We start from the raw sequence: 105,180 nt of genomic DNA on the forward strand, positions 1-105,180 counted from the left end.
TGCCTTTGTTCAATTTTACTCAGGGAATGTGTCCAGGCAAGTCACCTTTGTTGATCTAGAAAGTTTTGCTTACATTTAGTCAGCCCAGCTTCATCTCCCCGCCTCCTTCGCCAAGTTTTTAAGCTGCTCTCTGCAACTCTCTCTGAATCCCTCCATCTTTCTAAAAAACTACTATTTTGCCTGCACCTTTACGACCTCCCTCCTCACTCCTTATCTTCCACTCTGCTTGGGACCCCAGTTTGTTTCTACAAAACACTTTTGAGATGTGAGGTCCAAGATTTGATTAAAAATCCATCAAGCAAACAAATTGATGTGGAAGAGACTGTGTTTTTAGCCGTTCAATTGTGCACTGATTCATTTCTGTGGATGGATTCGCGATAGATAATAGATAGATATTGGAGTGCATTCCGTTCCAACAATTTATCTCAGGAATTTCCATGTGTTGATGGGATGCATGGAATTCTCAGCCTGGTTTGCATACTCCTAAGAATGGTGATGGGTTTCTGCGTGTGTCAGACACCCAGCTGACCCACCCAAAAATAAACAATAAAGTATTTTCATTCAAGGTGAAAATTATTTGTAGCAACAGAAAGTCAACAGAGCAGTGAACTGCCCAAGCTGAGTAATATGATATTGCAGCTTAACATTCAGCTGAATGATATCTGCATGGGAACTTTCCAAGTCAAACTCCTTTTTAAAGTGTTTTAAGCCCAATTGAAAAGTTTGTTAAGAAATGACTAGCACCTTGTGTCACTAACTAATTCATTCACCTCCAGGAATTATCTTTGAATACCTGTGCCTAACGCTTCCCAGAATTCGGTAAATTCTTTGAATTACAATTATACAGAGAATAGCTTCTGTCTATGTGAGACATGCCCACACCCCAGAAGGTTCCCGTATATAGGACTAATTACCCATGATAGCAATCTCACTCTGAGAGCTCATAAAAGCAGCATATTTAGCACAGAAATCTTACACTGTTCAATAAGATAAATATTTACAGCAACATTGACCCAAGGGTGGGGTCGGGATTAGGAGGGGTGGAGGGCAGGGAGGGTAGGGGTAGGAGGGTGACCAAAGGCACGGTCGAAGAGGAGGGTCATGTGAGATACCTTGAAGGGAGAGAGCAAGGCAAAGGCAATGGGGATAGAGTTCCAAAGGATGGGGGCAGGGAGGCTGAAGGTCTGACCGCTGATGGTAGGGTGGGCCGGGCAAGGGCCGTGGAGCAGGCCAGAGGCTGCTAAGCAGAGTGAGTGGACGGGTTGATGTGGGGTTAGCAGGTTAGAAGTAGGAAGGAACAAGGCCGTGGAGGGCCTTGAAGGTGAGGACGAGGATTTTGAATTCTATCCTGAGGGATGGGGAGCCAGTGGATCCAGGCGAGGGTGGGGGTGATAGGGTCATGGAGCCTGGTGCGGGAGAGGACATGAGCTGCGGAGTTCTGGATGAGCTGCAGCTTGTGGAGTGAAGAGTTGGAAAGGCTGACGAGTAGGGAGTTGCCGTGAGTCGGGATGATAGGGTCACTCATAAATGAAAATACAAAAAATAGTAATCAGAATTTACCTGAATTTTAGTTTTGCAAGAAATGGATCTGCATTGTTAATATACAATTGGGATTGTAGGAAAATTCATATTTATTTATCCAGCCTGAACTGTGGACCTGCATTAAAACTGTTGTATGTTTACACTGTTAAGACTGCTTGTCATCACCTTTCTCTTTACCCTTTCATCCTTTCATGATTCCTGTGCTCTTTGCCAAGAATATTCTTTCTATTGCTAATCCCAATAACCAATGTATAATCATAGATATTACAGCATAGGCCAGTTCGTCCATCAAGTCTAAGTTGATGCCCAGTAATAACAACGTAATAAAAATATAATGTAGCACATTATCACGTCTTTGAAACATCTCAAAGCACTTCACAGGATTTTACTGTAAAGTGCATTGACTGTGTATTTGTAAGTTAGGAACCCAGCTTCAATTTATGGTTCCTATTTGACATCTCTCATCTCTTCTATAATCTGAGTGAATCTCTTCCACACCCTTTGCATGGCTGCAATGTCTTTCTATAATGGGCTGCTCCTAAACAGGACATAATACTGCAGCTACTACCTAACCAATGTTCTGTACAAATCTGCACAAATAGTATTGTCTTATGCTCTCATATTCAATACTACTATATATAAGTCACCTAAACAAGGGAGGAAAAAACTATAGGACACATTGTTCTGGTACATAGTTCTATTTTAGTACCTCTTTACATTTACTTTATGGCAGCTGGGATAACGTTGCCTCCTAAAAGTATTCCACTGCCTGCTTTTGCTAGAGCACAGAAAAAACAAAGGGAACAGCATTGAGTTACAGCTCAATCATTTCACAGGATTGAATTGAAATCCACAGGCACCTGGATCAACGTTGTCCCTGAGGGCCAAAGTGAAGGTGGACACTGTGTTAAAATTGTTCTCTGGCTACACTTTGAGTACCGGTGGGGTGGGTGTAAGGTTAGGTAAGTATTTGGAAGTCTCACTTAATTTACTTTGATAAATTTTACAATATTTTCCATCGGATTAAATGCGCTGAGTAGTTCATGGCAGGTTGCATTACACATTTGGTCTGTGGAAGTTATGAGTTAAATGGGACGAATTACCTTTTTTAAATGTCAAACATTCAAAAATAATCCTTGCATTTAATACAGCACCTATAACATCAAACCATCTCAAAGCAGGACATTTGCTGTCAAGTGTAGTCTTTACCTATTTGCAGCCATACACGGTAGTCAATTTGCATGCAAGAGTTCCCCAAACAGTCATGAAGTGAATGAACAATTTATGTGGAGAATTGCTGAACAGAACACCAGGGAAACTCCCTTCTCTTTTTCAATAATACAATGGGATCTTGAATGCACGTCTGAATAGATAGGACTTCAGTTTAACAGCTCATGTGAAGGAAAGCATCTACGGCAACGCAACACTCCCACAGCACTGCACTGATATCAGCCCACACTGCGGGCTCAAAGTCATGACATGGGGTTTGAGTGCACAATCATCTACCCAATGATGAGAGTGCAACCAACTGAACCAAGCTTGTCTACCTATATTCATAGATTTTTTTTCATAGAATTGTTATGGAACAGGAGGAGGCCATTCGGCCCATCGAGTCTGTGCCGGCTCTTTGACAGAGCAAGTCACTTTCACTAACCCAATCACCAGCTTTCTCCTCGTAACCCTGCAAACCCGTCTTCCCCAGATACCTATCCAGTTCTCTCTTAAAAGCTGTTATCGAATCGGACTTCACTGCCCTTTCAGGCAGATTATTCCAAATTCGAACAACTCGCTGAGTGAAAAAATTTCTTCTAACCTCCCCTCTGCTTCTTTTGGTAGATATCTTAAGACTGTGACCACTGGTCACAGACACACCTACCAGTGGAAACAGCTTGTCCTTATCTCGCCTGTCGAAACCTTTCATCATCTTGAAGAGCTCTATCAGGTCCGCACGTAACCTTCTCTGCTCTAATGGGAAAAGTCCTAACTTCTCCAGCCTGTCCTCATAGCTAAGGTTCCCCATTCCTGGTATCATTCTCGTGAATCTCCTCTGCACCCTTTCCAGTGCCTTAATGTCCTTCCTGAAGTAAGGTGCCCAGAACTGGATGCAGTACTCCGGCTGAGGCCTAACCAATGTTTTGTACAGATTAACCATAACCTCCCTACTCTTATATTCTATGCCTACTAATAAAGCTCAGTACACCAAATGCCTTTTTTACTGCCTTATCTACCTGCCCCGCTACTTTCGCTTACTTGAACACCCGGATCTCTCTGTACATTCACCCCCCTTAAGATTGAACTACCAAGTTTATATTGCCTCCTATCATTTTTCCTACCTAAGTGTATCACCTCACACTTATCCACATTCAATATGTGGATATTGCACATCATTTCTGATAGTAAAAAGTGGCTAAAATGTTTCAAGTTAAAGCATTTCAAGTTTTAATATATTTATATATAATTTTGAAGACTTGAAGGTAGTAATAGTAGTGTATTCAGTGTATTACAGAACATCCATTGTACTACATAAAACTGACAAAATGCATAATGTCAGACACTAGAAATACAATGCATTATTCTTTTTAATTAATCTACATTCAACCATTGGCAGAACCATACAAAATATAAATCAATGATATAAAATAGTAAATAAAATAACCCTATTACCTCACTTTAACTTCTTCCCACAAGGTTACAATTGGAATGGAATTTAATTTGAACTGTTTACAAGTATAGGAATATTATTATCCATACGACCATTATAATCAGACATTAATACATTCATTAATTTTTTACTGAAATTTAGTGCATATCAAGGTGAGGGTATCAGCCTGGTGGAAACTTAAATTGTTTCGCTTATGTGTCTGGTTACAAAACAAAGTTCCCTGCACTCTGCTTATCTGCACCAATCCATTGTTACACAGTTCCCTTTTGCATTTGTAAGCTTAAATAAGATTTTCTTTAAAAAAATTAAAATGACTCCCAGCAAATAATGATAAAGAAAGCTAAACTTTCTAATATAGATTGCTGATCGATTGACAGTTTTAACATTTTAGATTTGAGATCTACACAAATGGCTACCTCAGCAAAGGTTAATTAGCAAATAAAGAATAATGTTATTTAGTATTAAGATTATAGGCGTCGCTTACAAAAATACACAGTCACTACACTTTACAGTAAATCCTGTGTAGCACTTTGGGATGTCCTCCCAATGTGAAAGCCACTATAGAAAATGCAAAGATTATTATTATTATTATTTGATTGTGTGGTATAGCGCCTTATCACACAATCAAAATGTTTCAAAGCTCTTCACTGTAAAGTATTTACTGTAAAGTATGATAACTACACAGTCAATTTATACACAGCAATGGCCCACAGACATGAAACGAATGACTGACTAATTTTATTTGGGTTGTATGAGCTATGACACTTGGAAAAATTTTAAATAGAGCCATGCGATTTTAACGTCCATCTGAAAAGGCAGAAGGGACCTCAGTTTAACATCTCACCTGAAGGATGACACCTCTGACAATGCAGGGTTCTCCAGTACTATATTGGAGGTCAGTCTAGACAGTGGGTCCTGATGTGGGGCCTGAACCCACTACCTTTAAACTTGGAGGCGAGTGTACCAACTGAGCCAAGCTGACTACTGAGACAGGATGTGAAATAATGAAAAAANTTGCATTTGATATAGCCCCTTTCACATCGGGAGGAAGTTTCAATGTGCTTCAAAGAATATACTGTAAAGTGTAACGACCATGTATTTTGTAATCTAAAGTAAGAAAAAAAACACATTTTTATAGTGCCTTATCCCATAAAACATCTCAAAGAGATTCAACAATAATTTTTGTCAAGTGTAGTGATTGCCAGCAAGATTCCACGTGTGATTTGGTGGATTGTTGGTCAGGACCCAGGGAGAAACTCCCAACTCCCTTCTCTTTTCATTCGATCTGTAGAGGCAATTGGGAATTATTCTCTGTCTCATCTGAAAGTTGTCACCTCTGACATTGGAGAACTTCTCCGGTATTAAAGTATTACAGTAGAGTGTCAGCCTAGACTGTGAGCACAAATGCTCATAGCATAGTCTATCAACACCATTATATAATTTATATCATACTAGTCACTACAGCAAGTTCTCCTTTTCCAAACAACAGTCAAAGGAAGAGCTTTCGGCAAAGGAACTTTACTTCCACGTCCAGTGTTTTATATGCAAGACTGTAACTTCCCTGTATCAGAGTGAAAAACATCCAATATTGTTAGCCCTTTATGTCACAATAAAAGCATGGGGAACCGCAATGAGGATGCCATCACACCTGCAGTTCTCCAGGTGGCCATTTGTGTGCCAAACCATCATTCCTTCAGTCACTTCCAGACTCCACAGGACCATAAAGATTTACAGAAATAAAGAAGCAACTTAAGTGGAAATAAACAAACGATCCTGAAAATTAATGGGACGCAGGGGTAAGCACTCTGAGACGCTACCCTGCATGGAGGGAGCTATATAAGTGCAAGTTGCTATTGTTGTAAAGAGAAAAGACCTGCTTCTGACCTGATCAAGTGATCACTACTAGAATGTGTACATGTGCACACAGGATGGGCCTGGGGTGTCTCTTCCCTCCCCCCTCCTCCACATGCACACAATTCAAGGGACGGCCAGCACTAATGGTCCTGTCTTACACACAAAGAATGGTCACTTGGGTAAGGAACCAGAGAGCGCTCAGGACCTTTGGAACCACATGCCCATGCTTCCCGGAGAGATGGGGAAGGGTGGAAATTGGGAAATAAACATATCAATACAGAAAAAGAACTGTTCTCACTTTGAACAGAATTATCTTAACATAAAAGTCTGGGCTTGCTGTGTTTACACCTGAACCTTAATTGATAAGATATTCCAACCCCGCTGCTAAATTCAAGTCAAAAGTAAATATTTTTGGAGTGCATAACTTTAAAACACATAAATAACTTGCTGAAACAAATTCTGTGATTTATAGGAAGGGATGGCGTTGGATAGTCTTGAATGCAGCTTTAAACCTGAGCCGGGTTCTCAATTCTCAGATGGGCTGCAAAGCTATGAATTTTCAGTTATAATCATAATAAACCATGCCTTGATTTGAATAGCATCTTATCATTCCCTTTATGCATCTCACAACGCTTCACAGGATTTACAGTGTAGTGCAGTATCTCTATTTTATGGACTAATGTGGTAGCCAATTTGCACGGAACAATAGCCCACAAACAGTCATGAAGTGAATGACTAATTTATATTGGAAGGGGGGGATTTGTTGGCCAGGACACTGGGAGAAACTCCCTTTCTCTTTCAGTCATCTTCCTCGTCCTCCTCCCTCACTGCACTGAAGTGGTCCGAGTGGAAGTGAGAGAACTTTCTCAGAATTGGTGGGGATTTGAAGAAAGCGGTGAAGGAGGTTTTCCTGCTCACAGCACGAGAGGGTTGGTGCCTGTTCCTGCCGGCATCAGTGATTGGCTCATTCATGGGGGCGCCCAACAGCTGGCACACATCTGGGGGGGTCTCAGTGCTCAGGTACTGCCAAGGCTTCTTGCCGCTGTGGTCCCTTAAGCTGACGTTGGCTCCAGATTTTTTTACCAGGTATTGGATAACTTTCACCTGTCCGTGGATGGCAGCTAAATGCAGGGGGGTGTATCCGCACGTGGACTTCACATCCATGGACAATGCAACCTTACGTTTTCTAGCCGCACGGAAAAACGCGGAGAGCGCAGTGCGGTTACCGTGCTTTGCTATCCAGTGCCACACAGTGTACCCAGAAATAAAGTCCTTTTCCATGGCCAAGCTGGGGTTTTCAGTAAACAAGTTGAATGCCTCTTTAAACATGCCGAGGGCCGTTTTTACCATCCACTCGTGCCCTTTGACAACAAGCGTGGAGTTTGGGGAGGTTTCCTTGCTCTTCGGCTCAGCCTCTTGGCTGGTCTGCCTATGGCGCTGTGCTAGAGATGCCAGGTTTGTGCCCACATGCACACACTGACTGCTTTCTACCCGATTCCCCACCGACCTGACCACCCCCAGCGACTGCCCCTCCGCAACCCTCTCCCCTTCGTTGCCAACCCGACCGTCCCGCTTTTTGGACGACTTATTGTGCCAGTTGGGAAACCAGCCGTCCGCTGGCACGGGGGCGCTCCGGATGGAAGCCTTGGTGCGCTGGGACGGTTTTCTCTGACCTTTGGCAGCACAGACCGCCGTGGTGGCACCTGCCGCTTCCGAGACCCCCCAAGTGGGTGACCCTGGCGGTAACACCTCCGACCTGTCCCGAGTGCTGGGCGATTGACCAGGTGGCACGGGCGCCTCACGGTTGCTGGCAGTTTTGCGCCGCTGAGCAGCAGGAGCCGGGACGTGGCGAGGCGGCCTCTGGGCACCTGGTATTGCCTCCTCAGCCTGATCCCTGGAGGGCTGGCGGTGAGGCTGTGCGCCTTGACAGACAGGCTGGGCAGGCAGGTGACAGACAGGCTCGGCAGGCAGGTGACAGACAGGCCGGGCAGGCAGGTGACAGTCAGGCTGGCAGGTGACAGTCAGGCGGGCAGGCAGGTGACAGTCAGGCCGGGCAGGCAGGTGACAGAGGCCGGTGTAGACAGGTGACAGACAGGCTGGGCAGGCAGGTGATAGACAGGCTGGGCAGGCAGGTGACGGTCAGGCTGGGCAGGCAGGTGACAGACAGGCCGGGCAGGCAGGTGACGGTCAGGCCGGGCAGGCAGTTGACGGTCAGGCTGGGCAGGCAGGTGACAGTCAGGCCGGGTAGACAGGTGACAGACAGGCTGGGCAGGCAGGTGATAGACAGGCTGGGCAGGCAGGTGACAGACAGGCTCGGCAGGCAGGTGACGGTCAGGCCGGGCAGGCAGGTGACGGTCAGGCTTGGCAGGCAGGTGACGGACAGGCTCGGCAGGCAGGTGACAGACAGGCTCGGCAGACAGGTGACAGTCAGGCTGGGCAGGCAGGTGACAGTCAGGCCGGGTAGACAGGTGACAGACAGGCTGGGCAGGCAGGTGATAGACAGGCTGGGCAGGCAGGTGACAGACAGGCTCGGCAGGCAGGTGACGGTCAGGCCGGGCAGGCAGGTGACGGTCAGGCTCGGCAGACAGGTGACAGACAGGCTGGGCAGGCAGGTGACAGACAGGCTGGGCAGGCAGGTGACAGACAGGCCGGGCAGGCAGGTGACGGTCAGGCCGGGCAGGCAGTTGACGGTCAGGCCGGGCAGGCAGGTGACGGTCAGGCTCGGCAGGCAGGTGACAGTTAGGCCGGGCAGGCAGGTGATAGACAGGCTGGGCAGGCAGGTGAGAGTCAGGCTGGGCAGGCAGGTGAGAGTCAGGCCGGGCAGGCAGGTGATAGACAGGCCGGGCAGGCAGGTGATAGACAGGCTCGGCAGGCAGGTGACGGTCAGGCTCGGCAGGCAGGTGACAGTCAGGCCGGGCAGGCAGGTGACGGTCAGGCTCGGCAGGCAGGTGACAGACAGGCTCGGCAGGCAGGTGACAGACAGGCTGGGCAGGCAGGTGACAGTCAGGCTCGGCAGGCAGGTGACAGTCAGGCTGGGCAGGCAGGTGACAGTCAGGCTCGGCAGGCAGGTGACAGTCAGGCAGGTGACAGACAGGCTGGGCAGGCAGGTGACAGTCAGGCCGGGCAGGCAGGTGACGGTCAGGCTGGGCAGGCAGGTGACGGTCAGGCCGGGCAGGGTCAGGTGGACAGGTCAGGCCGGGCAGGCAGGTGACAGTCAGGCAGGTGACGGTCAGGCCGGGCAGGCAGGTGACAGTCAGGCTGGGCAGGCAGGTGACAGTCAGGCTGGGCAGGCAGGTGACAGTCAGGCAGGTGACAGTCAGGCTGGGCAGGCAGGTGACAGTCAGGCAGGTGACAGTCAGGCCGGGCAGGCAGGTGACGGTCAGGCCGGGCAGGCAGGTGACAGTCAGGCTGGTGCCCGGCAGTGGGCGCCGTGCAGCGCGCAGCAGGCGGCGCCTGGCCAGCGGGCGGGTGGTGAGGAGGGGCGCCGGGCGGGTCGGGCGAGGCGGTGGGCGGTGCCCGCGGGGCCCCGCGGTCCGGGCCGCCGCCTGAGGAACAGTTCGGGCCGACGGGACCGCCGCCCGCGGGGTCGCCGCTTTCCCGGGGGAGACGGGCGGGGCGGCGCGGCTCGGGCTGAGCGGGAGCCGAGGGTCCTCCGCCCACAGCCCCGCGGGGCTCCCCACCGCCACCCGCCCGCAGGGCAGGAGGGCCCCGGCCCCGGGCTCCCGGCCCCGCGGGGACCCCTCCCGGGGCCGCTGGCGAGGAGGGGCCGACCACCCCCGGGGCCGAGGAGCGGAGGGCCCTCAGCTCCCGTGGCCGCTGAACGACGGCTGCCCGACCGCGGGCCCTCCCGGCCCTGTGCCGCCCCGTCCCGGGTCTCCGCCGCCGCTCCCGGGCGGAGGGGGAGCGGGAGAGGGAGGAGGCGGGGGCGGGTATCTCCTCATGGAGCAGCTCCTGGTACCTCGCCTTCAGGACCACCAGTTTGACGCCGGCGACCTCCCGCACCACCGCCAGGGAGTTGACGAACCTCTTGAAGCGCTCCCGGTTCGGCAGCCGCCCCTCGGGCTGCCTCAGGAGGTGCCCGAAGTGCCCGGTCAGCTCCGCGTTCCTCACCCGCCCGCCGTGCAGCAGCAGGAAGTCCAGCACCGACTCCTCGCTCAGGGTCGCGGCCATTGGCCCCGCATCGGGCGGTCAGTCCCGGGGGGTGGGGGGGGGGGGCGGTCACACGGCGCGAAAGTCCACCTTTCCCTCTCCTCTTCCTCTCCTCCTTCCCTTCCCTCATCCCCTCTCCTCCCTCTTCTCCTTCCCTCCTCCTCTCCCTCCCGCCCTCCTCTCCTCCCTCTTCTCCTTCCCTCCTCCCCTCTCTCCTCTCCTCCTCCTTCCTTCCCTCCCTCCCTCCTCTCCCTCCCTCCCTCCCTCTCCCCTCTCCCCTCCTCCCTCCCTCCCTCCCTCTCCCTCTCCCTCCCTCTCCCTCTCCCCCCTCTCTCTCCCCTCCCCTCCCTCCCTCCCTCCTCCTCTCCCTCCCTCCTCCCTCTCCCCTCCTCCTCTCCCTCTTCTCCCTCCTCCTCCCCTCTCTCCCTCTCCTCCTCTCCTCCTTCCCTCCCTCCTCCTCCCTCCTCTCTCCTCTCCCCTCCCCTCTCCCCTCCTCCTCCCCTCCCCTCCCTCCCCCTCTCCCCTCCCTCCCTCTCCCTCTCCCCTCCCTCCTCCTCTCCTCTCCCCTCCCTCCTCCTCTCCTCTCCCCTCCCTCCTCCCCTCCCTCTTCTCCTTCCCTCCTATCCTTCCCTCATCCCCTCCCCTCTCTCCTCTCCTCCCCTCCTCCCTCCCTCCTCTCCTCCTCCTCCTCCCTCCTCCCTCCCTCTCTCCTCCCTCCCTCCTCCCTCCTCCTCTCCTCTCCCTCCTCCCCTCCTCTCCCCTCCTCTCCTCCCCTCCTCCTCCTCTCCTCTCCCCTCCCTCCTCCTCTCCTCTCCCTCCTTCTCCTCCTCCCCTCCTCCTCTCCCTCTTCTCCTTCCCTCCTCTCCAGGGTTTTCCCAGCTTCACTCACACTCACCCCCCCCAGTCATTCCCAGTCTGGGCTCGGGCCCCGCCCCCCGTCACCTGTTGATGGTGGAGGGGTGTGTGTGTGTGGGGTGGGGGGAGAAATCTTACATCCGATTGGAGGATCGAGCTGTCAATCAACTGAAAGCTTTAGCTTCACTTTAGCTTCACTATGTTTCTTGAGTGCAATCAGAGACTCCTGACCGGAGGGAGGGAGGGAGGGAGGGCTGTTCTGCTCATCCAGGTAAACAACAACAACTTGCAGTTATTTTTTGAGGGGGAGATCGTGTGTGTGTGTGTGTGTGTGGGGGGGGGGGGGGTCAGTCTGGTGTCTGACACACGTGGGAACCCCTCACCAGGCTTCAGGGTATCCAAACCAAGCTGAGAATTCCACACATCCCACCTCCACATGGCAATCCCACAGATGGATTGGTTGCAAAGGAATGCGCACTCTCTCCCTGGAGGGATGCCTCCCGCTGACCTCATACCGTAAAGTATCAGGCTTCAGGGTGCATTTTTATACAGCACCCTGCGCGCGAGCTAGCGTCTCGGAGGGCTTAACAGCGGCAGAGCCCTGGCGCTGAGCCAGGGGGAGGTGACTGTAAGCTCGGTCGAAGGCGAAGATCTTCAGGGATCATCCGAAAACGGTGAAGGAGGGGGCAAGGTGGAAGAATTGAGAGAGTTCCAGTGCTTCGGGGCGTAGTGGCTGAAAGCACAGCCGCCGATGGTGGAGCAGAGGGGATGAGAGACAAGCAGGAGGCCAGAGCCAGGGAAGCGGAGGCAGCAGGTGGTGGGAGTGGGGAGTAAGCAAGTCGGAGAGGTAGGGAGGTGTCAGGGTATGAAGAGATTTGTAGACATGTGTGACGTACAGAAAATACAACATCCAGCACCACAATAGGAGATTAGGATCTCTTAATGACACACCATTACAATGCAAACATTTTTGTGTAAACTGTAGGGCGGACAAGTTGCTGATTAACAGCGATCAAAACAAATTTAAAATGTGGTCAAAGAGTAGGTGTAATGCCATCCAACACAATCTGATGACATTAACCATAGGTGTTATTTATTACTGGTGATACCACACCACTTTACAATCATTTCTGTGAACCACTTACGTGACAAGGCTCCACATCAAATGTAAGGATTATTATAATTTTTATCTTACAGTTTAATGATCTAGTAGGTAGAACTTTAGTACCTCAACATTAGCAGATAATTTACTTAACGTATTTTGACTTCTCTCATTTTTGCTTGTTTTCTCTTTGATTTTGGTTACTTTTTTGGCTGCCTCTCAACAGCAGTTTGCTTAAATGGTTATGATCAATAATGAACATATCATGAACAAACATATAACGTTTCAATCTTATTTTCTCTGTAGTTGGAGTTTAATCTCCAGGTGATTAGCTTTTATTTTTACATTGCCCTCCTCACTGGTCTCCCCAGTTCCACCATTTGTAAAATCCAATTAATTCAACACTCTGCCTCCATATCCTCATCTGTATAAACTTCCATAACCCCAGTCCTTGCCAACTTTCACTAGATCCCTATTCTATAATTGATCGATTTCAAGATACTCACACTCAGGTACAAATCAGTTCATGTCATGCCCCTTCCATACCCCTCTGACCCGCTCACACCCCACTCCTCTACCCACTCCCTTTGCTCAGCTGGCTCTGGCTTGCTGCATGACTCTCATCTCCTCTGCTGCACCAGCGGTGGCTGAGATTTCAGCCACTATGCCTCGAAATTCCTGAACTCTGACTCAATCCCTGCACCTCCTTGCCTGTCTTCAGATCACACCTGAAGACTTTCCTCTTCAACCATGCCTATGGTTACTTCCCCTCTCCCATCGTCAAGTTCCACCATTGTTAAGCACTCTGAGATGCTACCCCACATAAAGGGCACTATATAAATGCAAGTTGGTGTTGTTCCCAACCCATCACCCCAATCCCCACTCGCCAATCAAGGTCTGTTTCACTCTGGAATGCAAGGAGCTGGAGTTTATTAAATAATAATACTTGCATTTGGTACAGTGACTTTCACATCGGAAAGTCATCTCAAAGCACTTCACAGGATCTACTGTAAAAATGTAGTGACTGTCTATTTTTAGGTGAATGCAGTAGCCCATTTGTAAACAGCCACCACAAGCAGACATGAAGTGCATGATCAATTTTATTTGGAGGATTATTGGACAGGACACTTGGAGAAACTAATTTCTCTTTTTGAATAGTGCCATGGGATCTTTAATGTCCATTTGAATGACATTCAGGACCTCGGTTTAATGTCACATCCAAAGGATAAGTTATTCGCCTACAAATACACAGTTACTAAATGTTACAGTAGATCCTGTGGGACAATTCAAACCAGACTGAGAGTTTCACATAAAAGTGTGCCATCCACACATTAACATTTCTCTGTGTCTGGAATGGAATATGAACACTCCCTGAGTGAAGTACCTATACTCTGCACCTATGGTTCTGGGGACAAGGATTCTTCCCACTTGGCCCCTATTAACTGTGCAAGCCTAAACCCTAGGATTCCTAGCCAGATAAGTAGTGGTAGTCAGTCAATACTTGCAATAGCAAATTTTAGTTGGCTAAACTCCATCAGTACCCCCAATGCACACTCTTGGTTCCTAAAGCCTTGGCTCTTGTCCATCTGCTTTCCCACCTTTGAATATTTATTCATGTTAACCCTTGTAGATTCTTCCCTCCCCCCAGCGTCTGATACACAGGATACTATTATTTTCATATGAAACAGATAGCTTGAAAGTGTCAATAACAAGTGCATATATTTGTATGTTTATAAAAGACTCAGCAGTGATAAACAGTACGTGAGCCTTTCTCTGTATATGTATGGGTATAACTGCTTTATCAGCTACCATTTGCAGACAGAGATATAGGTGCACCAAAATGCTAGACAGGTTACCAGATTGAAAATCGGTTTGAATGATGAAGGGAGACAAATTGAGATATGTAATCCAATCCAGCACCTTGGGACATCCTCTCGATATGAAAAGCGCTATATAAATGTTGTTATTTGTTGTTGTTGTAATCAAAATAGATCATACCATACAAAAAGTGGATTTTATATTATATATTACACTATACAAATGCAAGCTGTTGCTGTTATTTGTTAACGTGTAATGCCTTACCACAAATGGCATTTGAAGCTGAGTCCATAACAGCATTTAAAATTCATCTGGATATAGTTGTAATGAATATATAATATTTAAGGGTAGGGGAAAAGAGCAGGGAAATGGGATTAAAGGAGATTCCTCCAGTGGGGAAACTCAAACACAATGGCCAAATGATCACTTACTTTTCATGGCTCTGTATACTCAACCAGGAAAGACAGAGGGTGCAAAGTGGCATATTTGGACTGATGGTATTGAGTGTTATGAACAGACTGATTAAATCTTATTCTTAAATAATTAAAACATTTGATTAATTTTTTTATGGAACTCCACCACGCCCCCCCCCCCCACCCTTGCCTCCTTTAAGGCCTATTTCAATATCTTCCTTTTCGACCGGGCCTTCGGTCATCTTCCCTCCTCCACTACCCTTGCCCTCCATCCCACTCTAATCCAACCCACCCAAGGGATGGAGGGCTGGACAAACCCCTCATTGTCCAGAGCCTTGGGACATCCTGACATGAAAGGCTCTATATAAATGCTATTTGTTATTATATGAATATATTATCTCTTAATATGATTGTAAGTGAATTCTTAATGTGTATATTTGATTTATAGTCAAAAACAAGCCTGTGGTTGTACCCTTCTCTGTTATATTGCTGCTGTGATAGTTTGATTGCAAACCAAGAAATGTGCAATTAAATTTAGATAATAAATATACATGAGAAAATATCTGTGACTTTTTGACTTGTTGATATTGAAGCAAATTAAAAATTTGTAAAAAAAGAATGGTCTTTTTTCCTTGAATGAGGAGTCCTGTAGATCAAGTGGTTAGAGCACTTGACTGGCAAGCGAGAGACCTGGGTTCGATTCCTGGCAGGGCGAAACCTTGGGCAAGTTTCCTTACTCCACACGCATGATGATAATACCCTCAAGAAAAAAGGAATAATAAATTGGTCACTTCAATCCACGACTGTTTGTGGAACACTGCTGTGCGCAATTAGCTGCCGTATTTCACCCACAAAGTATACAGTCAATTCACTTTACAGTATATTCTGTGAAGTGCTTTGAGACATCCAGAAAACATGAAAAGCGCTATATCAAATGCAAGGATTATTATTATTAAATGCACGGAATAATCTTGCTACAACTGAAAAAATATGCCACAAACATAATATATGAACAATGCATTGGTACAATTTTCTGTTTACTCTCTCTCATAAGCTTATTTAATTGCCATGTAATTGTCTTTTGAGTTATATAGTTAATATCAGTTATAGTATGCACCCTCATAAGTACCAATATTGTAAAATGGTTGAATTGTGCCTGTGAGTTGATGTCACCCTCCATGGCTATTGTTACTATTAACTATAGTTATTTCAATTTGTTCTCTCCTCTCCTGGAAATAATGTAATGAGTTATAGTCCTGTGGGAGCTGGCAGTCCTCCACTACTTCATCAAAGAAACTATTCTTCATGTGTGAGCACAAGTAATGAATGTTGAACAGTTAACTTGCAATAATCCCTCCAAAAAAAAACAATAATAAATTGGTCATTTTCAATCTACGACTGTTTGTGGGACATTGCTGTGTGCAATTGGCTGCCGCGTTCACCCACAATTATACAGTCAATTCACTTTACAGTGTGTTCTGTGAAGCGCTTTGGGATGTCCTCCCGATATGAAAAGCGCTATATCAAATGCAAGGATTATTATTATTATTATTATCTCTAGGGTTTTTAACATAGGGTGAATGTCTCAAAGTATTTCACAAAGACGGAGGGGAAGTGGGTGGAAGAGATGGAAGAAACCAGGCTTGGTCAAGAACAGGCAAAATAATAATTATATTAATATTTTATTTGCATTTGATACACTGGAGCAACTATCATTTTAAGACATCTCAAAGTGCTTGACAGGGAACTGCTGACAAGAGTTGTGACTTAGTATTTATAGGCAAACATGGCAGTCAATTTGCACACAGCAATGTCCCACAAACTAATTTGGTCCAATGCCAATTTAACTGGAGGATTGTTACAGGACAGGATGACCCTACTTACTCTTTTTAATAATATCTTGGGATCTTTAACTTTAATCTAAACCACAATGACAGCAAATCAGCTGCAGAATTTGGTGTGGGATTTGAAAGAGAGATGGGGTGTGGGGGGTGATGGTCAAACTGTCCTGCTCCACTTGATAATCCTGTCCATTTGGATGCAAGTCTTGGTGACTCCGGCGTGGAGGGTGCTATATAACTCTAAGTTGTTGTTGTTGACTCTAAAAATTGAGATCATTGTTGTACTTCAATATGCTGGAGTGGACATTCTCTTGAATACACATAACATGTGAATTATGAACTTGGTGTGAGTATACATTTTATTTGGTCAGCCAAGTGTCTGACACGTGCAGAAACCCATCACCATGCTTAAACGTTTCTAAACTAGACTGACAGTTCCACATTTGTATGCCACCTACATATGTGGAGTCCTGTAGCTCAGCGGTTAGAGCACTCGCTTTGCAAGCGAGAGACCTGAGTTCAATTCCAGGCAGAGGGCGAAACCTTGGGCAAGTTTCCTTACTCCTCACAGAGCCTAATAATAATCCCTCCAAAAACAAATCAATAATAAATTGGTCATTTTCAATCTACGACTGTTTGTGGAACATTGCTGTGCGCAATTGGCTGCCGCGTTCGCCCACAAATATAGTCAATTCACTTTACAGTGTGTTCTGTGAAGCGCTTTGGGACGTCCTCCCAACGTGAAAAGCGCTATATCAAATACAAGGATTATTATTATATGGAAATGTCCTTGTGTCTGGACTGAAATGTGCACTTGCTCCCTACAGGGATTCATCCTGTTTGCCTAATTCTGGGAAGCATTAGACACAGGGATTCAACAACAGATCCTGGACGTGAAATGATTAGTTTTTTACCCAACAAGACAGTCATTTCATTCTGAACTTTTCAAATGAGGTCAAAATATTTCAAAAAGGGTTTTGACACCTCAGTTGTGAAAGTTTCATGTGGACTCCTTTCAGCTGCGAATGCCATATTCTATGCATCCCACTTACACATGGAACTTTCCCTGTTTTAAAATAAAACAATAAAGTTGGCAGGAAAAGACCTCGGAACTAGTGTAAGGACTTGATCAGTTTTGGAGTGAAGGTGTGTGGGATTGTCTGAGCCTGACAAAACAGCTGGGGAACCTGGAGTCTCCTCATGGAACACAAATAGACCTGGTCTGACCAGTTGACAACACAGCTGTATTTTTATCAGTTTCAGTACATTTTGAAAGGTGTTCAGCTAAGGGCACAAATCGTTCTATTTTCCATCTGCTTTATATAATATATTACTTAATTTGTCAAATGTGTTTCAGCAAATAATACCCTATGTGGTTTGCCAATTAATCATTTGAATTAGACTTTCTATCCCACTTCCGACAGAATAGTGATGTATATAATAATCCTTACATTTGATATATACATATATATTTGATATAACATGTCATCAAAATGTCTCAAAGCACTTCACAGGACGTACTGTAAAGTGTTGTGCCTGTGTGTACTTTACTAGCGAATGCAGCAGTTTGTACACAGCAGTGCCCCACAAACAGCTATGAAATGAATGATCAATTTTATTTTGGGGGGTTGTTGGCCAGGACACCAGGAGAAACCCCTTTCTCTTTTCAAATAGTGCCCAGGGATCTTTAACATCCAACAGAACAGGCAGAAGGGACCTGGGTTTAACGTCTCAACGGAAGGACATAATTATTATAATTAGGATTATTATTATAATTAGGATTATTATTATTATAAGGACAACACCTCCAACAAATGCAGCACATCCCCAGCACTGAAATAATAATAATAGTCCTTGCCTTTGATATAGCGCTTTTCACGTCGGGAGGACGTCCCAAAGCGCTTCACAGAACACACTGTAAAGTGAATTGACTGTATATTTGTGGGCGAACGCGGCAGCCAATTGCGCACAGCAATGTCCCACAAACAGTGGTGGATGGAAAATGACCAATTTATTATTGTTTTGGGTTTTGGAGGGATTATTATTAGGCTCTGTGTGGAGTAAGGAAACTTGCCCAAGGTTTCGCCCTCTGCCTGGAATTGAACCCGGGTCAGATGGGGTTGCTTTCCCCCAAATGAAACTACATTTCCGAACAGTGCTTTTTACTGCAAAGCAAAGTCCTTGTATAAATACCCACAATCATGCAATAAACCATCAGCACAGAGATAATACAAACATCTGTTTACCCCCCCCCCCCTCCCCCCCCCAGCCCCACCCCCAGCCCCACCCCCAGCCCCAGCCCCTCCCCCACCCCCAGCCCCTCCCCCCAGCCCCTCCCCCACCCCACCCCCCCACCCCCAGCCCCTCCCCCCACCCCCACCCCCAGCCCCTCCCCCCAGCCCCACCCCAGCCCCACCCCCCAGCCCCACCCCCCAGCCCCACCCCCAGCCCCCCCCCAGCCCCAGCCCCTCCCCACCCCACCCCCCAACCCCAGCCCCTCCCCCCCAGCCCCCCCCCAGCCCCCCCCCCACCCCACCCCCCCAGCCCCCCAGCCCCAGCCCCTCCCCCCCAGCCCCTCCCCCCCACCCCAGCCCCTCCCCCACCCCCAGCCCCTCCCCACCCCCAGCCCCTCCCCCACCCCCAGCCCCTCCCCCCAGCCCCTCCCCCCACCCCAGCCCCTCCCCCCACCCCCAGCCCTCCCCCACCCCAGCCCCTCCCCCAGCCCTTCCCCCCAGCCCCAGCCCCTCCCCCCAGCCCCAGCCCCTCCCCCCCAGCCCCAGTCCCCTCCCCCCACCCCAGCCCCTCCCCCCCAGACCCTCCCCCAGCCCCTCCCCCCAGCCCCTCCCCACCCCCAGCCCCTCCCCACCCCCCAACCCCTCCCCCCCCCCCCCACCCCCAGCCCCCCAGCCCCAGCCCCTCCCCCCAGCTCCAGCCCCTCCCCCCCAGCCCCCCACCCCTCTCCCCAGCCCCTCCCCCCACCCCAGCCCCCTCCACCCCCTCCCCCCCAGCCCAGCCCCCTCCCCCAGCCCCTCCCCCCACCCCCAGCCCCCACCCCTCCCCCCAGCCCCCCCCCCACCCCAGCCCCCCTCCACCCCCCCCCCCAGCCCCAGCCCCTCCCCCCCAGCCCCTCCCCCACCCCCAGCCCCCCACCCCTCCCCCCAGCCCCTCCCCCCCCCCAGCCCCCTCCACCCCCTCCCCCCCAGCCCCAGCCCCAGCCCCTCTCCCCCAGCCCCTCCCCCACCCCAGCCCCCCACCCCTCTCCCCAGCCCCTCCCCCCACCCACCCCCAGCGCCCCCCCAGCCCCAGCCCCTCCCCCCAGCCCCTCCCCCCAGCCCCAGGGAGAGAGAGATGCCATATTGCCGGAGTGCAGAGCGAGGAGAGAGGTTGTAGCAGAGCTCACCTCCCGGGGACCAGCAGCAGCCACACACCCTCCTCTCTCCCACACACACACACACACAGTACCACTGAGCCACAGCTCCACACAGTGATGGCTGCAGTAGTCGAAATGAAATCTGTGAGTACATTTGTTATATATATATATGTGTGTGAGTGTGTGTTGTAATATATTTATATACTGTATATATATGTGTGTGATGTGTGTTGTAATATATTTATATATTATATATATATGTGTGTGTTGTAATATATTTATATACTGTGTATATATATGTGTGTGTATGTTAGAGAGGTTTATTATTTATTTTAAAATGTCTTTTGCGCAGAGATTATTTTTTTACCCTAAAAAAAAATCCATCGCTGGTCAGAGGCTTCATTTTTTTGGGGGGAAATTGAAAAAAAAAACCTCCCCCCAGTAACGCCGAACTGCAAAAGTCAAGGCAGCAAAAAGGTTACAGCAAAAAGGTCTCTCTTTTTTTTCCTGCGTGACCTATTGCAACATACTAACGGTAAATGCAAATCCCTCTCCAGCCCTTAGTTAATTCCTCTGGTGCTTTATATAATATATATATATATATACATATATTTATTTACGTTGAATTCACAGTTTGTATATATTATATTATATGCTGAATTCAACCGTTTTTTCTCTTTTTATTTATATATATATACATATGAAAGTAAGTGAGAGTGGTGCAGAAGTGAGTGAGTGAGTGAACCTTCTCTTGTTATTGTCAAATAATACGTTGGGCCAAAAAAAAAAGGGGCTCAGGCGGCGGCTCGTGGTCAACAAGTGTCAGTCAGTGGCTGTTATTTGGGATGGTTCAGTCTGGGAGGGAAACGTGTGTAACGTAGGTATGTGTGTGTGTGTGTGTGCGTGTATGTGTGCATGTGTGTGTGTGCATGTACGTGCATGTGTGTGTGTACGTGTGTGTGTGTGCATGTATGTGCAAGTGTGTGCATGTGTGTGTGTGCATGTATGTGCATGTGTGTGTGTGCATGTATGTATGTGCCAGAGTGAGAGCTGCAGAGGGGGGACCGGATGGGGGAGAGAGAGGGAGAGGGGATGGAGGGAGGGAGGGAGGGATGGAGTATCCTCGCTCTGCTCTGCTGTGCTCTGCTGTGCTGTGCTGTTGTGCAGAGCGCTGTCCTGCAGTCAGTCAGTCAGTCAGTCAGCACTGCAGCTCCGGCTCTCTCCTGTGCTGAGTGCCACCGACTCGCCAGTTCACCGCTGTGGTTTTCATCGCCAGTGCAATGAATCAGCCACTTGCACATTCAGATTTCCGGCCTCTCTCTCTCTCTCTCTCTCTTTTTAATCAGCTCCTCAATGGCCAATGCCCACACCGTGGGGGTGGGGGGGATTCACGAGGAATAACGGTTGCGCTCCCAACTGAACTGCAGTGAGTCATTTCTACTCAGTTTGCAGACTCGCCCTCTTATCTTTTTCTTCCTTGAACGCAGAGCTGTTTCTGTTGAATTGCTTAATCTCCCCCTCCCCCCCTCCCCCCTCTCCCCCCCCACTGTTCCCCTGTTAAAGGGTTTGCCATGTGGCAGATGCAAACATCATGTCTGTCTTTTGGCGGAGGGGGGGAGGGGGAGGTGGGGCTTGTGTGTGTGTGTGTGTGTGTGTGTGTGTCTGTGGGTTATTTTTTTATTGCAGATCTCAAAAGTTGATGATCTACGAATGTGGGTTATAAAATACGACAGTTGAGGCCAGCACTGGAGAGATTCTGAGTACTCGGGGGAAACAAACTTGCAGCGCAGTGCAGGCCCAATAAACAGTGCCTTTATATGATCATACGCAGTGTTTTGTGATCAAAGTACAACATTTAAAAGAATACCCCAAGATATGGCAATGCAAAGGCTCTGCTCGTGGCTTTACTCCCTAACCCATTATCTGTTGCCTCCGCTCGACTGGCTCCGACCTCCTGCTTGTTCCTTGCGCTCTTCGTTCCACCATCAGTGGCCGCACTTTTTCAGCTACTACGCCCTGGAACGCTGGAGCACTCTTCCCTCCGTCTTGTCACTTTCTTCCCCATCTTCAGATCGCGCTTGAAGATGCTCCTCTTCAGCCGTCCTTACAGTTACCTTTCCCCCCAGCTCGGCGTCATGCTCCGCCACTGTCAAGCGCTCTGGGACGCTACCCTGAGTGAGGTGCACTATATAATTGCAAGGTGTTGTTTTTAATACGGTAATCAGGTCTGAAGACGTGTGGTGAATCCTGGAGGACAAGATCATTGGTAGACCAGGAAATATTCCTTTAGCTCCCAAGGCATTTATCATATACTTTACTGTACTAACTACACGGTGAAAAGAAAATCAGAACTGTGTCCTTTTAGTTGAGGAAAACACGTTGCTAATCTGAGAGTATAATGAGATGGTTGTGACATCCTTGGGATAGAATGGCTGGGGGAGGGGCGATGATCTTATCTAGAAAGAGTGGAACAGGCTAAGTATCTGGTTGTGATCATGAGTTGTATAATTACTGGCCCATTGCTATTATCTGTAGCACCGCTGAGGTTTCCACTCAGAGAAGGCTTTCTCTGAATAAATTATTTCCTTTTTAATTTTACACAATTTGTAAATTATGCATTTTTTTTACACATGAAGCAGGTTTACATTTTGTAACGTTCAAATATTCAATATTCAAATATGACTCCTGCCAGAAATGTAGCTGAGCAAATATTTTTAAAACTGTGCTGATATTAGAAGATTATAAAACAAGACATTTATATACCAGTTTGTTAATGAACTATTTTGTGTGATTTGCAGTATACCCAGGGAATTTTCTATTATTTGGCTTGATAGAAGTACCACTATAATTGATTTTTTAAAGAGGGCAGGATAGTACGTCATTCAAAGTCGTGTTCACTGGATATGTGACAGAAGTGCTTTTAATTGCCATACTTGGTGTGGGTAATTTGGGACATGGAAATAAACCTAACCATCAAATCTCTTTTCTGTTTGAGAATCTGACCGTGAGATGCGATTTAATTTTGAAACCTTTCGAGGTCAGATATCAGAATCATGTAAGTAGATTCACAACCGGTATCTTGAGGGTAGTCTTGAGAGAGGTCGCCACTCCTTTGACGGCCATTGCTTTTACAAGGGGCTTGATTGTCACAGGGTTGCTGGCCACTTGGCTGACTACCTCAGCAGTGTGTGTTTGTGTTCTCAAGTGGACTGTGGGATTCACCAACACAGAATGGTAAAGGATTGGATGACATAACCTGATTTGTCCCATTTGGGTGGTGCCATAATCTGTAACTGGAATGATTATTAAGGGACAGGGTCAGGGCATGTCCACAGGCAGATTGCTCTGTTCTGCTTTCCCATCGAAAACGTGTAGTCTGGGACATCTGTATTCCCAAAGAAATAGGACTAATCCTTTCTATTAATTTTTTCTTCGAATTTCTCCCTTCTCTTGGCTTGCATTGGGATATGGTTCTATGGGAGCAATAGTATGTACTTACCTTAATTCACCCAAATGGTCATTGTTCATGTCGAAGACATTAGTCCTGGCAGGCTATTTCAACTTTAGGCTATTTCAACTTTAGGCTATCATAGTGAGCCCAATATTTACTTTGCCTGATGTCTACGCGTGTAGGGATCACTGAATATTGATCAGAAATAGGTACTCCAGCTTATTTTTTGTCTCCCTAGTGATGCTAAAGACAATTGTGTAACCCCAAGCACTATTACTCTGATCAGCCAACTAAGCACATAATTTGATCCTTGAACCTTCTTGGTGTATGTGCTTTAGATTATTATTAGCTGCTGAAATTACTGAGCTACTGAGAGACTCCCTGCATATGCTGTTACATAATAGACATGCAGGAATGTCAATTAATCATTAATCCTCTTAATGTTATACCCTTGTATAGTAAAGGAGCGGGAATGATTGTGTTGCTGGCTTTAGTGCCCTTGGTATGTGAAAAAAAACAGAGAACTCAATTGAAATATCCATTGCAGTTATGTGATTGAAATTGCCATAGTAATGGATGCTTGGGTGGTCATTGGACTCTATTTATAATTTAGGGTTCCAATAATGGTTGAAAACATTCCTAGTTTGATATCTGAATCTTGACTCTAAATTTCAAGGTGGGAGGGAGAATTCCAATTAAAATATTCAGAATGTTATACCCTGCTTAGTTTCACTCAATTTAAAAAGAACAGTAAATCGTTATAAAGTTATTATGATTGTTCTCTGTTTCCGTAAACTACTTGTATCCAACAAGTCCTGATCAAATTGACTGACAAAGAAACAAAAACTTGATTATGATTGCGATTTCACAGCCTGCTCCACTGGATGACATTTCCTGCTGGCGGAAAGCATTCAGCTTATTATCCTCTGATCGAGGGGGATGGTCAGTCTTGACACTGGATATTTGATGCGATAGTGATGGTTGCTTTCATAGCTAGGCTATGGGAAAAGAGTGTAGGAGTGGGACTAATTGGATAGCTCTTTCAAAGGACCGGCACAGGCATGATGGGCTGAATGGCCTCCTTTTGTGCTGTAGGATTCTATGATTTTATAATTCAAATCCTAGCAGAAGTTAAAATTGCTGCAACTGAGAGATCTCTGCAGAGAGACATTCAACACATGACTGATCTGGTGCTGCAGAAGGAAAGCCTAGTCATTTTTAATGGTATTTCAGTTTGTGTTTCTTTCCCCAGTCTTTCTTTACAAAATGTGGGAGTTGCTCCAATCTATTGCCTATTTGCTCTTCCACCGTCACGGGCTGGGAGCTGCACATTTTTATTAATACAAAGACCACAATGTTGTGTGATCTCTGAAGCTGTTCTGTTGATTGTTATAGAAGGAATCCTCTTCTTTCCCCCTCACCCACTTTAGTTTGTATTCATTCATTGTTGATCGCTTAAAAAAAAGTTTTGACTCAATTCTAGTATTTTATCATGAAAAGCTTTCTGAGGCACATTGATTGAGTAAGGAGGAAGTGGTGGAGGGGAGAGAAGGTGGCGAGAGGGTTTTGCTAATCTGTGAGTAGGTATAACCTCACGATTCTGGCAGTAACGCTTGCGTTACTTTAACCCCATGTGTGCTTGTTCCAGAGATCATCGGAAAGTGGATACTGCATCCATACAGAACTTAGTTGCACAGGATGACAACATTTTTTTTCTTTCTCTCTCCCCACTCCAACCTTAACTGTCGTCATACTCATCATCAATACATCGGTTGCCACAATTGCTTTACAATCAATCCTGCAAAGTGCTTTGAAGTGACCTCCTGACACGGAAGGCGCTATACCAAACGCAAAGGTTATTATACCTTTCTAGATAGCTGCAGAACTTCTTCAAGGCCTGCAAATAAATATTTTTACGAGTACAATCTAAGCCCAATTTTGTGATCCATATAGTTTGAATGAAAGATTAAACCAAGATTCTGTCTGACAATTCAGGGTCTCATGTTGGAGAAAGGAGTTTCTGATGAGTGTCCTGGCAAATAATACTCCATGCTAATTGGTCATGCATTTCATGGCTGTTTGTGGGATAGTATTGTATAGAAAATAGCTGCACCAACCTACAATAAGTCATTACATTTGACAGTAAATATTTATTTAGCACTTTTAAATGTTTTGATGTGTTAGATGATGTAATTTTGCATGTGCATTTTATCAATTGCTTCGCTGGTGCCTCAGTTCAAATTGTGGGACTTCTGTGGATCCACAATTAATTACTGAAAGGCTGGTAGACTAACAAACAGGCCAACTTCCCGCATTTGCGCATCTTTATCAGTTATTGAGCTTGCAATGAGGTCTGCAAAAGGGATTGTATTTTTCAGGGTGAGCTATTACAGAAAAACAAATTAATTATTTTAGCTACATTTGAACTCACAGCTTGTTTATATACATTGACATCTAAAATAAGGTAATTTCTTGCTGTTTAGAGTCATGTTTTGAAACAATCCATTGCGAAGGCACATGGGTTCTTTCTTGGTGAGAAAGTGAGTTTGAATGTGGTTCTTTTGAAACATCCCCAAAATAAGTTGATGCAAACCTCCTAAAGTGACTTTTGTTACTAATAATAATAATCCTATTATTATTTTTGTTACTTATGGTATTGCAAAGTAAGTTGGTGCAAACCTCCTAAAGTGACTTTTGTTACTAATAATAATAATCCTATTATTATTTTTGTTACTTATGGTATTGCTACAAGTGACCTTTACTATTATATGTTGAGCTTCTCCAAATTCCTTCTTCCATTTGTGTTTTCTGTGCAGTAGGAAGTGCTTGTTTTCTTCTGATGTTGTTGACATTGGGAGACTAACTGTTGTTCTATGTGGAAACATTGTGTCGGCCTGGCTCAGTTGGTAGCATTCTTGCCTCTGCGAGTCAGAAGATTGTGGGTTCAAGCCCCATATTGGGACTTGGACTCCCATAGTCGAAGCTGACACTCCAGTCCAGTGTTGGGATGTTCTGCATTGTTGGAGGTGCCGATGAGACATTAAACAGAGGCCCCTTCTGTCTCTTCTGGTGGAAATTAAAGATCCCATGGTACTCTTTGAACAGAGAAGGGGGTTTCTCCTGGTGTCCTAGCCAACAATACCCCCAAATAAGAAAAAAATGACATTCACTTTATAGCTGTTTGTGGGATGTTGCTTTGTGCAAATTGGCTTCCACATTTTCCCACAAATACACGGTCACTCCACTTCATTGTATCCTGCGAAGCACTTTGGGACATCCTCCTGATGCAAAAAGTGCCATACCAAATGTAAGGATTCTAAATACTCCTTGCATTTGATACAGCTCCTTATCACATTGTTGATATGTCTCAAAGGCTTCACAGGACATGTTGTAAAGTGGAGTCGCTGAATTTTGTGGAACGAAACAAGGCAGACATTGCATAGAGCAATGACCCACAAACTGCCATGGAGTGAGTGACCAATTTTATTTGGGATTGTTGGCCAGGACACTGACAGAGAGAGAAATTCCTTTCTATTTTTGAATTGTGCCATGGGATCTTTAATTTGCACCAGAACAGGCAGAAGGGGCCTCTGTTTAACAGCTTATCCAAAGGACATGATGAAATTTTAACAATATATACCAATTTCACCTGATGGTTGGTGGAAGGAGAAAGAATAGAAATGGGTGGAGATTTTTCCCCACCAGACCTACATTTACACAGTAATTACACAGTTTTAATAGTTATAAATCTCAATTTTGCATAGCGCCTTACATGTTATCAAGGTCTGAGTGCTCCATAGAATTTGATGTGAATGTGATGCCCTACATCATGTGAACAGTATCAGGACAGCAGGTCATCCTGATTGGATCTGACTTCAATACAAATAGTTTATTGTGGTTGTCAAAACAATAGCCCTGTCTTATCATTATGTTACTATTTTGCATGATGGGAATTCTTGGCAGATACTCGGTGTCAAAGGTGATGGCTGGAAGTAAATGCAGCACTAACATTATTTAACATTATTGAAATAACATTATTTAATACTGATAAAATTATATGAGTACCAGATTTTACTTTTTTTCAAATAAAATTGGGTTGTAGAAATATCCTTGGAGGCTTTTTTACTCTACTCTTTGATTTCACAAGAAAAATAATGAAATAACACCATAAATAATCCTTGCATTTGATGTATCTCCTTTCATGTCAGGAGGATGTTTTGAAGTGCATCACATGATTTATTCTATGTAAAGCATGGTGACTATTGTGTAGGCAGAGTTGAGGGGGAAGTTAGATGAAACAGGAGAAACATTTTCATTTAGACGGTTATAAGAAAGTGGAATGCTTTGCCATAAGCAGTTGTTTCAGCTAAGCCCACAACAGCATTTAAACGAAAATTTGATGAATATTTGAAGAAAAAAGGTATATTTATCAGAAAAGATTAGAGAATCATGATCAGAGTGGTTTGCTTCAGTAGAAATGCTGAAGCATTGACTAATACTTCCAGGAATTAGTTAATAATAATGTTGGAGATTGTTCCTCTCTTCAGCCATCCCATGCATTTATATTTCTGAACATTGCCAGCACAGAAAGTAAACTTTTGAGGAATACAAATCTAAGACAGTCTGCATCGTCTAGTAGTGGTATAATTCCTTGCACGACAGGACATTTCAAATGTGTTACAGGATTTACTGTGAAGTGGATTTTCTCTGTATTTGTAGGCGATCATGGCAGCCCAGTTGTGAACAGCAATGTCCCGCAAACAGCCAAGATGTGAATGAACGGTTTTCTTTGGTGGATTGTTAGCCAGGACACTGCGAGAAACTCTTTTTGAGTAGTGCCATGGGATCTTTAATGTCCACCTGAATGGGGGGACAGGTCCTCAGTTTACCATCTCATCCGAAGGATGGTACCTCCGACAATGCAATGGACCACCCCTAGCACTGCAATGGAGTGTTAGCTTAGATTATATGAGTTCAAGTCCCAATGCGGGGCTTGAACCCACATCCCCTGACCCAGAGGTGAGAGTGCTACCAACTCAGCCAGAGCTGATGCACAGCTAAGGTTGCTCATTCCATTCCAAACAAAGGGAAATTTGCATGAGCTTATACATGTACATATGTGGAACTCTTCTTTGGATAATAACAATCATGGGTTTCTGCATGTCAGACACCCGACTGACCAAAAGCAATCTGAGTGCAAATTTGTATGGCAGCAGTGCAGTGAAGCTGCCTCTTGAGTTGTCCATAATTACTCAATTCCCCCCCCAGCTCAGATCCAAGGGTCAAAGGGTATGTTTTTCTCAGAGTTTCTGAGGCTTTTTAGGATTCCATTCATTACCAGACCACTACATGTGTTCATAAAGAACATGCTTCCAGAGACTTTGTTCTTTTGTTTAGTTATACCACTTGATTGTTTTGGAGTATTTTCATGAATGCTAACAGTGTGTATTGGGGCCCATTACTTGGCCCAGTTTTCCAGTTGCAAACTGCTGCTCCCTACCCAATTTGTGACTGAGGAATCCTGCTGGATCATGACCTCTTTACTGTAGTTCCTGTTTGCAATCTTTATCCCTGTCACTCAGAAACTAGCTGGGAAAACTGCGGGAGTGAGATTATGTACTCTTTAGCAGCGTGCTAGAAAATATTTTGTCTCAATTTTATTCCTCAAATGTCTTCAACAAGAATGACTGGGAATGAGACCATCGTACTCAGGAGGATTACCAACTGGTCACATAATAATGTGATTCAACCTTCCAGTGACTAGTTTTAGGATCGCAATTTCTCTTTATGCTTGTTTTAAAATTTGAGCAAACTTGTAAAAATAAATTTGTGATGTGAGCGAGTCTCATCAACTGTTGGATTTCTGCCTTTTGTGAAATTTTACTTTGTGCCCTCCCCTTCCAATTTCCACGTTTCCTGTCCTGAGGATGCTAAGGTTTTCTGAGTTACAGATCCTTAGATCTGGCACCTGAGCAGCCATTGTTCAAGTGTCTATGCAGTCAGCGTTTGCAGGCTGTGGGGCACATCGTATCTTAGCAGGATTTCGTCCTCACGTATCCTCGGTTCCAGCCGTGGGCACCGGATTATAGAGTGTCAGTGGATTCCTACTGGAAGCCATTCAGTTCATGTTTGTGCCATTGACATCAATAGTAAATGCATTATATAGCTATCAAAAGTGGGAATGCTGGATAAGTTCTTGATTTAACCAGTTTAACATGGAGAATTGTTGTTCAGTTTACGTGTTGGCCATGATCACTAGGTAACTAAAATTGCTGCTTGGTGCAGCATGAGGCAGTTAGCTTCAGCCCCAGCCCCCTTCTTGGATTAGAAACAGACAAACTGGTTAGAGTTGTTGATCACTAACCAGAGACTTATGCTGGATGGTACACTTGTGTGGACAGGATGTGTCTCTCCTGGGTGATGAAATAGCCTTTTACCTCGCACATAAAAAATGTCCACTTGGGGAGGGAAGTGATGTCCAAGGCCTTGGGTGGGCTGGGGGAAAATGGAGCTGTGTTTGGGCAGGAGTGGGGAAATGTGTAAAGGATAGGAAGTATAAATTGTTGACTGAGTCTTTTATCCTTTGCAGTAATAAAAATAAATGACTGTTTCTGACAGCAATCTTCTAGAGACACTCTGATCCTCTGAAGAGCGCACTGGGACCTGGTTTACTGTGGTGTTGCTGATATGGGGGCTGCATTTGGCAGCAATTCAGGAATGTAGACGCAACATTTATCTGTTACGGTTCTGTGCATATTTTGCTTCTAATAGAAACATGATTTTGTATGTGCTGGGATGTCAATATGATTTCTAACAGTGTTACAACTGCTTTCCGAGCCTTTTTTCCCTATCTCGCTGCTCAGTATTTCCTCTGCATGCTTTGGAGCCTTGGAGAGGCTGACTTTGACTAATATTCCGTGGGAATTTGTAATGATGTAAATGTTTTAAGCATTCTTCCTCATGCTTCCCTTGACCTACATTGGTGTATTTTTTTGACTATGTAAACTGTCTTAGATTTGCATTCCTCAGAGCTTACTCTCTGTGCTACACTGTTAGGAAATATGCAGGAATGCATGGGATGACTGAAGAGAGGAACAATCCCCAACATGTTTTTTTAAGAAAAAAACAGGGCTTTGGGAGAGGTCTTTTGGGATGGTTTTACTAGACCTAAGAAACTTAAGAGGCGACCTGGTTTCAAAGATTATGAAGGATTATAATAGGATAAATAGGAATATTTTACAGTAAACCCCATTATAAGGAGGTGCCCTGAGAATCCTAGGTTGTTTTTGACATGTGGACTGGCCAGCTTCCCACGTGCTAAATGGCCAACCTTCAGGTTGTCAGGTCACTGCGAACATCATTTCCTGTATGCTGCGCAGTGCAAAGGAAATACCTAATGGTGAACTGTGATGTTTGAATTTATGGACCTGAAACAGCGTGTTATACCAAGGTTCTGTATTCCACTGGTCGGCTGAAAGAGAGCACAATTATCAAAACGAATTAGAGGAAAGGTTAGTTAGGGGAAAAGCATTATTCTGGAATGTGGAATATTCTGACTGAAACCATAGTTGTAGCAGAGACCGTAAATTCCTTTTTAAAAAAAATTTGATGTTTGAAGAGGAAGAACAGCTCACACGTTTCCTATATGAAAATGACCCAAACACTTTACAGACATAACCTGGAAACCCACGAAGGCTGACAGTTTTTACTTCACAATAATGAGATTAGTAAGATTTCAAATGTCCAGTTTACATTTGTGAATCCTGTCATTAGGTCAAGTAACAATTCTGCAATAGTTCTCTCTATACTGTAGAACCTTTAGTTGCTGTCATTGCTCAAATGTTAACTAGATAGTACTGGTGCGTTGTCTTTCTCCCTGATCGAGTATGATCTTCTGGCATTGTCTTCAAATTCTTACAGCGCATATATTTTAACTGAAATATGCTTTTCCTGCACTGCTACGACTACAGCATTTCCAGTCATTCTCTTTTCTCTGTAGAAAGGCTCTAGATTTTCACACTTCTTGTTTTGATTAGTTACTTTAAATGGATGTCTTAAATCTTGTTCCTTCAAATTCTCTCTGCTCTTTCCTTTCTCTACTACAGGGCTACAGAGCTTTAGACTTTTTAAATCAACATCTTTGCTGAACTGAATGGAATTGGTGAACTGCACTCAATCCTGAAGAACCTTAACCTAAGCTACAAATATCTCACACCAGAAACATTTGGAAGTTAGTATTAAATGCTGACTCCTCCCTCCTTATGTAGGCCAAGATCTATAATTCAACCAACTGATCTTTCACCATAGCCCCTTTGTTAGAAATTGCAGCTGGTTTTAACACTATCAAACAATGTGTGATTTTTTTGTTTTTTTTTGCAAAAATGTCTAGAGTGGGGGAAGGGAGGAGAGGTTGTACAAAGTTAATGTTATCTAAGATGATGCTATGGAGCTGTTTGTACATTGTGCTTATTCAGACAAAGTACAACCATGATTCTTTGCTCTTCACTCTTGGCTTAATTTAACCGTTCATATACTGATGTGTTGTATCATACAAACATTCAACCAGGACTAGAAATTATGTCTGTCTGTCTCGACTTCACTCACAACAGATGTGGTTTGCATTTCCAAATCCGCTCTTATTTCAACGGTTGTTCTGCCTTCTCAGATTTCTAACCAAATTCATAAGTGATGATGATGAGGTTCATGTTCAGCGCCTTGGGACGTCCTCCCGACGTGAAAGGCGCTCTATAAATGGAATCTTGTTGTTGTTCAACATTAGGAGCCTTATGTTAAAAGTCCTGAAAAAATTACTTCTGATTTGCTGTGGATTATAAAGTACTTTGGTCTTTTAAAGCTCCTTTTGGTGTCAAATTACATTTTCTCACATGAACATAACTAAACTGTACACACAAACTGCTGATCTGCCAAACACAATAATTAGTCAGTTGATTGGAAAGTATTCTACCCAATGCATCACTGAATTATTCGTTACATTCAGTCAGATTTTAATACCACTCTTGGGTTTAAAAAAAAATGGAAATGGATAATCCCACCCCGATTGTGATTTATTTATTCCCAGTTATTTATTTTAAGTGCTTGGAGACATTTACTTTACATGTATGTTTCTAAATAAAAGCAAGTTTTGTCAGCGTTTTGGGAGGGACAGAAGAGAGCCATCATAGGAGGTACAGCAATCTCTGACCAACTACAAGTTCAGGTATTTAAAGTTAATGAATGGATTTGACAAGATATGAGGGGAACTCTCCAATAGAAATATTAAAAATAGGAGAGGTGGGTGGGGGACATGTGTAGTGTATAGACCTCTTGCGGAAGAGTTGAGCCGAATATCCTGTTATGCACAGAACGATGATTGAGTCAGATCAGAAAGCATTTCATCACACACGTGGTTGTGAAAATTTGATGTGCACTGCTCTGAAGACCACCAACATTGTTTGGGTTGTGAGAGAGTTGAAGTAAATGTGTTTATCAAGGATGCGGAGAAAAGGTAATGATATGGGACTAAAAGATGCTACTGTTGGAACAGGTTCAATGGACCAAATGGCTTCCTTTTGCTACTATGAACATTGCACTCTGTTGCATTAACATTTGTGTATTTCAAGCATTTGTGCTCTGCCCAGTGAGTTCTATGTTCAGGCCTCTCTGCCCAGTGAGCTCTGCATCCACCTGCACTGCAGGCAACTGTAGCCTGACACTCACCTGTAAGTTGCTGACTTTCACTGCAGCAACACCTTGTGTCAGGCCAGGTCTCATTAGGTGATGATTTATTGTACAGTGGCTGAATCTGCTGGAGTCTGAAAAAGTGGTGGTGGTGGTTGTCCTTCATGGTGAAAAATTGTTTAGTTCTGGATGGCACCAAGTTGACCTACAGGTGTACATTAGGAGTCACCGGGGAATAACAGTGTTTATCAGCAGAGGCAAATGGACTGCATGTTGTGACTTGAGTATGAAGAAGTTGCCTACAAAATACACAGTCACTGCACATTACATTAAAACCTCTGAAATGTTTTGAGAAGACCTGACGTGAGGCTGCATATCAAATGCAAGGATTATTTTGATTATTATTAATAATGTTTTTCTCTGCTCTGTTATGTTGCTTATTCATTGTATCAATTTAGATGAAATTTCAACCAGAATCTTTGGTTGTTCCCGCCACCTCACCAATCCTGTCAACTATTTTGCTGAGGCTCTTGGTAACTCGCTCTCCTTAAATGCTTGTGAGTTGCACCTACCTTCCCTCATTGTTTTTCAAAATGTTTTTAATAAAAGCACTTGACTGCACCATGGGGCATCTCCTTTCTACTGCTGTCATTTCCCACCCAGTTCAAATTCCTATTCCATCTCTGTAAAGAACTTGAGACATTTAATTGTCTGAAGGATACGTTACATGTAGTTTTCTTGTGAAACATACAGTCTGCGCTGAAACTCCAATGTAATGCTGGGGGTATGGTGCATTGTTAATGGTGAGTCCTTCAGATGAGTTATTAAACCGTTTGCTGTTCACGGGTACATGCCGGTTGCTTAAGGAATCTTGATGCATTGTATTAAAAATAATAGGCATGTGATTTTATAAATGAAGTACAGTAATAATCGGAACTCGCTAATAAGGTCATCAAATGCACTGAGGCATTTTGACATTAGTGGTTGATTTTTATGGTGAAATTGTATTACTGTCATTTACAGGGGGGTAACAAAAAAATACTAAATACTGGCCATGTTAGTTAGGCGGTTGTTTACACTAGTGTGGTGACCTGAAGGTGACTTTCCACTGTAGTTATAAAAGTAGAAAAGTGGAAAAAGAATGCTTGGTTTGTTCAAAGAATTGCAACTTTTTTTATTAGTCACATTCCCATTACTCTTATTTTAAAAAAATCAGTTGAGCAAGTACCAGTAATCAGGATAAGGAATTAAAAACAATGTTCTCACGTTGCTCTTTTGGGGAGGAAGACCGGTGTACTTACTTTACCATCATCTTTTTGCAAAGCAACTAGTGTCATTGCATCTTATTAGTTTTTGGCCACAGACACTTTGCAAATGCTGCACATGCCATTGCACTTTTTTTTAAAAAAATGAATTGGTGCACTAAATGACTCCAGTATAACTTGTCTGGCTCCCAGTGATATAAAGGGGCTGAAAAACCATTTGATTTTGTGGGGGAGGGAAAGCCAATGCGAATGGCTTTCCCTCCGCAGCTTTCCTCACACCAGCAAAAGGATTAGGGACATCAGGGAACTTGGTTCACGTCATACTTATTTGGGAGTGTTCGGCACTGACTCTAGATTGCTCCAAGTGTGATTTCTCACAAGTCAACTTGATGTACATGAGATTCCTTGCAAGACACATAATTTACATTCCAAGTTGCTTTTCTCAGATAAGTTGCCATTTGTGCTTCTATTTTCCCATAAGCAACTCTCCAACTTCCAAGTTTTAAACATTCAATGTTTTCCTTTATTAAAAATCTCGTAAACATGAGGGGCCAATTATAACAAAAACGCACGGTGCTTTGATTATAAGTGGTGCTGAATTGAATTCACCTGGAACAAAGTCTTCTGTTTAATCTGGAAATTTTTAAAAAATGGTCTTTTCATAAGTCTGCAATAATTGTGAATAAAATTTAGTTTAATTAGATAACTTGCATGCTTGACCTCTGTTTAAAACAAATACCCTACATTGACCACAAAGCCAGCTTTATTATCACTGCCTCCTCCTGAACTGACGTTACTGGGTGAATGTGAAAATGTTAGCCCAGGCTCCAGCACAGCTGTAAAAACATCAGGGGAGGGGGAAGGGTCTGTGTTAACTCTCCTCTGACTCAACTGGTACTGATAATTATGTTGGAATTTGTGGTTTGCAAGCCTAAAATTCCAGTAAACAACAAAGGGGATGCCATGTCAGTCACTCTACGTGCTTAAAAGGGTTGTGTGTGGTTTTGAAACTGTAGAACATGTGATAACAGTATCATGTTTTTTTTGTGAGGTTTAACGAATTCAAAAGCACCACCGTTAAATTACAAGTTGTGCAATTTCCCAAGCTTTAAAGGTCAGGACCCTATAGCTCACTGCCAGGCAGAGCTTTCTTTCTTTATCAATGAAATGTAAATCAAACCAGTACCAAAACAGTTGAAAGATTTATATGAAAAGATCTGCTGATTCCTCTTCCCTCCTGAAGGTGTACATATATTGACTCCTTTCAGTGGGCTAGCCTTCAGCTGTTCTGCTCTAGCCCTACAACTTCATCCTGGAATCCTCATGTCTTGCCCCGTCCCTTCCTACTTTCAAAATCTTAAGATCAAATTCTTCAACTGGGCTTTCAAACACCCATTTCATTCTCTTCCAGCCCAAGCTCAGGCTCCCGTTTAGTTGTGCTTTGTGCATTTTTAAGACATCCTCCTAATGCGAAGTGTGTTATATAAAAAAAATGTAAATTGTTTCTTTCCAGGGCAGTGATTGAGGTTGTATTTGGCTGTAATTGGTCTTAGAATTGGTCTTCGAATCCCTATTTTAAGGAGAGGAAATCAACCTGAGACCCACTCCTGATCACTACCCACTATACAAAAACATTTGGTCACTCACGACAGTACCCATTGCCTTTGTTCCTCCGGGTCTGGCCTCCTCCTCGTCCCCCAAGTCCTCCGCTCCATCCTCAGCGGCTGTGCCTTCAGCCGCTATGCCCCAAGGCTCTGGAACTCCCTTCCTCACTCCCTTCGTCTCGCTCCCTCCAATCCCATTTTCAGGTCTCTGGTGAAGACCTTCTTTTCGACCACCCCTTTGGTCACCTTCCTCCCCCTCCCCCTGTCTCGGCCCTGGTATCTGTTACTGTAAAGCGCTCTGAGACGCCGTCTGGCGTGGAGGGCGCTATATAAATCCAAGTTGTTGTTGTTGATTGTTGGTGAGACACTGCTGTGCACAATTGACTGTTGCATTTTGCCCACAAAATATCCAATCAATTCACTTGACAGTATATTCTGTGAAGAGTTTTAGACATTGCGAGGATGTGATAAGGTGCTATATCAAATGCAAGGATTATTATTATTATTTCCATTTCTATTTAGGTGTGGGTACCCTCAGGTTCCTCACCACCAAGTGACCTTTGTTTAGGTGTGGGCCTTGATGGTCTGGGTGGGAGGTAATTACTTGAAGAGTGAATTCTATTGATCATTGCAGCTTTGCATCCGCTGAGAATCTTTGTTTTTAGGAGGTGTCATTTCCTGCAATGATGCTTCTCTGCTGTCTTCCTCCCCCACCCCCCACCTTATTGTTTGTAAGGTTGAGTCACCCGTGCAAATCAACTAGAGGAACAACCTGAATAAATGAATGCATCAGAATTCACATACATTTATCAAACCTCTGCTATTGCCGCTGCCTTTCTGTCTGAGGATCAGACACTGGCAGTGGGGAAAGCCATGTCTGTGACTGAGCGTTCTGCACCTTTGAGGTTGGCCCCACTTTAAATTCTTCCATGCTCATTTGTCACAGCACAGCCATCGCAGTGAAGCTCGTGAGTCGCTCTGGAATGTACATCTGTTCCTCATTAACAGCTGATGTTCTTCTTTCGCTGTGGCCCAAGCAGTGATGTGTTGGCATTTGGAACTGTTTTCTAGCGCTTCAACCTTTCTCTTGTATCATTTGAGAGGAGGCTGTGCTGGTTTCACTTTCTCCTGGGGGCTGTTCTGTGTAGTGGTCGGCCTGGCTCAGTGGTAGCACTCTTGCCTCCATGTCAGAAGGTTGTTGGTTCAAGCCCCACGTTGAGACTTGGAATCACACAGTCTAAGATGACACTTTAGTGCAGTGCTGTGGGGGGAGAGAGTGCTGCATTGTCGGAGGTGAGACGTTCTGTCCTCAAAGGAATTTAATAATAATGGGTTCATCTTATGTCTGAGGTGGAGAGAGCGGTGACTTTGTCTCAGACTTGACGTTCAGACAGCTGCAAAGAAGTTAACAGTTCAGTGATTATTTGCCCTATGAAGAAGCACCAGTGGCTTGACATTTCTTATGTTTCCTTAAGATCAGGATGCTGCCGGTGCTCACACACTTTATTCAGAATTATATTACTGACCAAGAGGCTCACAACAAGTTCCTGGTACCTGCTATCCATCTCCTAGTTCAGGCTAAACCCATCCTTGTCTTTCCGATGTGAAGGTCACTGTATATGTGTAATTTGTTGTTGTTGGGTGTCTAATGATCAACTAGTATTTTATCTCCTTGGAGTGGTGAGGGGGTTGGAGAGATGTAAGTAGGGTCTCCGTTAGACTGAGTTGGCTCCAAAGTGATGGGCTTGGTAACAATGTTGGAATCAAGTCAATTTTCTGTGGCTGTCAGTAGTAGGTTCCTGAGCCAGGTGGGTCCACAGTACTTCAGGCACTGCTGATGGCATAGCGCCAGGCTCATTGGCAGGACTTGGAGGGGGGCTTTTTGCCACTCAGTTCTTCTTAATCCTCCAAACTAAACCCCTAACAGGTATCATGGTACTCACTGAACAAGCAGGGGAAAGCTTGCTAGATAGTTCTGACAATGGCCAGCTATGTGGTTTTAAGTGGTTAAACTTCAACAGTACCCCATTGCTTCTGCCAGCCTGGAACCTCATTCTCTCTTATGACCCTACGTGAAATGACCCTGGTTCACACAGAACAGGTAGACACGGGGGTGGGGGAGGGGGGTGGTGTTGATTAAGCTGCTAAATACTCGCTACCATTGTGTTTGTAAAACATTTTGAATCAATGGCTGCATGTTATGTAATCACAACATGTCAATGGAACCAAATAAGTGGATAATAGGCCCTAGAGCTGCACAGTATTTAGGAGTTAATGCCCCGCATAAAGATTTGGTTGCTGCTTTGTTGTTTTAGAGAGAGAGAGATTTTATGTTAAAGTGTGCTATATCCATCTCTGAAAACAATTGTCAAAGCTTTTCAACGACCAAACAAAAGAATTCTAAACTAGCAATCGACCCACATAATAAGTAAAATCCCCTTGGGGCCTGGTTTTCAAATCAGCAAAGTCTGTGTTCCTAAGACAGTTATATTTATGAATAATTCACTTAGTTAAAGACTTGAAAGAACAAACATTCTGTGTGAAAGAGCACCGAGCAATAAATAATCTTGGCCAAAATGATGATCCTTCAAAGTTGATGGTTTGTAAGTTATGTAAGGACTGTGCTTATTTTAAGCAAAGCTGAATGCAGTTAGGCTTCTACATTAAGCAATCAGTTTGCCAAAATTCACTCTGGTACAAGATTTTCCACAAGTAACATACAAAAGATTGATAGTTTGCAGATGTCTCATTTCTGCTGCTTTGTCTCCCAACACTGAATTTGGCAGAACATATTTCGGTGTCTGGTCTTCCATTGCCTCGATATTTCAGTAACTGAGATTGTCACAAGACATTTTTAATGTTTATGGGATTAATGTACTTGCACTACCCCACTCTCTGTACTCTCTGCATTACTACACTCTGCACTAGGTTTCTATAAGATCACCTCTAATTCTTCTATATTCTAGAGGATATAGGCCTAGTTTACTCAACCTATCCTCATAGGTCAACCCCCTCATCCCAGGAACAAACCTAGTGAATCTACCCTGCATTCCCTCTAAGGCGAGTATGTCCTTTGTTAAATAAGGAGACCAAAACGACACACAATACTCTAGGTGCAGTCTCACCAAGGCCTTATACAACTGCAGCAAGACTTCCCTACTCTTGTCCTCTAACCCTTTTGCAACGAACACCAACATGACATTAGCCTTCCTAGTTGCTTGCGTACCTGCTTACTAACTTTTTGTGACTGGTGTACAAGGACACCCAAATCCCTCTGAACACTTACACTACCTAGTCTCTTCCCCCTCTAGAAACTAATTTGCTTTTCTATTTTTACTACCTAGGTGAATAACTTCACACATCCCCACGTTATACTTCATCTGCCACTTTCTTAGCCTGTCTATTTCCCTTTGCATTCTTCGTGTGTCATCTTCACAGCTTACTCTCCAACCTATCTTCGTATCGTCCGTGAATTTAGATATGTTAAGTTCTATTTCCTCATCTAAATCATTATATAGACTGTAAATAATTGAGGTCCAAGCACTGATCCTTGTGGCACTTCCACTAGTCGCATCCTGCCAATCTGAGAAGGATCCATTTATCCCTCAATGAGCCAAACTGCTGTCACCTGTGCTATAAACGTCTATGAATCTTTGTTAATATATTATTTTTTATATAGCCGCAGAGCGAAGACCTACGAAACTTGAACCTTGCTGGCCATGTCGGATTTGATAGTCTCCCAGATCAGCTGGTCAACAAGTCAACAACTCAAGGGTTTTGCTTCAACATTCTGTGTGTGGGTGAGTAACAGCTTGCATTTATATAACACACATCAAGCAGGGCAGCTCTTCTGAGCACTTTGCGCCAATTCACATCACATTTCAGCTGTTGTTGAAACTCTGCATTGAGTTTCAACATCGAACCTTCTTTGTGCATATTTTTAAATGTTCAGTGTGAGATTTGCATAGCGGGTACTCATCTGTTATTTATCGCTGTAACCAATCTGAGAAACATGCCTCCACCCAACTCAGCGTGGCGAGCAGTTGAACGGTGATTTATATCCAAACACCCAGCTACTTCCAAAATGGATCTTTTAGTTGGATTTTTTTTCTCTCCTTTCAGCTGGTAAAACTGTTTTATGATGGTTTTACCAATGGAGAAAGTGGCAGCCAAAATCCTAGTCAAAGCCAGCCTGACTGTGAGGAAGCCTGCCGGTAAAAATTGCTGATAGACCTTTTGGTGTATAAGTGTGACAACAGACCAATATATGCCCCAGACCTTTGCTAGTAGAGTTTGTGGAGTAAGGAAACTTGCCTAACATCTCGCCCTGCTAGGAATTGAACCCAGGTCCTCTCGCTTGCGAGGCGAGTGCTTTAACGACTACGCTACAGGGCTCCACATGCATTACAAGCACCTAAAGTGTTGAAAACAAAAACAGAAGTCACTGGGAACACTCGGGCAGCATCTATGGAGAAAGTAAAGTGAATCAACGTTTCTGGTCCACGACCCTTTGTCAGAGCTAAAGTGTTGGGTGTTTCTCATGAGGAGTTCCAACTGGCTCTTGGTGAGGTAGTGCGTCCATAAAGATAAACTGTTGATTCCCGAGGTTCAGCATTTCGCCTCTTTAGTAGTGAAGCTGGGTTACCACAGTGATTGGTGTCAAACAGATCAATCTTAAGGAAATCAATGCAGATGAAAGGTTGTAGAAATCTCTATCCTTTGAACTTTTTGTTGTGAATTCATTTCTTCCCTCATCACTCACCACTTGTGAGTGAATTTTTAAAAATAAAACTTATGAATATATTCTGCCAGCAAATGTTGATCTGTTAATTTCTGACTGGATTTGACTGTTGCTGTTAGGAAGGGATCCCTGGGCATGACATGACACGAGTGCCATGGCCTCAACCACCATTCCTGGTATTCTGTTTCAGTTATTTTGGTTAAGAAAGCCTTCCTGGTGTCAGTACTGAACTGCCTTTGCAACTCTAAACCTGTGTCCTCTTGCTCTGTATTGGTAAATGCAAAAGTATTAGATTACTCTTCCAACCTCATTTAAAATTTTGTGGATATCCAGTTGTGTTTACTGACATTTCCAAGTGTTTGAAAAAATGAACCTTCTCATACTTGAATGAGACTCTGATTTGTGATTTGTTTGGGTTAATAAAGCTGTTGGAAAATGGAACATAAATTGTAGGTCTGTTCTGATCACGTTTTCTGCCGGCTCGTGTTGGAGGTTTGTCGTTGGCACAAGTTAAATCGGTCAGAAACCAGAGGGAAAATTTTACATTCCGGGAATGCTGCAGTACCTTGCTGTCTGCTGAACATCATGAAGGTGACTTGCCTTCATATACAGTTCAAGTTTTTTGATATGATACAACCGTGGAGAGTGAAAATGCCCTGATGCAAATCTGTTCTACATTATAACGTATCTTGTTTAATTGTTTGCATTGGGCTTCACTTAGAGACAGTTTACTGAATCCTCTCAAGTCTGCAATGATCAGAAATGCAGTGGTTCCTTTGTCAGTGAGATACTGACATAGAGGCCTTGAGGTTTGCCCAGCTGCCTTTGTGGGATTTAAAGTCTGTTTTCAAGGGAGGAGGAACTGGATAAAGGACAGGTTAAACTTGTATGTACAGGAGATTTGTCCTTTTTGAGAGGTTTGTAATTGAAAAACATATTACTGACTGCCAAGTCCAATTTGCAGACATATTGAACAAAATTCAATGCGTTTAGTGTCTATTTGAAGGGAAAATGTTTATCAACCTGGGTTAAGAACAGTTTCAGTTTAACAAACAGTGACCAAACCTCATGATCAATTTGTAAACTCATGTGAGGACATCCCTAATGCACTGAGTCTCTGCGCAATGTTGTTTTGGATTTTACATGGTGTTTATTATTAATTGAAAATAATAATAATCTTTCCATTTGATACTTCAAGAGGATATCTCAAAATGTTTCAAATTTTACTGAAAGGTCCAGTGACTGTAGGGTGTGTATGTTTACATACATGATTCCTGTATGGACAAAACATGGTTTTAATTTCATGATTGTAAAAGGTGTGGTTAAACCATCCATTTATACAGAAACATTCAATGACTGGTCATCGTGAGGGCATCTATCTTTTAAATGTTTTAAAACCAGTTAGCTGAAGCAGAATGGAGTTCTGTCGGAGCTGGTTTTACTACCATTTGCAATCCACATCTGCCTTCTCAACATTCCTTAAACCAGATGAAGATTGGAAGAGTTCAAGTGAGTGTAAAACTCCAAAGTCAATTCAGTTTAAATAACCAGATGGATGCTAGAAATCTGCAGCAGGTCAGTCAGCATCTGGAAGAGAAGCACATTTAACATTTTGTAGCATGAAGTTTTCATCAGAATGAAAATTGATTGTGAGTTTGTCTTAGGTTTTCAATACCTATGTGATTGTTCCTCATGACGGGAATTGACTGCCGAATAAAATCAATGTCTTGATGATTCCCATGAATCTAATGTCCGTAAGCCAATTCTAAAGGTCATGTTTGATTCAAGGCTCCAGAACACATCTTGTGCCAAAATAGCCTATGGTGTATCGAAAGCCACAAAACAGTCCTCAGCATTTAGGTATCATGGTCCATCAATTGTGGCAGCTCATAGATTGGGATTATTGAAATTCTGCGTTCGATCCCGTGTTGGGTTCCAGTGCTGAAGTTCTGAGCTGGATTTTCTCGGTAGGTACTGGAATTATGATCTGGAATTGAAAGTGGGAATCTCCAGTTAAGTGGAAGCAAGACTAAAATTGTGCTGTCCGTGGACTGAAACGTCTCTAGACTCTTACTACAATCAGATCACGAGCTCTGTAAACTTGGCCCCAGCACAGTGGTTAGTTTGTCAGTGAACTGCTGAAATAGCCAGTTTATGCTTTGTTCGATTGCTGCCTTTGTGGATTTTTTTTTTTTTAAAAAGTCTATTTAAATGGGGAGGGAAGGCTTGGCAGTTAGTTAAAGGAGTTCAGGAAACAGGACTTGGCCTCAGCTTCCATTTCATGACCTTTTCTTTATAAAGAAAAGCTTTTCTGTCGAATTTTTTTCCCAATTTGGAGTCAGATCCCCAGTTGTCTCTGCCTGCAGGAAATCCGATTCCATCATGGAAAAGAATGGCGTCAGAGCAACCAGACCTGGTGACGTTTCGGGAATGTGTGAACACTTTTGACATAATCCCTTGATTACGCAACATCATTGGACATGTGCTCATGTACGAAATGTCATTAGCAATTTATTTCTGCAATCTCTGCTACCCAAAGGCTGGTGGTGCAAAATGACCTGGTATTCTGGAACATCAGTGAAGGGAGTTTCTCCCTGCCTTCTGACCAACATTGCACCAAATAAAATTGATCATTCGCTTCATGGCTGTTGGACATTGCTGTGCGCACATTGGCTGCTGTGTTTACTCCAAAATACACGGTCACTGACTGCATGTTACAGTATATCTGTAAAGCCTTGAGACGGATGGCCTGTCAATGTGATACCTAATATAAATATTATTATATGGCTTGGGCTGCAATAATAATTTCTTCACCAAAGGTTTAATAAATTGGTTACTCAATCCACGACTGTCTGTGGAGAAACTGCTGTGCGCAATCGGCTGCCACATTTCGCCCACAAAATATACAGTCAGTTCACTTTACAGTATATTCTGTGAAGCGATTTGAGACGTCTCGAAGATGTTATAAGGTGCTATATCAAATGCAAGGATTATTATTAATATTGTTTGGGTAACAGATCATAACACACTCAAAAGGTGTTTCAAGTATGCAAGGATGTTTTCGTCGCAATACTTGCCCAATGGCACTGAGGTGTTGACCCATGTGCGGAAGTCCGCAGACAATGGAAGGCAGCGGTGGCTTGGAATTGCGGTTGCGTCTTTACTTTGGCACCGGATCTGGAATCCCCAGAGCTCCAGTGCTAAAATGGGATGAAAGAGGCGAGGAGGAGGGAAATGGTTGTGAGTGAGACTTCTGCAAATCACTTTGCAAAAAAAGAATAAATGCTACTGGGCCACTGCTGAGCGTAATTCTCCCTCGGGAATGTCAAACTGAAAGGCTGTGCAAAAGAAGTTGATTTTTTGCTTATATCTCCTGACGATGCAATTGGCAGGAGAGGATCTGAAGAGTAGCATTGTGCAAGAGATGTACAGTACATACCTTGTATGTAATTCCCTTGCTCTTTATTAACAAAGAGGGTTCTTGTGGGTGAGCCATAATACATTTTGAGACTCAGGGCATCAATTGGTGAAATATGACCTTAGCTTAATTGTGGAATTTGTGTTGTATAAATAAGTGTTATAACAAAATGGATAACGTGAGCTGCATTCTGCCGAGCAACCAAATTATTGTTAGCGAGCACGACCTCAATGTTTTTCTTAAACTTAATCATTTAATAATGATCCATCTGGGCAGGTGTGTGACCCCCAAGGTGGCCAACCTGCGGCCCGTAGGCTGAAAGTGACCTGGATAGCCTTCAAGAAGCAGCTGCCCGAACATTTGCACGAGTCTAGGTAGATCTACATTTGATCAGCAGTGTGTTTTCATTTTTTTCTTGATTGAATATTTCTTGATTTATGCCATAAATTAAGACATATTCAATCAAAATGTTATTTTGTTGACCAGCCATAAATGTTGGTTACCACTGTTCAGTAGAACAGAAATAACGCCTGGATATTAGTACAATGTTTTCACTTGTAGGCTATTTGTCTGCTGCTATCTCTGACATCAGAGGTGGTGCTCCAATCTTAACTGAAGTGATGCTCATTTTGCCTTCCAGAGTTTGTTTGTCCATCTCCTCAGGTCTTCAGCCCCCTCCTGAAGACAACAGCAACAACATATTATATTTGTATAGTGCCTTTCACGTCAGGAGGACCAAGTGCCTGGTGCAGGAAGGACCTTATGGAACCTCTGTAGCTGCCAAGTTTTCTTACTGGGGTTTGGCACAAGCATTTGGACCAGCGGTGAAGTTGGGGGAGGAGCAGGAGGAAAGCTTCCTGGAGGGAAAGTTGTAATTTAGAAACTCTTTAAATACGTTTCCATGGGCACAGGATTGTGTTGCCATTACTGCCTGTAATTCCATTAATGGATTATGAAGTAGTGTTAGGATGTACACTCTGAGTACATTGGCTCAATGCAGAATTTGCCAATTTGCATTAGACTGCCAGGTTGGTAGTGGAGGGTGGGTGGGGTGGGGGAGTGATCAGACTTTTACAATATTATGAAACAAAATTTTTAAGAACAAAATAAATGTTGGGAACCAGGACGGAAAGGTATTTGGTTCAACAAGATTCCTCTGTTCCCTCACTGTCAGAAATGTTTCACTTCCATTTACAAGTATAGTACAGATATTTTTTGAAAGTAGAAGATTGTTGAAATGCTTCAAGTGACGTACCGTGTATCTGAAATTCAGAAAGATGCAAAGCCAATAGAGTAGTGATAATGGGGGATTTCAATTATCCTAACATTGACTGGGAAAATAACAGCGTAAATGCCAAGGAGGGGGAAGGATTCATGAAATGTATGCAGGATAACTTTCTGGATCATTATGTTTACAGCCCAACGAGGAAGAAAACAGTGCTGGATCTAGTTCTGGGGAATGAAGTAGGGCAAGTAAAGCAAATTTCAGTAGAAGAGCATCTGGACAACAGTAATCACAACATCATTAGGTTTAGAATACTTACGGAAAGGGACAAGGAGCAATTAAAGGTGAAGATACTCAACTGGAAGAGAGCTAATTTCAGTGAGTTAAAAAGGACCGAGCCAAAGGGGACTAGAAAGAAAGATTGGCAGGTAAAACAGCTAATGAGCAATGGGAAGCCTTCAAGGAGGAGATAATAATAATAATCCTTGCATTTGATATAGCGCTTTTCATGTCGGGAGGACGTCCCAAAGTGCTTCACAGAACACACTGTAAAGTGAATTGACTGTATATTTGTGGGCGAACTCGGCAGCCAATTGCGCACAGCAATGTCCCACAAACAGTCGTAGATTGAAAATAACCAATTTAATTATGGTTTTTGGAGGGATTATTATTAGGCTCTGTGTGGAGTAAGGAAACTTGCCCAAGGTTTCGCCCTCTGCCTGGAATTGAACTCAGGTCTCTCGCTTGCAAAGCGAGTGCTCTAACCACTGAGCTACAGGACTCCAGGTAGTTCGGGAATAGAACAAAAACGTTCCCACAAAGGGGAAAGGTAGGGCATCCAAACCTCCCTGGATGAGTAAGGAAATTGGGATTAAAATAAAACAGAGAAAGGAGGTTTATGATAAAGGTCAGGTCCAAAATACAGAAGGTAATCAAATAGAATATAGAAAGTAGCAAGGAAAACTGAAAAAGGAAATAATAGGGACAAAGAGATTGAACGAGAAAAGATTAGCTGGTAACATAAAAGAGAACCCTAAGATATTTTATAAGCATATAAAGAATAAAAGGTTAGTCAAAGGTAGGGTCCAATTAAGGACCAAAGAGGAAATCTTCTTGTGGAGGCAGAGGACATGGCTGACGTATTGAATGAGTACTTTGTATCTGTCTTCACAAAAGAAGCGGATGCAGCCAATACCACAGTATCGGAGGAGAAAGTAGAGAAATTGGATAAGCTAAGAATAAACCGAGAGGAGGTACTAAAAAGGTTATCGGTGCTCATGGTAGATAAGTCACCTGGTCCAGACTGGATGCATCCTTAGGTTACTGAGAGAAGTAAGGGTTGAAATAACGGAGGCTCTGGACACAATCTTTCAATCCTCCTTGGACACCAGGGTGGTGCCAGAAGACTGGAGGGTTGGAAATGTTTCTCCCCTGTACAAAAAGGAGTAGAAGGATAAACCCGGGAACTACAGGCCAGTCAGCCTAACATCAGTAGCGGGGAAACTTCGAAGAGACTATAATTCGTGACAAAATAAATTTTCACTTAGAAAAATATGGGTTAATAAAGGACAGCCAACACGGATTTGTTAAAGGCAAATCATGTCTAACAAACCTGATAAGAGTTTTTTAATGAAGCAACGGAGAGAGTGGATGAAGGCAGTGCAGTTGATGTAGTTTATATGGATTTTCAAAATGTGTTTGATAAAGTGCCACATAAGGGTCTTGTAAGCAAAATAGAAGCCCATGGTATTAAAGGGACAGTGGCAGCATGGATACAGAACCGGCTGGAGACACGAAGCAGAGAGTGGTGGTCAACGGTTGTTTTTCTGATTGGAGGGAAGTGTGCAGTGGTCTCCCCCAGGGGGCGGTATTGGGATTACTGCTGTTTTTGATCTATATAAATGACTGGACTTGGGTATAGGGAGTACAATTTCCAAGTTTGCAGATGATACTAAGCTAGGAAAACTGGAAAACAGTGAGGAGGATAGTAGCAGACTGCAAACAGATGTAGACAGACTGGTAGAATGGGCAGAAACTTGGCAGATGAAGTTTAATGTGGAGAAATGCAAAGTGATGCATTTTAGGAAGAGAGGCTATGTAAGCTAGATGGTACAATTTTAAAGGGGGTGAAGGAACAGAGAGACCTGGGGGTTCATATAAGTAAATCTTTGAAGGTGGCAGAAAACGTAGTTAAAGCTGTTAAAAAAAGCATACAGTTTGCTAGGCTTTATAAATAGGGGCATAGAATACAAAGTCAGGAAGTTATGATGAACCGTTATAAAATACTGGTTAAGCCTCAGCGAGAGTACTGTGTTCAGTTCTGGGCCCCACACTTTAGGAAGGAGGCATTGGAGAGGGTGCAAAGGAGATTTACCAGGACGGTACCAGTAATGAGGGTCTTCAGTTATCAGGAGAGGCTAGAGTAGCCAGGATTATTCTCCTTGGAGCAGAGAAGGTTAAGAGGAGACTTAATAGAAGTTTTCAAAATTATGAGGGGATTTGATAGGGTAAACAAGGAGAAACTATTTCCACCAATTTAAAATAGTTGTTAAAAGAAATAGAGGGGAGATGAGGAGACTTTTTTTTACACAGCGAGTTGTTGGGATCTGGAATGCATTGCCTGAAAAGGTGATTCGATAACAGCTTTTAAGAGAGAGGTAGATAATTATTTGGGGAGGACAAGTTTGCAGGGCTATGGGGAGAGAGCGGGGGAGTGAGACTGATTTGGAAGCTCTTTTCAAAGAGCGGCACAGACATGATGGGCCAAATGGCCTCCTTCTGTGCTGTATAATTTTGTGATTCTTGATTCTATGATTCTTGTCCGATTCCAGTAAAACCACAAAACAAATTCACAAATGTTTTATTTTCTGAAGATCAGTTTTAAAATATACATAAGAGAAAAATGACGAGATGATTTCCTACAGCAGTGTCCTTCTTTAACAACACCCTGGAGGAAGCTTTGCCTCCACAAAGTCTGTTACTCAGGAGTTCAGCCTTGCTGTTCATCTTAAATTTACCGCAGGGAATTTCATTTTAAACTGCTTTTAACTATCGTGGTTAAGTGTCTGTCTGGAAAAAGGAATCATTTTAAAATAACAGCTGGATCCTACTAAATCATACATGTAATGTGCCAAGAAATGTATCTTTGGATCAAGAATTCTACAAATGAGATTTAAAAAACTCCAGTTTGCAATTCTTTGTACCGCATCTTGTTTCCATCATCAATTCGGACTTTGATCAAAATGATTCTTGCCAATTTTCTCCCTTTTTCTCCAGATCTTTGGCTACTTTTCTTCCTCTCTGACACAGTTCCTCGGGGACCTCTAGTCCTTTGCCCAAGTGGTGATGGGAGGGTAGGCTTGAGGGCTGCACAACCCTGCCAAACTCAATTTATCTCTACTGTACGTATGATTCCAGAAGGAATCTCTGGATAATGTGCCAGAGTGAGAACACCAGCTTCCCCCCACAACCACCCATACAGGGAACTGAGGTTAAATCTATCACCCTGGTCAACCATTCTCACTTGAATCAGTGAACTCAGTACACATGGAGTCCTGTAGTTCAGTGGCTAGAGCACTCACCTTGCAAGCGAGCGACCTGGGTTCGATTTCCTGGCAGGGCGAAAACTCCTCACGACTGACAATAATCCCCTCAAGAAAAAAACAATAATAAATTGGTCACTTCAATCCACAACTGCTTGTGCGACACTGCTATGCGCCATTGGCTGCCGTGTTTCGTCCACAAATATACAGTCAATTCACTTCACAGTATATTCTGTGAAACGCTTTGAGAAGTCTAGAAGACGTGAAAAGTGCTATATAAATTCAAAGATTATTATTATGACACCTGAGCCATTCTGTTCATGGCTCGGCTATTCCCTGAATAAAGTTGGGTCTTTATAAAACTATGTGCTTTATTACGCAGCAATTCTGTAATTCAGGCGAGGACTTTATTCCAATAACAGAAATATCTCGAGCTGGCTTCGAGGAACTCTGCTCCCAAAGTAGATTATGTTAGAAAGGAGTTTCCTGAGGCTTTCTGTTACCTGTATCTTGGTTTCCTTGTTTAGTAATCTAATAGTAATCTTCCTTTTTTTCGTAATAATTTTAGTTAATGATTCATATTAAATCCTTGCATTTGATACAGTGCCTTTTATTTACTTTGCCTTAAAGCACTTCACAGGGTTTATTGTGAAGTGACTGTATATTTTTTAGGTGAATACGGCAGTTGATTTTCACATAGTAATGTCCTGCATACAGCCAGTACGTGAATGACCAATTCCTTGGCCAGGAAACACTCCCTTTGTTTTTCAAATAGTGCCAGGAGATCTTTAGTCAGGCAGACAGGATCTTGTTTTAATATCCGAAGGATGGTGCCTCCAACAACGCAGTGCACCCACAGCACCGCATTGCAACAACAACAAAATGACACTTATATAGCGAAGGTGACTCCGAGGTGACAAAATGAGCATCAGTCACATAAGCGATCCAAGTTTCTAAAATCCCTGTTTCACACTGTATCCTGCTGCTGTGGTAAGACGCAAGTCTCGTGTAATTTCAGTGTGGTGGGAGACATTGTGGAAAGGTGTAATGTGAAAAATAAATCTTCTGATTAGAGATTGAATTTCTCAGAATCTGGTCCCATTCCTGGCCTATGTGGAATCATCAGATAATCGACTCTCACTACGGAGAATGTGAAATAATCCACCTGGCTGAGAGGGAGAGCACGAGATTTAAACAGTCAGTGATGGTATCCGTTTCTGAACTCTACTGATGGTGTAGTGAGTAAAGACACCAGAAAGTCATAAGTATAATTCCCAGTTGTTAATTGCCACTTGAGCTAAGTGTTAAACTAAAACCAAACCACGAGGATTATTCCATGGTGATTCCCATAGGCAGCAGCTGGATTGCTGCAATTGTCCTCAGCAGCTCAGTTAGGGAGCAGGAAAATTAATATAGGTTCCCACTCTTGATCTCTATCCAAAGATCCCTGCTGGAAGACGGGGAGGATGAGATACTGCTTCAATTGTCGCACTTCCCTCTCCCCCCACAATACTCGCTATTGAAGCTGAACATCCACTTGGGTAAGGTATTACAGGGTGATAGAGTACAAGAGCAAAAGTACCAGTGGAAGAGGAGAGAGGTGATAAGAAAAATCCCGCTCTGCCCCTTTTCTGTTTTCCTTTGATGCCCACGCCCTCTCCTCAACAGTAAGTGCTTGCCCCACACGTCAAGGGTTGTCTGCAAGCCACTCATAGCCATGTATTTGATACCAAAGTGTTCCATTAGGAGGGCGCATCACTGTGTAAAGTGATTGTCGTGCTGCAGTTATTGCAGGAAAAAACAATCTTGGAGGAACAGTGCAGGTTTTGGATTAATAATTTGTCTTTAACTTTTTCTACTTGAGTCAGAAATATATGATGAGAGTGCCTGGGGTGGTTTGGGATGTTGTAACTTAATGCTTGGATCAACTCTGTGTTTAGCAGAAGTGTGTGTGCACATACTATTATATGACCACTAAAAGCCTTGGATTCTGTAAACTTCAATTATAGATCTAGACGGAGAGACATCTGCAGGTAAGTCAGACCTCTCGGGTATGGAACCTATTTCCGACTGGAAGGGATCAATTGCTTTTCATTTTGCTCTCCCAGAACTAAGAGAATTAGATGTATAAAACACAAATTTAAAAAAATTTCCTTTGTTTTTAAAGGTGAAACTGGTATTGGTAAATCGACATTAATGGACACGTTATTCAATACTAAGTTTGAAAACGAGCAGGCATCTCACAACGAACCAGGCGTTCGGTTAAAATCGCACAGCTACGAGCTACAGGAAAGCAATGTTCGTCTAAAGCTCACTATCGTAGATACAGTGGGGTTTGGCGACCAGATTAACAAGGAAGATAGGTGAGTGTTTACATTTGAATGATCATCCAATATACAGTGACTAGAATGAAGAGACTACTTTCCTTTAAAAGATCAAGGATGTGTTCTTTTAATGCTCATTAAGGTAAGGGATGTTAGCACTGGGGAACAGAACACTCCCCCATTTTGGACACTCCATGTTAGCATCCAGCTGTTCCCAGATCTGGTTCACTAGTTGTCTGATCCAGATGTTGTGAACCAAATTGAAGAGAATATTAATCCAGAGTAGTTTGTGGAATTGTGCTCAGGTACACCTGTGGTTCATGGGTGTCAGCATCCCTCCTTAGTGGTTACGATCTTACTCTCGTTCACCAAATAGCAAACAGTTGCCATCGCTGCAATGTATAGGGATCCATGACCATCTTTGTCTTTCCCCATCCCAACCTGGAAGCACTTGTGCTTGGCTGAGATTAATAAACTCAGCATGGACAAGGGATTGCACATGGAATATTGTGGGTCTGCTTGGCTCAACGCTACACTGAGGCAATCTCACCATGAACGCTTGCAGTGGGCAGGTGATCAGCACCGGGAGAATTTATGCTGAGCAGACAGGCAGGAGTACTTACTGTGGACAGTGTGAAAGAAACTATGGTTGTACAGTTTAATGAGATGTGCTCTGTAGCCAAGAACATGCAGACTTCTTTTTAAGTAAATTTGACCTTTAGGAAAGGGAACTTGGTTCATTGAACTCCCGACCTAGTCTTTGCTTAGGAGACGGGCAGTCTACCATTTGAAACCAAGTCATCAGAGTTAATAGGATCGATTATTTCAAATAACATCACATGATAAAAGATCAATGTTGGGTGTGAGCCTAATGTAGTCAGGCACCGTCTTGCTGCAAAATAATTTATCCATAGCTGCTGAAGTAAGGATCAATATATATATATTTTTTTAAATCCTGTAAAATGAATAGAAAAGTTGGTTTGAATAATTGCCTCAAATGTGACCATTTGTCTTGTTATGACAGATGCTTCCTCCTCTGAAAATGATGGGTAGAGACTAAACAAAGCTGCAGAAATAATAATCCTTGCATTTGATAGCACTTCACAGAATATACTGTAAAGTGAATTGACTATATTTTGTGGGAGAAATTGTTCACTTAAGAAAGTTGTAAAAATAGCCTGGCAGCTAAGTCTCCTTTCTGCTATGATGTGGTCACATTGATCAGTGGGTACGTGACATGCCATGAAATTAACAAAGCTTCCCCTCTCCCAGTGAAGCATTAGGGCCATACAGGAAAGATTTAGGGTTTGAATCCACGTCTATGCTGAGTTAACTGATCAAAGCTGTGGTAGCAGGTGGTGTGTGACAAGATTTAATCTGAAGGCTTTCAGGAAATTTTTAAAGTTTTTTTTTAACCTGTGCCCACAATTCACATCAGCATAATTTGAACTAGGTCCTGCTTCAGGTGATGCCCTTTCTGCAAAGGGCCACCTTTACCACGATCTGCCTAATTTAGTCAAGGGAAGTATTGACATCTTGACATGGGTATTAGCCACACAAAATATTTATCAACAGAGATAGATTTAATTTTAAAAAGCTAGAAATAATACACAAACACAAAATAACAAAGAAATAAACAGTCCTTGAAAGGAATTCCATATAGAACGTAGAAAGAAGTCTTTGATGGCACAACACAGTACATCAACCAAGCACTTGCATTGACTTGGAAGAGCTACCCCCTTTCCAACTAACAGTCACCAGTCGACTAAAGACAAATGTGAGTGAGAGTCGCTTCTTGAATCTGTAAATCTGGATCTCTTTGACCTTTAATCGCAGATAGAGTATAGAACAGGCATTGTTCCTAATCAAGTCACTGAGAACGAGAAGACAATCTTGCTTATTCTCAAGTGATGGTAATTCTTCAGTTTGTGTTCATTTTGGTTGGCATGGTCCATAGCCAGACATCTAGTTGAAAACAAAATCAGAAAACAACTTTGTAAATGGTCATGACGATGAACGTATTTTGAATAACAAGAGGAAAAAAATTGATCTTAAATACCATTTCTTACCTAAAATACCTAATGCCAGCCAGCCTGTGTTTAAAATTAATTGTTTTTCCAAGTTTGTCCAATAATGTTTCTAATCTGCTTTGTACTTCCCATTCCAGTTACAAGCCTATAGTTGAATACATTGATGCACAGTTTGAAGCCTATCTACAGGAAGAATTGAAAATCAAGCGTTCCCTCTACAATTACCACGACACCAGAATTCATACCTGCCTGTACTTCATTGCACCCACAGGACACTCGCTGAAATCTCTTGATCTTGTTACCATGAAAAANCTGGATAGCAAGGTAACCAACTTATTTTATCAACCATAACATTATCACAGCACCATATAAAATAGTGATCAATTCTTAACAAACGTAAAGGTTACTGTGAGTTTCTGAAGGAATCAGTTATAACGCTCTTTAATTCTCCTTTAATACTGCCATGTTACGCTTGGCTGCAGAGCAGTCAATAAGCCTTGTAAATGCCTCGGTTCTCAAAGGATCACTAAAATAACTTTTCAGGTGTTCCTTCAGGTTTTTAATTCGAAAAGTTGCTTCAATTACTGTGTGGAAAATCAATAATCCAAGTCAATTCTTGCTGGTATTTTTATGAGCACGTCTTGTTTGTTTCAAAGAATCAGAGTTAAGCTTACCTAACAGTTTACTTGATATACTCAGCAATGCATACCCAGATTGTGTTTACCTGGTCAGTGCTTCCTGAGTTGTTGTTTGAATGGGATTGGTTTTAGCTGTAATCCTTTCTACCACCTCACCCCTGCAGTGATTAGTTGCTGCAACTCACTGTCTAGACTTGTTTATAAAGAGTAGTCATTTAGAGGAGTTAATGGAAGTGGTAGCATCCTCAGCGCCTTGGGACGTCCTCCCTATGTGAAAGGCCCTATACAAATGTAATTTTGTTGTTGTTGTAGTGCTGATGAGCCTGCACCCAAATGTGAATTTATCAGAGAAGTGAGTTTCTCCAAGAGTCCTGGCCAGCCATCTCCCAGATAAAATTGGCCAAACTTCATGCCTGTTTGCCAGACCCAACAGTGCGCTAATTGGTTGTCACGTTCACCTAGAAATCCACACTCGCTACATTTTAGTGAAGTGCTTCAGACTGCCTCCCAGTGTGAAAGACACTATTATTAAATGCAGGGATCATTTATATATTATTAGAAAATGGGGCGACCATTATACTTGCTAACTGTGCTACTGAAAATCCATCCTAAATTATTTTTACTTTTACATAAAAGGAAACTACCAGCAGTTGGTTATATACAGTATAAGCTTTATGCTGCTGGGACTGGTCTTGATGGTCTGCTTACGCTACATATATGGTTTGGTGCCAAACCTCTTTCTTGATATAGCTTTCCTTGCAACAACACAGTGACATTGTTTAATTTTCAAACACAATTGTCAGGTCTCAGCTTTGGACTTCTTCATAATTTACAATGGTAGAAATCTGAAAGAAAATGACATCCTTGATATACCCAACAGATCGATCAATTGTTGAATATTTTCCAGCGTTCATTCTAGTTCTGTTAAAGTGCTGCAGCCGAAATGGTAACCTTAAGAGAAGTTCCAAGGATTCTGAATAATGTGATGATTATTAATTTCCTGTTAAAAATACGATTCTGGAATGACATTCCTGTATTTCCTCTTGTTTCCTTGGAGGAGGTGCTGGAGAGGATGCAGATACCAGTGCTTCCTGCTGTAGCTGCTCAAAGGGAAATGACCAATGGTTTGACTGAGAAATGATGACTGGGTTTTGCCTGCAGGGTTTACCTGTTTGTTTGTTTGTTTAGACCATTGTTCTGTTCCAAATGAGAGACTACTTCCTAGAAACCCAGAAGCTATAGTTTAATTTGGATATTTGTGAATCGTTCTTTCGAGCTGAGAGGGTGTTCAGTGGATGTGTTAGAGTCCAGATAGAACGTCAGTGCAGTTAAATATTTGATAGTTAAATCTTTCACCCCATGTTTTTAGGAAACACGGCGGTGATAGTTACAATTGTTAAATAGCATCAAAAGTGTTGAACACTTGCATTACAAAAAATGAGCTTGTCAATGCTGGCTTGGCTGCAATGTTTTGGATGTGGAGTCTCACTGCACTTTAGAGTATGTCCTGTGAAGATCTTTGGAATGTCCTCCCAACATGAAAGGCAATACCACACCAAATGTAAGAGGTATTATTATGTTTGTGAACATTAATGGCACTTGAGGTAATTCTGAAGTCTCATCTACTCGAAAACCCAAATGCCTCAGGTTCAATGCGCTGTCTAAGGTGGTACCCTCATCTTTAGGTTAGAAGTTTGTGGAATCGAGCTCTAGTTGGGACTTCAGTTTATATTCTAAGCCAGTGGCCTCCAACCTGTCAATCGCCACTAGGTGGTACTGTCATGCATGATCAAAAAGACAAAAGGAAGGAGCGAGAGTTATGTGAGTCCAATTAAAAACTAAGCCAGGTGTAGGAAATACTTTGTGCATCTTGAAATAAAAATATAAACTTTAATGTTAAATAGCAGTACATATCGCTCCTGCCTCTTTGTTTTTATTGAGCATACACGAGACGCCACCTAGTGGTGATGGACTGGTTGGAGACTGGTCGAGGCTGACACTTCAGTGCCGTGTCGGGGAGCACTGCATTTTCAGAGGTGTCATACGTCACATGAGCTATCTATCTGCCTGTTCTTTGTGTGGGTGTCAAGGTTCTGCAACTCTCCTTCAAAAAAGTGAAGGAAGCCATGCAGCAGTTAAGCCACCAGAACACTGTTCGCATTAGTCCAATAGCTCTAATGGTCTTAGCTTTATTACCATTTGTCTTCAAATTAAAATGCTGCCTTAATTTGAATTCAGTCTTAATTTAGGAGGCAGTAATGTCTTTGTAATGTGGAAATCTGTCTTCCAATTTAAGACATTTCCAACATTCTTTACAATCTTGAATGTTATGACTTGAGTCATCATTTCCATCAGTAATTGCTTCTTACTTTCATAAGGCTAAGACTGTGAGGAATTTGGAGTCTCTGGAACCTTATCTAAGTGGCTCAGTGTTGCGCCAGATTGTGCATGAGCTATGGGGGTAGTCGGAAGGTAACGGCCTCAATTCATTTCCTTGAGCAGAGTATCGCTGATGTCCTCCAGGATCTCTGTTAAAACCACAGTAACTTTAACTTGTGTTACACAGATTAACATCAATAGAAAATACAAATCTTGATTTTGAACCAGGTTCCAATGCTTCTCTGCAATTGTGTATATATTTGTAAAGAATTGACTTGTGAAGGGTTCTCCAGTATTCAGGTATTAGAATGTCTTAGGTACAAATAAAGCAAAGGTGTGAAGCCATGGCTTGCGGGTTGTGTTTTCCAGGTGAATATAATTCCCATTATTGCCAAAGCAGACACGATCTCCAAGAGCGAGCTGCATAAGTTCAAGATCAAAATCATGAGCGAGTTGGTCAGTAATGGTGTGCAGATTTACCAGTTCCCAACAGATGACGAAACTGTTGCAGAGATCAACTCAACAATGAATGTAAGTCCCGATTCCTGATTTAATAGATTTTGTCATTTACATGGGTTTAAAAGAATGCTACATTTCAGCATTTCATTTGAAATTAAGGGCATTGTACATAAGTTTTCTCCTTATTACATGCGTATCTCTTCCAATTCCTCCCCAACAGTTCTGTGATATCATTGTGAAATTTGTGTGCTCTATAAATCCTGTTCGTGTTTTTTATTTTTTCCCCCACACCCTGGTAGTGATTAACAGCAACTTGCACCTCCTAGAGTCGCGCTACTGCGCGCTGCCTTTCATGCAGCTTAGCACTGTCCAATATTCTTTTACATCCTGAATGGACAACATATACTCACTCCCGCTCCTATGTACAAAAAGGACATTCTACTTAAAATTATCCTGTTTAATGAAGACCACAGTTAAGTATTGCTACCTTTCAGCCTGCAGCGACTGAGTAACAGACTTGAGAACAACTTGTATTCTTTTTCTTGCTCTCCAGGGACATCTCCCATTTGCTGTTGTTGGAAGCACTGAAGAAATCAAGATTGGGAATAAAATGGCAAAAGCTCGGCAATATCCCTGGGGAATTGTGCAAGGTATGTCTGACTTGCAAGATGTACCTTTTATCTTACCTTTCAGATCTTAAGTGTGCTCAATAGTGTAAGAAGTTAGAAAACTTCTAAACCGATTTTCTTTGGACCTGTCTAGAAACTAAACAGTGTATTGTAAAATTTAGGGAAGGGCATCTTCCCCCATTCTTGCCCCACTCTGCTGCTCCTTATCCCGCAGCAGATAAAATTTACCCTTACCATCAAATGCCTCCATGGTCTCGGCTGTTAATACAATTGATATATTTGACAATAATTACCTGTGAACCACTTTGAAACAGTTCAGTGCCTTTTCACATGCAAGCATTGTAATTATAATAAACGGTCTAAACAAGTTCATTTGCTGCAAAATAATCACCATATAGTATATCCTGTAAAATGTTTTTGAGACGCTTTTCCGATGTGAAAGGCACTGTATCAAATACATGGTTATTTTTATTTTAACGTTGGGATACGTTTATTACTTTATTAGTGGTAGTTAATAACGTACTATATAAATGCTAGAGAGGAGCTTATAGAGGTATAAGATTCTAAATGGGATAGAGAAATTTGATGCAGAACAAAACTTTCAGATATACCAAGGCAGCAGGACAAGGTTCACAGGTTGAGGGTTGTGAAGAACAATTTTAGGGTAAGACACCAGAAGTATATTTTTACATAGTTTGATTATGACAATTATGCTCCTCACTCTTTCCCTGGCTTCATGGACTGTGCTGCTCAGGTTACATCCTTTCACAGATTAGGAGCATTACCCAAAGGTGCCTCTTTCCCTGTCAATGATGAGATTTATTGCCATTTCAAAAGATGTGAAGAAATGCCTTCCTTTGAACTTCATGAACTGAAAAGTGTTTCTGCCAAAACAACTGTTTATTTCAGTTCTTTGTTTCCTTTTTTTTTAAAAAAAACCCACACTAATAGTGGAAAATGAAAATCACTGCGATTTTGTGAAATTGCGAGAAATGCTGATCCGAGTGAATATGGAGGACCTGAGGGAGCAGACACACACACGCCACTACGAGCTATACAGACGGTGTAAGCTGGAGGAGATGGGATTCAAGGACACCGACCCCGACAGCAAACCTTTTAGGTAACAACTTTGGAGATTTGGCTTTGTGGAGCCAAGATAACTCGGGTTCTAAGTCACCCTGACTACACCAAAGCCAAAGGTGTCAAGTCACCCCAGGGTGCACAACTGGCTGCAGAGTTTCTCTCACAAACTATATAATCAATCCACTTTACAAGATATTTTGTGAACCGTTTTGAGATGTTCTTAATGATGTGATAAGGTGCTAAATCAAATGCAAGTATTATTATTATTATTCTATAGACAATTGGCCAAATAAAGAATTGGTAGAAAGATCCCTAGAGATGCATTGTGCAGTTTCAGGGTTTATACAGATCAATTCAGATTTTTAAAAAAACGTAATATAGGTTATGTGCTAGTGGTTGAGGTCTTAATTACTGTGGTTTTTAAATTTCATTTCTGATGAACATTTTCTCCAATATGGCTCAGTGGTTGCTTTCTTAATCTTAGACAGACGCAGTGAGATTGAGCAGTATCCCTGGAGAAATTGGGTGCATGGGGGGGAGGCATGGGGAAGAGAGCATGAAAATTGGCTAGGCATTTGCTCGCTGCAAAGGGTCTATGCACTTATTCACTTATGAGAACATGATTGAGCTTGGTTCCGATTTGTTTCAGTGACATTTGAAGCTTTCCATCCCACGCTTTCAAGACTCTGTTATTATAATAATAATAATAATAATCCTTGCATTTGATATAGGATATCACATCTTGGAGACATCTCAAGAGCTCTGGGATGCCGCTTCTGCATGAGAGGCACTATATATATGCAAGGTGTTGTTTCAAAGGGCTTCATAGAATATACTGCAAAGTGAATTGACTGTATATTTTGTAATCTCACATGTGATGAAGACCGTTGTGCGGGGTCTGTAGGTGCTTCAGGAGTCCATGCCCCAAAACAATTACACTTTCAAAGAAGATACTTTGAGTTTAGTCTAGAGACTGACGTTTCACTGCGTTGTGGAAGGTGCCATCCTTCAGATGAAATGTTAGATCCAGGTCTTGTCTGCCTGGTCAGATGAACGTTATAAATCCCATGACACTATTCCCAAAAAGAGGAATTCCTCCCAGTGTCCTGGCTAACAACCTCCAGATGGATTGGTCGTTGAGTTTGCAGCTGTTTGTGGGACATTGCTATGTGCAAATTAGTTGCTGCTTTTTTCTACAAATAGTCACCAGACTCGACAGAGATTCTTTGTGAACTGCTTTGACACTATTCAACATTCCAGGCATTACTTTGAATGTTTTTTTTGAAGGTGTAGTTGATTTGGGACATGGACTTCTGAAGCCTACAGTACCCTGCACAGGGGTCATCAACTACACTTGAGAGTCTTGAAAGCATTGTATCTAATGCCAGGATAATTATGGGAAGAAGAACGAAACAAATTGGCAGATGGAAAGATTGCTTGGAAAACTATATGGAAACCTAATGGTGTCTAATTTAGTGTGTAAAGAGTTAAAATCCTGTGCATGCAAACCTCTATCAATGAGTATATTTCAGAATTGTTTTTGTTACTTTAGATCTTGAAACATCTATACATAAAATATGGGTTATCACATGGTAATGGAGGCTCAAGTGGTGCAAAAATTACAATACACATTTACATTTATATAGTGCCTTTCATGTTGGGAAGCCTGTCTAAGGCGCTGGACAGTTTAAGGTTTGCAGCCAAGCTGGGGTGGGAGCCAAGGGGAGGGGGGAAAGATTGTCATAGAGGAAGATCTTATTTTAAAATTTGAATTTGAAGTGAGAACACAAGTCAAGTCTTGCTCTTTGTTTCCAGGGCTGGAGGAGGCTACTTTCACAGTGTTGCACAGAAATGCAAACCAGACTCTGTTTTTATCCTGTATTTGTTTTTCAGTCTGCAGGAAACCTACGAGGCAAAGAGAAGTGAATTCATGGGTGAGCTTCAGAAAAAGGAGGAGGAGATGAGACAGATGTTTGTCCTGAGGGTCAAAGTGAAGGAAGCTCAGCTAAAAGAGGCTGAGAAAGAGGTAAAAAAAAGTTGAGGTTTAAGTAAAAGCTGCTGCTGTTTCCCTAGGCCAGGGTGGTCCAACCTTTTTAGCTACTGACAACAAAAAAAATTACACTTGTACAGCGCCTTATGGGTGGAGGCGCGGAGGGATGTTGGGGGCAGCAGAGGGGGGTGCGGAGGGTGGAGGAGACCATGGGTGGGGGTGGGGGGCAGGGGGTGGAGGAGGGCAGGGGGTGGAGGAGGGCAGGGGGTGGAGGAGGGCAGGGGGTGGAGGAGGGCAGGGGGTGGAGGAGGGCAGGGGGTGGAGGAGGGCAGGGGGTGGAGGAGGGCAGGGGGTGGAGGAGGGCAGGGGGTGGAGGAGGGCAGGGGGTGGAGGAGGGCAGGGGGTGGAGGAGGGCAGGGGGTGGAGGAGGGCAGGGGGTGGAGGAGGGCCGGATGCCCCATTTGAGAAACGACTGCGGTCCCCATAAGCAATATTTTGGTGTTTTCCTTCTAGAAACGGCAGATGAAATTGGCCCGTGGGCCGCCAGTTGAACCACCATGGCCTAAAGTAACTGGTGTTTTCAGTGATGTGTATTAGACTGTCAACAAAATGTAACATCTCTTCAATAGAAGGGGGCTGCAATATTAACTGAGCTGTAAATATGAACAAAATTGTGGCTTATTCTCAGTGACCAATTGTCAAATGTAACTTCCCCCAGGGGCATTTTATTTTTTGCATTAATGTGGGAAGTGGTGCTTTCAATGCTACCTCTGAGTGTGCCAAGATTGTCTCCAGGCTGTTGTCTCCAGAGATCCTGAACTGGGAATTTTGGCACATTCAGAAGTAGCATTGAAAGCACCGCTTCCCCCAATAACCTTTCAAGCTTATGTGCAGACACAAGCCGGAGATCAGGGAAGGGTCAGCAGCTAGAAATAACTCATAAAAGCAACTTTTAAATATGCACAGCTATTTGTTCTTTTCACTGGTACTGTGGAATTAGCACCACAGTCTTAAGTGGAATGAGGCCACCAGGGTATGACACTTAACCATGTAAAAGCAATGTAAGCGGTGCTGAATTGCTTTGTCCTCATTCCAGCATTAGTGTGGTTGGATCTATGACCTCTTAATCTTTAATTATGTTGTGAAGATATTAACTGGGGTTTTCATAAATGGCTTGTCTCCAGTTTCACTGTAAATTGGGATTGGAGTTGCTATCTCAGTGGACTCTGGGCAATGACTGCAAGAGGTTGGGGAGAAAATAAAATGGAAGTGAATTGAAAAATGGAAAGGCTGGATCAAATGTAATAGAAAAATTAACATTTGACAACATGAAGATTTCTAAAGAGTTTTCTTTTGTGTCTATTGCTTTTGACATTTGCACTGATTAATCAGCAAATGATTGTTTTTCCAATGCCCCTTTTCACAGCAACCAGTTTCTGTGTTCAGCAGAATGTTTTCGAAAATATCACGGTGAATAACTGCACTGCCTGATGCTGTCTTGAGCATATCAAGAGAGTCCCTGTGTGCTTCCTGTGTCAGTTGGTCTCAATTGGGCAGTGATGGGAGCACTGCATCTGGGCTCAGTATCACTGTTTAGGAAGTGAAAAGTCTCATTTTCCACTGATTTGCTGTCCTATCACTTCTACTGTTCAGTATTTTTTGAATTGTGTAGTGAAGATCAGGCCCAGTTGTAATATCCCTTTGTGGCCCAATAATAGCCTGCTGGCCCCTACTACTGAACCTGACTTTGAGTGACCACTTGGCCTAGGTACTGAAGGTTTGCCATCACTCAGTGCGAGGAGAGTGGGGTAAGTGTGAGTCACCTTCAAGAGGAAAATGGGGGCGAAGAAGATGTGAACACTTGTCTTTAAATTTTGTGCTGATAAGTGACTATCAAGAGCTCTGGGACTCTATCTTGCATGAGGGGCACTATATAAATGCAAGTTGTTGTTGGCTCCCCTAATTCCTATGCATTGTGCTCTGGATATGTGAGCTCCATTAGTTTTCCCAATGCCTGTGTGATGTGTCTCCACAGCTCCATGAGAAGTTTGATCACCTGAAGAAGACTCACCAGGACGAGAAGAAGAAGGTGGACGATAAGAAGAAGGACCTGGAGGAGGAATTGAACGCGTTCAACAAGAAGAAAGCAGCCGCTCAGCTGCTTCAGTCACAGGCTCAGCAAGCGGCCTCCCAGACCAGCAAGAAGGACAAGGATAAGAAAAAGTAAGGCAGTGTTCTTTATATATAGAATTTTAACGCTTTCATCTGTTTATAATACAGTGGGCCAGGCTCCCTAGTCTAATTTTAACCCCTGTGTTAATATGGGAAGTCTTAGCTGAGGAGGAGAAACTGGATAAACTAGGGTTGTTTTCACAAGAACCGAGAACGTTAAGCGATCACTTTTCAGGGCCTTGGGATGTCCTTCCAATGTGAAAGGCGCAATATAAATATAATTTGTTGTTATAGAGGTGTTCCAGATTATGAGGATTTTGATGAAGTAAATGGGGAGATGCTCTTTTCACTGATTTAATGAATTGATACCTAGAGGCAGTAAATTTAAGATGTTTACCAAAGAAAGAGAGGTTGGAGGAATTCTTTTTTTTACAAATGGTTAATAGAATACCATGCCAAAACGGTGATTATAGCAGAATTCATATCATCTATTAAAAGGGAATTAGACATGCATCTAAAAAGGATAACCATAAAAGGATGTGGGTGGAGGGAAGAAAAGGAGAGCTTCCATAGGTATGATGGGCCAAGTGGCCGCCAACTGTGCTGAAACGTTCAAATCCTTTGATGGGAACAAGAGAACCTGGTTTGAGATCCAGATGTTTTGAAAGATTATTCATCTGGTTGTTTGTGTGAAACTGTCTGCCAGGCAAAAGTAAGCTTGTACGTTTTGAATCTCTATGACCCAGCAATGCTCTGTGCTGACTGACTGATGTCTCGTGCTAGCCAGATTTGTTTTGGGATTTTTGAACTTCATTCTTTGGAAATTTCTGAACTGTGTCTCCCCATGTTGTCTGTGCTCTAAAGCAATGTGTTTCTCTTTAACGGTGAAGTTGATGACTTAAATCATCAAAATGCTTCACAGTATCTATGGGGATCACTAAGTGAGGGAGAAAAGGGAGGAGGAGATTGAGGGTGTTGACCAAGGGAAATTTTTAATAAAAAAAGACTATTTTGAATCGGGGTGAGAAGACGCAAGGCAGAAGCTGTTGGAAGAGTTTCAGTGAGAAGGGCTATTGTGGTTAAAGGATTAGCTACTGATGGTGAGATGGAGAGAGTTTGGAAAGAGCAATAGACTAGAATCGGAAGAGCACATGAGAAATTGCATCTGAAACTAAAGTTAAAAGGGGCAAAACTGAACTCTGGGAGTCTGAAATTAAACCCTAAAATACTGGTGATCCGCAGCAGGTCAATCGACATCTGAAAGAGAAAGTCAGGTTAAGGTTTCGGCCAAACTCTTCACCAGAAGCAACAGTGGCGCCAAGCTGCATGGCAACCTTGCCCACCACCCCCTTGCCCTCCACCACTCTCGGCTCTAGTCTATAGCTAGGGTGAAAACCCTTGACTATCCAGCACCTTGAGACGTCCTCCTGACGTGAAAGGCGCTATGTAAATTCAATTTGTTGTTGTTACTAATGTAATTGAACACTGTTGCCCATTATCATACTATCTCTGAAGTTAGCTCTTGCATGTCAAGTCGCCAAGCCTTGCTTTCCAGTTTTTCTTGTGTCAGCCTCCCTGTCTTTCGCATTCTTTGACGAGACCTGATGAGGTCCCAGTGTTTTTACTAGTCACAGAATTGGATGTTTTTCATTGCGGATCATGTAGGTTCCTCAGCATCATGTTTGTATGGGACATCGCTGGTAGTTACGGAATTGACTATCCCATAAAGTTTACAGCATGAGAGAGACTGTTCAACCCAATATCTCAGTGCTTCTGCTGGTCCCTCACTGCAGTTGTCTTATCTACTTCTGGCACGTTGTTCCCAAGGAACAGAAATTTCTGCAATTGCACAGTTTTGCAACTCCCCATTTCACTTCTTCCCTATAGATCTTGTACTTTTGCAGAGCTGTAGTTTCTCACTCTTCTTAGAGGATGTATCCTGGTGCAGGGAGCAGGAGATTCGTGCAGGACTGATGTTTGAGCAGATAATTATTTTCACTGATTGGTATAAGTAACTGTTTAACACTTTTTGGGAGGCGAATGGGGAGATTTCTGAGGTACAAAGTATATCCGTAACTGGATTTAACTTGAATTCAGCAGAATGATTGCTTTTGTTCAGTGATCTTTGACACAGATTCTGTACACTATCATTTAGGTATTGTATTTGAATTGTCTACTGTAATGATACTAATTCTTTCCGTGTGCCTGTGATCATTATGACTGAAGGGAAACATGTGATTTACTCCAACATGGGAGGTGATGAAACTTCCTTGTTCTAATGATGGATGGTGACAACTATAATCCAGAATTTGGGACTTTGGGACACGACGAGAGTTATATTTTAGCCTCTATTATCCTACACGTTTTGTTGGGGATGGAAAGAGCAGGAAATGGTTTTAATTTACTTCCACATTTTCTATGCATGGCTTCTTGTATGAATATCTTTAACCAATGACCAAATAACCAATGTACTTTCCACTCGCAGGAGACAGAAATAAAGCACTTAATGATAAATCGGGCGTCTTAGTGCATTCCTTTCACATGGAGTCCACACTAAGGAAATGCCTATGTGTGAGGACAAATCATGTGACCTATCACTAGTGTTGGTGGGGGAAAAGTCTCAGATGGAAACTGGGGGAACGGCTATCTACACGTACACCTCCAGGTGCCCACATTTAGACAGGTGCATTGACTTGCCACAGCTTGTTGAACTAAGAATTTCCAATGTCCAGCACTTGTATCTACTGCTTTGATTCCTTTCATTGTTTGAATGCAGAAATCCAGGCATGCCCACTTCATTACTGTGAGTCACTAATGTTGCTGTATCGCTGCACGATGCATTGACAAAGCAAATCTCAATTGAACTCAATGTGATGTGAACCCTGCATCATTTGTTTGTACTGAACATGCTCAGAGCTGCTAGAACTTCAGCATTGCTTTTTTTAAAAGTTGATATTGAACAAGGCATCGACTTAGTTACTGGTCAGAATCGGAAGTAGCCATAAGCCAACTGTGATCTCTTCGGACACAGGTTTCATTTCCTCTCTAATAACCCAACATCCCCCTTCCTCCCACCCGCCTCCCACAAAGAGTTAAGATAGTCCAGCTGGGATCAAGATGTGATAGTTGCAGTTAGCCTCTATTTCTGGTCTAGGGATGGGAAATGTTAGCCAGTGTTCCACGCTTTTTCAGTATCCAAAGAACCATTGTTGAAAGTGTGTGGATGAACTTTGGACAGGATCTGGCTTGTCTGATCTCTTACCCAACCTCTGCCCCTTCCTTATATTTAGTGCATTAGCACATGTACAAACTTGTACAATGGGCAAGGTATCAGAGAAGCATCAGGACCCACAGATCTACTGTGGAGGAGAAAATTGGGAAGAAAACCTCTGTGAAGTCATCTGTCATTTAGTACTTAACAATATCTTATTAAAACCAATTGGCTGTGCTAACATTACACTACTTATACAATTGCCCTCTCAGAACATTGGTGGCCTATTCAGACTTGTCTGATTTTTATTGCTCTTTTTTGGTTTATAATTAATAACTACTGATCATTGCTCCGTAATCATCAATCCTTTGCCAACAGCTCACTTAATTTCTGACATCGAATTTGTAGTTCAGCTCTTTCCCATTCATCATGAATAAACCATTGGGGTCCGTTACTGCACACTCATTCTTTTGCCGGATGATGCAGCCTGTGTAACTGTTCATCTCAGTAAATTGACCAAACAACTACATCACATTTCATTGGTGAATTCATATCTTTTTAGCAACTTGACCAAGTGGGAGGAATGTTGAGATCTGGTTAATCTTGCAAAATAGTTCAAATTATCCAATACTCCAAACAAACAAACGTCACTGCCTTTGAGTCTCGGCTGCTGAGTTGAGTTGTTCTACCATAGTACACCACACAGAGGTGGAGAGATGGGATTGTCTCTCCAGGGAATACGTTTGGTTGTTTTTGAGGAAAAACTGATTTTTTTTACAAAAAAAGGAAATCAGACAAATGGCTTTTAAATTTCAAGCTTAAAAGTTCGTGAACAAAATGGTACCAATGATGGATTACTTTCAGGGCAGGGCATTTATTTCATATGTGTTCTTCAAAGATTAATCAAACTTTTTTGAATCTATATATCTCGAATCATTAAATAAATATTATCCTGTGTGTATATATATATATACACACACACATATACAGGATAATGTTTCTTTAATGATTTGATCCGTTAGCTCTGTGATTTGCCAGTAATTAGCCCATTTTTGTGTGTGTCTGTGTGTGTCGAGTAGATTTTGTAAACTACAAAATCTCAAGTTGCTAACATGCATGAAACCTTATCAGTAGCTGTTCCATGAATAAGTATGGTTTATTTTTTATTATTGCTTGCAAAAATATGAGAATACAACCGTTTTGGTGTGTTTATGAATTTTGATTTCTTACCGTCTCTTATTTTTTTTTCCTTTTTTAATTGCAGTGCGAGCTTCACATAAGCAAAGCTGACAAGCCAAGGATGTCGCCCCCACTCATTCATCTGCTTAGCTGTAAAGTGTCTGCATTAAGAATGCCCATCTTTTTGTTAAAACATGTAGAGAACAGTTAGCTTGTCACTTAATGCAGGGACATTCTTTCAAATGCATTCCGTGATCTGGAGGGAGGAGGGAAGGACCAAGCTGGTACTGTATGTGTCAGGTGGCTGTGCGGGGGAAACGGATGAAGACTGAAGCTGTAGCTTTGAGAACAGCAGCAATAGCCAGCAAATAACAGAACTTTATTACTCTTCAACAGGAGGGTGATGCAGAACATCCTTCATTCAGGAAGTTGATGCATATTATTAGCCATCTCCCAACTAACTTCTTATTTGGGTATCTTAAAAGAATTGAAATTTAACTGAGCAAATTTCAGTCTACCTTGTTTAAATATAGTACATAATGTACAATTTAATGCCTCAACATCAAATCTTTCCTCCCAATATCACTGTCTCAAGAAGCCATCTTTTTTAGGAAAGGTAACGATCATATTGTTCTTGTTGTACATGAATCCATTGGCATTTCCCAATTGCACAAGGTGAATCTGATTGCTATTGGTACTAATGAGGTGCTTCAAGCAGGTGAAATTTGTGATGATATTGTGCCCCTCTTTTAATGTATTAACTATCCAAATCAAAGAAGTTCTTTAACTTTCTTTTGTGCCATTCTCCCTTGGATAGATTCTCCTTCTGATGATATTGCTATGTGGCTGCTGTTGGATTTGCCACTATTACTGCTGCTGATCTCTCCGCTCTCTTCCTCTGGCTTGGTAGATTTTCTTCCTTATTTCAGACTCACTGACCCATAATGGGGTGGGGAATGCCAGCGACTGCAGCATTGTTTCAAAGCTTCACACTTTTCAGCGTCAGACTTCAGTTTTGCTTGCCAAACATGGCCCTGGGAGAGGAGAGATGCCATCAGTGTCCACCTTAAAATGTTGCATGAACAGACTTTTAATGTCGACTGGCTGTCTGCCTTTTTTGAAAAAAAACTGTCGGTCAAAAACTTTGCACATTAAAACTCAAAATGAAAATGTATTACTTTGGAAACAAGTGTTAACTTAAGTACAACCCTTTAATCAGTATGAATATAGTATTAATTTGTATAAGTAACCTTTTTTTTGGAGGGGGGGGATATGAAATGGATATGAAAAGCCCTGCTTGAAATTCATAATTTTTATAGGGGGTTGTAAATGCAGTGCAATATTAGAATTTTCTTTCATATCTGAATATTGAGACAAACCTTGCAGTTTTACTGTATCATTGAAAGACAACAGTATGCAGGGACTGGATTGCTCAGTGTCTCTGCATTTAGAGCTTTGGAGTTCCACACAGAAGGTTTTTTCATTTCATAAGCGTCATTTATCCTCTCTTCACCTTGCCTCAATTGGCGAGCTCTCAGCTGGGCCGCTAGGTCAAGCTTGGCCTGTGGGTAAGAAGAGTACTGGAGCCATCTGTGCCTCAGAGAGGAGTAAAACTCGGGTAACTAATAAATAATACCAGCTTCAGCACCCTTTCCCCCCAGGCTAGCAACACGATTTGAGGAATCTAAGTGAAGTTTGAGCTCTAAGGGTTTAAAAATGACAATTTGTTGTTTAATAAAGCAATGAGTTGTAGTGAGCAAAGTTTAAAAAGTATTGCACTAGATTGACCTTGACGACAGGCTAATCAAAAAGATGGTGCTTTTTAGTCGCATCCCTTTCCTGGGCCATGTTTAGCCAATGACCTCAGCGGCAATTCCATTTTTGTTTTTGTATTTCTTCTACCTTGTTTTCACAGCAATCCTTGGCTCTGCACGGAATAACTAATATCCCACCAATCTAACTGGATTGTGCTTTCACCTATGCATGTAAGTATTGCAGTTGGAATTCTTTATTCTCTCAGCAGTTCTGGGTGAACTTATAGAGCAACCCATTGGTATCCTGTGGCTCTCATCTCTTTTCTACCATGATTTCCTCGAAATAAAGTGCCTCAGAGCTTTAAGGGAAATCCAGTTTGATTTCACCACTGCAAAGTACCGCTTCTGCACCCCTATCCTGCTTTGCTTTGTGCCTCTGTCAAAGTAGTTTGCACATCACAACCTGCCACTTTTGTTTGTATTCACTGTTTGTATTCACTGTACTCCCATCACAATATAAATAAAAACTCAAAATTTTTTAAGACCATTTTTAAGACAGTTTCTGTGAACTGCAGACTCCTGAGTGAACTTGTTTCTGAATCTCACTCTTGTAATAATCTTGTAATATCCTCAGGTGCACCGGTGCATACATGGGTTATTTGGGCTTTTGGTCTGTTTTTACTTTGACCAAGTCATTTCATATTGGTTACATTGAGTCATTTCCTGAAAGCTGGTGAATGCGTGTATACCAATGATCTTTCTATATCCTTTCTTTTAATGCTTGCTTTTTATTTGAATTTCATGGGATGGAATTGGTAACTTCTGAACTAATGCACTAAAACTTGTATGCATTAGTTAATTGTCTTATTAGGAAAGTTTGTTACAGTTGTCATTGAAGTAAATGACTTTTATAGTGAATATAGTATACTGTAACCTATTTCTATATATAATGCACACACTTGAATTTTCTGAATCACATCGAAATAATATAATGGTCAGCACTAAGAAATGCATTTTACCCAGATAACTGTTTTGCATTACCTGTGATGTGTGTTTGTTAATGCCTCTGTTCTGCTTTAATTGTTACAAAAATGAGGTAACTGCATGTGACATCAATAGACAGACTTAAAACCCTGCACCACTTGTATTGAAGCTACAGCCTGCACATCCTGAGTGCATTCCAAGATGATCATTTTTTCCAGTGTTGAGATTTTGTTTTACTGAACAGGATTTCATCCCCCACCCCTCACCCAATCACGCACATTGCTTTGTCATACACTTGGCTGACTAGACTTGCTTGCAAGAAGTGATTTGATGTTCTGTGAGGCTGTATGTTTGTGGATGGCAAAGCTAGGATTACTGAACCCTAATTGAAGGTACAAAGTTGGTACTTGTGGAGGGAATAAATGGGGTGGGGTGTGGAGATACTGCCATACAGTAGCAGTGTGGGACATAACAAGGATGTTCTAAGAAATGCTAGAATTGAGAATTGTAAAAACTTGCTGTGGAGGAATGCAATTTCTAAGGATTATTATTATTATGAAACTTCAATCAAGCTGTTTAACAAGTGTTTTTACTCCTAAAGTGTATTTAGTCATTTATTGGATTCTGCTCCATTTTCCTTCCCTCCCTCTGACCTGCTGTGTATATAACTGATTCTCTTTCTTTAACTTTCTCCTGTAGCTTCTTTATCTAATTGTCCTGCTGCCCGACCTTCTCTGCTGGATAAGATTGCTAAAAGTATTGGAAGAGCTACAATATATTTGCATATCTTGCAGAAGATCTCTGTTGTGTCATCACGTTACCTCTGCTCCTCCGTCACATTTCTTGTGTTGCTGTAGCATCTTAGATATGTGGCCCTTCTATTGCTGTCACGTGTAGAAGAATACCAAACAAAATGTCCACTTTCAACACATGAGAGAGATCAGGCAATTTATAGTGCAGTTGACCATCTCTTGCTTTTAATGCTTTTTCATCGGTCATATTGTACCGTCATATCTTGCAGTCAAGATTATTGATAAATTCTCTCTGCTGGTTCCTGCTGTCCTTGATTAATTCTCCCACTTTCCCAATGGATCAACTTCAAGATCTGATTTGAAGACTTCAAATGCTTCCACATCTGTGTCCCATCCTCTACCTCTAACATTTTTTTCAGCTCCACACCCTCTACAAACTCTGAGCTGCTGCACTTCCCTTACCCTCTATTGGAAGTCGAACTTTCAGCTTCTGAACCCCTACTTTCTGGCACTCTTCCCTAAAGTCTCTTTACTTCACTCTCCCTTGCTACTTTCAAATCCCTTCGAAAACCTACCTCTTTGACGCTGAATCCCATCAATTATTTCTTTCCTTACACCATCCCACCTTGCTTGGGTTTTCACTCTGCCTCTGAAAAGATTTGAGATATTAATCCACATGAAAAGCCCTATCGGAGTGCAAGCTGCTGTTCTTGTTGCAAATAGTTGCAGTCTTTAATAACTGCACGATTTAAACCTTTCTTCCCACCCCCAAAATGCACAGGTGCACACAACACACATGCAGGCCAAACCCTGAACTAATGTAGATTTTCGATCACAGCCCAGCACCCTCTACAAGCAGTCCGAAATGCTACCCTGTGTGAAGGGCGCTTTATAAATGCAAATTGTTGTTGTACACAGGCACCCCTTCACAAAGGTAACGTTGCATTAAAAAGAACACCTCATAAATATTACCAGTGTTACAGATGGGAGCAAAAATTATAATGGAAGGAAAGCTCGGCTTTTTTTTAATCTCTGCATGCAAGCTTTACTGTTACAGCAGTGTGGACACCAATGAAGAGCTGATTTTGTGGAAGGCATCACCAGTCTCTGCATTTTCTACGTGTTGTAAATCAGTTTCCAGTGTCAACAACTGTTGTTGCTTTCTCTGAGTTCGCAATGATCTGTCTTTGAAAAACATTCTGCAGTAAGAATGTAAGGGAAGAAATACTGAGAGTTTGAATGGCTGCTGAACTATAAACTCAGAATGACTGTGGAGATTCTCCTACTGCAGAGGTCAGCAGAGACCCGTGGGTGGGAAAGGCGCACAGTACTGCTTAGCTAGTCTAAATGTAATCGCATCACAATCTTCAAATGTGAAATGTTGTGCTCCAGTGCGCAGTGATTTACAACAGGATTCCATCATTTGAAAAATTCAAAGTGCAGTGTTTTGACCCTGCAGAACTCCTTTCTGATGCAGAGGTGGTGTTTCCAGTGTGTTCTACAGTAGTTAATTAAGTGGCATACTTAGTTGGTTACTGGAAAGACTCACAACTTGGATTCCTTAGATAGGAACAAAATGTTCCTGACTCAGTATACTTCCATTTTCCTTAATTAAGAAATCCTGTTAGAAATCATCACCTTATGAACCATGTTTGTGACCCAGAAGAGCATGTCCTCTATCAGACCATATATTTGACGTAGCGTTTTGAAGAATGTGAAAAGTGAAGTTTTACAAGGAAATAAATTGATTTTAAAACACAACTTCACCCTCATCATTGTGGCAAAACCTGTGCCAGATTTCTGCTATTGCTGTCCCTGCCACTTGTTTACTGATGATCTCCCTACAGTACAACCCAACCATTCCCTAAAATGAATTGTTCTTGTTCATCATTAGTAGAGTCCTGTAGCTTTATGGTTAGAGCACTCGCCTCACAAGTGAGGGTTCAATTCCTGGCAGGACGAAATGCTGGGCAAGTTTCCTTATTCCACACGCCTCTGTTTACCCAGCAGTAAGTAGGAACCCGGTTGTTAGTCAATTTATTGAATCGCTTTTCCGGGGGTAATAATTCCTTCCAAAAAATATAATAATTTGGTCAGTTTGTCCAACGACTGTTTGTGGGACACTGCTGTGTGCAATTGGCTGCCGCGTTTCACCCACAAAATGTACAATCAATTCACTTTACAGTATATTCTCTGAAGCACTTTGAGATGTCTCGAAGACATGATAAGGCACTATATCAAATACAAGTATTATGTATGATGGTGTAAAATGATTTAGCTTTATCTGGAAAATTAGGTGTGTTTCCCTTCCCCTATAGATCAGATGTGTTATTCTCTTTCCTGCACTGGAGGGGAATTACCATCATGGTCAATTGTCTTTGATATAGATGTGTAATCAGATCATACATTTGAAATATTTATTTGCTAATAAATCCCATCCTCCTTAACTTTAATGAATCACTTTCAAAGGCTTCCATGGCTCCACCCTATCTCTGAACTCCTGTGACACCTTAATCAGAATAATAATCTTTGCATTTGATATAGATCACAATTATACAATATAATGCAATACAAAATCACATTTGTATAGTACCTTTCACATTGGGGAGGATATCCCAAGGTGCTGGACAGTCAGGGATTTCAATCTGAGCTGGGTTGGGATCAGGGAGGGTTGAAAGCAGGCAGGGTAGGAGGTTGGTTAAAGGCACAGTGGAAGAGATATGCCTTGAAGGAGGCAAGGGAGCAATGGGAATGTGAAATGGAGTTCCAGAGTGGGGGGGTAAAGGCTGAAGGGCTAATCGTCGATGGTGGGGCAGGTCAGGCACATAACGAGCGGGGTAGGCCAGACAGGGACGTGGAGCAGGCTGGAGCCTGCTGAGCAGAGAGATTGATTTGGCATTAGCAGATCAGAGGTAGGAAGGGGCGAGGGCCTTGAAGGCGAGGATGAGAATTTTGAACTTGATCCTCTGGGGGAAGTGGAGGCCGGTGGGGGTCACGGAGCCTGGTGCGGGAGAGGACGCAAGCCACAGAGTTCTGAATGATCTGCAGCTTGTGGCGCGGAAAGCTGGGAAGGCCAACAAGCAGGGATGACATCTTCATGACGTCTCAAAGCTCTTCACAGAAATCCCTCTTTGAACCCCTCCAATCTGGCTTGTCAGCCTTCCCAACTCCTCCCTCCACAGGTGCAGATAATCCAGAACTCTGCAGCCCGTGTCTTCTCCCGCACCAAACTCTGTGACCCCATCTCCCCCATTCTCGCTCGACTCCATTGGCTCCGTATCCTTCAGAGGATCCAGTTCAAGATCCTGGTCCTCACCTACAAAGCCTCAATGGCTTCGCCCCACCCTACCCCTGCGACCTCCTAACTGCTTACCACACACCCGTTCCCTCCGCTCAGCCGGCTCCGGCCTGCTCCACGTCCCGAAACACTGTTCCACAATTGGCGGGAGAGCCTTTAGCCACTTTGCCCCCAATCACTCCGCCTCGCCCTCTCCTTAGCCTCCCTCTGAAATTCCATTCCCCCAGTCACTCCGCCTCACCCCCTCCTTAGCCTCCCTCTGAAATTCCATTCCCCCAGTCACTCCGCCTCACCCCCTCCTTAGCCTCCCTCTAGAATTCCATTCCCCCAGTCACTCCGCTTCACCCCCTCCTTAGCCTCCTTCAAGTCCCACCTCAAGACCCTCTTCGACCATGCCATCAGTCACCCCCCTTCTCCCTCCCTGACCCCAGCTCGGGTCTAAAATGCTGTACTCTGTCCAGCGCCTTGGGACGTCCTCCTGAAGTGAAAGGCGCTATACAAATGCAATCTTCTTGTTGTTGAATGTGTTTTGTGGGCAAAATGTGGCAGCCAATTGCGCACAACAGTGTCCCACAAACAGTCATGGATTGAGTGACCAAATTATTATTATTTGTTTGGATGGATTTATATTACCCCCAGATAAGCTGGTTCCTACTTATTGCTAGGTAAATAGCAATGTGTGGAGGAAGGAAATTTGCCCAACATTTCACCCTGCCCAGGAATTGAACTCGGGTCCTCTTGCTTGCGAAGCTAGTGCTCTAATCACTAAGCTACAGGACTTGTGCCTGTAAAGAGTCACTTAAAACACACACACGTTGTTTTAAATCAAGGACAACTTTTATTGCTGCCAGAAGCTTCTCAGCAGTGCAACTGCACTTTTTCAAAGTATGCAGTACCTTTTTCAGACTAGAGAGCACTGTGCCCACTGGGAAATATGAAATAAGAAACAGTAGGGAAAAATATTTTTCTATTTTCAGGATCAGTTAATGCACACTGGAGCTGAAATAAGTAAACGTTTGCACAGAATTTTAAGTTTTAACTGCCCCCCTATAGCTCAGTCATTATTGATCTTATGTGAATTCCTGGTACTAAAACCACTTTGATGTGAATTTTGACAAAAGTTTCAAAAATATTCAAAGCTAAGGTTTCTGTGTCTAAACTAAATTGACACATTTATGGCAAGTTCATGGTTTCCCATAAAATGGCACAAAGTTTCACATAAAAGGACAAACTATTTTCTACAAACAACAGTGACATGCCACTTTAGACAGTTAATTGATTTTAAATATTAAATTTACAAAATGATACACAGAATTCACATAAAACCAACCATCTCCTCCTGAAAAAAATAAACTTAAATGGCTCTTGCTTCAGACCCAAAGAAAATACAGCATGTCTTTCAAATAGTATCTGAAATAAAATTCAAAAGTGCCATATTCATTACAAAATAAATCTCCACAGCATGTTAGCAGTGTAAACAGTCTCTTCTCATGTTCATAACCAAAATCTCCCAGCATTTCTAGCTTTTGGGGCAGTTTGCAAGCAGCTTTGCCACCTGAGAAAATTTGCTTATTCACTTGACAAAATTTATGTGTTAACATCACGCACACACAACCTAAATACACTGAAGAGTTATGCAAACACTCCTCTCCAAAACTCTCTTCAGCAAAGGTTAGGGTGTATAAGACAACATGCAGATTACTCAAAACATTAGATTTCTAAACACAGGAAACTGCAGATTGAAATTAGACAGTAACAATTAGGCTGTGAAACTGAATGCATCTCACAGTGAAATGTGGACTCAACAGGGAGAACAGGTGGCACAAAAACACATTTCAAGATTTAGAAACAGATGCAATCATACTGACAACCACTAGAGAAATGTTTAAAATCGCTACAACTTTTTTTTTGTTCCAGGTTTTTTGGGGTCTTTTAATTTTTTTGATATTCTTTTTTTAATACTTTTTATTAGTGCTTGAATAAATGGTTAGACTAAAATTAGCAGCATGAAAAGGTTTGGCTCACTTCATTTCAGCCTGGTAAGGTAATGCATGCCCTTCAACACTTTAACTCCCTGCAATAATAGCCCAAGTCTTGTACTTTAACCACTGCCGAGTTAGATGACTGTGACAGGCTGAAGTGGAGGACAGGGAGAGGTACTACCCTCTTGAAGCTGCAGATTTGGGCCATAGCTAGAGGTTACAGTATCCATCCCTGTAATTTCCTGACCGCCATCCTCATTGTACAAGCGCTTTATGCCATCATAGAAATCATCCACTTCCATCTCTTCTACTTTACGTTTTGCTGAGGCCTGCTTGCAGCCATAGGAACTACTCGGGCGTCGGTAGGGTGCAGCTGTACTGGCTATCTTCTTGGCGTTGTCCTTGACATTAGCAAACTCTGGTTCTGTGGTAGGGGAGGAATAAAGCCGAAGCATTCCTCTACCACAATGAACCATGGTTTGCTTGCGGGGATTGTAGATGTACACCGCATTGGGGGGTAGGGAAGCTGGAAATGTGGACAGGCAACCTGCTACAAGCTCTCGACAGCGAATCAGCTGTGCGCTATCAATCTGAAAAATACAAGAACATGCATTTTTTTTAGTTGTAATAAGTTGTAAGGACATGAACAAAATATCTGGGTATCTGAGGCTCCTACAATTTAACTCTTAAGACAGGATATTAAAACTGCAACAATTTTATATTTAATGTCATTGCATTTTTTCTCATTTCTAGGAAATTTCAACAGCTTGAATATTGAACCCTTGTGGAGTAGCAGTGAACATCTGAAAGCCATTTGCTCCCAAATGTTCAATATGCTGCAACATTAATTCTAAGAAATGCACCTGACATTGAACCAGCCAAATAGTTCTATTTCAATACAGTACACTCTTAATGTTGTGTCCTTTAATAATGCCAGGATTTGAACACGAGCTATTTACATTGAATACAGACTCAGGGTGAAAATTCCGAATAAACATGAAGTCACATAGAGATTCCCAAGTGTCAAAGTGCAGCTCCTGCTCGTAACCAGAAGCCTGCAGAACCTCCGCTCCAGAATGTGGCATCCTTTGGACGTCCTACAGATCAGGGGGAAACTCTAGGTTACCCAAAGGAGTCACTATTATTTTGGCTTCCTCCTACAACTACCACATTTTTGCCCCTACTATCTGCTCTGCTCCCATTTTTCCATATGTGCTGTGACTATGACTAGAGAGAGGACTCCATCAAGCTACCAGTTTACCATTTAAGTACGTGTTAACAAAAATGGTCTACATATAACCTGACATTTTAAACAGGTGGTCGCGACAGGAACTGGACTTAAAACTATCGACATTAGATCAGGTAATTAGCTCATACCTTTGCTTTTTTCAGAAGATCAATAGTGAGAGCGAGCCAATCAGGAATTGATGTTTCCAGCTCCAGACTGATAATGGCCAGTGCAAGTGTGGAGCCTTTAAACTGCAGAAGCTGGTGACAGGCCACACACTGATGTAGCTGCCGGATAAGGAGTGCAACATGTTGGGATGGGTTCATCTTAGGTAGGCTGCTGAGTATCTGGGGACGGCTGGACATCATCATCGCATGAAACTAAACAAAAATTAAAGCAAGTTAACACCAAATTGGACAATCTGCATGTTTCCCTCTGAAGGAGCTCTGAATCTTCCTTATACTTACTGGGATACAGCTCCACAGGAGCCAATTTTTCTACAGGATTCTATCAGAAAGCTCGACATTCACATCAGCTATAATCCTGGTGGACTATTTGATGAGGTAGCATCATAACAAAGCCACCCCACCACCCCCCCCCCTCAACAGACTACTACACAAATATCTCTTGCAAGAGTTTCAGAATAGAAATTGGGCAGTCAGCCTGGTTGATTTGCCCCTCCCCTGCCCAAGGATGCTGAGGCCTTCAGTAGAACTGAAATATGGTATTTCTGCAAAAGAATCTCCAACTTTTCTAGTTTGCATGGAATCTCAGCTCTGATAGTTCAGAGATAGTCTTACTCTAGTCCCCTTTGTCAAGATTAACATATTAAGGCTACATTAACATTTTAACACTCATATATCCCAATAGGTAGAATTCCAACCCAATTTCCTTCCTGTCTCTGGCCTTGGCTTTCCCACCCCTGACAATGACCTTCTCAAGTCCAGCCACCTTGGCTTCTCTGGTGTGTTTGGCATTCTGCCAGCTGCCACAGTCAGTTGCCAGAACAGTCCTGTCTAATAATTTCTTGCATTCTTTCACTGAACCAGAGGGATCAGGAGTAGCATTGAATTCCAATGCTGCCAAGTGACAAGAGGAAGCCAGGCGTAAGGAGATTTTCATTGATGGTCTGGGATTTTCACAAAATGCCCTGAACTTTTCAAACGTAATTTGACTCACTTTTGACAACTGAAATAGATGAAAATGTTTTGGGCTGAAATGTATGCACACCTCATTATTCAGGTTTCAAACTGTCCATTCTGTATAGGTTTACACACAGTTCCCCCACCCCCTTCCCCAACACACACACACACTCATTTTGAATTAACCACAACAGTTTTAACATGGATTGTACTACAGTTAAAATGGGAATCCATCAGAGACTGGTACAGAGTCAACTCTATAAACTTTTAAATGAATGAAATAACAGTAAGTGGAAACTAGATGGTGCAATATCCACCCGTTGTATGAAGCCCAACTTCAGCTGCCCTGCGTGTAAGGTGTTGACACCGTATGGCAATAGGGAGATGAGTAAAAATCACAGATGGCATTTCTTCACTAGTCACCCTCCTGTGCGTTTGGGAGTGCAGAATACCATTTGGGACTTTAAGGACAAGAAGGAAAACCACCAGTTGATATCTGAACATAATTGTCTATTTTTTATTAATTAAAGCCTAGCATTTAAACATAACACAATCTGAGCTAAGATGTGTGCAATCGTTGCTGGATGAAGGTAAAGCACTTCCCAGGAAGGAAGGAAACGTACTTACAATGCGTCAACTTACATCAAATGACTTGCACGTATTCTAGCAGTTGGTTACAGAGCTGTATACAACTGAGACTCCTGTCTAATTTTTTGACTAGGAAATTACAAGATCACAGGATTGGTTTGGATCAAGAAGGCCCTTCGGCCCATTTGATCTCGATCTTTCTAGAACACCCACCCTCCAGTCTCCCCATTACAGCATCAAACTATATACCAGTGTCCTGGTCTTAACCACCCAACCGTTCCAGTTATGAATTACTGTTTGGGTAAAGAAAAACTTCCTGATATCTGTCCTGAAATTGCCCTAAACCTACTGTGTCGGTGCATCCAATAATATTGTTCTGGGTTTACTTTTTCAATCCCATTTAAACTTTCTGAGCAGCCAAATCTTTGCTAAAGTGCTTGCATGTAAATTACAGACAATTGTGCATTTTAAAACACATCATCTTGGGAAAAAAACTATTTACAATGTGAAGGAAGTCCAAAGGAGTTGACGTGTGCAGATCCCAGTTCAATTTATCCAGTATAATTCTTTCCATTCTGAGAATATCAGCAGAAGAACAACCACAATTGCTGTTCTTCACCATGTCCTTCAGAGATGGAATGTTCTGCAGGGTGGAGATAAAAAAACAAAATTCAAGTAATTATGGATTGGACAAGCGTTGATCTAGAACAAATCCACGTTACTGGGTATATTGGCTAAGTACACAAGAGGTGCTTTCACAAGATTTGGGGGTATCTTTAAAGTATTTTGAATTTAAGGACCCTTCCCACTCAAATACGATGCCACAATGGGACACATTTTCTGGACTAACTGAAAACAAAATATTAAATGTGTTGTGGTGAAAGTTATTTTCACATGTTTAATTGATCATAAATTGTTTATAAATACGCATTATAAATAAAAACATAAACATCATGCAGTCAGTATCACTCATTATACAAAATATACACAATATCCTTGATCTTTTAGATAGCTTGCTCTTCTTCCAAAACTTGAAGGGATTACTGGCTTAAAAGCAGCTTCAGGTCTGGGAAACACAGCTGTAAGGTTCTCCTCAAAATCTTAAAAATGGCTCTTTAGGATCAGTTGAGGAATCAAATTACAATGGGACGAGGCTTGAATATACTCAAAATAAAGGAAAGTTTACACACTAAAAAGGGTTACTGCTAAGTATATCAAAATCCTTCCAATATGCATTAAACTCGTGCATCGACAGTTAAACCACACAAGGCTTGGAGTCCTGTAGCTCAGTGGTTAGAGCACTCGCCTTGCAAGCGAGAACCTGGGTTCAATTCCAGGCAGAAACCTTGGGCAAGTTTCCTTACTCCACACGCCTAATAATAATCCCTCCAAAACAAAACAATAATAAATTGGTCATTTTCAATCCACGACTGTTTGTGGGACACTGCTGTGCGCAATTGGCTGCCGCGTTCACCCACAAATATACGCTCATTCACCTTACAGCATATTCTGTGAAGCGCTTTGAGTCGTCTCAAAGACGTGAAATGCGCTATATCAAATGCAAGGATTATTATTATTAAGGCATTATTCATATTAACTAATTATCTTAAAAAGTACTGCAATAAGTGAAATCAGGAGGCAGTTTTTCATCGAAAGGCTAGTGAAAATCTGGAACTCTCTTCCCCCAAAAGACTGTGGATGCTGTATCCATTCACATTTTCAAGATGGAGGTAGAAGAATATTGTTAGGTCAGGGAATTAAGGGATATGGGGCAACGGCGGGTACTGGACTTGGAAGTATAGATCAGCCATGATCTTATAAAATGACAGAACAGGCTCAAGGGGCTGAATAGCCTACTCCTGTTTCTATGTCTGTATCTATGTACCTATGTAAAAAAGTGTGAAGTGCTAAGCTATATATTTTTTAAGTCAGTCAGGTTCTGACACGTAGTCTCCAAACTAAAATACTGAGAGTTCTAGATATGTACAGTTTCTGTTTGTTTGTTATTGATGCTTCATGCGCTATTCCACAGAGTAGTAAGTGTAGTCCACAGCTCTATAGATACTACATTACCATCTCTGCTGTAAAGTCAGAAAACACAAAATAGAAAAGCCAAAATTAAACGCACACACATTGTGATTTTGAATGTAGAGTGGAATTAGCAGACAGAGTAACAAGTCACCCTCAGTTTGGGGAATTGCATGCAGCATGTTTGCTTTATGAAGGGTACAGAAAGGTTAGAGAAGAGAAAGGAAATAAACTTTCGGCCACGATTTTTTGAAAAAAATATATTTTTTTTACCAACCTCATCTTCTTCGTTGGTTTTAGCTGCTAGGAAGAAACCACTAACAGCTATGCAACGCAGATACTTTGGACGGGCCTGAAAATATATCGTTTTTTTTAAAAATCATTTAAAAATTTTAAATGAAAAGATTAATAAGCACATAGTTAAAATCCTTCAACTCCAAGGAATCAAGTAGTCTTGGGCATTTAGGCTCAAGAGTAGCTCTAGAATCTTAAAATCTTCCAATCTTAAAATCTTGTATATTTTCGCCCACAAAATATATAGTCAATTCACTTTACAGTATATTCTGTGAAGAGCTTTGAGTCTTGAAGACGTGATAAAGCGCTATATCAAATGCAAGGATTAATATTATTATTAATGGCCCAATTCCATACTTAATGAATGAAACATTATATGGCAAATCCTGTTGATTTCCAGGTTTGGGTTTCACACACGTGTGCAGAACACACAACTCCAATGTGTTACGGTTAGGACGTGAAAAGTACTGTACAAATGTAATTTGTTGTTGTAGTAATTAATATGACATCATACATTCCAAGTATGTGTGGATCCTTTTTGGACAGTTTTTCCTCCAATTGGCACTCTCTAAACAATGTTGGCACTATCTAAACTGACAGAAACGACACGATTTCAGCATGAAATAAAGCTGAATAACCAATATATCACCCATGGTGTAAACATGTCTCAAATGACTTTATTGGAAAATTTTCAGCTAAGCACAAGGAAGTGAATGACAGAAAATAGCTCTTTCAAACACAGCTCATGTTAAATAAAACTTCAAACAATCTTACCTTTACCAGAGCTAAAAACCGGTCCAAAATAGTGATGGCAAGGGAAAAGGTTTCTGGATAAAAGTAAAACTTGTTGTTGAGTTCAACCAGCCATCGAATCACCTCATCCCTGTGTGCTGGAGAAACATCTATATCCTACAGAAATAAAAACAATCGTTATATACAATTGACTAACACAAATAAAAAGCTGCAAATACTAACAAGGCTGACCAATAATTAAGCAAAAAATATACACAGAGCATTTTTTCTCAGAATAGACTCAAACCCAATTCAGAACCATAAAAAAACTACACACAGGATGAACAGTGGTTCCCTCATGATTGTAGAACTATACCATACTGTACAAGGCTCCTGGTTTGCATTCCAGTCTATAGTGCGTCATCTGATCAGTCAGTGCTCTACAAGCGCTCTGAAACACTACCCTGCATAAGGGGCACTATATAAATGTAAGTTGTTGGACTCGTGGTCCATGGGTTTCGGTGAGTAAATCAATCAAACATCCCAGTTTTGCACATTATGCAGTTTTTTTGCTAGAATGCCTGTGGACGCCAGTGAAAACAGCGAGTACATTTCCAAAATAAAAAAGCGTCATTAACTTGCTCACAGCAGGAAGGAGAACCATAAAAAAATTACACACAGGATGAACAGTGGTTCCTCATGATTGTAGAATTGTAGATTGTAGAACTATACCATATTCAGCGATTGCTGCCCTCTGCAGCAGACTATCTGAACTGTTTCTACTTGAATTGCAGTGAAAATCTACAGCTCCAGGCTAACTTTTATATTCTTGATCCTTGGAAAGGGTTCCAATTTACAAGATTATCCCTATTAAGATACTTTAGTTGAGATCAATCCTGTTACATGAATTTTTACCAAAGATCTGATCCCTTCAAATCATCAGTTTACTCTGAGCTGAGTTCAAGTAGTGGTGGTGACTAATTAAGCCAGTGCCTTATTATCCAGGGTTTACTGTATTTATGCCAAAGAAATTATGGGAATGCTGATTTATGGTTCTTCCCACCTTGTAAAATACTCAAGCTGGCACGTACATTTACTCCTTCCTGTTGTGAACAAGTTAATAACCCTTTTTCATTATAGAAATGTACTCGAGCTTCAAAAATAAAAGTGCAGTATTTTGGCATAAATACAGTAAACTTTACTCTAGACCTTGAGTACAACAGATTGTTGAAATACAATACAGGAGCTTTAAAGATGATTTTAATAAAAGGCAACTTCCTTCTGTGACTAAGTATTGCCCATTCTCAGCCAAGTCACAGGATGGAATACAGCAAATTAGAGAAGCAGATCTCAGGAAGAAAATAATAGTGGCAACATAAGTGTTATTTCAGAGATACACCACCACCTACCATGCCAAATGGCAGCACATGCAGTGTTCATAGAAAAGTGTGCCCAGAACACTTCCTTTCCAGGTGAAGCAAAATGCATTTACGGGGAACCAAGGACAGAGAAAATAAGAAAATAATAATAGTTTAAAAGCTGAAGAAATTACATTAATATAATTGAAACAATCACTGTAAAACCTTCATGCAGACTTTTTTTTAACAACCTGCAAATATGAAATGAACCCCACACACCATATTTTGCAGTGCCAACATGACATTTGTGTAACTCAAACAAACTTGTACTCAAAAAGGAAATGAGCATCCCTCTCCCATCTGCCATTCATAAGGGTTCCTCCATGTATTATCAATAATAAAACACAGATATCAGATTTGCATGTAATCTCAATAAATTAATTGTCCATTTGGTCATAGTATAACCTCCAAACAACAATCATGGGAATCCAAGCACCCTCCAGCTTTGTCATCCTATCTTTCCCTTAATGCTTATTCAACAGAAGCTTTGCTTAGTGTGTCTCAACCTGCCAAGATCACATTTCAACAGTGGCGAGAAACATAATTCTGCTTTCTACACAGCCATCTTTCTCGTAACAAATTACAACGAAAAGTAATTGCATTTCACAACCCTAACTCCTGGCTGTAAAGGAGAAACCTGCACTGGAATTCTACTGCACACATATCGTCTCTGTTGACTTCTCAACAAAGAAAGGAATTTGAATGAGTGCCAACTGGGAACTAATAATTTGCTTCTTAAATTGGCACTGCACAAAATGAGGTTAATCGACATGTTAATCTGAATAACTCAGTCCAACAGCTTTTTATTAAATACCATCTAATGAAGGAGTCTTTCAGCACAGGAGTTTCATTCTAAGACAGAAAATGTAACCTACTGCATTAATATACTTCGGAAGAGTGGAAACATTCATGACCAGTCTTCCTACATCCTGTGCCTATTATACCACCAAAAGAAACTGAAAACATTTATATTACCTCTGAGACATTTGTGGGGCATTAATAAAAATAAAGCCAAAATGAAGAATTTCTTTCTATAATGCCCATACACACCTTAGTCTTGGGAAAGTGAAGATGAATTTCCATATACACAAGGAAGGGATGGTGAAGGGAAACTAGAATATTATGGGTACTACTTTACTGCAATTATTTTTTTTTACAGAAACACGTACTTCCAATGGTAAGATACATTTCCTTTCGCTCTAATACATTTTGAAATGATTGCATTTTCTTTGCCCTGTTTTGTCCCCTTCCCTCTTGAAGGCCTCGACTGTTACTGGAATAGAATTCCACAAGTGCGGCATTACTCCAGAATCTCACTTAAATAGAGGAAAACCCCGTTATAATGTTAGGCTGTTTCGTATAATGGGTCACACAGTTAAAATGGCTTCCGCAATAACAGTTCTTGTACAAAAAGTAAGCAAAGCAGACACTGCTGAAGTGACTTCCTGTGTGGTTTGCACAGCATGCAAGTGTGAAAGAGGCAATTTCCTGAAAAAGCGCCTGCAACAGACATCACTTCTTGTGCACTGCATATACATGTAGAAAGCACAGTTGACTGAATTCCCTGTGCGCATGAAAGCTGGCAACCATGCTCACAAGTTCCACAGCAAACTCATTATAACCAAACTTGTGCAAAAGCTTAAGTAGGTTTCCCATCCAAATTAATTTTCTGCGTTTGAATCTAAACAGCAAATGTCAGCCATCCCAACTCAACTTGACCCTTCCTCAATCAGCGTCATCAGACATCAACAATAGATCTATCTTAGGGATAGAAGTCCAGGTTGAATTTTCCTCTTCCTAGTTGTGGAACAGAGGTTCTCATCACTACCTCAGCTAAGAGGAGACATCAGCATGGATTTGGACTCAAATCTGGTTGACAACACCATCCATTTACATACAGTGCCACCAGGAAACCTAAATTATTTTTGAATAAAGAAAAACAACTTCAATAAGAAGATCATCGAATCACTGAAAAACAACCAGAGCAAAAATAAGTCATTTGATCTACTGAATCTGTGCTGGTGTTTTTCTCCACGACCACCTAATCTAATCCCATTTTTTGATGACTCCTCATACCTTTTGAAGTATCTATGTAATTCACGTAGAATTAATGCACTCTGCTTCAACAACAGATATTCCATTCATAAAAAAGCAGCTCGAGTTCTGCCATTCCAGGTCTCCAAGCCTGAATAACACACTCAACAAGATCATCTCCAGAATGCTGCAATTACAGTGGTTCACCATTAGTATCCCATTAGTTATGGATTCTTATCCCACCACATTATCAGAACTGTTTTAGGAAGGAAATTTGCATTGAAAGCAATTCTCCATTATTGTTATTCTACATTAATAAAATATTTATTCATCTTCTACCATATTATCAAAATTACAGTGCATTTCCACAGCAGCTGAACAGTTTAAGAAGTAAACTATATAGCTGAATTAAAATGCTGATAAATCTCTTTGAAGTAACCATGATTTAAGAAGTACACAAACTTCTTGTTCCTTAAAACTAATTCACTGGGGGTGGGGGGGAGGGTTGAAACCATGAAACATTCCATTCAAAATATTAAAAAGTTTCTAAGTATATTACCACGAGCTGAATCCGTTGCAGCTACACTTGCAACTAAAGGATCGAATATGGAATGTAGATTTCCGTGATATCACTCACAAACCATTTAACATACCATAAACACTGTACATCTTAAGCACCGATTATTGCGTTATTGGCAGACACACACACAGACATTTCAGCTTTATTAGTATACTCTCTCGGAGGGTGTGTGATTACCTCTGTCACTACTTTGTTGCAGAATACCATACATACCTCATACTTTGGGGCTTAATTAAAGCATTTTTTAATACAGCTCATCAACGATAGGAGATTCCCCAAAACAAATATGCCCGGTACAAGAACAGACACACAGACAGACATTTTGTCTTTATTAGTATAGATAATAATAATCCTTGCATTTGATATAGTGCGTTAGCACATCACTGAGATGTCTCAAAGCACTTCACAGAATATACTGTAAAGTGAATGGACTGTGTAGTTCATGGGCGAAATGCCAATTGCACACAGCAGAGTCCCACAAACAGTCATTAACCATTAAAGGATTCTGTGGTTGAAGCTTTGGAGTCATATTACTCATTTTCAGAACAACTGCTAAACGTTTAATGTTCCACTGGAAATGTACATCACACAGACATGAGAGTGCACACCCACTGAAAGTAGATCGTGTTTTTGACACGACTGGGATCATATCTGCAGTTCAGTGACCCTGCAATCAAAAACTGGCACAACCTTTTCCACAACACAGCTGGGTTATAGCTTCACCCAGACATTGCAAGCTGATCGCAGCTACTAAAGACTCTTTGCAAGTTTCAAGGTAGAATAAATATTTCCATCGTACGGCATCGTATCTGACCCAGCAAGGTGCCTTCAAATCAAGTGAACTTTTTAAAATCTACACCTACAGCCAGAAGACACCAATTCAAAGTCTAAGTTATGAGTTCTCTTTGTCTAGTTAGTACATAAAGAGAAATTGTGTAATGAGTATCTTACCTGATCGGTTAGATTTTTTGGCACATACACCTTCCACATCTGTGCTTCCCTAGAGACTGTCTTCTCCAAAAGAAGTGACAGCCTCTGGCTCTCCAAGGGTCCTGAATACTTCATGGCACCCCTTGGATCCACCAACCTCCCAAATGGATACAGCTACCTGTAATTGAAAGCAAAAAGGAATAACGTGCTTTGGTTAGTAGGATATGTTTAACCTTAGTCAGATTAAAGACATTTCCTTATAATTTTCTTTTGGTTAGCCATGACTGACACGCTGAAACCCAACACGCTTGAGTGTATCCAAACCAGACAACAACAACAACAAGATTCCATTTATAAAGCGCCTTTCACGTCAGGAGGACGTCCCAAGGCGCTGCACAGTTGGGTCATGACCCGAGCAGGGGGGAAATGGTCAGGGTGAGGGGAGGGAAGGGAGTGAGCGAGGAGGGGGGAAATGGTCAGGGTGAGGGGAGGGAAGGGAGGGAGCAAGGAGGGGGGAAATGGTCAGGGGGAGGGAAGGGAGGGAGCGAGGAGGGGGTAGAGAGTCGAGAGGGGAGCTGAAGGCACGGTCAAAGAGAAAGGTCTTGAGACCGGCCTTGAAGGAGGAAAGGGAGGAGGCGGCGAAGGCACTGGGGGATGGAGTTCCAGAGCCTGGGGGCTGAGAGGCTGAAGGCCCGACCACCGATGGTAGGGCGGTTGGGGCGGGGGACGTGGAGCAGACCAGAGCCAGAGGAACGGAGGGTACGGGCAGGTAGGTAGGGGTTAGGGTTAGGAAGTGTTACACATATGCAATTTCCCTGTGTAGATGGTATACATATGTGTTAAGCTATTCTTTGGTCATTCTCAGAACAATTCTATTCTCAACTAATGCAAGGAGGTTGGACAGCACTAATTTAATCCAATAAACGAGTGTAGTGAACATATGATTTACGAGTTAATACAATTTCTAAAGATAACTCTTACCCGAGTTTTCACTGTACAACAAGGTGATCATTTGCAGCTATACAAGTCCTGATTTTGCATTTTTTTCTGGCAAAAATTGAAGGGCTAACTTGTTGCCAAGTTTAGAACATAAGAAAGAATGAAACAAGACAGCCATCCAGCGTTTCAGTTCACTGTTGATTCTTGTAGGAATTCCCTTTCCTCTGCAGACAAATTCCTCTTCTTCCCCTCCCCCCCAATTTGCCAGTATAGGAACACTCATCCTCCTTGGGAGTTTTTGTTCATCATATAACCCTGAATGCTCTCCTCAAACAGATAATTACTCCGTACTGTTGAAGGTTATAAACACAGAATCAGTTGCTTTCATTAGGATTCCATTAATCCATTATTCTTTCTTTTGGTCTCATTTGAGACTTATTTTGTTAACCCACATTTTCTAGTTCTGAGTTCAGTCTAAGTCATAAAGCTTGATTAAATTTACATAATGTATCAGTTTCATCATTTAAAGACACGGATTATAGACACTCTCCGCCAGTTTATTTTCTCTGTAATAAAAGTCCAGCAGTGTGAGCCTCCACTCATAACTTAATGTCATTGTCATTGCTCTCTCCTCTGAACTCTCTTCAATAATCAATGTTCTTATGAAGGTATGATCTATAAAAACTCATAATGTTGTAAATGGGATTTTACTAATGATTTATCTTGACATAGTGAAAACTTGAGATGCAGCACAGATATGATTAGCTTTGAAAAGTGTGTCACATGAACTGAAAACCTTCAACGAATCATCAGTAATCATACAAGTTCCTCCAGCTGCCCCCACCTTTACTAATGTTCACGCGTCATTTTTACTGGTACCCAATTCGATTAAATTTACCTTACATCAGAATGTACCTGCTATTTCATAGCTAATTTAATGAATTGGTTCAGATCTGCTCAGGTGCTCTTTATCCTGCTATTCAAGTCTTGTACAATACTTACAAAGCTTGATCTCATCAGCAAGGTTTACAATACAGTGCACTCCTTCATTTCATGTGAAAACATTAGGAAAATTTAGTGTTCACTGTCTTCCCCAATTCCATCCAAAGTGCTTTTTCCATAAGCAAATTTTCAACACTAACTAACTAACTAACTAACTAACTAACCAGCCATTCATTATTACAGGTAATTTTCATGCTGTGGGTCCACTCAAAGTAAAACATAAGCTGCAAAACATAGAATCATGGAATTATACAGCACAAAACGAGGCCTGACAATGAGTGGGGCTGGGCAAGGCGGGGGACGTGAAGCTGAGCGGAGGGAGCGGACAGGTTGGTGGGGGTTAGGAGGTTACGGATGTAGGGAGTAGCAAGGCCGTAGAAGGCTTTGAAGGTGAGGACCAGGACCTTGAACAGTATCCTCTGTGTGATGGGAAGCTAGTGGAGTCGGGCGAGGATGGGGGTGATAGGGTCACGGCACCTGGTGCGGTAGAGGACATGGGTTACAGAGTTCTGGATGACCTGCAGCCTTTGCAAGTAGGGAGTTTGCTCACTCTAGTCTGTATGTAATCAATTTGTGGATCTGGACATTAGAAATGTGTTCATGTGTACCACCATTTCTGATGCTACGAGTTATCACTTTATTGTGCTGACAATCTCAAAGTTGTAGTAAATGAGATTAACAGGGCACAGGTTCCATCAAAGCAAATGTTTATTAGGGATTGTCCACAGGGAGCTGCTGTTAGTGACCTATTTGAATTATTAAAATTTGTGGGTTTTTGGAAAATTCACTGACGTCAGTAAATAGTGCAACATCACAGTATAGCAACAATGATTAATTGAAGTTGCTGCTTTCACTTCAATAAATTGCCCAAAATGACACCAAAATACCGTTAAAATAAGGTACCAGAAAAAGTATTCGGTGCAGCAAGTACGTTGAAAGTTTTCTTTTTAAAAATTTGGATACGATAACAGCAGAAACAAAGTTTTGAAGATCAAGTGCCCAGTTTATTATTCAAATCTTAATCTTCCTGAATCTGATGCTCTTTAGGGATATAAATGACCTGATTGACCAAACTCACCTACAATCCATGCCTGCCAAGACAAAACTGAAAGCTATGCTGCTTACAACCATGTAAAGTGACATCAGCTTCACTCTCAAATTTCGGACAAAAACATCACTGCTCTTCTCACATGCCTGTTCTCACCTTTTCATAGGCTGAAGTCATCCTGAAGAGCTTTCTCCCCCTTAAACCCAGCACAAGAATCAGATTATTCACCCCCCACCCCCACCCTCCCGCATTATAAATACATAGAGGTAATAATCCCTTCAAAAATAAATTTAGTTCCTCAATCCACGACTGTTTGGGACACTGCTGTGCGCAACTGGCCCGCAAAGTAGTCACTTCACTTTACTGTATAATCTGTGAAGTGCTTTGAGACTTTTCAAATATTAAAACCAGTTAGTATCAGAACTCTGGAACTATAGTTCAATCCAGTCAACTAGAGGATAAACTTCTGGGGCCAAATGTCACAGCAACTTCGCAGCACAGTCCTGCTCCAAAACTGACTTGTCAAAACATCGACCTCAATTGCTGTTTGTTGCACACTATGCTTGACCTCACTCAGTTAGTTATCCATCCGACAAATGTGATAAAAATGACAATATATCATTGCTCCTGATAGGAAACAGTATAGTAGAAACACGCATTAGTATATTAAAAAAATAAGTAAACATCGGGCTGCCAATTGATGAAGGCAAATTAGATCTCGCAATAGAAACCATTAGTGAATTAATGGTCCAGCACTTTGGGACGTCCTCCCGACGTGAAAGGCGCTATACAAATGTAATTTTGTTGTTATTGTTGTTGAATTAGTTTGTAGTTAAATTTAAGGCCAGTTGAACAATTACGGGGTGGGGGGGGGGGAGGGAAATGAAGACAGGGGCTGAGAGGACCTATATTAAGTGACAATGGTCTCAGAGCACTATACCAGCAAGCTTAAAAAGAATAGCATAGAAACAAGGCAAGTGAAGAGGTACAAAGCTTAGGTCTTTTGGACTGCTTGAAAGAAAGGAAGATTCAAAGAGTTTCATAATCTTGATACCAGGAAGAGAGGGGCACAGAAACGAGTTAAGAGTAGGAGATATGTAATTGATTTTTGAAAACACTATTGAGGAGGCGTGGATAGAAGAAGAGAATTTCAAGAAAATAGAGATCCGTGAAAAGTTGCAAGAAAAAGTTTGCAGGCCAGAGGAGAAGAAGGTATAATCTATCAGACAAGAAGCCTTTTTGGGATCCTGTACAGGAATGGAAGGGATGCAAAAAGATTCCCTAAGTATGGGAGCAATAATCAAATCTTGAATAAAGTGGAGCTTTATAGAGTTCTAAAGAGTTGAGGAGAAAAGTTTGACACGATAGGTGCACAACGGAAAAAATAACAACAGAATCAAGTCAACCCTCTGTGGCAGTCTAGTTCAGTTCCTGAGCAGGCAGGTCCACAGTATTCCAGGGCACTGCTGATGACAGCGCAGCCATCCTGGCTCATCGGCAGGACTTAGAAAGGCAGACCAGCCACTGGGGGCAGGGAAACCTCCCACTCATCTTCAGTTAACCCTGCAAGAAAAACCCCTCATAGGAGGGTGGTCCTAGCTGACCAAGCAAAGCAGCAGGAAAGCATGCCAGACTGTCCTATCAATGGTTTTAGTTGGTTTGACTCCAGCAGTACCCCAACCTATACTCTCAGGTACCCAAGCCTTGGCTCTTGCCAACCTGCGCCTAATACTTTCCGGAATTAGGTGAGCAGGATGCATCCCTCCACGGAGAGAATGTGCATTCCATTCCAATAAATAATTGTATTTTTCATGTGTAGTAGGGATGCATGTAACTCTTTTTGGTTTGGATACTCTTAAGTACAGTGAAGGGTTTCTCAGGACTTCCTCTCGACGTGAAAGGCGCTATATAAATGTGTTGTTGTTGTTTCCACGTGTGTCAGACACCCGGCTGACCCCCCAAAAAACAATATTGGAGCTTTACAAGTCTTGAAGTGTGGATTGTTCAATACATTGTTATCTAATATCATTTCAATAATAGCTGCATTTTATAAAAATACAGTAAATACAATACAAAATTTAGACATTTGTAAAGCACCTTTCATATCGGGAGGACGCCCCAAGGCACTGAACAGTCAGGGATTAGGGATTAAAACCCTGAGTGGGGAGGGTTGGGATCGGGGGGGGTGGCGGGCAAAGAGGATAGCTGAAGGAACAGTCTAAGAGGAGGGTCTTGAGGCACGCCTTGAAGGAGGTAAGGGAGGGAGCGAGGCGAAGAGCACGTGGGATGGAATTTCAGAGGGTAGGGGCAGAGAGGCCAGTGGAATCGGGCAAGGGTGGGGAGGTGATAGGAAGGATCGTGGAGTCTGTGGGAGAGGGCACAAGCTGCAGAGTTCTGGATGATCTGCAGCTTGTGGAAGGAAGAGTTGGGGAGGCCGACAAGCAGAGAGTTGGCGTAGTTGAGCCTAAATGTAACAAGCGCACGGATGAGGGTCTCAGCAGCCTGAGCTGGGCAATGTTGCGGAGGTGGGAGAAGGCAGAACAGGTTATGGCACGGGTCATTGCACACAGCAAATGCTAGACTGAAATAAATATGCCAAAAATATAAATCTAGAGTAAATCTGGCAGTGAAGCACATCAAATTCTGCATTTAGATTGCAGCGCGGCTACAGTATAAACCAGGTGGTTGTCATTAGCTGTAACATGGCTCTACATTCCTAAATGCGCTCAAGATAGCAAGATAACTGGGCCCTCCTGTTGCATCCAAATTATTTGTTTTTTGGGGCGGACGGGGGTTGAGCTGCAAGCCTACAGACTGCCAATGCAGCGTGCAGCTCTTCCCAGAGATTAGTCCACAAGCCAAGACCTCTATTGGTTTCCAAATTCCAACGCATGCTTTGCATTCTGCCAACAGGGCAGCGTTCCAGCACCAGTGGCGTTTAGGGTACTGATTGCCAGGTCTGAGGTAACTAACGTACAAAGTAACAGCAGCATCGTACAGTAGAAAAGGTCACTCTTGCTGCTCAAGGGGACGTTTCAGCTGTGAGCAAATTTTATGTTTTCCTACTTCTAAATGTTTCACTGGATAGAATCATACTGCACAAAAAGAGGCCATTCGGCCCATCGAGTTTGTGCCGGCTCTTTGAATAGAGCAATTAATGTCAGCCCCACTCCCCAGCCCTTTCCCCATAACCCTGCAAACCCGTCCTCCTCAAATACCCACCGACACACCCACCGAAACAGTTTTTCTTTTTCTAACCTATCAAATCCCTCATGATTTTGATGACCTCTATTAGGTCTCCTCGTAACCTTCTCTGCTCCAATGAGAATAATCCCAGCCTCTCCAGCCTTTCCTCATAATCAAGGTCCCTCATTCCTGGGACCATCCTCGTAAATCTCCTCTGCACCCTTTCCAATGCCTTAACATCCTTCCTATAGTGTGGTGCCCAGAACTGGGCGCAGTATTCCAAGTGAGGCCTAACCAGTGTTTTATATAGGTTAATCATAACCTCCTGACTCTTGTACTCTATGCCCCTATTTATAAAGCCTAGTATCCCTTCAAGGATTCATTTACCTGAACCGCCAGGTCTCTCTGTTCTTTCACCCCCCCTTAAGATTGTATTACCAGCCTGTATTGCCTCCCCTCATTCTTTCTACCAAAATGCATTACTTTGCATTTCTCCACATTGAAACTTATCTGCCATGCGTCTGCCCATTTTACCATTCTGTCTATGTCTTCCTGCAGTTGTCTCCTATCCTTCTCACTGTTTACCACACTACCTAACTTTGTGTCGTCCGCAAACTTGGAAACGGTGCTTACTATACCCAAGTCCAGATCATTTATGTATAACTTTAAGATCAGAATTTAGTAACATTATTCATGAATACATGATGCATAAATTATGAAGGAATGCTAAGAATTTTCACATACATTGCTACACAGCCCAAACAATCTGTGTTGCTTCTGTGATCAAAGCTTCTCTGCTACGTTATCTATTTTTCACAATATTCTTCTCTGTGCACAAACCTCCCCATAGTCCCCACTACTTGCCCATATTTCCAAGTAACGTGGAAAAAATTGCCTCAGTAATGTTACAAGCTAGAACTTGAGCAAATACAAAAGAAAATTTCCTATCATGTAGTCATTATATTTTATTCAAAAATTCACAAATTTCAGCACTGAAATGTAAATAAATCCAATCCCAAAGGTCAAATAGTTTGAAAATCCTCCACAGATAGGGGAGGAATTGAAGACATGACCATTATCCCAGAGTGGATGAAAGTTATGATTCTTGTGATTCTTTGAGAGATTTGAAAGTTTCAGACACCAAAGGTCTGCAATCTGAAGAAAGAATTGGCAACAAATGTAGCACTGAATAATTCACAAATAGTTGATATGGTTGGGAGATGACTGAAGATCATTAATGTGGAGAAGAAGCAAATTGGCAGAGTTTCAGGAAACTCCTGGAACAAGATATTAAACCTTCATATGCAAGAATAAATACATTTTTCAAAAGTTTATTTTGAAATTTTCAAATGTGTAACAAATCACCAAAGATATGGAGTTTCCAATCCAACTCTGCATATGTGGAAGGCTCAGTTGGAGGAAAGAAGCTACCAAGAACAGGTTCAAACATGATTGTGAGTCGCATGGCCAGACCATTCATTATATACGAGGCATGAGAACAGATACACTGCATCTTGTGGCCATCTTACCAAGCCAAGAGTCCTAACACCTACTTTTTAATCAATAAGTTATCACAAGTTTATTACAGGTTTAGATTGAAGTGGCACAGCACAACTAACAGTAGCAATAGTAACACATTACAATATTCGAGTTTATTATTTTGTGAACTGTACCGATTCCTATATTCTAACAAGAGATGGATTGTAAGATTGGCACTGCCGGCTGACTCGGTTGGTAGGACTCTCACCTCGGGTGAGAAGGTTGTGGGTCCAAACCCCACCGTTGGACTTGGAACTCGTTATAGTCGAAACTGACACTCCAATGGAGTGCTGAGAGTGTACTGCAGTGTCAGAAGTCTTTTGGGTGAGATGTTAATCCATCTACTTGTTTATCAACGATCCCACGGCATTATTCAAAAAGACAAGGGAGTTTCTACCATGTCCTTGCCAACAACACCCAAATAAAAGAAAGTCATTCACTTCATGGCTATTTGTGGGATAACTGGCTGTCACGCTTGCCCACAAAACACAGCTGCTACATCCTCCTGAGGTGAAAGACTCTATTACAATGCAAAGATTATTATTTTGATAAAACTACCTGCCAAATTCTGTTGACTCAATCAGTTGGGCAAGCAAGCTTTTTTGGTACCCAAAGCCCACTTAAGACTTGCCTCTTTGACTGCAGTTTCGGTCATCTGCCCCCATTCCCACTCCACATATTGTTTCACAAACAAAACATTCAAATCCCTCCATGGCCTCACCCCATCCTACCTCTGCGACTCCCTGCACCCTACTGACCCACCTGCTCCCTTTGCTCAATGAACATTGCTTTGTGTCCCCCACCCCATCTGGCCCACATCGACGGCCGTGCTTTCCATCATTTTGCTTTACTCTCTGGAACTCCATCCAAGAGCCCCTCCAATTCGCCACTTCACTCCCTACTTTCAAAACCCATCTTAAGCCTCTTTGACCACACTTTCGGTCATCTGCCCCCATTTCCAATCCACATGCACCCTCTTCAGCTCCCAATCTGCTGTGTAAAGTGTTTTGAGAATCCCCCCAATGTGAAAGCACTATTGTAATATGAACTATTGCAACAACAACTTGCATTTATATAGTGCCCCTCACGCAGGGTAGCGACCCAGAGCACTTAAAGATGATGCAGTAGAATTTTGTACTTAAGTGACAAAACAAACATTACACAACGGTTACTATAGTCCACCCGTAGGAAATCCTACGCAACACTATGATTGATCGGAAATGATTAAATGATTTGCATTGGAGGATTTCATCAGATTAAATCCCACAAGCATTTTCGAAGAAGATTAACATGAATTACTGGCCTGTTCGGGCTACAGCACGAGAGAACCCGAAAGCCATGAACTATGCCTTAGACAACCTTAACTGAGGAATTACTTATGGTATCACAATTGCCGTTAATGGTAATGGGAGAGGGGCAGGGAGGGGGAAGATGTAAACTTCTTCTAACTATTACAAGAAAGAGAGGGTTATAAGAATGGGCAGAATTAGAATTGGCTGTTATAATAATAATAATAATAATAATAATAATCCTTGCATTTGATATAGCGCTTTTCACGTCGGGAGGACGTCCCAAAGCGCTTCACAGAATAGACTGTAAAGTGAATTGACTGTATATTTGTGGGCGAACGCGGCAGCCAATTGCGCACAGCAATGTCCCACAAACAGTCGTAGATTGAAAATGACCAATTTATTATTGTTTTTTGTTTTGGAGGGATTATTATTAGGCGTGTGGAGTAAGGAAACTTGCCCAAGGTTTCGCCCTGACCTGCCTGGAATTGAACTCAGATCTCTCGCTTGCAAAGCGAGAGCTCTAACCACTGAGCTACAGGACTCCACGATGCACTTCATTATGCACTTCATTCTAACACATGAGTCAAAACAGTGTGGACCCTTCCACGAGCAAACAAGTACATTTGAGAGGTAAAAAAGAATGTGAATCTATGATTTTGCACAATAAACATTTTGCAAGAGGGAAGAAACAAGAAGAAAGGGCAGTAGGATTCAATAATATTTTTACAGAAACAAACATTTCAAGGCTCATTTCACAATGCTCTGCTCAAACTTTACTCAGTTTCTGACATTTCCAACACCCTTGATGCATTATAGCATGTTACACTCTGAACTGCAACATCCCACACAGGGAAGTCATCAGGACTGTGAGTTCATGGTCAAGGCTAACACTACAATTGCAGAGGGGCTCTCCTTCAGATGAAACATTAAAAACTAAGGTCCAGACTGCCTGTTCAGGTGGTCTAGTTATGATCTCACGGCACAATTCGAAAGAGAAGCGAGTTTCTCCCAGCGTCCTGACCAACAATCAGATAACAGTCAACACTTTTGTCACAGTCTCCGGCCTGTGTGTGTGTGTGTGTGTGCGCGTCTCCGGCCTCTGTGTGTGTATGTGTGTGTGTTTTCGGCCTGTGTGTATGTGTGTGTCGCTGGTCTGTGTCTGTGTGTGTCTGGCCTGCGTGTGTGCATGTTTCTCTGGCCTGTGTTTGTGTGTCTCCGGCCTGTGTGTGTGTGTGTGTGTGTATGTGTGTCTGGCCTGTGTGTGTATGTGTGTGTCTGACCTGTGTGTGTATCTGGCCTGTGTGTGTGTGTGTGTGTAACTAGCCTGTCTGTGAATGTGTCTAGCCTGTGAGTGTGTGTCTGGCCTGTGTATGCGTTCCTGGCCTGTGTGTGTGTGTGGGGGGGGGGGGGGGCTGTGTGTGTGGGGGGGCGCTGTGTGTGTGGGGGGGCGCTGTGTGTGGGGGGGCGCTGTGCGTGTAGAGGCGGGGGGCTGTGCGTGTAGAAGCAGGGGGCTGTGCGTGTAGAAGCAGGGGGCTGTGCGTGTAGAGGCGGGGGGCTGTGTGTGGGGGGGCTGTGTGTGTGTATGGGGGGCTGTGGGGCTGTGTGTGTGTACGGGGGGCTGTGTGTGGGGGGGCTGTGTGTGGGGGGCTGTGTGTGTGTATGGGGGGCTGTGGGGCTGTGTGTGTGTACGGGGGTCTGTGTGTGGGGGGGCTGTGTGTGTGGGGGGGCTGTGGGCTGTGTGTGTGGCGGGGGCTGTGGGGCTGTGTGTGTGTATGGGGGGCTGTGTGTGGTGGGGGCTGTGGGGCTGTGTGTGTATGTGGGGCTGTGTGTGTATGGGAGGCTGTGGGGCTGCGTGTGTGGGGGGGGATGTGGGGCTGTGTGTGTGTGTGAGGGCTGTGTGTGGGGGGGCTGTGGGCTGTGTGTGTGGGGGGGGCTGTGGGGCTGTGTGTGTATGGGGCCTGTGGGGCTGCGTGTATGTGGGGCTGTGTGTGTGTGTGAGGGCTGTGTGTGGGGGGGGCTGTGGGGCTGTGTGTGTGGGGGGCTGTGGGCTGTGTGTGTGGCGGGGGCTGTGGGGCTGTGTGTGTGTATGGGGGGCTGTGTGTGGTGGGGGCTGTGGGGCTGTGTGTGTGTATGTGGGGCTGTGTGTGTGGGGGGCTGTGTGTGGGCTGTGTGTATGTGGGGCTGTGTGTGTGTGAGGGCTGTGTGTGGGGGGGGCTGTTAGGCTGTGTGTGTGGGGGGGCTGTGTGGGGGGGGGCTGTGTGTGTGTGGGGGGCTGTGTGTGTGGGGGGGGCTGTGGGGCTGTGTGTGTGTATGGGGGCTGTGTGTGTATGGGGGGCTGTGGGGCTGTGTGTATGTGGGGCTGTGTGTGTGTGTGAGGGCTGTGTGTGGGGGGGCTGTTAGGCTGTGTGTGTGTGGGGGGGGCTGTGTGTGTTGGGGGGGCTGTGTGTGTGTATGTGGGGCTGTGTGTGTATGGGGGGCTGTGGGGCTGTGTGTGTATGGGAGGCTGTGGGGCTGTGTGTGTGGGGGGGCTGTGTGGAGGGGGGCTGTGGGGCTGTGTGTGGGGTGGCTGTGTGTGGGGGGCTGTGTGTGGGGTGTTTGTGTGTGTGGGGTGTGTGTGTGTGGGGGGGGCTGTGTGTGGGGGGGCTGTGTGTGGGGGGGGCTGTATGTGGGGGGGGGTGTGGGGTGTGTGTGTGGGGGGGCTGTGTGGGGGGGCTGTGTGTGGGGTGTTTGTGTGTGGGGGGGGGCTGTGTGTGGGGGGCTGTGTGTGGGGGGGCTGTATGTGGGGGGGTGTGTGGGTGTGTGTGTGGGGGGGCTGTGTGGGGGGCTGTGTGTGGGTGGTTTGTGTGTGTGGGGTGTGTGTGTGGGGGGGGGCTGTGTGGGGGGCTGTGTGTGGGGGGTGTGTGTGGGGGGGTGTGTGTGTGTGTGTGGGGGGGGGGGCGCTGTGTGGGTGGGGGGGGGGTTGGGGGGGTTGGGCGTGTATGAGGGCTGTGTGTGTGTGTGTATGAGGGTTGGGGGGTTGGGGCTGTGTATGAGGGCTGTGTGTGTGTGTGTATGAGGGGTTGGGGGGTTGGGGCTGTGTATGAGGGCTGTGTGTGTGTGTGTATGAGGGTTGGGGGGTTGGGGCTGTGTATGAGGGCTGTGTGTGTGTGTGTATGAGGGTTGGGGGGGTTGGGGCTGTGTATGAGGTGTGTGTGTGTGTGTATGAGGGGTTGGGGGGTTGGGGCTGTGTATGAGGCTGTGTGTGTGTGTGTATGAGGGGTTGGGGGGGTTGGGGCTGTGTATGAGGGCTGTGTGTATGTATCTGTGTGTGTGTGGGGGGGGGTTGGGGGTGGGGCTGTGTGTGTGTGTGTATGAGGGGCTGTGTATGAGGGCTGTGTGTATGTGTGTGTATGAGGGGTTGGGGACTGTATCTCTCACCTTCCCCGCGAAGCTGCGATGTTCACAGTCGTTCTCGCGCATCAGGTCCATGAACTCCGGGTCTGACCGCGAGCGCTCTCACTCCTCCATCCCGGGGGTCCGCGCCTCTCCGAGTGTGTGTTCGGGGGCCGCGGGCCGGGGGGCCGGGGGCCTGGCGGGCCGGGGGGGCGGGGGGGGCCTGGCGGGGCCTGGCGGGGCCGGGGGGGCCTGGCGGGCTGGCGGGGGGGGGGGAGGCCGGGGGGGGGGAGAGCACAGTGCGGGGCCCCGGACTGGCGGAGCCGCTTCCCGGGAGAGGCCGACCGTCCACACCGCCGCCTCACCCCCACTCCCCGGCTCGCATCCGCCGCCCACACCCCGCCCCCGGCACGGCAGGCGGACACACCGGCCACACCCGCCCCCCGGGACTCTGCCCGGGCCGACACCCGAGCTCGGGAAGGCCCGGCCGGCGCCGCGCCAGCCTCGGCCGAAGGCCCGCACTCATTTCTGTCGGCGGAAGCGCACGGACCCGGGAGCCGACAGCTGCGGTGAGGCGGTCCACCTCCCACAATCCATCGCGCGGTTGGCAACAAACCCCAGAAACAGACTCACAGCGAAACACAGTGCACACACTGTGTGTACTATACACACCACAGCACTGTGTGTACCACACACACCACAGCACTGTGTGTACCATACACACCACAGCACTGTGTGTACTATACACACCACAGGCACTGTGTGTACTATACACACCACAGGCACTGTGTGTACTATACACACCACAGGCACTGTGTGTACCACACACACCACAGCACTGTGTGTACCATACACACCACAGCACTGTGTGTACTATACACACCACAGCACTGTGTGTACTATACACACCACAGGCACTGTGTGTACTGTACACACCAAGGCACTGTGTGTACTATACACACCACAGCACTGTGTGTACTATACACACCACAGGCACTGTGTGTACTATACACACCACAGCACTGTGTGTACTATACACACCACAGGCACTGTGTGTACTATACACACCACAGCACTGTGTGTACTATATACACCACAGCACTGTGTGTACTATACACACCACAGCACTGTGTGTACTATACACACCACAGCACTGTGTGTACCATACACACCACAGCACTGTGTGTACTATACACACCACAGCACTGTGTGTACTATACACACCACAGGCACTGTGTGTACTATACACACCACAGGCACTGTGTGTACTATACACACCAGCACTGTGTGTACTATACAACACACCGGCACTGTGTGTACTTACACACCACACAACTGTGTGTACTATACACACCACAGGCACTGTGTGTACTATACACACCACAGGCACTGTGTGTACTATATACACCACAGGCACTGTGTGTACTATACACACCACAGGCACTGTGTGTACTATACACACCACAGGCACTGTGTGTACCACACACACCACAGCACTGTGTGTACTATACACACCACAGCACTGTGTGTACTATACACACCACAGGCACTGTGTGTACTATACACACCACAGCACTGTGTGTACTATACACACCACAGCACTGTGTGTACCACACACACCACAGCACTGTGTGTACTATACACACCACAGCACTGTGTGTACTATACACACCACAGGCACTGTGTGTACTATACACACCACAGCACTGTGTGTACCACACACACCACAGCACTGTGTGTACTATACACACCACAGCACTGTGTGTACTATACACACCACAGGCACTGTGTGTACTATACACACCACAGCACTGTGTGTACTATACACACCACAGCACTGTGTGTACTATACACACCACAGGCACTGTGTGTACTATACACACCACAGCACTGTGTGTACTATACACACCACAGCACTGTGTGTACTATACACACCACAGGCACTGTGTGTACTATACACACCACAGGCACTGTGTGTACTATACACACCTCAGGCACTGTGTGTACCACACAACCACAGCACTGTGTGTACTATACACACCACAGCACTGTGTGTACTATACACACCACAGGCACTGTGTGTACTATACACACCACAGGCACTGTGTGTACCACACACACCACAGCACTGTGTGTACTATACACACCACAGCACTGTGTGTACTATACACACCACAGCACTGTGTGTACTATACACACCACAGCACTGTGTGTACTATACACACCACAGCACTGTGTGTACTATACACACCACAGGCACTGTGTGTACTATACACACCACAGGCACTGTGTGTACCACACACACCACAGGCACTGTGTGTACTATACACACCACAGCACTGTGTGTACTATACACACCACAGGCACTGTGTGTACTATACACACCACAGGCACTGTGTGTACCACACACACCACAGCACTGTGTGTACTATACACACCACAGGCACTGTGTGTACTATACACACCACAGCACTGTGTGTACCACACACACCACAGCACTGTGTGTACTATACACACCACAGCACTGTGTGTACCACACACACCACAGCACTGTGTGTACCACACACACCACAGCACTGTGTGTACTATACACACCACAGCACTGTGTGTACTATACACACCACAGCACTGTGTGTACTATACACACACAGGCACTGTGTGTACCACACACACCACAGCACTGTGTGTACTATACACACCACAGGCACTGTGTGTACTATACACACCACAGCACTGTGTGTACTATACACACCACAGCACTGTGTGTACTATACACACCACAGCACTGTGTGTACTATACACACCACAGGCACTGTGTGTACCACACACACCACAGCACTGTGTGTACTATACACACCACAGGCACTGTGTGTACTATACACCCACAGGCACTGTGTGTACCACACACACCACAGCACTGTGTGTACTATACACACCACAGGCACTGTGTGTACTATACACACCACAGCACTGTGTGTACTATACACACCACAGGCACTGTGTGTACCACCACACCACAGGCACTGTGTGTACTATACACACCACAGGCACTGTGTGTACATACACACCACAGCACTGTGTGTACTATACACACCACAGGCACTGTGTGTACCACACACACCACAGCACTGTGTGTACTATACACACCACAGGCACTGTGTGTACCACACACACCACAACACTGTGTGTACTATACACACCACAGGCACTGTGTGTACCATACACACCACAGCACTGTGTGTACTATACACACCACAGGCACTGTGTGTACCATACACACCACAGCACTGTGTGTACATAACACACCACAGCACTGTGTGTACTATACACACCACAGCACTGTGTGTACTATATACACCACAGGCACTGTGTGTACTATATACACCACAGCACTGTGTGTACTATAACACCACAGGCACTGTGTGTACCATACACACCACAGCACTGTGTGTACTATACACACCACAGGCACTGTGTGTACATACACCACACAGCACTGTGTGTACTATACACACCACAGGCACTGTGTGTACCACACACACCACAGCACTGTGTGTACTATACACACCACAGGCACTGTGTGTACCATACACACCACAGCACTGTGTGTACTATACACACCACAGGCACTGTGTGTACCACACACACCACAGCACTGTGTGTACTATACACACCACAGCACTGTGTGTACTATATACACCACAGGCACTGTGTGTACTATACACCACAGCACTGTGTGTACTATACACACCACAGGCACTGTGTGTACCATACACACCACAGCACTGTGTGTACTATAAACACCACAGGCACTGTGTGTACTATACACACCACAGCACTGTGTGTACTATATACACCACAGGCACTGTGTGTACTATACACACTACAGGCACTGTGTGTACTATACACACCACAGGCACTGTGTGTACTATACACACCACAGCACTGTGTGTACTATACACACCACAGGCACTGTGTGTACCATACACACCACAGGCACTGTGTGTACTATACACACCACAGGCACTGTGTGTACTATACACACCACAGCACTGTGTGTACTATACACACCACAGGCACTGTGTGTACACACACACCACAGCACTGTGTGTACTATACACACCACAGGCACTGTGTGTACTATACACACCACAGCACTGTGTGTACTATACACACCACAGCACTGTGTGTACTATACACACCACAGGCACTGTGTGTACCACACACACCACAGCACTGTGTGTACCACACACACCACAGCACTGTGTGTACTATACACACCAAGCACTGTGTGTACTATACACACCACAGCACTGTGTGTACTATACACACCACAGGCACTGTGTGTACCACACACACCACAGGCACTGTGTGTACTATACACACCACAGCACTGTGTGTACTATACACACCACAGGCACTGTGTGTACCACACACACCACAGCACTGTGTGTACCACACACACCACAGCACTGTGTGTACCACACACCACAGCACTGTGTGTACTATACACACCACAGGCACTGTGTGTACCACACACACCACAGCACTGTGTGTACTATACACACCACAGGCACTGTGTGTACCATACACACCACAGCACTGTGTGTACTATACACACCACAGGCACTGTGTGTACCACACACACCACAGCACTGTGTGTACTATACACACCACAGGCACTGTGTGTACCACACACACCACAACACTGTGTGTACTATACACACCACAGGCACTGTGTGTACTATACACACCACAGCACTGTGTGTACTATACACACCACAGGCACTGTGTGTACCATACACACCACAGCACTGTGTGTACCATACACACCACAGCACTGTGTGTACTATACACACCACAGCACTGTGTGTACTATATACACCACAGGCACTGTGTGTACTATATACACCACAGCACTGTGTGTACTATATACACCACAGGCACTGTGTGTACCATACACACCACAGCACTGTGTGTACCATACACACCACAGGCACTGTGTGTACCATACACACCACAGCACTGTGTGTACTATACACACCACAGGCACTGTGTGTACCATACACACCACAGGCACTGTGTGTACCATACACACCACAGGCACCGTGTGTACCATACACACCACAGTCACTGTGTGTACTATACCACCCACAGGCACTGTGTGTACCACACACACCACAGGCACTGTGTGTACTATACACACCACAGCACTGTGTGTACTATATACACCACAGGCACTGTGTGTACTATATACACCACAGCACTGTGTGTACTATATACACCACAGGCACTGTGTGTACTATACACACCACAGCACTGTGTGTACTATACACACCACAGGCACTGTGTGTACTATACACACCACAGCACTGTGTGTACTATACACACCACAGCACTGTGTGTACTATACACACCCACAGCACTGTGTGTACTATACACCACAGGCACTGTGTGTACTATACACACCACAGCACTGTGTGTACTATACACACCACAGCACTGTGTGTACTATACACACCACAGGCACTGTGTGTACTATACACACCACAGGCACTGTGTGTACTATACACATCACAGCACTGTGTGTACTATGCACACCACAGCACTGTGTGTACTATACACACCACAGGCACTGTGTGTACCATACACACCACAGGCACTGTGTGTACCATACACACCACAGGCACTGTGTGTACTGTACACACCACAGGCACTGTGTGTACTGTACACACCACAGGCACTGTGTGTACTATATACACCACAGGCACTGTTTGTACTATATACACCACAGCCACTGTGTGTACTATATACACCACAGCCACTGTGTGTACTATATACACCACAGGCACTGTGTGTACTATATACACCACAGGCACTGTGTGTACTAATACCACACAGCACTGTGTGTACTATACACACCACAGGCACTGTGTGTACTATATACACCACAGGCCACTGTTGTACTATACAACACACAGGCACTGTGTGTACTATATACACCACAGCACTGTGTGTACTATATACAACACAGCACTGTGTGTACTACACACACCACAGGCACTGTGTGTACTACAACACACCACAGGCACTGTGTGTACTATAGACACACCACAGGCACTGTGTGTACTATACACACCAACAGCACTGTGTGTACTATACACACCACAGGCACTGTGTGTACTATATACACCACAGGCACTTTGTGTACTATATACACCACAGTGACTGTGTGTACTATATACACCACAGGCACTGTGTGTACTATATACACTACAGGCAGTCTGTGTGCTATACACACCACAGGCAGTGTGTGTGCTATACACACCACAGGCAGTGTGTGTCTAATACACACACAGCACTGTGTGTACTAACACACCACAACACTGTGTGACTATACACACCACAGGCACTGTGTGTACTATACACACCAT

The 105,180-nt window shown here is 43.5% G+C and overlaps 3 protein-coding genes across 8 annotated transcripts; 2 read left to right on the forward strand and 1 right to left on the reverse strand.

The window, feature by feature from the left end:
• Positions 1-18,637: 18,637 nt before the first annotated feature.
• On the forward strand, positions 18,638-19,554 carry LOC121850152 (vegetative cell wall protein gp1-like; the record flags this gene model as incomplete). Its single annotated transcript, XM_042340407.1, is given in 2 exon segments — positions 18,638-19,273; positions 19,276-19,554. Coding segments are annotated over 2 exon segments (915 nt in total), but the record flags the coding sequence as incomplete, so codon positions are not given.
• A 22-nt stretch (positions 19,555-19,576) lies between these two features.
• On the forward strand, positions 19,577-71,872 carry septin11 (septin-11). 4 transcript variants are annotated; one of them, XR_006085475.1, is made up of 11 exons: positions 19,577-19,750; positions 39,284-39,404; positions 50,698-50,893; positions 53,022-53,208; positions 56,271-56,432; positions 56,914-57,010; positions 57,941-58,109; positions 59,966-60,098; positions 62,098-62,285; positions 66,710-68,609; positions 70,062-71,872. XR_006085475.1 is itself a non-coding variant. In XM_042340417.1 (10 exons), the coding sequence occupies exons 1-10, from the start codon at positions 19,724-19,726 to the stop codon at positions 66,723-66,725; spliced, it is 1,296 nt and encodes a 431-aa protein (XP_042196351.1). In that variant the 5' UTR covers positions 19,577-19,723; the 3' UTR covers positions 66,726-71,872. The 4 variants fall into 4 exon arrangements, 2 of the variants coding, with proteins under 2 accessions (XP_042196351.1, XP_042196357.1); XR_006085476.1 differs by having other exon boundaries at positions 66,710-66,776; XM_042340417.1 differs by having other exon boundaries at positions 66,710-71,872.
• Positions 71,873-74,230: 2,358 nt separating this feature from the next.
• On the reverse strand, positions 74,231-98,925 carry ccni (cyclin I). Of its 3 annotated transcripts, XM_042340432.1 has the most exons (7): positions 98,792-98,922; positions 86,390-86,546; positions 81,449-81,583; positions 80,658-80,732; positions 78,855-78,995; positions 76,772-77,002; positions 74,231-75,984 (listed from the first exon to the last, which is right to left on the reverse strand). In XM_042340432.1, the coding sequence occupies exons 2-7, from the start codon at positions 86,501-86,503 to the stop codon at positions 75,529-75,531; spliced, it is 1,152 nt and encodes a 383-aa protein (XP_042196366.1). In that variant the 5' UTR covers positions 86,504-86,546; positions 98,792-98,922; the 3' UTR covers positions 74,231-75,528. The 3 variants fall into 3 exon arrangements, with proteins under 3 accessions (XP_042196366.1, XP_042196380.1, XP_042196372.1); XM_042340446.1 differs by lacking the exon at positions 78,855-78,995 and having other exon boundaries at positions 98,792-98,925; XM_042340438.1 differs by lacking the exon at positions 80,658-80,732 and having other exon boundaries at positions 98,792-98,923.
• Between the last annotated feature and the right edge of the window lie 6,255 nt (positions 98,926-105,180).

This window comes from Callorhinchus milii, unplaced genomic scaffold (genome assembly GCF_018977255.1).
Source record: "Callorhinchus milii isolate IMCB2004 unplaced genomic scaffold, IMCB_Cmil_1.0 Scaffold1, whole genome shotgun sequence".
Lineage (NCBI taxonomy): Eukaryota > Metazoa > Chordata > Chondrichthyes > Chimaeriformes > Callorhinchidae > Callorhinchus > Callorhinchus milii.

What these genes read in the sequence shown, in the direction of transcription:
- ccni (XM_042340432.1), bottom strand. Translation starts at nt 86,503, where the DNA reads ATGAAGTATTCAGGACCCTTGGAGAGCCAGAGGCTGTCACTTCTTTTG. An exon ending in GGTTTTTAGCTCTGGTAAAG is followed by an intron (nt 80,733 to 81,448) that starts GTAAGATTGTTT and finishes ATATATTTTCAG; the next exon opens with GCCCGTCCAAAGTATCTGCG. An exon ending in CTTTGGACTTCCTTCACATT is followed by an intron (nt 77,003 to 78,854) that starts GTAAATAGTTTT and finishes ATTTTTGTTTAG; the next exon opens with TTTCATGCGATGATGATGTC.